This window comes from Glycine soja, chromosome 15 (genome assembly GCF_004193775.1).
Source record: "Glycine soja cultivar W05 chromosome 15, ASM419377v2, whole genome shotgun sequence".
NCBI classification, from domain to species: domain Eukaryota; kingdom Viridiplantae; phylum Streptophyta; class Magnoliopsida; order Fabales; family Fabaceae; genus Glycine; species Glycine soja.
In genome coordinates this window covers 50,447,041-50,566,524 of record NC_041016.1, presented here as the reverse complement: position 1 = coordinate 50,566,524, position 119,484 = coordinate 50,447,041, and the positions used below count along the sequence as shown (strand labels likewise).

The 119,484-nt window shown below is 31.9% G+C and overlaps 12 protein-coding genes, 1 long non-coding RNA gene and 2 other non-coding genes across 24 annotated transcripts; 9 read left to right on the top strand and 6 right to left on the bottom strand.

The window, feature by feature from the left end:
- Positions 1–824: 824 nt before the first annotated feature.
- On the top strand, positions 825–1,676 carry LOC114386914. The gene has a single exon (XM_028346980.1). The coding sequence runs from the start codon at positions 995–997 to the stop codon at positions 1,367–1,369; it is 375 nt and encodes a 124-aa protein (XP_028202781.1). The 5' UTR covers positions 825–994; the 3' UTR covers positions 1,370–1,676.
- A 13,809-nt stretch (positions 1,677–15,485) lies between these two features.
- Positions 15,486–22,465, top strand: LOC114388524 (major facilitator superfamily domain-containing protein 12-like). 5 transcript variants are annotated; one of them, XM_028349054.1, is made up of 13 exons: positions 15,486–15,596; positions 16,999–17,179; positions 18,379–18,448; positions 18,922–19,118; positions 19,639–19,714; positions 19,797–19,880; positions 19,965–20,044; positions 20,467–20,593; positions 20,809–20,868; positions 20,982–21,032; positions 21,134–21,292; positions 21,772–21,904; positions 21,988–22,320. In XM_028349054.1, exons 2-13 carry the CDS (start codon positions 17,022–17,024, stop codon positions 22,149–22,151), a joined length of 1,359 nt encoding a protein of 452 aa, XP_028204855.1. In that variant the 5' UTR covers positions 15,486–15,596; positions 16,999–17,021; the 3' UTR covers positions 22,152–22,320. The 5 variants fall into 5 exon arrangements, with proteins under 5 accessions (XP_028204855.1, XP_028204852.1, XP_028204854.1 ...); XM_028349051.1 differs by having other exon boundaries at positions 15,488–15,672; positions 21,988–22,465; XM_028349053.1 differs by having other exon boundaries at positions 15,490–15,606.
- Positions 22,466–28,019: 5,554 nt separating this feature from the next.
- On the bottom strand, positions 28,020–29,017 carry LOC114387501 (serum response factor homolog A-like). Its single transcript, XM_028347698.1, has one exon. It carries the CDS (start codon positions 28,770–28,772, stop codon positions 28,185–28,187), a length of 588 nt encoding a protein of 195 aa, XP_028203499.1. The 5' UTR covers positions 28,773–29,017; the 3' UTR covers positions 28,020–28,184.
- Positions 29,018–39,508: 10,491 nt separating this feature from the next.
- Positions 39,509–43,679, top strand: LOC114387108. Its single transcript, XM_028347241.1, has 4 exons — positions 39,509–40,180; positions 41,487–41,726; positions 41,814–41,905; positions 42,611–43,679. Exons 1-4 carry the CDS (start codon positions 39,587–39,589, stop codon positions 43,380–43,382), a joined length of 1,698 nt encoding a protein of 565 aa, XP_028203042.1. The 5' UTR covers positions 39,509–39,586; the 3' UTR covers positions 43,383–43,679.
- A 219-nt stretch (positions 43,680–43,898) lies between these two features.
- Positions 43,899–47,221, bottom strand: LOC114387289 (protein UPSTREAM OF FLC-like). 5 transcript variants are annotated; one of them, XM_028347445.1, is made up of 7 exons: positions 47,134–47,221; positions 46,511–46,683; positions 46,124–46,193; positions 45,894–46,009; positions 45,017–45,728; positions 44,807–44,905; positions 43,899–44,179 (listed from the first exon to the last, which is right to left on the bottom strand). In XM_028347445.1, the coding sequence occupies exons 2-7, from the start codon at positions 46,641–46,643 to the stop codon at positions 44,023–44,025; spliced, it is 1,287 nt and encodes a 428-aa protein (XP_028203246.1). In that variant the 5' UTR covers positions 46,644–46,683; positions 47,134–47,221; the 3' UTR covers positions 43,899–44,022. The 5 variants fall into 5 exon arrangements, with proteins under 5 accessions (XP_028203246.1, XP_028203245.1, XP_028203243.1 ...); XM_028347444.1 differs by having other exon boundaries at positions 47,128–47,214; XM_028347442.1 differs by lacking the exon at positions 47,134–47,221 and adding an exon at positions 46,837–47,047 and having other exon boundaries at positions 45,017–45,707.
- Positions 47,222–58,547: 11,326 nt separating this feature from the next.
- Positions 58,548–60,506, bottom strand: LOC114387585. The gene is made up of 2 exons (XM_028347785.1): positions 60,372–60,506; positions 58,548–60,227 (listed from the first exon to the last, which is right to left on the bottom strand). Exons 1-2 carry the CDS (start codon positions 60,463–60,465, stop codon positions 58,765–58,767), a joined length of 1,557 nt encoding a protein of 518 aa, XP_028203586.1. The 5' UTR covers positions 60,466–60,506; the 3' UTR covers positions 58,548–58,764.
- A 1,624-nt stretch (positions 60,507–62,130) lies between these two features.
- On the bottom strand, positions 62,131–68,952 carry LOC114386296. The gene is made up of 3 exons (XM_028346261.1): positions 68,438–68,952; positions 64,227–64,310; positions 62,131–63,850 (listed from the first exon to the last, which is right to left on the bottom strand). Exons 1-3 carry the CDS (start codon positions 68,553–68,555, stop codon positions 62,307–62,309), a joined length of 1,746 nt encoding a protein of 581 aa, XP_028202062.1. The 5' UTR covers positions 68,556–68,952; the 3' UTR covers positions 62,131–62,306.
- A 4,544-nt stretch (positions 68,953–73,496) lies between these two features.
- On the top strand, positions 73,497–76,098 carry LOC114388577 (40S ribosomal protein SA-like). Its single transcript, XM_028349128.1, has 5 exons — positions 73,497–73,760; positions 74,376–74,638; positions 74,823–75,020; positions 75,178–75,400; positions 75,781–76,098. The coding sequence occupies exons 1-5, from the start codon at positions 73,610–73,612 to the stop codon at positions 75,879–75,881; spliced, it is 936 nt and encodes a 311-aa protein (XP_028204929.1). The 5' UTR covers positions 73,497–73,609; the 3' UTR covers positions 75,882–76,098.
- An 11,693-nt stretch (positions 76,099–87,791) lies between these two features.
- LOC114385715 (ATP-citrate synthase alpha chain protein 1-like) lies at positions 87,792–92,591 on the top strand. Of its 2 annotated transcripts, none has more exons than XM_028345756.1 (13): positions 87,792–87,939; positions 88,132–88,278; positions 89,311–89,487; positions 89,611–89,772; positions 89,881–89,961; positions 90,123–90,174; positions 90,297–90,411; positions 90,547–90,628; positions 90,893–90,988; positions 91,087–91,188; positions 91,707–91,823; positions 91,914–92,030; positions 92,144–92,591. In XM_028345756.1, the coding sequence occupies exons 2-13, from the start codon at positions 88,180–88,182 to the stop codon at positions 92,213–92,215; spliced, it is 1,272 nt and encodes a 423-aa protein (XP_028201557.1). In that variant the 5' UTR covers positions 87,792–87,939; positions 88,132–88,179; the 3' UTR covers positions 92,216–92,591. The 2 variants fall into 2 exon arrangements, with proteins under 2 accessions (XP_028201557.1, XP_028201558.1); XM_028345757.1 differs by having other exon boundaries at positions 87,810–87,939; positions 88,091–88,278.
- Positions 92,592–94,529: 1,938 nt separating this feature from the next.
- Positions 94,530–98,421, bottom strand: LOC114387858 (UPF0678 fatty acid-binding protein-like protein At1g79260). The gene is made up of 4 exons (XM_028348082.1): positions 98,144–98,421; positions 97,351–97,491; positions 95,732–95,800; positions 94,530–94,978 (listed from the first exon to the last, which is right to left on the bottom strand). The coding sequence occupies exons 1-4, from the start codon at positions 98,318–98,320 to the stop codon at positions 94,859–94,861; spliced, it is 507 nt and encodes a 168-aa protein (XP_028203883.1). The 5' UTR covers positions 98,321–98,421; the 3' UTR covers positions 94,530–94,858.
- On the top strand, positions 96,489–96,578 carry LOC114388806. Its single transcript, XR_003661598.1, has one exon. It is a non-coding gene; the product is annotated as a small nucleolar RNA snoR26 (small nucleolar RNA).
- LOC114388807 lies at positions 96,686–96,775 on the top strand. The gene has a single exon (XR_003661599.1). It is a non-coding gene; the product is annotated as a small nucleolar RNA snoR27 (small nucleolar RNA).
- Positions 98,422–104,590: 6,169 nt separating the features above from the next.
- LOC114387855 (serine/threonine-protein kinase RHS3-like) lies at positions 104,591–108,642 on the top strand. The gene is made up of 4 exons (XM_028348079.1): positions 104,591–104,888; positions 105,455–105,530; positions 105,859–106,670; positions 107,621–108,642. Exons 2-4 carry the CDS (start codon positions 105,492–105,494, stop codon positions 108,498–108,500), a joined length of 1,731 nt encoding a protein of 576 aa, XP_028203880.1. The 5' UTR covers positions 104,591–104,888; positions 105,455–105,491; the 3' UTR covers positions 108,501–108,642.
- A 249-nt stretch (positions 108,643–108,891) lies between these two features.
- On the bottom strand, positions 108,892–114,405 carry LOC114387856 (isocitrate dehydrogenase [NADP], chloroplastic-like). The gene is made up of 15 exons (XM_028348080.1): positions 114,192–114,405; positions 113,750–113,793; positions 113,550–113,659; positions 112,498–112,535; positions 112,289–112,366; positions 112,146–112,199; positions 111,954–112,055; positions 111,679–111,770; positions 111,475–111,578; positions 111,285–111,353; positions 111,093–111,208; positions 110,940–110,974; positions 110,678–110,820; positions 109,507–109,629; positions 108,892–109,408 (listed from the first exon to the last, which is right to left on the bottom strand). Exons 1-15 carry the CDS (start codon positions 114,238–114,240, stop codon positions 109,315–109,317), a joined length of 1,251 nt encoding a protein of 416 aa, XP_028203881.1. The 5' UTR covers positions 114,241–114,405; the 3' UTR covers positions 108,892–109,314.
- LOC114387857 lies at positions 114,203–114,486 on the top strand. Its single transcript, XR_003661418.1, has 2 exons — positions 114,203–114,329; positions 114,400–114,486. It is a non-coding gene; the product is annotated as an uncharacterized LOC114387857 (long non-coding RNA).
- The last annotated feature ends 4,998 nt before the right edge of the window (positions 114,487–119,484 follow it).

The window sequence follows — 119,484 nt, the reverse complement described above, 5'->3', positions numbered from 1 at the left end:
AAACGTTAATATAAATATATAGCTAGAATAAAAAATATATAATAAAAAGATGTATTATTATATTTGTATTCAAATATATCTTCATTTAATACCTTAATCTTAATGATTGCACCACTTGTAGACTTTTAGTGAGATGTAGCATTAAATAAAAGTATATTTTTTAAAAAAATGTATCAATTAAATTTCAAAATTCTAAAACATTAATTCTTTGTTAAATAAATGAAAAAAAGAAGACTAAGACATCTAAAAATATGATAAACAGATAATATATTAAAAAGGTGAACTTTTAACTCTGATGAAAAAATAACACTAAAAAGTACTTAAAAATCTGTATATAAGTTTATGGAAATTATGAACTTTTTCCCCAATACATATATTTAAACATCAATTATAACATTGTTAGGTATGCCTAGGGCTAAAATCTGTTCTGAGTCATATAGTTTTCCCTTTCTACTAGTCATTATAAAAACTGAGTCATCATTTTCACATAAAGAAAGGAAGGCCATCTCAATTTGGTCCTTGGTCGGTGGTACGTGGCAGCTTCTCATTGGCTAGCTTGTTATCTCTAAACCACTACCATAAAATAACACACCGACTCCCAGAATATTAATTTCTGCCAAAGGTGTTGGGTTTTGAGAAAGCAGAACCTTTGGCTATAAACAAACTTTAAAAAGTCATATACAAATTAATAAGGACCTTAGATTTTTCTTAACCAAACAACAGTTTCAGAAGATTAATTTTATTTAACTTCTTATTTTATTTTCTTCTTCTATCTATAAAAAAGAACCAAACAAAGTCATAAAATAAAAACTCAAGTCAAAAAAACATTTCAGACTTTACTTATTTTAGACACAACAGTTAGCATGTCAATAACTCTATAAAACCTTGTTTGGTGCACAATTTTCTCCCACAAACAATCCACTACAACAAATAACAACTATACTGTTTCAAACCAACAACAGTTTCAGATTCATAGTTGCTTTGTAACAGAGAAATGGCCTACAACTCTTCCCAAAATTCTCAACCTGCTCTCCCTATGCACCTGTGTTTCTTCTTGCTCACTTTGTTCATGTTCCTTAGTTTCTCATTGTACTCAAGCTACGAGCCAATAATGGAGAGCTTCATGGACCAAGTGAAGTTGGTTCTAATGGTTTCTCCACTGCTGCTTCTGCTTGTTGTGCACTTCCTTTGCAACTATGGAAGTGCTGGAGGGGTCATGTCTACACTGATTCCTTTGCCAGAGAGAGAGTCACTGCACAGAGCAGGTGGAACTCCTTGGGGGGTTGGGTTGGTTCTTGTTCTTCTTCTCTTCATGGTCTCTTACCAGTCTTCTTTCCAAGAACGTTGGTTTCCTATCCTCACAAGGTGAAAAGTGTGGGATTCTTGGGTTTTTATCCGTAGAAATCAAAAACAAGTATCATGATTTACAACAAAGACTCGCACACCCTACTTAACTAATTAGCTGAATCCTTGATTGGAGTTCTTATTTATGAGGTAACATGACATGGCATGGAACTTTGTTTGTAATTACTGTAATTTAATATAGTGAGTTCTCAGGGTTTTTCATGAAATGAGATTTCACTTTGTTTTTGTTCAAAGGGATATGGTGTTCTTGCAATATATGAAGATGTGATTTTCAGGTTTTTTGGCATAGAGACTTTGTGTATAATTAAGCACTCGGTGACTCTGCTATGATCGAGTACCTTCTGAATTATGATATTTAGTCACATAGCTTGAATTTTTAAAATTAGTTCATAAACATTAGTTATACGTTGGCCCGGAGAGAAAGATAATTTGTAAGGTTCAAACAAAGAAGAGGATCTTACTTTGAAAGATGGAATTCTGTGAATTTAACAAGGTGTTGCTAATAGTTGTCTTCAACCGATATCACTTGTTAATAAATAAAAATAAAAAAAATAATATATATATATATATAAAGTAATTGGAAGATAAAAGATTTAATCTATTATAAATTTCAAAAAAATTTAGCTGACAACATTTACTATATTTTTATTCCTAAATATAAGATTTTTTATTTTAAGTTTGTTCCTTTTTATAAATTTTTTTTCAAATTGTGTGTTGCTTTAATTATTTTTTTTATGAAACTATCATCAATTACTTTACAATAAATATTATAAATTAATAAGTTATGAGAATTTTAGACAGTATAACTAGCACACATTTATTAATTAGATAAAAAAAGTGAGATAGTAGGTCCCAATAATTTTAATGATAATTTTGATAAATAATATAAATTTCATTTTACTAACTAAATTAATCAACTTTAAGATATAAATTAGTTAAAAAAAAGTATTATACTTAGGAACAAATGTAGTAATATTTTTAAAATTCCTTAAAAGGTAACTTTAATAAACTTGTTATCGAGTTCTTTTAGGTCAGACAATCACAAGTATTGCGCGAGTGAGATTAAAGTTTGACAAAAAAAAATTGGAGGAACTAAAATAATTAAAATCACAAGGTATAAATTATATGTAATGGCTATCAACTTTTATAATAACATTTTTTATGGGTAATTTTAATAATTTAATAATATTTTTTAAATATTAACTATTTTCCTAATTAATGACCTTTAATAAGATTAAATTACCTTTTTTTACACTTTATTAATATTATATTTTAGGTTTTTATAAAAAAATTATGCCCTCATATGCTATTGGGTAAAAAAATTAGAGTTTATCTGTAAATTAATTTTGTAATTCTGCTAGAGATATTAAGTGTTTTTATACAATATAAAATTTGTACCAGAATACACAAAAATATGAAAATTTTCTATTATTTTTAATAAATTTTAAAAATAATCATATTTTTTTCAAAATCATAGAAAATTTTGCTGAAAAAAGCTGCAAAAAAATCACAAAATTCATATAAAAAAATTTGCGAGAAAAAACCCAAAAGAAGATTTACCAGGTTTAATACTTTCCTATACCAAATGGGATATATAAGTAATAAAAAACATGAGTTTGAAGAATTAAAAAAATTACATTATATAAAGATAATTAATTAATGAAATAGTTAATTATAAAAAAATTATTAATGTTTAAAATAGTCATGGGTACAAAAAAAAGTTTAATTGAAAAATAAATAACTTCAAAAAATATTAAAGAATATTATAAAAAAAATTATTAGAAGGTACTCATATGTTCTAATTAAGATCTTTTAGGTTTATTCTAATAAATATAGTTGTGATTGACCCATCAAACTAGTAGGTCAGTAATTAGTCTGATTTGACTTGATGTATATTAAAAATTTGAAAGTATATATTTATCTATTATATATAAATATATAATTAATATTATTTAAGTAAGAAAAATTCATCCATACTTCAAAATTCAGAATAACAATGAATAGAAATGAGACATCAAAACAACATAGTATAGGTTATTCATTTTTTATTTTGTAAAATTAGTTGGATCGGATTTGTCTAATCGGGATCCGATACCTAACCGGTGAAATGTGATCGAATTAATTGGATAACTTATTTAACAGTAAAACTGATCCGATTAGATCACTTAGTCCCGATTGGACCTATCGGACCAGCTGGACCCAACCTTATTTCTATTAACTTCGAACACTCCTTAACTTTTTCATTTCCTTTAGAGTGGCACCCCTTCTTCCATAAACACCGTTAACTACGTTACATTTTAAGATCACATTATAGGCACATGGATTTTAAGGAATTTTGTATCCAGGAAATGCCCCATAATCTTTTTTTTATGCTGCAAGCGTGAAACTCCAAATCACACCATTGTCGGCCTATGATTGTGCCTCCGAGCACTTTGTTATCGACTTGGATGCTTGAGCTTCGTGTGATTTAGGATACATCAAAAGTGCAGAAGTGCTACTCAGATCAAAATCATTTCAAATGAGAATTTCTTACAACAAAATTTGGCCTCAAATCTTGTGAACTTGAAAAGTTGAAGATAGCTTAAGAAACATTAAAAAAAATCCAGATAACTAGGACCAAAAGCAACAAAATTTTGAGAACCAGCTTTTTGTTTTTATAAAAAAAAAAAATCAGAGAATATAATTGCATATGGTACCAAAGGTACCTCCAAAGTACAAGAAAACATTACTGGTGAATTACATTCGTATACAAACACCCCCTCCCTGCTCGACAAAGACTAGCAAAAGATAAAAAATAATTTTTCAGCAAAAGATTTTGATAGAGCACAGGGTGAATTGTCCACTTAGAGCAGATGACAACAAGGTGACCCACCCCACCATGAGACAAAACATTATCACTCCACTCAGAGCAAAGGGGAGAAGGTTAGGTTAAAGGACAATTTAGTCATTTCAATATTAAATTGAAACATTCACTTAATGTTGTAAGTTGAGGGAGTGCCAAAGAAATGGTTTCAAAAGTAGGAGATAAACGTATAATTAGTGAAAATCTAAGAGAGATTATTGTAATTTGCTCTTGTAAAGGTATATTTGCAAGAATTTTATTTTATTTATATAATATTAATTAGCTTTGCTTCTTGAAACCTTTTTCCCTTATATATTAAAGAAATTCATCCTCTGAGGATTGTTGTGTTGGGTATATCATGTATGTGTCCGAATTACATTGTCCCGCTAGGTTTCACGAATTGAAACATAAATGTAGAATTTTAATCTAAAAACGCATTAGAAGCAGGAAAAAAAAACAGAGAAGGAAAGAATGAATAATATGTTCAAATATATACACTGTGTTTTTGCATGAATAATTGAAACTTAGTTGAAGAGAGTTCAGCTAACATAGCTCCAACACGATTCCAAAATTTAAAGAAATCTGCCACTTGATCTTGTGTAAGTTCCCAAGTTACTAAAGATAGAGTTAAATCTAACAAGAATTCGAATAAACAATAGAAATGAAATATAAATTTGAAAACCAATAAAATTGGCAAGACTAAAAACTAAAAAATAATTGCATTTATTGATTTTTTGGTTAAAGATTCTTACAATCGTTTCCGAAACACATTTATACTAAAAAATCTATACTGATCAAACCAAATTGTGTTTCTGCCATGTTCAGCCACTATTGACTTATCTTCAACTGTTTTGACTAATTTATACTTACTTCAGCTAAGCCAAGAGACCGGTGCATATCCCACTTTCCTATTTCAATTTGTCAAATTATCTATCCAATGTCCATATCTAATCATTTGTCCAAAATAACAACCTACTTCTTTTGGTTGTGATTCCATCCTTATTCATTCAGCTAACTAATTTTTTTATCAACATTTTTTTTATGGAAACAAATGCACCTATATATCCTGACTTTGATTGGTTGAATCAAAGGGTTTAGATATAACTATTTTAATCTCCCCCCCCCCTCCCTTTATCTAAAATCTGTAACTAACTAGCATTTACAAATTAGTTGTTACACCTGCTCATCAATCTTGTCGCTTTAAATAATCCCTCTTTTTCATAATTGCTTGATCATCCAATTTACCCTAATATTACTTTCTTCTTTTTTCTCTTTTTGAGTGATCTTTCAACTTTTACCACACCATGACAGGAGATAACATTTCCCATTCGAGGCCCTACAAATATGACGATGGTTTTGATGGTGACTCCTCATCCTCAAAATCGTCTTCTAGTTTTTACAATGATCAAGAATAACCTAAAGCCCTAAGAGGATTCGAAAGCCCTACTATAGGTGGCTCAAAAGGGTGCCTGCCACAAAAGAAAATGACTGGAAGGGATTTGGTATCTTTGATGCCATTAACTTGACTTGTCATGATGTGGAGTTGAATTATCCCTTAATCTTTGGCTTCTTGAGCTTCTGGTCGATTGCCACAAATACCTTTGTATTTCCCTTTGGCTTTATGATGATTACTCTGCAAGATGTAGCCAATATCTTCAGTCTTCCCATTGTTAGTGATGAAATATTTTCTCTGCATAACCAAACTTATGAAAACTCTAGTTTCTCTTTTGATCGTTCTATTAATGGTTATCCTCATTTCATCACAGCCCACATGAAGACAGCAACCATCATATTAGTTGCATATCACAATGCCTTTCTCTTGGATTGGTATTGTAAGTATTTCATCTGCTCCTCTTATAAGGCTATTGTTTCTGAGTATGCCTTCCATGTTTCTCTGCTTCAATCAGACAAATTTTATTCTCTTTACAAATCCATTTTTCTACTTTTGGAACAAATGAGGGCTGGTCAACATATATCTAGTGCTTCTAGCCCACTTTGTGATTTGCAACTTTGGATTACTAGATATTTTCTCATGTTTGCGGCCAACAAACCAGAAATTGGTTGAAGCATTGGATTGTCATGCCAAAGAACTTATACCTTTGATGAGTAACTTCGGATTACCTTTACCACACCTAGCTCTACTCATTTCTTTATAGAAGTTATTTTTGGCATATTTGATGATGTTGGTGTTCTCTGGAATCCTTCAATTGTTGATCATGCAGTTCCTGACTAGTTGAAACTAGATCCTCTTACCGATTTGAAAGCCACGATCGTGCAATCGGCTAACTAGGGTAACATCTTATCGACTAGGGATTTGCTTTGTGGCATCAAACCTAGATCTAGATACAACGAGATTGTTGTGAAGCCTTACAATCCCTAATTTATGACTCATCAGTTTGGTCTCACTCAACATCTTCCCATGGCTTTTTTTACCATGTCTTCTCCAAATTCTCGTTCTTCATTGTCTAGTGAGGTGAAGAAGATCACTAACCTGACTTAGTGGATGCTCAGTTTGTTTGAATTTCATCTATTCTTGCCTAACCCCAAGAAAGCCACTAGCTTTCTTAATTGGTGGCCTATTGTGAAAGTGGTCATTTTCCCAGGAGGTTTTCCTTTCTACCTTATGTAGGCGGATGATCAACGTTAGGTAGAACTTGTTGTTTCCAAAACCCCAAGCCAACCTCAACCTTTCCCTCATCCTGCTTTAATTTTTTTTTCTAAAAATAGAGAGGGCACATCGGTTGGCATTAGCATTAATCCTCTAACGACTTTTCCAATAGGTTTTCCTTATAAGTTTACCTTTCTTGACTCACCAATTATCTATTATCATTCAACTAACGTCTTTTTATTTTAAGTCAAACATCGGGTTGAAACAATTGACTTAAAGAATGTGGATGAAGATACTTTTCTAGAATCAGTTTTATCGAAAAACTTTCCTTGGCATTGTTTGAGTCTTTTTTCGTGCCTCTTGCACCAATGGTTACTTATGGCCAATCTTCGGCCTTTACCCATCCAATCTCTTGCTTCATTTGTTCCAATGGTCTCAAATGGATCACTTATTGATGACCATTTCTCACATGTGGAGCAATTCATGCTGGGAGATATTCCTTTTGATACTGCTATGTTGAAATCAGTTCGGCTATCTTTTGCCAAAATAACCTGAGTTCCCATTGTTTTTGAAACTAGATTGGTGACATGATTTTTAATCACAATATGCACCAACGCCGGTGTTGGTCTGTTGTGGCTAACTTGGAGCAGCTAAGGCTATTGTTGGCTCATAAATCCACATATACTACCAATTTCCAAGCCGTTGAAGCTGAACAACAAGCTGATTTGGTTGAATAAGAATGCCTTAACAAAAGAATTACATATTTAGCAACTAAACTTGGGTGTATCAAGAGAGAACTTGTCAAACTGACCCCCAAAATCACTCTTTTGAATCCAAAGCTTAAAGGTAGTTTGAATCAAACATATTCAGTTTGACTCCTTAGCTAACTCCTTTGATCCCAACATCAACCATTTGTTTCATCATCAAGAAGTTATGGAAAAAAACCTTAATGCAAGAGAAACAAGTATTTTCGAAGACAGGAAGAGATGAAATGACTTGCTACAAAAGTTCGATCAAGCCAAACAAGATTTAATCGCACCTCCTTTTGCTCCTTCTACTTTGACTACCCCACCTTCAGTTATTTCTCCAACAAGAATTATGTATCATATTGTGGAAGTTGTTACCGGAATATCTAGTGCTCATGCTACTAATGTTGCTTATAATATTTTCGTTATTACAACTAGTGTTGGTGTTGGGCTTGCTGATCCATATAAGGATGATATTGGCTGTAATGGTACTTCTTCAACCGAACCAATTGATATGACAATTGGTTTAGCTACTAATCCTTAAAGTTATTTACCCATGTTTAAACTCATGTTTCAGATAAGTCCGATTTTGGGCAACTTTTAGATTAGCTAAGTGATCGGCTTGTGGTCACTGTTGATAATTTGGCCTTTGTTTATGTTCTTCTTATATTGAAGGATGAAAACAATTTAATATTTTGGCATTTAAGCTTTTGTCTAATTATTTTCCCTCTAGATTGACTAGTCAATAAACTCTATTGGGTAATATCTAACTAACTATAAAGGGTCCTTCCTAATTCGAACATCACTTTCCAAATTCTAAATCTTTTTGTCCCAAAGAAAAATTAGCTTCCAAACCCTGTCGCCTTTGCTCCCAAAGGCATGCATATTATATGCTCTTTCAACTTTTCTTTTGTTGAGTTGAATTTGGTCAAGTGCCATTAGCTGATCTTCATTTAACTCGTCTAATTCATCAAACATGATTTGTTTATATTTATCCAAACTCAACATATTTTGCATAACTGCTTTCAAAGATTGTACTTGATCTTTAGAGGCAAAACTTCTTTGTGCCTATAGGTCAGCCAAAATGGAGTACAACTAGTTGCTTTGGTAGGTGTATTCCAGCAAGCCCATAATGCTTCTTGTAGTGTTTCATGCCATCTTTTTGGATGATCTTCTAAAATTTTTCTCGATGATGTCAATCAAGATCTTATTAGTAGCTTTGGTTTGTCTGTTTGCTTATGCATAGTAAGGTGTTGAATCTATGAGTTTGATATCAAATTGTTGTATGAATGAACTCACTTTATCTACAACAAGCATAGTTCCTTGGTTAGTCGTGATTGACTCAAGTATGTCGAATCTATAGATAATGTTGTGTCTAATGAATCTAATCACGACATCTTGAGTCACACTAACCAATGGTTCAACATCCACCCATTTTTTAAAATAATCACTGGCTACCAAAATAAAATTACGTCTTTTGAATGAAGTTGGGTAAATCTTGCCAATGACGTTCATGGCCCATCCCCTAAATGGCCAAGGTTTGATCACTGCATGCATTTCTTGAACTGAAGTCTTTTGTAAAGGTCCAAATCTTTGGCATTCTCCACATCCTTTAGCATAACAATAGAAATTGGTTGTAATTGTAGGCCAATAGTATCCATGCCTAATTATCAACCACTTCATTGTGGGTCCAGACCTATGAGCTTCACCGAAGCCCTCATGAACTTCACTCATAAGCTGCATTGATTCAGTTTGATTAACACATTTCAACAACACCCCATTGAAGCTTCGTCTATATAATTCATCTCTTATCATTGTATATTTGACCCCTTTTTGCTTTGTCTTTAATTTGATTTTATTGGATGGATTCCATAAATAATTTGTCTTTGCTTGTTGCCATGGATCTATTGATTCGATTTCCATTATGCAATATTCTTCTATGGATGATTCCAAAGCTTCATCATTTACCTTTCTATATCCAAAAACATGTTGGGCTAGTTTATTAGCTTCATTATTATCGCCTTTGTATACGTGTTCTATTGTTACATCGACAAAATTTTTATGTAACTATTTAGCCGAATTATAGAACTCTGTTAAAGTAATGGCGTTACATTTATACTTTCCCTTCATGTGTTGAATCAGCAATTGAGAATCGCCATAAATTTGTGCACATTTTACTTTCTTTTGCAATAATATTTGCAAACCCCATATCAACACCTTGTATTTTGCTTGATTATTAGAATGCTTAGGACCAATCTGTCTTGAGTACCTCCATACCCTTCCTGTTAGGATGATGCTAGCTGTGCCAATTCCTACACCCTCCAAAGTTGTACGGAAACATAATTGTTGCCTACCTTGGATACGTCATCCACTTGTACACATGGATGTTAGGTGATGAAATCGGCTAAGACTTGCCTTTTTATGGCTCACAATGGTACATATGTCAAAGCAAAAAATTGAATTTAATTCCCTATTTCATTGAACACACTTCTAAAACTAACTGATTCAACAAATGTTAATAATATCAAATTTTCACATAACTAGGACTTCATTAGGTAACAAATAATATTGTAGTTTGTACAAGCATGGAATAATGACAAACATAATTTTTCCACAGGAGTATATTTACATTTATCATTATGTAGTAATCGGCTAAGATAATAAATTGTTCTTTCAATTCCATCTTCTACATCTTGTGCTAGAAGGCATTCGATAAATTCATCTACAATCAATATATACAACTTCAAAGGTTATCCTAGTATTGGCAACACTAAAATAGGTGGTTCGACTAACATTTGCTTGATTTGTTGAAATGCTTGTCATTTTTCTTCTCCCCAGATGAACTCCTCTTGATCCTTTGCCTTTAGTAAAGGTGAAAAAGCCTTCATCTTGCCATTTAAACCATGAATCTTTGTAGGAAATTAATCTTACCAATGAGGCTTTGTAATTTTTTCTTATTCCGAGGTGCCTTGGCCTCCAATACTACTTTCACCTTATTTTTATCAACTTCAATTCCCTTCTGGTGTACTAAGAAACCAAAGAAATTTCCAGCCGGCACGCCAAATGCACACTTAGCCAGATTCATTTTTAACCCATGAAACCTCAATTTTTATTTTTTTTGTAAAGCTCGCTCTAAATTGGTCAAATGTTAATCTATGCTACTAACTTGACTACTACATCATCAATATATACTTGCATGTTCTTCCTAACTGCATCATGAGGAATGAGATTCATGGCCCTCTGATTAGTGGCACCAACATTTTTTAGTTCAAACGACATCACTGACCATTCATATATCCCAAGAGCTCTAGGACAATGAAATGTCATTTTGTGCACATCTTCAGTAGTCATAAAAATCTGATTATAACTAGATTGGCCATCCATAAAGGTAATAACACTATGTTTGACTTTTGTGTCAACTATGGGCATAACATACTCATCCTTAGGTGTTGCTAGATTTAAATCCCTGAAATTAGGACATACTCGTATCTGCCCATTCTTCTTTTTAACTGGCACAATATTTGACAGCCACTCAGTGTATCTAGTCGCTCTAATGAAACCAACCCCAACATCCTCTTAGTTTTCCCTTTGATCTAAGGTAGAAGTTGTGGATTACACTGCCTTAGACGCTGTTGATGTGGCTTAAATCTTTTTTTGATCGGTAGCCTATGTTCCACCAAGTCTCTTGACAACCCTAACATTTTGTGATAATCTCACTTGAAACAATCCTTTTACTTTGTGATTAGTTCAATAAGTCAACATTTATCTATTTTGGCTAACAATCCACTAACCTTGGTCGTCCTAGGCATATCATCAGTTACCAAATTGACCTCTTCTAAAGGATCTCGTGCCTCAAAACTAGGTGACTCCTTGTTGATGGGTAATATCATATCTTGGTGTTTTATTTCCTCTTGTTCATCAACCATGGTGGATTCGACTACCCTATCTTCAATAAATAATAACGTTAGCCGATTCAACAAATATTTCAATACATCATTTCGTTTGTCCATCTATTATAAAATTAATATCTTTTTTAGAGTATAATTACAAAAACATTTAAATTTAACATAAATTAAATGATCCAAATGGGTATAATTATAAAAATATTATTAAATTTAACAAAAACTATAAATATTGTTTGGTAAGATTTTTTTACATTTCTTGGATGCACAATATATTTATGCATTTGAAATGGAAATTACACTTTTTAAATAAAACTCTAATCATAAAAGAAAATCAGATATACTCGATTCGAATGGGACGAGAGTGAGTACAAATTTTTATCCCCGACAAAGATCAGAGACAAGAATGAACGAGGATGGAGACAGGGAACGATATGTCCATCCTGTCCTTTCCCATTATCATGCTTATTCACAATTATCATTTATATATTTATTGGTGTTAAATAATTACACAATCAGAGAAGATTAAAGTACCTTAGTATTTAATTATTTTACTTTTTTTAATATAATTTTATATGTGAATATGGGGATGAGGACATGAAACTACATATTCATCTTCATCTTGTCCCATTGCTATGTCTGTTCACGATCGTCAATTATACATTTTTTGTTTAAATATATAATTATATATTTGGATAATATTAAAATATTTTTTAATATTTTAACTATTTTATTTTTGGTTTTAGTTTTATTTCTAAATTAAAAAATACTTTAAGTCATTCACATGCCCTTATTAGATTAATTTATCATATAATATTACATTATTATATACAAAATACTTTATCGTGTCTATTTTTTGTTGTTCCTTGTACATCCATAGCTACTCTTATTTTACATGTTATCATGTTTTTTAATATATAAATCCACCTTCTATTTGTTCCTATCCAAAAATTCCCATCCTATTTATTTTACTAAGGTTATTTCTGTTAAAAGAATAGAATATAATTTAGATTTTTATAAATAATATACTCACCATATAAACATTGATTCTTTTAACGAAAATAACCTTAATAATTTAAATATGTATTATTTATTTATTTCCTCTTAAAATAGTCGAATTATCGTGCAGAAACACGAGTATCATCCTAATTTTGTGAATAAAATTGAATCCGTTGTCCGACAGGGAAAGGTGCATTCAATCTTCAACGACATTGATTTTTCTTTATTTTTCCTAGTACCCAAATGTTATTTTTAAATAGTTCATTCAATGCCCTAAAAAAAATCATTCAACTGGATATTTTTGGTACAGACATTCAACTCAAATTAAATTAGTAGTAAACATTATATTATACATTTTATTAACAAGAAGTCCGTGTCAAACATGGAGATTGAATAAAAATACCATAATGGACCATTCATATTCTTTTTTTAGAGGACCATTCATATTCATTACTTCTATTTAAATAATTATATTTGATAAAACTATTATTATGACACTTTATAAATATCTTACATTACATCAAATATTTATGGCTTTTGTGTTGGTATAGGTTGATGCTGATGCAATCAATTCAAGGTCCCATTAGTATTAAGTTGCCATTAATGATGTGTGGTGTGATTCATAGTTCCAAGACGTATATATATCCTTGCCCATACCCTTGCCTTCGCACGTTAGTAGACTCTTGGGAAGTTGGAAGAACAATTTTTTATTCTTTTTATAAGCAATTTGTAGCAGTATTTCCAAGTTATTTTAATTTTATTATTTAATTGTATAATTTTGATTATTTATTAACTTAATATCTAATATTTAATAAAAAAATTACGTTTTTTTGAGTGATTGACATGACATTTTAATACATTATTATATCAATATTTTTATTACATATAAACATAAAAATAGTTAACATTTAAGTGATTGAAAATATTACGGTAAATAAAATAGTAATTTTTAGAATATATTCTTTCAAACATATTATTATTAGCTAAAATTTATTGAAAATTATAAAATTTTAAATTTAATAAATAAGAAATGAAATTTACTAGTTTTTTAATATATATTTTATATTTCCACATATTATCATAAATATATAATTTAAAAATAATTACTGCTCTCTTGATTAAACTAAAGGACATTCGTTTCGAGGAATAAAAAACATTCTTCGAAAAGTGAACTTGGAAATGTCACATTCCAATGTTTGGTAGTACAAGTTTTTTATAACGTCGGAAATGATTGATGCCTAGGTATATAAATATAAATATAAATATAAATTATTACTTTCTCATCTTAAAATAAATGTTATTTTAAGTTACTTTATCTAAATAAAAAAATTAATAAATGAATAAAAAATATTTTTTTAAAATATGATACTTATTTTAAAATAAAAAAATAATTATCTTATTTTTTATTCAAGAAGAATGTGAATATTAGATTCTCACGTGAATAAAAGTTATTTTCTACAATAACTATCTATCATCACTTCATTCATCCACCTTTCTTCTTTTCACTTTTATTTTTAATTAAATAAATTTAAATTTTTTCTGAGGCATAATATCTCATTATTTTCGGGATTCATTTTATGGTTTTTGACGAGGGGATTATGGGTTTAAAAAAAAAACTTTTATTGCATTTATGATTTTAGGAGTAAAAATAAGTCTGACCGTTCAACACGGACTTATAACCTAATCTACATGAGGATCAAACTAGACCATATATTTTTTAGAAAATAAATCAAACATAAAGTTTTATAAAAGCTTATTTAAGCTTCATCCCAAATTTCTTATAGAAGCTTTTAGCACTTTCTTGTCAAGTAGTTAGTTTTTGTTTCCTGTTTTTTTGCTCTTTCTATTTTTGATGTATAAAAAAGAAACCTATTTGATTTAAAAGGTAGGGTTTAGTTCATTTAAAAAGTATTTTATGCCTAATAGATTAGCCTATTTAAGTAAATATAAATTATATATTTTTTGTTAGCATTATTATTATTATTATATTAAAATAGTTATAATGAAATCATACATTTATTTACATTTTTTAAAAATATTGTGGATATTAACTTACATAAAAAGTCAAACATATAAGCTTATTAAGTAATAAATTTATTTTTTATTTATAAGTAAAATAGGATTTTTAACTAAATTATCTTGACGATAATAAACTTATAACCTATTAATATATTAGGTTTTACCGATATAAGACTTAGTTCACATATTTTCATCTTCCTCTCATGCTTTGAGTAACAATAATTTTGATTTTTATAGATTATATTTTGATTCACATCAATTTTTTTCCTCAATTGTGTCTAAACCTATTGCTTCATGTAAAGAAAAGTTAGAGTTATATAAAAGTTTTGATAGGTTATACAAATAAACCTGTTGCTTCATGCAAAGAAAAGTTAGAGTTATATAAAAGTTTTGATAGGTTATACAAATAAAGCCTATTATTTTTTCATGTATGAGATATGAGATAAGAAGGAGTTTATTAATAGGTTATACAAACTTTTTTCATGTATACCAACGTTCTATGAGATATGAGATAAGAAGGAGTTTTAATTTTATATTATTTTGTATACTTGGTGCATAAGAAAAAATAATTAAATACGTACTCTTAAATATTTTCAATTAATTAAAATATTTTTTTTGTTGTAATTAAAATCTATATTATTTTTTTAAAATACAATACTTTTAATAAAAAAATAAATTTTTATTCACTTAATCTACACACTTGATATATAAGATAAAAATATTAATAGTTCTATTTTTTTTTTGTTGACACAAACCATTATCACTTCTCTTAATTGGTTTAATAATTCTACATCTAACACAGATAAAAATCACTTGAATTATAACATAGCCTTTTTTTATTAATTGTTAAAGAATCTCTATAGTCTACATTGGCATTTGGCAGCATGCATCTCACCCAGTTAACGTGGCATTCGGATCCGATGAAGTGTGTCCCACGTCATGATTTGGACATTGTTGTGATTTCAAATAATACTTAGGAACTTTTAATTCCCAGTTGAGTTCCCACCAAAGTCCAACCCAAACCTTTGGTTTCACACACACGAACCGTTCAACCGCACACAACACAACGTTTGAGTTGAACAAAGCGAAGGCTCCTGAACAGGACAAACCAACTGGTCTTGTTGTGTTGAGCCTAATCTCTATCAATTTTCAATATTTTATACTATTCTTATTCTTCCAGTTATATATATGGTAAGGATGGGTTGTTGTGGATATCGTTGAATATGTTTCATATCTTTCATTTTATCTTTGAGTCCATTGATTTTTTCCCAAGTTGGGTTGGATAATTGGATTATTTGGTGTCTTTGATGATGATGGGATGCTTTTGCTTACCTCACTTTCTTCTTCCGGTGTATGTGATCACAATTCATTTCCTGGGAGTTTTTTAATTTTCTCTTTGCATGTTTCTGAATTTTGTGTGTTTAAGACTGGGATTTGGATTTTGGGATTCTGGGTGTTGGAAAAGGTGCGGTTTTGATGGATGTGGGAGTGTGGTTTTTCGTTGCAGCTTGATCATAAGCGAATTTTTCTGGTGAATTCAGAGGGGTGTAGATGAATTTGATAGTATTTTTCTTTGGTTTTGTTGTGTGAATTGGGTTATGGGGTTTCTTTTCTGTGTATAGAGTTTTCTGATATAATATGTGACATGATGATTATGCGCTGTTTCAACCTAAGTAGATTAGCTGTTAAGGTTACATATTTTAATTGATGGAGTGAATTTGGGGTGAAGTTTCCCTGTGATTTTACTTTTTTTCTTTTAGGGTTGACCAATATGGCATTAAGAATTTAAGTTTCAATGAATAGCTTTGTTACAAAGAAGATTGCTTCTATGTGGCTCAAATTTCAGTACCATTTAAGATTGGCTGCTTTGAGCTTTCTTTTATTCATTATTAGGATTCGAATCCATCCTTTTGTTGTTTGCTTGGTATGATTGAGAGCCCTGCCCGATTTTGTTATCTTCTTAAAACTGAAATATACACTGTATTGCTTGCCACAAGCTCAGTGCACATTGTTGATCTGTTGGAAAATATTTTATAAGCATCTTTTATGGACTATAATGATGGCATATGACTTAGGGATTTGCAGCTTATGTTTGAAAACATACCTTGTTGTAGAGAAACTCTTTGAACTGTCTAAAATTTAGACATCAGATGAAATTTATTGTTAGAAATAGAATTCATTGAGTAGGGGAAATTCCTTGTGTTAAATAGTATGATCTATCACTATCATCCTTCCTGTTATCTATTATGGATGAAAATTTTCTTTTATGCCTGGAAAGTTGGTTATTTTGGCTTAGTTTTATCAAAGGTATGCTTTGTTAAATTATAAACTAAATGAAGGAGGAACAAAATGTGCAATTTTCTTTCATTTTCTCCTCAGTGTATCCTTCTTTTCCACTTTTTAACTGTTAGGTTTGTCTTTCTACATGTTCTATAGGAGATAAAAATGTTAACACTACGAAATGAGACAGAAACTGAAAAGGATTGCAAGCTAAAGTCTCTCATTTATTCGTTGCAGGTTTGTATTTGCTAATAGCTCCAATGGGTACCATTGTTGAAGCAGATGACACATATACCAAGATCCTAGGAAGATGGCCAGTCTTTTACTATGGCATGGGGCACATGCTCAATGACATAACTGCTGCTTGTTGGTTCACCTATTTATTATTGTTCTTGACAGATATTGGACTTTCACCTAGGTGCATTATATGAATTCTTTTTCACTCATCAACTAGTTAAGCTAAGTTTTTTATGATTGCTTGTTGATTGATGTAACTGAAAGATCAAAAGTTGAAAGAGTTGGGATGTAACTAAAGATTTGGTTAGGTACAAATCTAATTGATAGGTTGACTGGAAGTAGCCTGGGATGCTTTGGTCTTACTCTTGTGTAATAAAGACCTGACATATTTAAATGGTTGGTGGACAAGCAAGTTATTTTTATAATTGTAATAGCAATTATTCCATAAAGGAGATAATTGGTAATATAACGAGGGGGCTGCAGTAGACTGGCCTCAATTGGCTTAGATGCTTTAGTTGTGTTCAGTAGTGAACTTGTGAACATACCATGATAGAAATCTTCAGCTGAATTATGTAGGGGAATAGGTGGAGCTGTGTTAGAAGTAACCTAGTTGTGTGACCGAGAGTATCTCTTAGAGGAGCTGGGTTCTGGTAGGAGAAATTGACATTTATCTGGTTTTTCTTACTATTAAATAATATTTTCCAGTACCAATTTTTGTTATCTGCATTCTTTACATTTATGATTCTACCTTACTATGCCATTATCTTCATTCTAGTCTGCTTCTAGTAATATGTATATATCCTTCTATAGAAAATATGCTGCACGCTATTTTGGACAGTTAATGATGCAATGTTATGCAACAGCAGACAGAAGCTCCAAAGAAAAGGAGAAAGAACAAGTTACTGGTTTAGATTATTAACTAAACACCTCTGGCATAGCAGGGTAGTGAAAACACAACTCCAAGACCCCATGGAGAGTGAGTGTCCATTCACTATTCCCAAGACTTGAAAAATAACTGATGCCCCTTCTACACCTCTGCCTCCTTCCTAAAAAATCCATATTCCCTAAGACTCTTATACGTAACAAATCCTAACTAACATGCACCTGGATACAGATCACATTTTTTCTTCCTTTCCACGTACATCCATGACGCCTTATTCATATTTGGATCTGCTACAACATTAGAAGGTCCATCTTGTTTAGGCCCAATAAATACCTCCAATTCTTTTGGGCTAAGATACAATTAAAAATTTTCAAGATGTGAAACATTCAATTATCAAGAACATGATAAAAAGCTTAGTATTCTTAGATCTTACAAAAAAATCTGTTGGATACTTCCATATTTCATGTGTTTGACATTTCTTTGTTCCCATTTCATAGGAATGCAGCTGCTGTGATGCTTTCAGGTCAAGTGGCTGATGGATTTGCCACCATACTTGTTGGTGAACTGGTATTTAAGCCTCATTTCCCCCTTTGTTCTAAGGAAATATTTCCCATGCTTCTGTCACTAAACATCACATTCGTCTGGCCTTCCTTTTTTTTTTGGTTGATTTTTTCTCCTTGTGTTGCTGTCTCCCTGGGGGTGGGGGAGTGTATTGCTTTAGCCTGTGTAATAACTGAGTAACCAGATCTTCTTTTTTGGAAACTAAGCTGAGTTTACTTGATGGTTTTCTGCATACCTCATATATCTTATAGACCTTCACTGTCACATAAAACCATTAAGTTCACTTAAATTCTTTAGTTATGTCATCCAAATACCTTTTTGCTGATTTTATCTAGAAGTAACATAAAGTAAAGAATCTAAGTAAATTGAACAAAATCACTTGTGTTTTTGTTTGGTGCTACACTTTTCCCTGATCTTATTCTGTGCTTTCACACCTTATTTCTGATTGACATGCTAATTTCTGTCATCTTGCTTGATAGATAGACAGGTTTGGACACTTCAAGATATGGCATGGTGCTGGATCTTTATTGGTCGCAATTTCATTTTCGTCAGTTTTTGGTGGTTGTTTACCATGCAAACTGTTTAGTTCCAATTCATGTACTTTCGAAACTGTGAGTTACAGCGTGTTTGCAGCAATCTTCAATTTGGGCTGGGCTGCTACTCAGGTTTCTCACATGTAATAATTTCCTCTAATTAATCTTTTCCATTTGATGCTGAAAATTAAAACTAAAAGTTTGAACGTCAAAATAGAAGTGGTTGGATAGTTTGGTCACCTATAAAATGATATTCCAACGTGTGCCCTTGGTAGGTTAAACTATAAATTTGAAGTATCTCAACATCATTGACTTTTTGGTAGTTATGTGATATCTATATTGGGATAAGCCATAATTTTGTTAAGAAATCCATTCACATGAAAGGATGATGACTGGTATGTGGTTTTCTTGGTGATGCTGCTGGAATATTGTAACAATGATGCATGATTTTGTTATTTCATCTTTAGCTGCTAGTTGTAATTACCAGTAACCGAGTCTAGAAATGATAGGCAATATTCATTTATAAACCAAGTAACACCAGTAAACTTTGTAATGTGACACTTTACATGTATAGAAGAATAATAAAATGAAAAAGAAAAAGGTTCCTAACCCTTCAGTTTAACTTTATGTTCATTAGTGTCTGCTTTGATTGCTCTTTTGAAGGTCCATGGTGAGTTGCATCACACTGAACTCTACAAGCAGAGTGGCACTGGCTAGCTGTCGCAATGCTTTTACCATGGTAAGTTCTAGTGAAATTTCCATATAAATCTACCACTATGTTAACATGAATTACTAATGTATACAACTAATCATCTTTGAAGGTTGCGAACCTGAGCCTGTATGCAGTTGCATTGATAGTATTCAGTGTCATCAATGGAAAAACACATGACGATGTCGAAAATCAGGTATGTTTGATAGCAATTATTTGGATCCATCTTTAATCAGCTGCTGTCAAGCATAATCACTTTGTTACTCCTCCAAATGAGCAGTACCGCTGGATTGCATATTTCTCAATTTTTATTGGATGCTGCTTTGTGGGCGTATTTCTTCTTGCAACTAAAGAGCCCAGGTGTGCTTCTTGGCTTACTGCTGCTATTATTCATGGATTAAGCCTTTTGCTGTTCACAGACAATAGTAGACATACTGTATGTCTGGAAAGATGTTATTGTACAGATTATTTGCAATATCAAGATGCTATATGCCTCAGTTGTAAATATGAGGAAAAACAATGCTTGAATAACCCCTTTGAAGCTAGATAAAGTGAAAATATTAAAAATATTGATGTTTAGCTTGTAAAGAAATTTAAAAAAAAAAATGTAGACTTGGTATGAGAGCAAGCTTATAATTGTGTATAGCTTCAACCAAACAAAGCATGTTATCATCATATTGATGCAAGTCAATTATATCCCTCTTGAAACTCTTGTAAAATAGGTTGCTTGAGCAGTTTAGCTACTATTAGAATTGAGCGATTTTCTTTTGTTTTCTTCATAGATTGAAGTTGGGTGTACATGGAATGGTTCATGCAAGGATTTCATGGGATTACTGGTTCAAGAGAATTCTGTATTATCAGGTTGCTCTTGTTTATGTTCTCACAAGATTGGTTCTCAACATTTCACAGGTTAGCACACTGTTTTTTTCTTGCTTATTTGTGTTCCTTATCTTGTAAGAGGAGATGCTTGATATGTTTAGGTTATGCTACATGTTGGATATAGTGCATGAGGAAGACACTCATTCAGGAGCATAATTAAAAAGAAACTGAAAATTTCCAATGAAACATAACAATAGTATATATGTTATATGAACATTTTGATACCAAAATGGCTTCTTTTTCAGGCATACCTTGCTTTCTTTGTCATCAATGACCTACAAATGGCCCAATCAGCCAAAGCTTTGGTACTCTACAAATTTTGTCCATTTTAATTTCATTGTAGATCATTTAGCTTTAAATAATTTGAAGTTTGAATAATGGCATTGCTGATTACACTGCCTGACGATGTTTGACATAGGTTCCTGCTCTCATTTACATCTGCAGCTTCGTTGTGTCTATAGCATTACAGGTTTCCTCATTAAATAAGTATCCTTAATGGATATCTTTCTATGTCACATTTCCTTTGCCAATATTCGATTCTCCACTGTTAACTTAATCTAACCTTTGTAGGAGATTGCATGGACTGGCCGAATGCTTAAGGCCTACTACTCTGCTGGATGCATTCTTTGGATTTTTTGTGGTGCAGTGATCCTTCTTTTAACCACAAATATGAGTTATGTCATGTACATAGTATCAGTATTCATTGGCATAGCAAATGCTCTCATGATGGTATGATGTGATCTTTACCTCATTAAATTGACAAAAGTTAAAGAAATATATGTATCATGTTTTCCACATTTTGAAGCCCATTTCTCTTTGATGACATATTGGACATAGTTGTACTAGTGTACATTTGTAAAACTATTTTACTTGTTCATTAGACATAACAACATGAGTCAAAAAGAGTAAACAAGTGCTCAAATTTTCCCCCTTCCCTCCATTACAATCCATTCCCTTCCCTCGAACCATATGCACTGTTAAGTTGGCATTTTTCAGGTTGATGTTGATTTCTAAATAATTTTAAATTTAAATTGGTTATTAGTATAAGAGAATTATGAGATGGTTTCTTGGTTTAAGTTTTTAACCCTCCTATCTAACATAGTATTATAAATATATATCCTTCATAAATTCCAGCAGTCACAGTTCAAACTACTATTATTTAGTTTTTTTTTTTATTGTATGTACATATTCATTGGTTCTTATGATAGGTGACTGGAGTAAGCATGCAAAACTTTCTCATTGGAGGGAACCTTAATGGTTGTGCATTTGTTGTTGGATCATTGAGCTTTTTGGACAAAATTTCATGTGGGATTGCTTTATATGTTCTCCAGTCAAACCAAAGTAAGTTTCTTAAATTTCTTTTATCTTATAGTGGAGTTGAACATCATTTTTCTAATCATATATTGTTCAAATCATCAATGTAGATCTCTCTCCACAGCTCCAGGCAACAACCCAATTCCCCTTTTCAGTTACAAGGGTTGGTTTGGGTCTTGTTCCTGCATTTTGTGCTCTAGTTGGGGTTGTAGTAACTTGCACCATGGATTTCCACAATCCTTCAAAGTCTATGACGGCACCACTATTGGCCTAGTGGTGTCATTTAACATAATCATTCACCTTTCTCTAACACAAAAGTAAAGGGATATATCATACTTGGAGAAATTTTAGCTGCTCTGACCCATTGGAAAATTCAAGCAGCTAGTAGTACTGAAAATATTCACTTGATAGTTTATATGTATATATATATATATTCTTCTATATTTATTGAATTTTTGTTAATTGTAACAAATATTATTACGTCAAATGTACATAACATTCACATAACAAACATTTGATTAAAATGTAACATTCACAGTTTCGTGAACTTCTCGTTGACGATCTGAAATGGAAAATAGTTACTATGAATTATGTGTTGTAACTTTATTTCCAATTGAAGTTCTACATGATCAATCAGATTAGTAGGGAGATAGATTTCTTTCGACATTATTGTTTTTTAGAAGGCAATAGATAATCTATTTATATTTATATAATTTCTGAGATGTGAGATATTATGTTGTTACCCCATTGAGGGGACATATGGTAGGAGAAAAGTTTTTGATTTTTTAGGAATGATAGGTTTGAAAATTTAGTTTTTTATATTTGGTATGCATTTTTTAAGAAAATAGCATTCCTGGAAAATGATATTTTTCAGAAATATTTTTTAATTAGCTTTCCATCAAAGTTTTATGATGAGGGTTTGTTTTTTGTCTTAATCCTTTAGTTCATTAAACATACTCTGGTTGATATAGAATTTGATTAGAAGATAAGTAAAATTTAGTTAAAAATTATTTTCACCAAGAATTAAACTCATGTATTATTTCAACAATTTAACTTTAATTTTAACATCTTGTGACTTATACCTACTTATTTTTTAAAAGTAAGTTAACATGTTACACCTGTTTGTATTTTTAGAAAATTTATAATTATAATTTACTAACTTTTAAAAGCAAGCGAAAGTTAGCCAATTATATAAATATTGGATGTTATACTGTTTTAAGACATTTTATGGCATGGTCCTTTAATAAAAGACATTTTAACATTATTTTTCACCAATCATTTTTATTTAAATGTTTACCTCTTTTTATAACGTCACTCATCCTATTCAACGCAATTTTAAAATACTACCAGTTTATTAATTAAAACTGCTCGTTCTTTTTTTTTTTTCCTTTTTACTATCATTTTTTTAAATGATTTTTTTGAACAACTATTTTTTAATTATTTGTCTGCATTAAAAAAACAAAAGGATATCATTGTTGATTGTATAATTATTCAGAGTTTAAAACCAAATCATAATTATTTAGTTTAATCTCCACCACAGAAAGTGACTTTTGATGATATTACTTCTAAGATGGTTCATATAAAAAATGAAAATTATAACCATGTTAAAATCTAGGTTTGCTATACATGTATGTATAAGAGGGAAAGGTTCAATAAAAAACCTAGATAAGTATCATCTCTTACTTAGTGGATAGTTTTGTAAGGGAAACTCCTTAAAACCTAATTTAATGTCACGGTTGCTGCTTGTTCTTTGATAGAGTTTTTTTTTCCTCACTACATATTTTGTTTATAATTGTAATTGTCTATCTCTTATAATTTAAAGGAAGAAGAGCTGCTAAGGAGAAGGTTGTTGGTGTGCATTTGACTTACCAAAACTCGTTAAATCTCTTGTGTTTGCATGTATGCATGTGATTTCTCTCATTCTCTTTAGAAAACATTAGGTTACTTCTATAGAAGGATATATACATATTAGGTTCCAAAAATTACTATTTTGGAATATTATTTAAGTTTTTGAATTTTGAAAAGTATTTTTTAGAAATAAGAAATCTAGACAAATTTTTCCTGAAAGTACTTTTTGGAATTTAATAAAAAAAACGTTTTGCATATGTTCAAAAATCCAAAAAGACAATCATCTCACCAAAGTGACTCACAAAAAGCATTATAATTGTCTAGCTATACCTTATCTCTTGAATCTGTAACCAAAATATACAACATGTGAAAATCATGCATGGAGATCCGAACCTTGTAAGCATTTTTTCTAATTTGTGACAAGAGAATAAAGCTACTGAATGAGTAAAACCAAGAAAATGAGGAAGAAAGAAAGACTGAAGTAAGATATCAAGTTGGAGTAACAAATGGAGTGAAAGAGAGATGAAAGATTCTAAAGAAAGAGAGGAAGAATGTTTTGTTGCCATGGAAAGTGTGAATTGGGGGAAGTGTATGTCCATGTGAGGGGAAAAGGAGGGTTTGAAATAAGGTAATTTAAGTTATTTGAGTTAAAAAAAAGAAAGTAAAAGGGGATTATACTTAAAAAAAAGGTGTGTTGATATAACAAGTGCCGTTGAAGACAAGGGTGAAGGCTATATAGCTAGCCCAACTAGTAATATAGATTTAAGTTTACGCCCATGCAATTTATACCTGCTTTTTGTTTTTCTCACCGTTCGCTTAATTTCTTTTAATTTTTTTTATAAAAATATTATTTTACAGAATTTTTTTGCAATGTAATTTTGTATATATATTATGAATATTATTTTTTGTAAGATAATTTGTTACATTATTGAAAATATTTTTTATAATGTATAAAAAACTATTTTATAAAAACTAGTTTTTGTAATTTGTTAAAACAAAAGTTATATTATAAAAATTATACCATTAAGTGTATAAATCAACTTACGTGAGATTGTTTCAACTTAATCAATGAACTTAAATTATGAGATATATTCTTGTTAAAGAAGAGTTCAAAGTGATTTTTTGTATGCTATTGTCCATGGATTTGTTGATGATGAAATCATAGATCTCACTATAAAAAGAAAAAGGGTTACCTAAGTTTTTAATTCTTAATTTTTTTTAAAATTTAATTTTTAGTCTCTAAACAAAAATTATTTGGTTAAGGTTTCTCAACTTTTTTCATTAAAATTTTTAGTCTCTAAACAAAAATTTGAATCCATTATTTTTATTTATTTAATGAGATTTCAGGGATTAAAAATTAAGTTTTCCAAAAGTTTAAAGACTAAAAATCATAATGAAAAAAAGATGAAGGACTTTTACTAGTCAAATTTTTGTTTAAGGACTAAAACAAAATTTGAAAACAGGACATTAACCGGGTCAAACTTTTATTTAAAGACTAAAAATCAAATTTAAGAAAAAAAATTAGAAAATAAAAACTTAATTAATCTAAAAAAAATAATGATCAACACTTGGTGCGCTGCTTCTTCACTTTAGACGTCGCCCTCAAAAGAGTTTATGATAATCCAATTTAAAAGGGGCATGCAACCAGTAGTATGTTATCAGCCAGCTCGCAATGTTTATGAAAGGCTTATAAAATTAACTAGAAATCTTTTTTGGTTGGTTAACTATTTTGTCTAACTGAGTAAAAAAAAAACTATTTAGTCTAACCAATAAGGTGTTTCATTCTTGTTAGAGACGGTATATAGGCCGATCCATCACATTTTTAAGCTTAAAGTAAACTTTGAAGTAGTGAGATTTGTATAAAATTGGATTTGAGTTATATATTGTCTCTTTTCAAGCTATATTCATTTAAAACGATGTTCTCATAATATTTGTATTAATATTTAATCATGATTTAATTTAAAAAATTATAAAAACACATGAACAATTTGAAAAGTGATAACAAAGAAATCAAATTGATATAAAATTAATACTAATATTTGTTGATAAAAAAATAGTAATGATATTTTTATGGACTAAATTTGCTAAGACTTAATATATTAAGATATTAAACTAACACCAAGTATCAACTGTTGAATTGAAAGTTTATAAATGAATTAAGTTTATAAAATTCTATGCAAATTAAAAAAATTGATAGAGACTTTGCCACACTATGTTATCTAAACGAATAATTTTTTTTTACTGCAAACGAATAATATGCTTTTTTATAGATAAAAAAATATAAACAAATGATCCATTACGAAATAATATACAAAAACGTCCAATTTATATGAATTTTGATGATATATAAATAAATAGAAAGATCACATTAATTAAATGATTCCACGATTAATTGCATGGATTAAGTGATGTAAGTATAGAAGTTTGACTCTTAATAATTAATATCAATATTGATGTATGAGAAATAGAATCAACTTACCCAACAAATTAAATTATTTTTTTACATTTACTCTATTTGATAAATTTTTATAAAATGCAAAATTTAAAAATCCAAGTTAGATTAACCAACTATTAAATCATGTTATAAGATCAATAGTCTTACGGATTCAAGGACTGTGCCGCAATGTAAAGAAAAGTAAAAAGAAAAAGAAAATGTTCCCTCTTCTCCCTCTCATGTTTTTATTATTTTATCCTAACATAGAAGAAAAAAAAGGCTCAATAGTTTTATCTTCCCAGTTTTTATTATTTTATCCTTTCATAAAAGAAATAGAAAAGGATAGAAATTGAACTATAATTTTTACAATATATGAGAGGCAGATGTAGTCAACTAGATTAAGGCAATGGATTGTGAATTCATCAATAAAGGGACTCAATTTTCTTCGCATATAAACAAATTTAAATGAAAAATAAAAAGATCACACAAAATATTAATTATAAGGGTTTATTAATTTTTAGTCATTAAACTTTAATTTTCAAAATTTATATTTTTAGTTTCTGAAACTTTTTTATTGATTTTTAATCTTTTAACTTTTATTTCATCTTAACTTTAAGCTCTTTAATTTTTTCCTGTTTTTACTTTTAGTACCTTAGAAAGATTAAAAGTAAGGATGAAAAAAATATAATTAAAAAACTAAAAATAAGAATGAAAAAAAAAACTAAAAACAAACTTAAAAATTCTAGGAACTTAAATAAAAAAAATTATAAAGTTTCAAGAGTAAAAAATGCTTTACCCTTAATTAGTAATATGTAAAATCGTCAAACTGTCCTTTTCGTTGCATGACTTATACGTGCATTAGCTTTCTCCAGGCTATAAATTGATGGTAGCTCAAATGGCCATTTTGAAGTGTCGGTTGGAAACATTAATCAAAATGTCTTAGTTTCTAAACTTTCTTTTTTCCACTCAATTATTTTTTGTGCATATATATAACACTTGTGGCTCTAGTCTTGTGTTCCCATCATCACACTATTCATATAAACTTGCAAATCACGAAATGTAAACAAAAACGCTGTCCAATTTGATAAACTTTGAAAAACAATACTTGAGCAATAAAGGTATGTAGTGGCAATTGGCACCTTAAGAGCTTGAAAGGAAAGCACTACTGGGTAAATAAATTTCGGGAACTTCCTTCCATAAGAAAAGTATTAAAAAGAAAAAGGAGAAAAAAAAAGAATGAGGGCTTTTTTCTTTAATAGATCTATAACGAGGATCTCATTGGCTATAATTAAAAGATGAAAAGAGACTTATATTTCATTTTGATATAAACCTTCCACACCAAAAAGAAAAAAAATAGGTCATTGCTTTTGCTATATCATGGTCCTAGTCTATCCTTATTTGAAAATGAAACATGAGAGTTTCGCCCATCTCTACTCACCATTTTTCTGTCTTGCTAAATTGTTCTTTTCTCACCTTAAATGTTGATCTTTGCAGCTGAAAATTAAAACACATCCAAAACAAATCATCCTTAACGTTCTAACAGTTAAAAGTTTTTTTTTTTTTTTATGTAAAACTTGGCAGCTTCGCATTCTATAAGGAGAGATACACATATTATAGACAGCATAAACTCATAAACTACTTCTTGCATGTGTAAAGGAAAATCCACAGAAGAATTCAAAACTAATTAATTACCCTTGTCGTTATACCACAAAATGGAGAAAGAGGCATGAAATTATTGACAAGAAGATACTAGTATTAGAAACTATCATATTAAGAACATATATTTGAATGATACAATTGATATATATATATATATATATATATATATATATATAAAATCTAATATAATATAAGCCATATGCATGAATAAGGATACACAAATGATAAGAATAAAATAAGATCAATCGAGAAATTAAAGCTAAGGTATTTTGTTGGCCAAAATATAAGCACATAATAGTACATAGAAATTATAGATCAACCAACCAAATTAATCACCAGCTAGTAAAACTCCAAAATTTTCCCTGGCTAGGCTGATAACTTGAAAACAGGTTTTTTCCCAGCATCACCACCTAGATGAGGATCACGCTTAGCCTTCATCAAATGCCCCAAAACTTTGGCGTAACGACGCACCAACTTCTTCAACTTCAAGCCTTGGAGGTTGTCCTTATTCTGTTGCATCCTAACCAGCTGAAGATTATGCTGCTTCTCTTCCTCTGTGAAGTGTTCACCAAGTGAGTTCCTTGATCCTCCTTTGCCACCTCTCTCATGATCACTATTATTATTATTACTATTATTATTACTACTACCCTTCTTTGCTTCTTTGTGATCATCATCTCCTATGATGAGTTGCTTCAAGCTTTTGTGGTCACTCTCACCACCCTCTTTCACCTCACCAGCAATAGAAACAGTTTGAGTAGTTTTTGTTTCCACTGTGACATGAACATCAACATCCTTTCGTGTTGCTTCATCATCATCCATTGTTGATTTGGTTTTCTCGTTGCCTTGCACTGGAAATTGTTGTTGTTGTTGTCGTTGTTGTTGTTGTTGTTTCCTTGTTCTTCTTGACATGGTGATGTCATAGTGGCGTTTTGCTGCAGGAGATTGAACCTCCATTAATTTTGCTATGTGGGAAATTTCAATTCTCTCACTAATTTTTGTGTTGTGAAATCTCTCATCAAAGGGAAGAAGCCATGGCTAGCTGCACTTCTTAGACAGCAGGATCACTCTTGCAAGAAGAGAAATGTTCACTTTCTTAAAGAGCAACCAAAGAAGGTTGGTTGGTTAGTTTAGAGGCCTTTCAAAAAGGTGAAATGTCAGTTTTGTTGTTCATGTGTGAAAGTTGAAAGATTAACCCTCCAGACTCCAATGGCAATGAAGCTGAAGAAAATGAAGTGGGGGAAAGTGTCACCAAACTTTAATTAGAAAATTCACTATAATGGGCCAATACATGCTCCTTGGGCCTATGTCCAACTTCTGGAGCTTCTTTGCGCATGGTTTATTTATTTGGATTTCGAAAAATGTTAACAATATTAACACACTTTTTTCAACATATTTTTATTCACAAGTTTATTGAAAAAACATAACTTTATGCGGGTCTCACAGATCATTAATGAATCTCTTTTAATTTTATAATTTTTAATAAATTATAATCAAAATAAAAAAAGTCTGTGTTAAAAGAAATATGTTAGAATGTATTACTAGCATTAATCTTTGAAAATTGTTATATTTGAACACTTTAGATTATTTCATTTTTCTTTTTATTTTTTTATTACATCATTCATCTTATTTTTCTTTTTCTTTATTTCTCTATGGCACCCACTAATTCATCCCAATTTTGGTGTACTTTAACCTTTTTTTCTTTATTTGCCCTCTCTTTATCTACACTGAGTAGGTAGCTTTGCAGCTTTCAGGTGAAGCGGAGCTAATGACCCTTCAATCCAGATCCATCGTAGCTCATCACCCCATGATTTTCTATTTCCCTGACCATATGGTAAGGTAGTAGATGGACAGGGAAAAACCGGAATTAGAATAAGGTCTAGTCTTGCAAAATGCATTAAATGAACATTGCTTAATGTGTGTCTGTGGTTTAGTTTTTGGGTGTTTTGTTTGTTGTACTTGTAGTAGGTCAGTGGAAAGTTAGCGTTTTGCTAGGTATAGTTTAGTTCGTTACCTTTGAGCTAACTGTCTATAGTTGCCAAAAACAGATGACACATAATCTGTATGTGAGTGAAGGTATAGTTGCCAAAAACAGATGACACCCCATGATTTGTTGTTTTCTAACTTTAAAACTATTGTGATGTAGTCTTAAGAAAAATGAGAAAGCATTTCCAAATGCAACAAAGTGATATAAATACTAAAAAGATATAAATATTATAGATAAGAAAAGAGATATAAATGAAAAGTAATTATTAAAGGTAATATATCTCAATATTTTTTTATAAAAAAATAATGTTGAAAGCCTTTCTATTTCTACACCCATGTTTTCATCAAAATTCATCATGATAGACCCGCACTAAAGTAGAGATATCAATTGAAAAATTATGTGTTTACTTCATCAAATTCAACACAGTTAACTCATGAAACATGCATTCTTTTAATTTTTCTTAAAAAAATATTTCAAACCCTCACTCCCAAATTCCAAATCAAAATTTTAAATCAATAGATTCAAAGGTCTAACACCCACATGCAATTGGATCTCCACTGACAAATGAAAGTTTAAGTATTAAGAAAATGGTATTTGGTAGTTTTCATTAATATGAGACAATGAATAAATACATAATCCTTTCTATCATTTTTCCATGATTATTAGTACAAAATATCAAAATAAAATCACAAATAAAAAAGGAGAAAATATACAGGGATTTAGATCAATTATAATTTAAATTCAAATCATAGCTAATCCCTTCAGTTAATGGATTCTAACACTCTCTCTCAAGTTGGTGCATGAATGTCACACATTCCCAACTTATCAAGAGAACTACTAAGGGCCTTAGATGATATTGCCTTAGTCAACATATTAGCAAGTTGTTGTTCTGATTTTACAAAAGGAAAGACAATAATACCATCTTCAATCTTCTCTTTGATGAGATGCTTGTTAATTTCCACATGTTTTGTACGATCATGTTGGATGGGGTTGTTAGCAATCTCTATGGCTGATTTATTATCACAGTAAAGCTTCATTGCATCCTTTTGTTCATATGCAATATCCTTCAAGAGACTTTTAATCCATAACAGTTCATATATTCCAACTGTCATTCCTCTAAACTTCGCTTCAACACTTAATCTAGCAACTACTTGTTGTTTTTTACTCCTCAAAATTACTAGATTTTCTCCCACAAAAGTGAAGTAGCTAGCGATAAACGTTTTGTCATCTGCTGATCCAGCTCAATTAGCACCAGTATAACCCTTAACTTTGAGGTGATCATGATTTGAGAATAACAAATCTTTTCCTAGTGCAGATTTTAAGTACCTTGATACCCGTTCAACAACATCCATATACGATTTTTTTGGGTCATGCATAAATTGGCTCACGACATTGACTGCATGTGCTATGTCCGGTCTAGTATGGAACAAGTAAATTAGTTTTCTCACTAGTCTTTGATTTCTTCCTCTATCTGCACTGGTTGCATCAGCACAATGAAAATTCTTGTGATTTTGTTCTATGGGAGCATTAATTGGTTTACACCCAAGGATTCATGTTTCAGCTAACAAGTCTAAAATATACTTTCTTTGAGAAAGGAAGATACCATGCTTGGACCTTGCAACTTCGATGCCTAAAAAATATTTGAGATCTCCAAGTCATTTCATGTCAAATTCAGAAGGTAAATGACTTTGTAAGCTTAAAATTTCATCAGGATCATTTTTGGTCACAATCATATCATCATTATATATTATCAATGCAGTTATTTTACCTTGATTATGCTTGAGGAACAAGGTGTGGTCAGAATTGCTTTGTGTGTAATCGAAAAACTTCATAAACTTTGTAAATCTTCCAAACCAAATATTTCAGAATACAAAAATTGTCTTATTACCTTAACCCATTTATTTAGTTTTGATGTAAAATGATGACTAAAAATTGTAGGAAACTCTAAAATGGAATCAGGTCACTTGTATTTGAAAGGAGAGGAGAAACAAATAGTTTAGGCTAATTCATCGATACTAGTTTCAAAGCTAGCTAATACGTGATATTTTATAAGGCAGAATTTAGTATACCTCTTTAACATAGTTTGAAATCTCTAACTTCTCTTAAGCTTAGAAATGGTTAAAAACTTAGGCAATGTTAACTTTAGGCCCTCTAAGGTGTAGGAAAACAAGGGAGACATTCCTAATTAATGACCCAAACATTACACCTGTCAAATTGATACAAACAACAGTCATGTGCAAATCTACCATGCACCCAAATAATTTTAACATGTCTTATCAAAATATTATATTTAAAGTTAATGTAGGATGCTACGTCAAACTACAACTTACTTAGTTTTCACATCATTATACTTTACAATAATACTTGACAGTAAGGACAAAAAAGGTAACGAAAGAAAAAAATATAAAGACTAAGATTAATTAATTTTTTGTTTAGAGGTTAAAAGTAAAATTCAAAAAATGTTTAGGAATCAAAAGCACATTTAACCCAAATTTTTAAATTAAAAAAACTCCTTTTGATTTTTCTCCATCCTAAATATAATTTTATGTTGTGTTTGAAATGATGAAAAGGAAAAAAAAATTGAATATCCTAATTTAAATTTAGACTTAAAAACATCAACATTTTCTTCTATTTTCTCTATAACTAAACCAAAAAAAAAAATATTAATATCCATATTTTTCCTATCTATTTTGCACGGGTTGAGCATTACTCGTCTGATACTTGTGAGAGTGACTTGCAGCTGCTCTAGACTTAATCAATCAAGAGGATATCCATTTACACCCTTATGCAGCAATTATTCGCAAGATAAGGGGTTTAAGAATCATCCTTGGAACCTGTCTTTTGTTCATGTTTACAGGGAGAGAAATCAATTGGCTGGCTCGTCAAGGATCTTCTTCGACTACTGATTATCAGTTATTAGATGTTTGCCCAGTAGAGATGAAGCATCACTTGTTGGCTGGTGCTTCTCATGTTTCTTTTGTTAGGGTGTAGTCCTTGCCTTTGCTTTATTGGTTCTTACTCCCACTCATCAAAACCTTGAGGTGCTTGCTTGTGCTCTCTATTTTGTGACTACTATATATTGGTTTCAAAAAGTGACAAGCCCCCACAAAGTTTACTGGGTAAAGATTTAATTACCCATTTATTTTTTTTATAATTTTTAAATTTTTTTTAGTTCTTATAATTAATAAGTGAATTTTGTTATTCTTAAAATTTATATTTTAATTTCCAAAAGGGATTTACTGTTAAAAATTTTTAACTCTGTTAAGAACTCCTCTTACATGTCTTTTAACAGAGTTAAAAAATTTTAACGACATAAATCTTTTGGAAATTAGAATATAATTTTAAAAATTAAAAAATCTACTTGTTAATTATAGAAATTAAAATAAATAAATTTAAAAATGATAGATATTAGATGCATAATTAAACTTTATCTAAACAAGGACTAAGGAGAGCTCCTAGCATGTAATTCCACAAGCACCAAGGAACCACGCATGCGTTTCAAAAGGCTAATATTTGAACAAGGTATATAATTGCATCAAATTTGACTTCTCTATTGTCCCTTTAAAATTATATAATTTTAATGATTTTTAAAATTAAATGTTATCATTAAATATTAATATAACTATCATGTAGTATTATTTTCATGAGGCAACACTGAAGACACGAGAGAAGCCAAATTCAATTGCATCAGCTTGCATGCTAAGCTTAAAGTACCATAGTTTCATTAATTCTCTTTAGGTCGCTGCTTTGGCTTGTGGATACCATAGGCTCCCTTGTGAATTTAATCAAAGAGTCAATAATTTTAATAATGTATTCTTGCGTAGTTCAACATATACTTGCAGTAATAAAAAAATTGTTAATTATTATTATACTTACTTTTGTTAATATAGTTTCATTTCACAAACATTAATATACTAATATAAGTATTTAAAAACTTAGCATCATCAGTTAAAAAACTAATTTAATTTTAAGTGTCCCTTTCGATCTGATAAAAATGAACTAATTTTTAGCATTTGAAAGTAGTATTTTTTATTAAAAATATTTATTATACTAAAAATATAAAGTGTGATAAATATTTTTTAATAAAAAAATCATTTTTATATGATTAACTATAAATACTATAAACTTATATTGATAATATAATAGAGAAACTATATACATATTAACTTCCCAAGCAAATAAATAATATATAAACACTAATGAACATGTCTGTTGATAAGAAAAAAAAATATTTATCTCTCTCTCTCTTTCTCTCTCTCTCTCTCTATATATATATATATAAGAAGAGTTAATATGTACTTTCAGAATATTATACCATTTAAATAAACTTATAACGACCATATTAATGTATAAAATTATATTAAATAAATATTTCACAACCACAAAAAGTCAAACTAATAATTTTTTTTATTAGGATATACATAAAGGCAAAACCAAATGTACACTAGCATGGCAACAAATGAACAAGTTGAGCTTGGAACAAGTTAAAATCTAGGTTTGCTATACATGTATGTATAAGAGGGAAAGGTTCAATAAAAAACCTAGATAAGTATCATCTCTTACTTAGTGGATAGTTTTGTAAGGGAAACTCCTTAGAATCTAATTTAATGTCACGGTTGTTGCTTGTTCTTTGATAGAGTTTTTTTTTCCTCACTACATATTTTGTTTATAATTGTAATTGTCTATCTCTTATAATTTAAAGGAAGAAGAGCTACTAAGGAGAAGGTTGTTGGTGTGCATTTGACTTACCAAAACTCGTTAAATCTCCTATGTTTACATGTATGCATGTGATTTCTCTCATTCTCTTTAAAAAATATTAGGTTACTTCTATAGAAGGATATATATATATATATATATTAGGTTCCAAAAATTACTATTTTGAAATTTTATTTAAATTTTTGAATTTTGAAAAGTATTTTTCAGAAGTAAGAAATCTAGACAAATTTTTCGTGGAAGTACTTTTTGGAATTTAATAAAAAAAACATTTTGCATATGTTCAAAAATCCAAAAAGACAATCATCTCACCAAAGTAACACATTATAATTGTCTAGCTATACCCCATCTCTTGAATCTGTAACCAAAATATACAACATGTGAAAATCATGCATGGAGATCCGAACCTTGTAAGTATTTTTTCTAGTTTGTGACAAGAGCATAAAGCTACTGAATTAGTAAAACCAAGAAAGTGAGGAAGAAAGAAAGACCGAAATAAGATATCGAGTTGGAGTAACAAATGGAGTGAAAGAGAGATGAAAGATTCTAAAGAAAGAGAGGAAGAATGTTTTGTTGCTATGGAAAGTGTGAATTGTTGGGGGGAGGGGGGGAGTGTATGTCCATGTGAGGGGAAAAGGAGGGTTTGAAATAAGGTTATTTAAGTTATTTGAGTTATAAAAAAAAAGTAAAAGGGGATTATACTTAAAAAAAAGATGTGTGGATATAACAAGTGCCGTTGAAGACAAGGGCGAAGGTTATATAGCTAGCCCAACTAGTAATATAGATTTAAGTTTATGCCCATGCAATTTATACCTGCTTTTTGTTTTTCTCACCGTTTGCTTAATTTCTTTTATTTTTTTTATAAAAATATTATTTTACAGAATTTTTTTGCAATGTAATTTTGTATATATATTATGAATATTATTTTTTGTTAAGATAATTTGTTACATTATTGAAAATAGTTTTTATAATGTATAAAAAACTATTTTATAAAAACTAGTTTTTGTAATTTGTTAAAACAAAAGTTATATTATAAAAATTATACCATTAAGTGTATGAATCAAGTGACGTGAGATTGTTTCAACTTAATCAATAAACTTAAATTATAAGATATATACTTGTTAAAAAAGAGTTCAAAGTAATTTTTTGTATGCTATTGTCCATGGATTTGTTGATGATGAAATCATAAATCTCACTATAAAAAGAAAAAGTGTTAACTAAGTTTCTAATTCTTAGATTTTTTTTAAAAATTTAATTTTTAGTCCCTAAACAAAAATTTATTTGGTCAAGGTTTTTCAACTTTTTTCATTAAGATTTGTGGTCCCTAAACAAAAATTTGAATCCATTATTTTTATTTATTTAATGAGATTTTAGGGATTAAAAATCGAGTTTTTCAAAAGTTTAGAGACTAAAAATTATAATGAAAAAAAGATGAAGGACTTTTATTAGTTAAATTTTTGTTTAAGGACTAAAACCAAATTTCAAAATAGGACATCAACTCTACTTCTCAATTATATATTGGTTTCAAAAAGTGACAAGCTCCACAATGTTTACTAGGTAAAGATTTAATTACCCATTTATTTTTTTATGATTTAATAAGTGAATTTTGTTATTCTTAAAATTTACATTTTAATTTTCAAAAGGTAATTACTGTTAAAATTCTTTACCTCTGTTAAGGACTCCTCTTATGTGTCATTGATTGTATTTTTTTAACAGAGTTAAAAAAATTTTAACAACACAAACCTTTTAAAAATTAAAATATAAATTTTAAAAATTAAAAAATTCACTTGTTAACTATAGAAATTATAATATATAAATTTGAAAATGATAAATCCTAGATGCATAATTAAACTTTATCCAAACATAGACTAAGGAGAGCTCCTAGCATGTAATTCCACAAGCACCAGGGGGCCACGCATGCATTTGAAAAGGCTAACATTTCCTCAACAAGGTATATAATTGCATTAGCTTCCATGCTAAGCTTAAACTACCATAGTTTCATTAATTCTCTTTAGGTCGTTGCTTTGGCTTGTGGATACCATAGGCTCCCTTGTGAATTTAATCAAAGAGTCAATGATTTTAATAATGTATTCTTACGTAGTTCAACATATACTTGCAGTAATAAAAAATTTGTTAATTATTATTATACTTACTTTTGTTAATATAGTTTCATTTCACAAACATTAATATACTAATATAAGTATTTAAAAACTTAGCATCAACAGTTAAAAAAACCAATTTAATTTTAAGTGTCCCTTTCGATCTGATAAAAATGAACTAATTTTTAGCATTTGAAAGTAGTATTTTTTTATTAAAAATATTTATTATACTAAAAATATAAAGTGTGATAAACATTTTTTAATAAAAAAATCATTTTTTTATGATTAACTATAAATACTATAAACTTATATTGATAATATAATAGACAAACTATATACATATTAACTTCCCAAGCGAATAAATAATATATAAATACTAATGAACATATCTGTTGATAAGAAAAAAAATATTTATCTATATATATATATAAGAAGAGTTAATATGTACTTTCAGAATATTATATCATTTAAATAAACTTATAACGACCATATTAATGTATAAAATTATATTAAATAAATATTTCACTACCAGAAAAAGTGAAACTAATAATTTTTTTTATTAGGATATACATAAAGGCAAAACCAAATGTACACTAGCATGGCAACAAATGAACAAGTTGAGCTTGGAAGAAAAAAGAACGAAGTCATGCATGGTGAAAAGGACCATTAATAATCACACTCACACCTAGGAGGAGCGTTTACCAAACGTGAATAGAAATTGAAAACCAAAACAGAAAAATAGTTTTTCTCCACTCCTCAGTTAGGTTTTGGGACCACAAAACAAACAAGACCCTTGTTCACGCAACAAGCAACAACATTAATTATTCTTCTTTATTTTTATGGCTCTCATGTTTTCTTTGTTAAGGATATACTGGTATTGATAACTTAACTTTGCCATAAGGATATAACTAGGATTAAAAATAAAAAATATTTATCAGAAATTATAAAAGAGTATAAAAATTATTATGAGTAAAGTAATTTTAATTTTATGTATTTCAATAAGAAAATTTTACTTCTAATTTTTTTAATTAATGTTCATTTATCTATAAATTAACACTTATAGACTTTGTATATATTCGTTAAAAAATAAATTACAAAGTTTGTACTAAAAAATAGATTAAAAACATATTGAAAATTATGATGAGTATATACTAATAATATTTTTATGAGTAAATATTCATTTGAGTTTTTAAAGATGTGAGATACCCATTAATTGATCTATCAAAGATAAAAAATTAAAATTAAAATTTTAGATGTGTAAAAAATATAATAAATTAATCATATTTTTTATATATTTGAAAGTTAAATTTAAATTTTTAATTTTTCAAAAGAATTAATTTGTGATTATCTTAGACTTTGATGAATCAAAATTGATATTTACCTTATTTTTATTTTCAATTAGCATTTCTCCATATATTTTTTTCTTGGTACCCTTTGGTTACTAGCTTTGTGGGGATTAACCTAGGAACCTGAACCCTCAAAGCAGTTAAACTACTCCTATGGTCTATAGCCTACACTGCCTCATTCAAGTGACTTTTCTCTCTTTCCTCTCAAATCTCAAAAAAGTGACATCTCCAATTGCCATCTGTATCCTCCCTGCCATACCTGCACCTTCTCCCATGTCACTTTGAGATTCCACCTGGCTCTGTCTCTAAAGCCAATGTTGGAATATAATAATAATAATAATAATAATAATAATAATAATAATAATAATAAAATAGAGTACAATATTTTTTATTTATATTGGAATACAATTTTTTTATAATAAGAATAAGAAAACTATAATTTTAGTTCTTTATGTAGCACAGCAACAATACTACATTAATCCTTAAAAATTACTTTTTTTTTTGAATAAATCTTTCAAAGAATAATTCGTTAATTATTACGGTAATAGAAAAATAAAAAATTAGTAACTTGAATAATACATTAACGTATGTTTAGAAATTTTAATAATAAATGATTAAATTTAAATATTTATAATATGTTTGGTTACATGTTAAATTCAAGTTTTATGTTCACACGAAAATTACTCTTAAACTTATTTTTTCACATAAAATATGTACTTCTCGGCCTTTTAACAGGAAACTAAATATATGATTAGATGAAGCAACTTAAAATTTCATAGACTTATTTAGAAGTTTTTAATTTTAGACTTTTAGTTTACACATTTCACAGACTTGTCAAAATAATAACAAAACACCTAGCTTAATACCATCTAAAATTTATCTTAAATAAATACTTTTCTCAAAATTAATTTTAAAGTAAAGAAATTTATGTTTAATTTTTTATTTTCCCTTTTTCTAATGTATAAGATTTATACAATAAAAAACATCTATTTAACCGAATAATTGTGTTTGATTTTTTCATATGTAAAATTTTAAAGTCAGTGATAATCACATGTGTTATAAATGAGATTAATCATTATCTAATAAATTAGGAAAGATCAGAAAAATGTTTTTATATTTTAAAATAATTTAGTAATAAAATTTTGAATTTAAGATTAAAGTTACTTTAATTTAATAGATCAAATATAAACTAAACAAAGAGGTAACTTAGAACTAAAAGTTATTTGACACAAGTTATTCAACACTTAACTTTATTAACTTAATTAAGATATGATGAAGTGGGATATAAAATCATAATTAAAGATACTATTTTACTCTAAAATGGATAAACTGGTGTAAGAAAATTAATTAAATACCAAATAAATACATGTTTGAATTTGCTTTGGAATGCCAATAACAATAATTTTAAGTTCAAATCAAGCATACACTAAAAAAATCCTATCTCCTAATCAAACATCCACTAAAAAGCACAAATTCCTCTAGTTAGAAAAAAAAAAAAGAAGAAAAAGAGGTGACTCAGCAGGGTAACAGAAGTTGCAATACATTATTCTAATCACCACCCAACCAAACCATTTTGAACACACAAACACAGACACAAAACTCTCCTTCTCCATTCTCTTCTCTTCCATGGCGTCCCTGACCCCAGGCGTTCTCTCGAAGCTACTCGACAACGCCGGCTCGAAGGTAACCGCCCCGCACCGGCAAGCCCTTCTTCAGGTGACGGAGATCGTGCCGCGCCTCTCCTCAACCTCCCCATTACAAAGCCGCGGCTACTTCCTCAAACTCTCGGACTCTCTTCACTCCGCCTACGTCTCCGTCCCCGACGCCGACGCCGACCTCATCTCCGCCGGCAAGCTCAACCTCGGCCAGTTCGTCTACGTCACCCGCCTCGACGCCGCCTCCCCCGTCCCCCTCGTCCGCGGCCTCAACCCCCTCCCCAAGCGGAGACCCTGCGTCGGGAACCCCATTGAGTTGGTACCAAGTGAGAGGCTTCGCGTTACCACCACCACCACCAAGAAGAAGAAGAAGAAGAAAGTAGAGGTTGTTAAGAGAGGGAAGGGTTCTCCCGAATGGAAGAAGGAGAAGGGGTTGGAGATGATGAGGAGGTTGAGTTTGGATTCTTCTAGAAGGGTTTGGGATCATAGTCCGGTTTATGAAGGGATAACTGCTTCTGCTTCTAACAAACTCAAGGCCAAGAAATCTAACCCCACTTCGCCTAACGTCTGTTACTGTTCTCCTTTTCTCCCTTTTGTTTTCCTTTGTACAAAACTTGCATGCATTTAAGGGATGTTTGGAGGGAAGGAATCAAGGAAAGAAAATGGAGAACAAAGAAAGTCTTCTGCTTGGTTAGAGAGGAAAAGGAAGGAATAAAAAGATAGCAATTTTGATTTCTGAAATAACTAAAATATTATTCTTTTTTATTGAAATTTTAAAAGTTTCTTTCCTTCTCCACTTTTCATCCACTGTTCCAACTTCCAACTTCCAAAAATACCAGGTAGGAGGGTAGACGAAAAATAAGAAGAGAAAAAAAATATTGAAGTATGAATTTAAAAATAATTTCTTTCACTATTTTTTTTAGCTAAACCAAAATATTATACTTTTTTATTTTCTTCTACCCATCAAGAGACGCCAGTAGTTTCTTGCATGCTTTTTTTTTTTTTTTTTTCTAATTGAATCTAGAGTTTCACTTTTGATGATACAAGTTTGCATTAAAGGTTTGCATAAGTTATTAAGTCCAATTCTAATAGGAAAATTGCACACACACACACACACATATATATATATCTTTTTTTTTTTGGTGAATGAAAGGTCATACCTTTTGCCTTTGTTAATTTTGTGGGTTTCTTTTTAGGGAGGTTTTGTTGGGGGCAGAGGGTTTTTTCTAATTTGTTTTTTTTCCTTTTTTTGTTTTTGTTTTGAGCCAATGGGTGTGTTCTTTTATGTGAAATTTGATTTGATGGCGGGCTCGTTTTAAAGGTGAAAATTTCACTTGTAGTCGTTAAGAATCGCAAATGTTTGTGTGATGAAAGTCGTATTCAGTGACTAATCTATGTCCCGTGTTTAAGTTTGTAGATTTTAAGGAAACGTGAGGTTGTCGTCCCACTTCTGAATTTTGTTCTTTTTAAATTACTGCTTCGGTAAAGTTAATGTTGAGGGCCCTCTTGATTTTTTATTTTTATTTTTTTGCGCTTTTATTTCTGTTGGTGTGGACCATGTCAACGGTTTTTATTTATTTCTTTATTTTTTTTATGCTTTGACATTTTCTTATTATGTTAATGTTTTTGGTAAGGATTTGTGTAATTGAGTTTCGTGAATGTTTGAGGTCAGCATTGGTAGGGCCTTTGGTTTAAACAGAAATGAACTTTTGAGGGTTCTGCATACTCTGCTGTCTGCACTGCCTGTGGGTAGAGAGAACACTTTCTGATGTTGTATGAGCCTATGAGGCAAAAGGTTCATTTTTGTGTGCCGTTTCTTGTGTTTAACTTTCTTGAAGCTTATTATGGGTTGATGGTGTATGATTCTGTAGGAGATAGACAAGAAGGTTTTTTCTGTCAAACCAGATTCTCCACTAAAATCGCCAACATCAAGTATCTCACCCTTGAAGAATAAAAACGAGAACCTTTGTCCAAAATCATTGACAAGCACACCCTGTGGTGGCACTGTTCATAGCCAACTTGTTAAAGTGCCACTCAATTGCAAGAGTTGGCGGCATGATACTCCTGCATGTTGTGAAGATGTCTCATCCCCCATGTGTGATCTTGGAAAAGTATTAAACTTGTGTCTGGCTAATATTTGAACTTTCATGTTGCCATCTTGTTCCAATTTTGAATTTTGTTGTTTCACTCTTTTGCAGCAAGTTGTAGCTCATAGAAATGTTGCTTTTTTGGCAGCTGTGCGGTCTCTTGAAGAAGCATCAGCTACAGATACTGTGATCCGATGCATGTGGTATTTATCTGTAGCTTATAAATACAAATACAATACAATTCTTTTTCTATCTTTTTATGCCCTTCCTGCTTCTTGTTAGAATTTGCTCGTCTGTTTTCTCGTCTATCATCTTGTAACAGATGCTTATTATCTGTTAATTCAGTGTTGTTAATGCATTTAATAATTTAATAAACCTAGACTTTTTTTCTTCTCAGCAAGCTTTTCTAATTGTTGAAATACAGAAATGATTCTCTGTTATTGACATACTGTGATTTTCAAAATTGTTAGTATACTTAACTAGCTTGCCTGGTAATCTATCCCACCTGTTATTGTGGATTATATATGTATGGCACTATATCAATGTGATTTCAAATGTAAATTTTCCACCCATGCAGTCAAAATTGTCAATCTTACCCTCTTCAAATAGAACAAGGCAGAGCGTATCTCATATTCTCATGTCAAGTGAAAATAGCTATTCCATCACTTCATCTCATCATTGTCAGTTGTAGATATTTGGAGTTGGAATTGGAAGGAAATTTCTCAGTTTTCTACTAATAGCATGTCTGGATCAGCTTATTTCAAGGGAAATAATTGTCTATTTATCAAAAGCTCTCTTAAGCGATTATTTCTTTAAAGTATGCTAAACACAATATGTTCTATCACATTTTTTCCCCTCTTTTAGTATGCGCTTCATAATTGCATTGATTAAGATGAGTATTCTCTCAGCATGTATGCAGAACTTTGCCAGTCTGGTCAAACACATTCTCCTGGATCACTTGTGAAGCAGTTTTTGGAGCTTCACCTGAGTTTGCAGAGAGTAACAGTGCTGATTGATTTGTTACTTAACCCATTTCCTGAAACAAAGTCAAGCAGCCACTCTACCCTACAGTGTCTAACAGAAGATGCATGCAAAGTTCCCGCTCGGAAGAATGCTATATCTTGGGTACAAGCTGCCATAGGTACCAATCTTTCCAAATTCAATCTATTCAAAACACAGGCAAAAAGTGAGGTTCTAAATGGCGAGAAATGTCATTATGTTGTCATTGAGAATTCTCCTGAGGACATCAATACCGAGAATTCACCTGCTCAAAACAAGCAAAATCGTGTAACTCAAGCAAACCACTTGCCAAATTCAACTGCTAAAAAACTTCCTTCTTCAAAGCGGAATCTCTTGGCAGCCAAGAACAAGGATGCTGACAAACATGATCGATCAAAAGAAATCGAATTAAAAGAGGTTGCGAGTTTGGCAGAAAAACTGCTTGAGGCATCTAGCGAATGGTTCCTGAAGTACTTGGAGGAGTCTCTGAGTAATGAATATGGGTTGAAAAATGAAGGGAACATTGAAATTGCAAGTCTTCTTGGCCAGCTCAAACAGGTGAATCACTGGTTAGATAATTTGGCTGGTGGAGATAAGGTTGATCACAGGGTAGAGAAGCTAAGGAAAAATTTGTACCGGTTTCTACTTGAGCATGTTAATTCTGCCGTTACTTGTAATTAGAGCAAATGTAGAAGAACTACCAGAGCTAACAACTGACTATGCATTGGACAGCTGACAGTGGTATTGCAGTGAATATTTGAAGTTTAAACAGCTCGTTTTGGTCTTGGTGTAACCACTTAACATAGGATCTTACATGTACCTTGTATAATTTAATTTAATCTTACTGTCACTGAATGAAGTTATGCCCAAGATTTTACAATTTTGAGCTGTATTCTATTGATATGGATATGTTATTACTGACAGTAAATTTTATAGTTTATATTCATTTTGGATTAACCTTGGGAGATCCCAGTTCAACAATCTTGCTTTCTTAATTAAGGTGGAGTTGTGATTCATTGGCTGTAATAAATTTTTGATTCTTGCTTTCTTGTGTTGTGCTTAAAAGTTGGCGACTCAAAGCATGCTAATACTATCTTCTGCGGTGCAGAATGTTTTGGTAACCTTAAGCACTTTATGTTTTTGGTTGAGAGACAAAAGAATCATGCCAAAGAGTATGGTAGAGAAAACAAGAAACAATGATAGAAAGACTTTTTTTATAAGGACACTAAGACCAAGTGAGAAGCTACATCAAAATTTAAAAGCCAAATGCCTTCTTCTGATGAGAAGCCAAGGCATTATAACCCAAGGTATTAACATTTATTTAGTTGGTCAAGAAGTAATCTGTATAAGATGAAGATGATGATCCCTGAAGCTGTGCCTCCTCAACAGTTGTGGATGACTTTCCCAAGGCTTTCATTCCTTTACAAGACTTCATGTGTTTGTGCATTTTCTCAGGCTTAAACGACTTCCCGCATTGCCTGCATCATCAAGTCTCATTTATGGTCTCATCATTCATGAATATGATAAAAACGTGAAAATTGATAGTGTCTCGAAACATATGGGCATCAAGCATAATCAAGTATATAGCTCATACTACTTTAGTCACATTTAATTAAAGATGCATGAAACTCAACTCTTAAATCTTAACACTGTACCCCGCAGCCAAAAGTTGGTAAACATCACAATCTGCTAATTAATGTTACCCTTTTTATATTTTATGCTTTTTTTTGTTACTAGAAAATCTAAATTATGAATTTTGAGTATCTAATAATCCAAACCATCTGAATCTTCATTCCATTGGCCTTTTGATTAGAATCTTGTGACACTTATCATTTCAGTAAGATAGGTCATATATTTTGATTTCGTTTAAAAATTGTTAGACTAATAAACAGTCAAGTGCAGCCTCTGCCTTCCATGCACCTCCATTAAGATGAGAATCACCTGATAAGTCCAAATATACAGTATCCTATTGATCTTCAACCAGTGTGCTAAAACATCCTCCACAAATATGACCATGATTTTTCAAGCACGGTTTCCTCTCACCATATTGTTGAAATGCTAACAATGGAAATTATACTCAAGAGGTGACATGTTCAGTCACTTACGAGCAAGTTGGTCCACCAAATGGTTTGGAAGAAGTTTGATTTAGCAACTCCCCTAACTTTTTCCTGCTCCGGTTAGTTTCATTTCCTTCAAAGCTTTTTCTGTATAAAGAGAGAAAAATAAAAATAAAACAAAATTAAAGAAATCAGGCAAATAATATTAGGATCAATATTTAGAATCTTCAAAGCTCAATTTATAGTATAACTCCTCACCTTGCCCCATATTGTTGTTTCTGGTGATGAGGGCCCCAAGAAGTTCTAAAACACCTGGCTGATCCTCCCAATTTGTCTCCCTTACAAATCTCAACCCTTCTTTCAGGTATGTTGATAGGTTCCTTGGATAAATTCTTTTGAGCCGGGTTCATCAGGACCAGTGCTGCATCCTTTGTTTCCACAGTGCCACAGGTAATCCAATTGCGGAACACATTAGAAACTTTAGTAGAATTGCTTCTGATCTTAGTAAAAGAGGATTGAGATGATGATGATGATATAGTGGAGAAGGATGACTCAGGTGAGCTGGTTTTATTCAAGTCATCTTTGTGGCTAGCCTTCGTAATCAACAGATTGTGATACAAGGAAGGCAATGAGCAAGTCTCTAACTTCTCTTGGTTGATTTCGTTGAATCCCTTTTTGCCTGTAGCCTCTATATGCTTCTCTTCTTCGACCTTAGAAGAGTCATCATCTGTCACAGATGACCTGTCTGAGCTGAAGACCAATGATGAGTCCTGGCTGATTTCTGATGACCCTTTTGTCAGAGTATCTATTTTCGAATTCAAGTCTTGTTGAATTCGAGGTTCTTCTTCCGCTAGAGGCTGCTGCTGTGGCTGCTGGTTTTCGTCCTCTACAAGTTGTACTTGAGTACATTTCTTCTCAGCATGGATATCACAAACCGCAATTTTCTTTTCTGCAAGTGAAGGAGTTGTTGCTGCAGCATTATCCAAAAAGTAGTACAAACTTAATGAGCCTTTTAACATTCTAGGAAAAGTGTACATGCTTTGGAAATGTCCATGGATGGAAATTATGGGTGGCCATACTCAAATATTAATGAGAACAACAAAAGTGGGAATGGTGGTTTTCTCTAAGTACTTACTAAATGGGGTAGGGTGGATTTGTGATCCTTTGAGGACGTATTCATTGTCAGAGATGGGGGTTATGAGGTCGTCATCCAACAAGTCTTGCCACACATATCCACTCTTGTACCTCCTGCTGTTCAATAATTGTTAGTTACAAATTGATCATATCGCACACTTATAGTTAAGGGTTCAAAAGAATGAGGTAGAGAAATGGACTAAAGCAAGGATTAGAAGGGTATGACTCAACCTCTTGTAGGACCAAGCAAAAGCATCAGGCAAGTCTTTTCCTCTCAATTCCCCAAGCCATCTCTTAACATCTTTTCAAGAGTTAAAGACAATACCATTCTTTAATAAAATTCACATATCATTCACAACACAACATAAATGATCCATGGACACCAAGAACTTATATACACCTAGAGAATCAAAGAGAGAAAATTGTAGATGTGATAGGTAATATGATTTGACAAGAAATCTCAACCGAGTGTTTGCATTGTAGCAGGTGTTCATATATCATTACTCAAATCAGAACACATTATGCGCAGAGAGAAAAAGAGGCACTATAGTCAGAGCCAGATGCAGAAGAGGCTAAACTAGAAGAATGAAAAGAAAGTGTGGAACATAGATAACTCACCTCTAAGATAAACCCCATTTCGGGCAAGATGAAGAACACGAATTAGATGAGGATGATCTGCACGACCACCTATCTGACTAAGGAAGTAAATGATGTGAAGCCTTCTCACTTCTCCTCCACCTTTGCCTTCCATTCCAATTTCTCTTGCTTTGTTTTTCTTCTTCTTGCCTTTGCTGCAATAAACACAAACAACACCCTCTTAACACAAGCACCAAACAAGTACTCTTCTTTTTAGGCACAACACAAGCAACCCTCTTATGTTATCCTCTACTATGATTCAAAATATTATATAAAACGTAGAAAGCAGCTAACATTGGAAAACCCACATGAGATCTTTGTCTCTCTGCCGGCCTGCTACACAAGGAACTGACATCACAACATATAAACCTTTATGTCAAATAAAATATTCACAATTTCATATTATGGTCATATAATATAAGGTTAAATATAATGCAGGCCTGCTAGGTAGCTACTTGAGCATTACATGTTTTTGTTTTTTTAACAAGAAAACAACAACTTTTTTGTCTTGCAAACATAAATAAAAAAGAAAATGAGAAACATCGAGACTAGAGAATATACAAAGCAAGTGACTGGTTTGTGTACTAGAATGCAGTTACCTTTACCTCTTCTTTCTAGCAGAGAAAGCAGATAGAGAAAGAGAAAAAAATGTGAGAGAATTGACCAGGTTTGCGGATATATAAAGATGTAGTTACGGAGTGGAACCAGCTTCAGGGATCATCTGATTTCTCGCGATTTAACGAATTTATATTTATATAATAAACAATAGGTTAAATTACTCATTTATTCATATAGTTTTACAATTGTTATCTTTTTAATTCTGAAAATAGTTTTTTTTTCTATAGTTTATATTTTAATTTTCTTTTAGTCTCTATAATTTTTTATATTTTATATAATTTGAAAGTGATTTTTTTAGTTCTTATAATTTGTATTTTAATTATCTTTTAGTCCTTATTAAAAAAATATAAAAATAATTAGCTATGAATCAGTTATAAATTATCAATTATTTTTTATTATAAATTATTTTGTGATAAATTAGTTACGAATTATTTGCTAATATTTTTGTAGTTAATTGTAATTGATAATATTAGTCATATTTTAATAATAATGACTAAAAGAAAATTAAAATATAAAGTATGAGACTAAAAAATTACTTTTAAATTATAAGGACTAAAAAAAATTAAAGTATAAATTATAAAGACTAAAAAAACCACTTTAAACTACAAGGACTAAAAAAAAATTAAAATATAAATTACAAAGAATAAAAAGATAAGAATCATGAAAGTATAAAGAGTAAATAAATAATTTAATATAAATAATAAATGTATAATAGTCAACTTTTGACTCAACCTCATTGTTCCCCAAAATGTTCATTTATGTTTCTTCTTTTTCTGTTTTATTATAACCTTTTAAGGATTTTATTGATATATTTAATGTTTTCATCTTTCTTTTGTTCTACAAATTATTATTATATTTGCATAATCTTAAATAATAGTATTGTTTTGGAGTATGGTCAATAACTAACTGTATATGTCTTTTATTATATTGTTTCTTTTTCTTTCTGACATAGATGTTTAATGTCTTAAAATACTTGATGGTTAATGCTGAATACATTTACGCATACTTGCCTATAAAATTTCTCGTTAATTGGCAAACTTCTTTTCTATATCAGAGTAGTTTTGGTCATTTATTATTATTGTTGACTTTCTAAAGTTCAACAAACAAAAATCTGGGTAAACCAATTGGAATTATCTTACTGAAATGCCCTAATCAATTATAATTAATGACTAAAATTCTAAAGTTTATCCTGATGATTTGAGAAAACATACCACTCTGCCTCGGCCAAATAATTAAGTGAAATGATATGTACAAATATGTTGAGTAGAATACTGTTGGCTCTGCATTCTGTAATCTGATAAAGCAAATTTGCAGAGATCCTTAATGAGGTGAACCATATTAATAGAACCATGATTACCCTGATTCCAAAACTTGAGAATGTTGTTGTCCTTAGTCACTTTCGTCCCATAAGTCTGTGTAATTTGTCTTACAAGGCTTTAACTAAGGTCCTTGCTCAGAGACTTAGAGAGGTGAATTATGAAGCATGGACACGGATACCGGATATGACACAGACACAAACACGTGAACACTTGTAATGTCCAAAATATAGAACATAATACGGGTGTCGTGTCGATGTCGGACACTGACACGGACGCGTGTCGGATACCAAACACTCCGTGCTTCATAGGAAGTGAATGCCTGTCTTGGTGAGCCCAAATCAGTGCAGTTTTGTCCCAGGCAGACAGGGGAGGGACAATATTATTATTGCTCAAGAGGTGATTCACTCAATGAAGAAAACTAGCTAAAAAGGGTGGATGACAATTAAAATGGACCTTGAGATGGCATATGATCGTCAGACATTGAAGTTTATCAAGGATACTCAGGAGGAGATTGGCTTACCAGATATTTATTAGGGAGGTTGGTTGACTAGTATGCATCACTTTTAATATAATTATTAGACTAAAGTATGTCTGTGATCCTTAATAAATATATGAATTTTGAATTTTCTTTTTAATAATTTTTTTGTTTTTGTTTTTTATAAAACAAAAATTTCATTTTTGGTCATTGATATTTTTTTAAGTCCCTAATAAATTAGAGAATTTGTGTTTGCTTCTTAATAAAAAAATTTCATTTGTTTTTAGTCTTATTGGAAAAGACTAATAACAAATGAAAAAAATTATCAAAGAATAAAAACAAAATTTGTTAATTTATCAGGGATTAAAAAAATATGTCAAGGATAAAAATTAAAATTTTTATTTTATTAGGAATTCAATGCAAATAAAAAATTTATCAAAAAAAGACATAAAATTTAAATATTTATTAGGAATTAAAAACATATGTTAGACTAATTATTATAAAAGTTAGTAAATATATTATACGTGATAATTAAATAATAATTTTAAAATTTTGTATTTTCAGTGCATGTAGTATTTATTCCAAAAGAAATGGACATGAAAAGTTATTTACAAATATTTCTTTTTAGTGATTATTATATTTTATCATAGGGAACCCTAATTTTCAGAAGAGTGGGATCTGGTTTTTCTTTTACACAAATATTTTTATGGTTGAGAAAAAACATATTCATTGCAAAAAAAAAAAAAAAACCATGCACCCAACTTTAGATCTAAGCAAAACATTAATAATTACAAAATCACAATTATATAACAAATACATTGAAAAGGATATAGAACACACAAATCTTTTGTTTTGCTAACAGTCTAACACAAAGATGCACCAAAATGCAACCAAAAAGAAAAGAATACCATTGAAAAACCAATTTGACTTAATTTGAACAAAAATGATGAAGACAAGTAGATGACAAGACACTATAAGTGGGTGTAATGAGATTATTTGACCATTTGAAAATACCAAATTGCAATCTTGGCCAGCAAGTACATTATACAGAACAATCAAATAAACCGAACGTGGCAAAAATATATCATGAAAGAAAAACTGCAAACATAATGGTCCAAAAAACAAAGCATTTTCTCAAGGTATTGACCTTTTCATGATGTGGAGGTCCTCCTTTGTATAGTGTGGGTAGCCTTGCGGTGATTCCATTGCAATTGAATACATGACACACAAGTTTTGTTTTATCCCTTTTGTCGCATTGCAATTTTCATCAGAAGATGAGCTCATAAATAAGTAGTTGAAGTACAAATTAGGAAACTAATTATTCTCTGAAAAACAATTCAACTAGGGATTGTCACCTTCATTGAAAAGTAATGATTATACTATGTAAACATATGTTACATCTTTATATCATTATGTTTAATATTGCAAATGATCTCTTCATTGCAGTTGAAATCGAAATATGAAACTTGTTTTTTTTTTTTTTTACTTTCTTTACTTAAATTTTAAATTTTCTTATACAGTAAAATTAGATATAGAAAATTTTCAAATTTCAGTGTATCTATTGTTCTCTGATTTTCTCTCTTCCATGTGAAAATCGGAGCAAATTTTTGGCTGTTGTTTTTTATTTTTTATGAAGCTTTTGCTATAATTTTTCCTTTCCCTTTTTATTTTTTTTAACATTTACAATATAACTTATTAGCTAGGATGATCTCTTATTATGCCGAAAAAAGAAAATTGGGACCATACAGTTTAATTTAATCAATTGGATCAGCAACTCGTGAAAATAAGGAAATAAAACTAGTGGATCAATATTTATTAAATCATGTGATCGTGAACCTAGCTTGCTAATTGGAATTTAACAATCGTGAGGAGGGTCAGCTAAATAATGGAAATTTTGCTGGTTAAATAATAGGAGGCGTAGACAATTCAACAACCTACTCGATTCATTAAAACATAGGTCAATTTAAAGGACATGACCAAGAGTTTTTATTTTTATTTTTTATGACAAACATTGTAAACAAAGAAATTAAACGGACCACCAAGTGATGAAGCCCGAAAACTACATCATATCATGTATGCATATGTATTTTACTATATTCAGCAGACACGTGTATTTCAAATTTAATCAACCCTTTCAAATAACTTAGAAAAAAATGAGATATTTTAATTTTACGAAAATAAAAAATATACTATAAAATTTTCAAGGACAAAATATGAACATTTCTAATTTTATGAGAAAGAAAAACAAATTTAGCCTATATTATTTATATATGAAGATTAGGATGGACCATAATTTTTAATTGTTAGATTAATCTTTCAATCATGGGTCATTTTGCACTAGATTTTTTCAACTCTTTCATAATATCCCCTTCAATCACTTTTGCCACCATCGGAGGTGATTTCTGATGGTACGCACCACTCCATTTTTTCCCTTCTTTTCTCGCCACCTCCACCCTCTCCTCCTTCCTCTATGGTGATCTCTTTAGCGCTAATGACCTCATCAACAAGCTCACTTCATGGACGAAACCTAAGACTCCTTGCTCGAGCAATCCTAGAGTCACAATTAGTTACCTTCCTAGTTTTTTTTTGTGTGTGTTTGCACTACTACAAAAATACCTTTTAACGTGATTTCTACATCGATGTGGAAAATGATGTAGTGAAATTTTTAACCGATGTAAAAAGAATGTTTAAATCAGTTAAAGGGTTAACCGATGTAAAAACATTTGCTCCATAAAACGCAAGAGCCAAATTCAATTGCCAAATACAAACAACTCCACTTTCTTTTCATCCCTACCATCCACAACTAACACAAAGCACAATCGATATCTCTCTCCTTCCTCCAATCTTTACTTGCCATGACATTCCAAACCCTTTTTTTCTCCCCTTCCATAACCTTCTCTCATCTTCCCTCCTTCCCCTTTCCAATGTTACAAGATCAATAGATCATGATTTGGATTGGGATTCGTGGCAACAAACTTAAAGGACTTGCATTACCATGTTTCCCTCCCTCGCATGTCAAACATTAGATTGCAACAATGATGAGAGGCAATTGTTCTTAATTTGGTCATTTCTTTGAACATGGACAACAACACTTTCAATTTCCACAACCACTCTATGTTCGATTTGGAAGACTCGTTCATACCAGTTTGTGAATCGATTCCTTTAATATCAAAATTCTCAAGGTTTTTATCGCTCACAGAAATGACTATGAGGTGATTCTGAACTTGATTTCCATAAAGGAAGCATTTTGTTGATTGCATTCTCTTATTGCTCATCATCGTCAATTTGTGTTTTGTTGCAAGATTAGTGTGGGAAAGGAAATTATGTTGGCTTTCAAACACTTAGTGTTGTCTTTGGTGATGTAGGAACGAGTCTTTTGTATACCTTCCTCGGCCATTATCGTTACTTTGAACCCCTCCCAAGAACTTTGCCCTTGGAAATTGCATCTTTATTTTTTCTTTTCCTCATTGGTTCAATGTTTTGCATTTTTGTTTATGTCCAAACCTTCTAAATCTATGGAGTTGTGACAGAATTGTTGTGGGGTTGTTGGTTAAAATTTTGAGCAAACCATCCTCCACGGGTTAAATTTTAATTGAAGTAGAAAACTTTTTTTATGACGTGAAAAAACATAGGTCACTAAACCAACGTGATATCTCTATTTAAATCAATGTGAAATCCCCTCTCGTAATAGTGTTGGCATAGTTGAAGTTGATGCAATCGCACCTTTGCAACCTTGCCACCACCATCAGTGTCACTGCCACAACTAATAGAGAGCAGCTTAATGTTGAATTTGTACCCTTTTGTTGATGTCACTAAATGCTTCATTCCCTCTTCACTTTAGACCACCCCCACCAACTTTTTTTCTCTTCTCTCTCTTTCTTGCTCCTACCACCTTTCATTCCACGCTACCACCTAACCCTTCCCTTCTCCACCTTAACTCTCGGGGGTGTTCACGGGACAAGTTGGACCGGATTTGGCAAAATCCATGATCCAACCTAATCAAATTTGAACGAGATTGGGTTGGGTCACGACCGATCGATTTCCTTTTTTTTTTTCAAACCTAATCCAAACCAACCCACTCTCAAACAAGTTGGTTTGAGTTGTGTCACGGGTCAAACTATTTAATTTTTTTAAAGTCTATTTTTTCTTAAGTTTATGAGCTAAAATTTTATTAAAATGCACATAAATTTGACACAAAACAAGTATCATACGATGGGATTGAGATATACACCCTCTACCAAAATTTTTAATCTAATAGAAAAAGGATAAAACAAAAATATACATACAATAATCATAATAGTATTTGCTTTATTAATATAAAAATATATATTACATGTAATAATAATAATAATAATAATTTAATATGAAACAACAGTCAACGGATCATGTCAACATGCTTCTAAATCAAAACACTTGACTCAATCTAAAAGTCAACGAGTTTGAATGGATCGATCAAATTCAACCAATACACACTAAATACCTAAATCAAACTATTTAGATCGATTTGAGTTAATTCGGGTTCACAGTACCTCGTTCGCATAAACACCCTTGCTAACTCTTCTTTGAAACCCCACCTCTTGGAGCTCTCCTTCACTATCTTCAAAACCATTCGCACATGCTAGAGTCTCCTCATGTTGGAATCCTCACGCATGTTGCAACTCTTGCTGGCTTTTCAATCCTAGTGTGTCATGGTAAGAAAGGTTTGATCTTTGTGGCATATTTTCAAATAGAGTACTCACTAAAATGCGGGTTTCAACTTGAACCACACCTTTCACAATCCAACAGAATCATGGCCTCTCAGCTCATTCATCTGGGGTTGCTTAAAGAAGTCAATAGGACTTGCTTTTCATGTTGAAAAGTAATAAATGTTTCTATGATCTCATTAAAGAGTACGTTGGTGCTAGAGAAGTGTGTTTTTGTGTTTGATGTTTTGAAGGGTAGAGGGAAGGTTCCTTAGAGGAATTGTTATGATGTTTTGATTGATCTTTATGTGAAGATGAATAAGACAATTGTTGGTCCATGAAGTCAAGCTCATCAGTGGAGTCGTCATCACTGGATCTTTTGAGAGGAGGGGGGAAATGGTGAAGGTGGCAACAAAGAAGATAAAATAATATCGAAACATCATTGCCAAAAATTGTTTTTGGCAACGACGAATAATGGTTGGAGAGGTTGCTGGGAGGGGGTTAAGGTAATTTGGTATTTTTGAAGTCAATGCGGGAGGTGCAAAATTTTGTAAGTTATGAACATAAACGTGAACAATGTATAATGAAAAGGAATGGAAAGATAACTCGGAGAAGATTAGAAAGGCACCTGACATCATAGAAGAATGTAGATGATTTTCTTTACCCTAAGAAAAAAGATTCCTCTCTAGATGTTATAATTAACGACGAGAGATGACCAAGAAAATAACAATAATAATAATATAATAAAATCCCTCCTAAAATTTATTTAAAAGCTAAAAAATTAAAAACTTATAAAATAAAATGTGTAACAAACATTCTTTTATTTCTTAACTTGTTAGCAGACCAAATTTTGCACTAAGCAATTCTAACATAAAAATAATACTTGTTAGGAACAACTAATACAAAACTCAACATAATATAATATTAAAATTAATAGTAAGAATGTGATTACACAAAAATTACCCAATTCAATAAAGAGTCTAATTTAAAAAAAAATATTAATTAACATTACAACACATTACAGTAAATTAATAGCTGTGTGTGTGAAATAACATTTCACACACATTACATTACAGTGTGTTAACATTAATTTCAAACACACACCCACCCACCATTGATTCCTTTTTAATTATGAGAATTTTATAAACATATTCCCTAACATACTTTTTTATTATTGGAAATCATAAAATTGTATCTGTCTCGCCTTTATTTAATAAATCCTACTTATGATATTGATTTTTTAAAAAATTAATAGAAAAAATATAATAAAATAAGTTTGTTAGAAATGTGCAATTAATGTATAAGCAAAAAAGATACAGGTAAATCCACATTAAGAAGTAAAAAACCATAAGTAATAAAAGTTAACTATGTATATAGGTTCAATTGCATTGTAAATGAGCACCTGTGTTCTAGATTACAGTTGCGTTTGCAATTATATATTGTTCAGTGTAATTCAAATATCAATTAGTTAGTTAATGTGATAGTTAGATTGTTTGAAACTATTAAACACACGATAAATAGTGTTGTTCTTGTGTAATTCATAAGTGTGTGTGTGATTTCAATAAACTTTTACTTTTCTCTGCAAGACTCTCTTAACAATAATTCCCTTTGTGAGTGTTCGTGTCCAACATGTTCTAACAAATTGGTAATTAGAGCTCATTCGTTCCTGGACCTGGAATATTAGTGAGTGTATAGTTGTATCTTTAAGAAACAATAGTGATGGGTTCAGGTGGAAACCTTCCCGCACAGTGGCCAATTCTTGATGGCAAGAATTGAGATAGATGGTGCATTCAAATAAGGACATTGTTTGGCTTTCATGATGTGCTGAAAATCATGATGGAAGGCCACCCAAAACTAGGTGAGCTAAGAAGCTTAGAGTGTTGCTGACAAAGAGAATAAGAAGAAGGACAAAAAGGCTTTGTTCATGCTGCACCACCAGTGTATTGATGTGGCCAATTTCGACAAGATTATTGGTGCTACTTTTGCAAAACAAGCCTGGGAAATTCTTGAGAAGTCTCATGGTGATGGAGAAAAGTTCAAGATGGCTAGGCTTTAGACCCTCCAATGGCAATATGAGTTGGTATAGAAGGAGTACTCTGAAACTGTAGTTGACTTTTCACCAAAGCTCGGACCATCACCAATACGATGGCTAAGTGTGGAGAAAGAGTACCTGAGCAAAAGATAATTGAAAAAATCTTGTGAGCAATGCAACCCAGATTCGACATTGTGGTATCAATTGAGGAATCCAAAAACACCGAGAACGTGAGTCTTGAAGAGTTACAAGGCTCATTAGAGGCTCATGAATTGAGGACAAATGAAAGAAGTCTCAAAAGGTCAAGTAATGAAGCACTGTACGTAGGCTCAAAGACCAAGAAAGAAGCTTGGGACAAAAACAAGTGAAAAAAAGGGAGAACAAAACCCAACAAGAGTGGTTGGTTTTCAAACCAAGAAAAGTCAAAAGGTGATCATAGACCTAAATCCTCAAATAAAAGTGGAGGAGGTTATGTGAAAACCAAAGGAGGATCAAAATCCTTTGATAAGAGGAAATTTTAGTGCTTATTGTTAGAAATGGGGTCACTTTGCGGATGAGTGATGGCATGGAAAAGGAAAACAAAAGAAAGAAAATGATGATGAAGCATGTTGGCTTAAGAAGATTTAGATTCTGATCCAGTTCTATCAATGACAACCACTCGTGAGGATCATGCATAGTCTAAGTCTTTGTTCCTTGACATTGAATGCTCAAACCATATGACAAGCCGCAAATAATGGTTAAGTGATCTTGATAACACAAGAACACACAAAGTAATAGGGTTGAAGGCATACACAAGAACGAGCTCGTCTCATTAAGCGAAATTCAACTTTTGGCACTAAGCATGACATTTCACGCTAAGCGAATTTCCTTCTCGAGTTAGAATTGTGCTTAGCGCGCTTGTCTCACTAAGTGAATTACCTCCTCGAGTTGAAATTGCACTTAGTGTGCTTGTCTCGCTAAATGAACTGTCCAAAGATCTCATTTAGCAAATTCCAACGGTCAAAACGAGCCTGGGATCCTGGTTTTACCGAAACAGGTTTTGAGTCAAACTTGAAATCTCACATTTCCGACACAGGTCAAACAAACTGCACATAACCTAACATTCACACCAAGCAATCACATACAGATAATTCGCATGGCACCTCAACTAATCCAAATTAATCAAATAATGCAAGAATTACATAAAACATCTATTTTTTAGTTATCGAAATTTGAGGGCGTTATAAAATCCCTAATACAAACATAATTAGGAACATACAAAATAAACATAAATGCGAAAGCCATTGCTCGAAAATATTGTTGGAGCATTATTTTTCACACTTCATGATATGTTGCACCCACGAAATACATACTTCTTAGATGAGGTAAATTCTCCTTCAAAAAGACTTATGTTACATATTAACAACACATGGACATACAATGCAAATATGTGAATACCAAAATTATTGGTAACTTAAAATGCAAACAAATTTCCTTGAAAACATTGTACAGTGTAATATTAAAATAACATTTGGATTGATAAGGAACAAGGCAAAACACAACTACCTGTAGAGTATACAATTCAGTTCAATAAAAAAAAAAAACTCTATGTGACATAGAAACTAAGAAATTAACAACAAAAGTAAGAAATTTACCTCTCGCAAAACTAAGACAGAACCAACGGCTATATATTGACCAAAATATTTATCTTATATAATTGTCCATTACAAAGTGACATTAATAGTGTTTATATATAGGATCTTGAAATTAAAACTCTCATGAATGAATATCTCAAAAATATTAATGTAATTGTTAGAGATCGAATTAAACTTGACTACTTTGAGTGTAACTCTCATGTTGCCAAAACCGTTGGTGGTACAAGTTTTGACAATGACAATTGTTAAATGTACACGATCAAAAGTAGACAATGGACCCTAACAGTGTTCCATGACAGCATTTACCAATCCTATAATTATACGAATTCAACAATTAATTTAAAATTTAGGTATATCTAATACCATTAGATTCATTTACATGAAGACTATTTAAATTAATTTTTGAACCATAAAACATCATAAATATTTAAAAAAAATGCAAAAATCACTCCATGAACAATATTTAAACTAAAATTTTAAAATTATTTCACTAAGTCAAATTTCACAATTAAAAAATGAAAATGAATATTTTAAAATGTATAAGACCAACAAAATATTAGTACAAAAAATAAGAAAAAAAATAATTTCTCTAACTAATTTTTTTAATAATTTGTTAAATGAAAAATTAGAAAAAAAAACTTAAGAATTTGGTTGGGAAAAAATCGAATTCTCAACTGTTTTTTTATTAAAAAAAAAAAGATAAAAAACACGGTGTGAAAACAAATGGGGGTTTATGTTAGTCAATAATTTGAAAAGGAGGGTATATGGGAATATAATGTGTGGGATGGAGGGTACAAGAGATAAAAAAAAAAAAAAGAAGTCATCCTTGCTCTCTAAGATTCAGTATGATGTCACCTTAATAATTAGTACAGTATAATGTCATCTTCATCAATGGCTAAAAGATGCAACTTCCCTTTGCAAGTTGAAAATATTTCTTTGCCTAGTATCCTTATAGCTAATTTTAATCAGAACCGTTTTTTTTCTACTGATTTTTCTGCATTAAAAGGCGATGAAAATATTTCTTTGCCTAGTCATTCTCCTTTTAAATATATTTTTAACTTTTATTGATAGGCAATCTTAACATTCCATCGTGGTTGTGTTACTAAATAAAGTTTTATTTTTCCTCATTTTGCTTCATTAAGCAAACCAAAAGAGACAAGCCAAGTTGGCATGCAGAATAAACAAATCCAGTTAAGTCATTTGCACATCTACAATATGCATGGTGGGTTAATTGTTTCGACATATACAGAGAATATTGATATCATTATAAGAAACAACAAGAATATTATTCCAATATTCTTATAATCAAACTTAACACTTCTTTTTTACATACAAAGAAGTGAGAATTTCTCTCTCTCTCTCTCTCTTGTTTTATATACATGTATAGAAGAAAAGTGTAGAACATAAATGTAGAAAATGAGTGCAAGAATAGCATTGCTAAAGAAAGGATGTACACCCATATAATAAGTCTACTACTTACCGTTCATCTCCTTTCCACATATCCTTCTGCTTTGGACCCTTGGGCCCTTCCTTTGGACCCCAATTCATCCAATAATTTAACCATGGTGGCTCTCTAATTTGTGACCCCAAATATTCAGCAGCAACTATTTCAAACCAAGTTGCCATATCCATGACTGCATCACTTCTAGCTGCATCATTCCTTACACCTAACCCTCTCATCCCTTGCATAACAAGGCCAGGTTTTGGGAACAAGGCATGGCCATGCAAGGAAGAATAAGCCGCGGGTCTATTACCATTTTGGAACTCAAGCTCAGATGCATCCACCCATTTACCCTCACTGTGTTGTGAGAAATAAACCCTCCATAATTCTCCATTAAAGTTGCTTACCCTTAATGTCAAATGCTCCCAATCCCCCACATGTTCCCCTTTGGTCCTTAGTGGAATGTTGGTGCATGCCACTTTTGCCCTTGCACCCCCATTAAATGGGTAGAAAATCCACATTACAATGTCAGTGAAAGTCCCACCTAGCATAGGTTTAACATGAACATAAGCTTGTGAACTTGCCAAATCTCCTTTCTTTATACTAACTCTCTTGGTTTCATCCAAAGGCAGGTCCAACCAATAGGTAACATCATCATCATCATTGGAACCACCTTGTGGAAGGTTAGAGCCATTTGGTTCTATTGAACTCTCCCTTATGACACCCTTTCTTTTCTCAATTAGTACTGCTCCATTAGTGAAAAACCAATCCACAGAGGAAGGGAGGTACTCCTCCATAGGATGCAAGTACATATATGGGGAATATGCCTTGATCATTGCCTTAATTTGGGATAAATTGGGCATGTAAGAAAAGCTACCCTTGGTATTTTTCAAACAAGAAATAGGTAAAGCTTTGGAATTAGTCCCTCCTCCACTTTGAGCTAGGAAGGTTCCTACACTAACCCCTTGAGCTTCAATGCCTCTCTTGATTGGCCTAACATCATACACATTGAACCTCTTGTTTTCTGTTCTCCAAAGCTTCATTGAATGACATGTTGTGCATTCATCAGTGAGGTCTGATCTAACACACCTGATTTTGTCAAGGGAAGGCTTCTCTGGTGAGGTGGTGACAACATGGCCAACAGGTTTATAGCCCTCAGGAGCTATTGGTAACCAAATGTAGCCTTGTCCATCTTGCTTTATTTTTAGAGACTTGGTGTTCCATACCAATTTGTAATCAACTGGTTTGGCTAAAGCTCCATTTAAGGTTGAAGAGTTATCTTTCCCCACAAGAACCCAACCATGAAGAGGCTTGTTGTTGGGTTGGCAGTAACATCCCAGCATAAAGAACCCTTCAGATAGACCTGTTGGTTCAAAAAAAGTGGCCCCTAGATTGTTTGGTCCACCTTCATAGGTAGTCCAAACCTTGTTGAATGTTGAAATTTGTGACACTAGCAACCCACCACCAAGGTCTATGATGCTGGTTGCAAATCCACCACCTACAAAATCCGTCACAATCCAATAAAAAAAACAACAATAAAATTACCATGACCAAATTAATCAGAAATGTTAGACAACTTGCTTATCTTATCAGAGTATATATATAGAAAGAAATGAAGAAATGTATTATTGATTAATGCTACCTGGTGGCCAGACTGGTATATCAGCAGGAAGCTTAAATGTGGTTTCAATGCGTGGATTTTGCTTTTTCTTGAATTGGCCAAGAGAACTCGCCATTGCCTTGTTTTTAGAAGGTAGAATGTTATGTCAGTTATGTTATCAAATATGGCTATTAATTGTACATAAGAGTAAAAGTTGTGCATTTTGCAAGAAGAAGCATATTCTTTTCGTGAAACTTAATTAGCTACAAAAATATATAATTGTAAAATGGGCTTTAGTAGCAATGTAATGAAATAAAAAATCCTTCAAATATTCCTCTTGGCGTGAACAAACTAGGCAAGATGTTGTGATCCATGTATGATATAGGTTGTACTTGGTATATTGGTGATCCGACACCTTCCTTGCTTTTTCTTGGAGATATACTTTTCAAGAAGAATGAGGATGTTTTCTTTTCCTTAAGAAAAATGTTTGAAAATAAGTTTTTTACTGAAAAAATGTTTTTGAAATAGTTTTTCTTTTCATTTTAGTCTTTATACCCAAAAAAAAAAACTTTTTAAATTAGTGTCTAATACCAAAACACTTTGTAAAGTAAAGAGTTTTTTTTTCCAATTCACTGTAAAGTAGAGTAAAAATAACAATCCAACAAAACAAAAAACAAACAATCCACAATAATTAGTGTTTTCCTATAAAATAAAGGAATAAAACAATGGGTTTTCATTACTAATAATAATAATAACAACAACAATAATAATAACAACGACGACTACTGTCGCACCAAAAGCCCATATACATTCATCTTTCATAATGAGAAAAACTCAACACTTTTCATTAAGGATAAAAAGAAATTAAAATAGAGAATTTGAACTAACTTTAGGTGTCAAAGTCATTGATTGTTAGAGATAATGATGAAACCTCCTTACATAGTTTTGTTCATCTTATACATCAACAGACTCAAAACTTATGGTCAAATTTGCTCAAACTTCTAATGTATGACTGTTTTGGATTTGTTTACATTTTGTTTATGTATTGTCCAAAGTTCACAAAATACATGTGGCATCCTACATGACACACTCTGTGACACATGTCAACTCTCCATGTCAGCCTTGCAACAGAAGTGTGTGGACGCTCGACCCTTAACAACTAGACTCCCCAATTAATAGGTTATTTTTAACCTATTAATATTCAAATATATTTGAATATCTTTATCTATTGGCAAGTAATTAAGTAATTAATCATCTACAAGCCACACATTATCTACAAGGTATAATTATTTTTTAGCTTTTATCTATAAGCTACCATTTATTTTTAACATTATCTAAAAGCTCCTGACTATTATTTACAAGTCGAGAGTTTGCAAAGACTATAACAGTCCCTACAAACAACGACCTGTAGATACACTCTACTCTTATAAATATCAAGTTTCATCGAATTCTCTACACACTCACATTCGCTCACACTTTGAGCTTAAGCATACTTGCTCTCATACACATATACTTGTTTATTTCTCCTAACTTATATTTTTACTTGAGTGTCGAAGTCCTTTATTTTCTAGGTTTCTCTTCTTGTTCTCTCAACAAAGATCATCCTCAAAGAAGGTCGACGTGTGAAGTTCTGGAACTTACTTTAAGCACGTTCACCGTGACATGTCATAGTTCCAGATTTTAGTAAGAACAATTTTATTACATCGTGTTTTTCCTTCGCCTTCACATTACGTTCTTGTATATATATTGCACCGAGAATAGAGAGACCTAAAGTCCGTACTTGTTTATAGTGCACCGAGAATTGACAAGGTTTGTGAACTTGTTTAAGCTATTGTTGGTTCCTTTTGACTTTTTTAATATATAGTTTTTCCAATAAACTGTAGCCACTTATTCAATTCCACTTTTCACACAATAATTAACATTACTCTAATTCCATTTGGAGTTTGTAACAATGAATGTAACTAAGCTCTACAATCTTCACCTTTCATCTCCACTCCAATTATCCTTCACCTTAGGACCCGTTGGTCCTTCCTCTCCCAACACTTCACTTGGCAAATTCTTCACAATATTTTCCAAAGTAGATTTCAGCTTCCCAGGCAAGAACTTCTCAAGCTTCCTCAACTCATCATTCACATTATAATCAATTTTAGGACCCCATTCCCTGAAATAATTAAGCCATGGAGGAGGCTCCACAACATCAGAACCCAAATACTCAGCAGAAACCAATTGAAATGCCCCCAAATCCATGACATTGTCACTTATAGCAGTATCATTCCTTATGCCAATCTTGTCTTCCCCTAGCAAGTTAAGGCCACCATGAGGGTATGATGCATGGCCATGCAAGGAAGAATAGTACAACGGTTTGTTGCCACTTTGGAACTCTAATTGAGATGAATCAAACCATGCGCCTTTGCTGTGTTGAGAGAAATAGACATGCTTTAGTTCACCATTGAAGTTGCTCACCCTTAGTGTCACATGCTCCCAGTCACCAACATGTTCACCTATCTTCCCCAAGTTAACGGTTAAGAACTCAACTTTGGCTCTAGCTGGTCCATTGAATGGGTAGAAGACCCACATTGCAATGTCAGTGAAGGTCCCTCCAAGCATTGGCTTCACATGCACATAGCTTATGGCACTTTTCAAGTCTCCTTTCTTGACCCTCTCTTTGTTGGTTGAATCAGCAGGAAGGTCCACCCAATAGGCACCATCAATGTTAGGATCCTGAGGAAGGTTAGCCCCATTTGGTGATATTGACACAGGCTTTGACTCTTGTCCTTTCTTATATAGAAGTGCTCCATTGGAGAAAAACCACTCCACAGAAGATGGAAAGAATTCTTCATCAGGGTGCAAGGACATGACTGGAGAGTAAACTTGGAGAATTGCCTTGATTTGTGGTAGATTAGGCATGTATTTTGGTATAGCGTTGGTGTTTCTCAAACAAACAATAGATGGAGGGTTAGGACTCCCATTTTGTGCAACAAAGGTGCCTACTCTAACACCAGGTGCTTGAGTTCCTCTATTGCTTGGTCTAAAATCATAAAAATTGAAGTTGTCTGAACCCCAAATGAATGAATTTGCCTCACATTGGTCAGTGAGGTCTAACCTAGCACACCTGATTTTGTCAAGTGAAGGCTTAGTTGGTGTTGTGGTGACAACATAGCCTACAGCTTTATAACCTTGAGGTGCTGTTGGTAGCCAAACATAGATGGGACCATCTTGGTCAATCTTCAAAGATGCACTGTTCCATACAAGTGTGTAATCAAGTGGTTGCTTTAGACTAGGGTTGCTGGTGTTTGTGGACACATCTTTTGCCACAAGAACATATCCAAAAAGAGGCTTGTTGTTGGGCTGGCTGTAGCTACCCAACATGGAGAAGCCTTGAGGTACTCCTGATGGCTCAAAAATGGAGAAACCTCGATCATCAGGTCCACCACTATAGGTGCCCCAAACTTTGTTGAATGTTGATGCTTCATACAGTTGCAGCCCACCAAGATCAATTGTTCCACTTGCAAAATTACCACCTGAATGTAGTAATTCACCACTAGCAATAATCAGCATGCATTTAACTAGATTACAGGGTAAATAAGATTTTAGTCGCTCTCTGAATTTCAGATTGAGTTTTAGTCCCTAAAAAATGGTCGTTTTTTAGTCGCTCGTTTATTTTTATTGATCATAATTAATTCTTGTAGGCATAAAGTTTTGTCTTTTTGTTAACCACTTTTAGTTCCTTTAGGGAGCTAATTATGAGGGATTAAAATAAATAAAGGAATAAAAATGTATAAAACTTTTTATAATGACTAAAATTTAAAATCTGAAATTTGACAGAGTCCAAAAACTTATTTAAATAGGTTATATATCACAATAATGAGAGAATATGACCAATCTAATTATGTTTACCTGGAGGCCAAGAATTTGTAACATGTACAGGAAGCTTGAATATGGTATTAATGGGGAGAGCTTGGTTTTTCTGAATGACTTTCCCTGCACAGTAACATGTGGTAAGGCAATTACCCATTATTGAGTTTTCCATAGAAGTATTAGTTTCATATATCGAGAATATCATTATTATATAATAATATATAGAAGTTTTTGCAAGAAGTATACTATATTCCTTTGGGGACAATTTTGAATTTTTGAAGGTAGAAGGGTCTTCATATAAATATAAAATACAAGGGTTTCCCCAAGGATGTGTGACTTACAAGGAAGCTAACTTGACTACATAGACAAGCTTCTAAACGTTGTTCAACCTCACTTATACACCAAGGTGTTCATTAAACAAACGTCTTGGTTTTGTTTACCTTTATGTCTATTTTCATAAGGGATATGTTGCAATTTTGCATGTGACTCTGATGTGGGGCAACCAAAAATGAGGTCTTTACTTGACTTTAATTCTGTTATAATTTTGTGTTGCTAACTACATTACAAGTATCCTATGGTCCCATGAGTACGGATTTGTGTGCCCAAAAGTCTCTCTCATAATGAAATGGACCATATAATTTACTTTGGCATTGATGTGGAGAACACCTTCAAATTTGTTATTTGGAATATCCTGTGGTGGTAGTGGAATTATTATTATTATTTTGTTAGCTGCACTTTTATGGACAGAGGGGACGAAATAATGCAAAACAGGGTACTCTGTTGTGTATGATTGTGCATAGTTATGTTCATTATATTATCAAGTAAGATAATCATAACATGCACAATAATCCCAAGTATCAATTTCATAAATAGCATGAGAATATAAAATCTGTGGCATGGTAGGTAATTATGAAGCAAATTTAGAGACATTTTCTTTTTTCTGTGTGTGGACCACATTTTTAATGAAGAAAAGAAACACATGATGCTTTATAGAATTGAATCTCTACAAGTTCAAATCATTACGGATTTATCAAAATGGTTGAGGAGCATATACAAAAACATTTTTAAAAAAAAAAATCACACTTGTGTCTTTGCCTCGTAGAGCTATAGGTTCCTTTTATACCAAACTAATCGTACAGTTCAAATAGCTGCATTATCAAATGTGCAGGCAAGACTTGTAAAAACACACACACAGAGATAATCTACCAAGAAACTATATCCAGCAAAATGGATTTTGAGTGGGAGATTTTCTTACATAACTTCGTTTGTCTCCTTTTTGTTAAGTTTTGTTACCTACTAGCTAACTTTGCATTATATATTCCCACTGTGGGAATATTCCACAAAAAATATTCCAAAAAATGAGGACACAAATTATGTAACTAGTTGCAGATAAAGTAAGCAAGGAATGTTAATCACATATACTAATCCAATGTTAACAATTGTTTAACAAAAGGTTCATTACCTTTCTTGCGGATCCTGATATTTATTTATATAGGCTTTTTTTGTCATTTTTGTATAACTCTAATTCGTGAATCTGTTGCAAGAAAGTAATTAATTGCAGCAGATACATTTATCTTCTTTAAAAAATTTATTAAAACATTAAGTTTCTCAACAATTTAATGAAAATTTCAAATATTATATTTAAACAGAAAATTAAATTTTAAAATAGTTTTCAAATTTTGATACTGTTAAAAAAAAAGACTATTGTTATAGTTTAACATCGTTATCTTAGGGAAATTATTATTGGAAATAAAGTGAATAAATCATAAAATTTAATTAAAATATACTGTCAACATAAAGACTTTTACCAAGTCTTCTACTTATAAATACTTGATTTTCATAGTTATTACTTTAAAAATCATATATGAAATGTTCTGAATTGGTTAAATAAAAATATTTACATTTACAATATATCAAAATAAAAATTTAGAATAAAAAATATTTTTTTTAAAACTAAATTTTATCTAAAAAGAACACTCAGACACAAAATTAATCTAAGACAAAAAAAGTGATTTTTTTTATGAATTGGAGGGGTTCCGCCTCAAGTGATTCTTATTTTAAAGACGCTGAAACATTAAAAAAGTATTTTATTAAAAAAAACTATTTTTAATCAACAAAAACAAATTCCAACGAAATCTAAGTGCATATTTAAGATCATTTTTTCAAATTAAAATAAATATATTCTTATATTATAAATTAAGTAAATATTTCATGCATTAAAATTTTTTACACTATCAGCTTATTATCAACTAATTATCATGCATAATTAATATATTAATTTATTATTTTTTACAATAATTACCTTAAGAATAATGTTAATAATGGTTTCTAATTAGTTGCATTCTAAAAAAAAAATACAATGATAATTGATATAACTTCAGTTTTTATGTATATAAAAAAAAAAAACCTTTTACAAATTATAATATTCAACTTGGAAGAGTTTCTTTCTTAATTAGGTATTTTCAATATTCACATATTATTCCTGTCACAAGTCAAAAAATTCTCACTCAACATATTCTCCTTTTTTTAAACCAAAAATTTATATCTACCAATCTACTCTTTTATCTCTATTTTTAAATAAATTAAATTTCAATATTTCTTTTAAAGTGTTAGTAATTAAAAATAGCATTATGTGACAAATAATATTACTTTTTATAAATTTAAAATATAATTTATATATTCTAAGATATTTAATTACTATATTTTTTTTACCAAAATCCTAATTTTTGTTTTTGTTCTTGAGAAACAACTAAAATACTAATTTGTTTTTCATTGACTACCATAATTTCCTCTTCCATAGAAGGTCGAGGTATCCCCTTCGTTAGGTGGTCCAGGACTCCAAATTGAGACAGTATAACAGAATGATGATGATATTTACTGGCTTATTTGTGCACTTTATTTTTAATAAATGGTGTGTCTTAGAGTTATTTTATTTTACGTTAAGAATATTTCATGATTAAATTTTATTTAAAGAATTTGTGGATTAAAAATATTAATATTATATAAAGAAGATCGATTTTTTATAGCATAAGATGGATTAAATATATAGAAAAGGTGCATATATTAAATATCATTCCAGGAGGACACAACACAATCATAAAAAATTACTGTGTTATCAAAGATTATATTTATGCGTAGCTTCCCCCAATATATTCTCTTCAACAAAATGTTACACTATAAAATAAAAAGAATTTTATTGGAAGCATATGTTCAAGATGAAAGGACAAAGCAAGGCTTTAAAAAAGAGTTTGGTCATAACCAACTAACAGCAATTGTTGCTCTTGCTCATCAATTCGCATTTTTTTATAAATAAATTTCCACAATAAGAAGTTGTCATCGAAACTACAACCATAAGAAATCATAACTGCGATATTAGATTTTCTTTAAAATACCTGCAATATTATATTCATTTTGTTAACTACTTAAAGAATTAATATATATATATATATATATATATATATATAATATTTACTAACACTACTAAAAAAACCCTATTTTATAAAATACATATTAACCCACGATCCAAAAATCTTTTTATATTTATTAACTTTTAAACTTATCTTCCATTATCACTTTGGCCAGCACATGGTTTTCATACTCAAGTAATTGTGAAAGGCTATACCATATTTTCCTCCGTTTTCCAACAATTATTAAGGTTATGATTGCTTTTTCATCTGGGTAGTCCAAACTCAAGTTGAAGAATAAACTCAATTTTGCATATTAATATTTTACCCCAAAAAACAATTTTTTAACAATAAGATTTAAGTTGTTTTTGTAATTTAAGTTTAACTCAAATTTATGTTTACAAACTTTGATTTAAACATATGTTAAGTGATTTTAGCCGGTGGTCCTAGACTGTAACTTATTTATAATACTGATCAATATTTATATAATACATTTAAACTTTACGATCTACAAGAGAAAAAATAATTACATGTACGTATTAGCATAAACCATAGTGGTCAAAGACCACCTGCTAGTTTCTCCTATGTTTTTATCAAGAGAGATATGAACTAATAAACAGAAGAAAGAAGAACAATAATAGCAAACATGCACCAATGGAAAACATAAGGTTGTCCACCAGAGAAGAGAAGGTGAAGAAGTTGTCAATTCGAATCTCGTAATTAATATTTTTAACCAAACTAACAGTTGTAGATAAAAAAAATATAAAAAAAATAGCAAACTCGAATTAAGCAAAGTAAAATAACAAAAGATAAATTAAGTAAAAAAACAAAGAAGTAATTAAGTACCTTTAGAAGGCTTCTTCCATGGCAATTGCAGCTTCTTCCATGGTGCAAATGCAGGAACCCCTATTGCCTGTGTTGCCAAGAGAAACAAAACACAAATAATCCCCACATTGACACCCATTTGTGACACTTAATTTCCACAGTCTCAGATCTCTGAAAGTCTCAGCCTTAGCCCTTGGCAAATAGTCAAAACTCGCCGCAACTGCAGGGAAAAAGGCACAAAGTTTGGTTCTGGTTGGTACTGCACACAATAATCTAATTTGATCTAAAGATATATATAATGTGGGGTTTGTTGGGTATGGGTTGGATCCACTACATATCTTGCTTTTGGTTGATTGAATCTCTTGTGGCTATCTCACCCTCTTTAAAATAAAGTATTTCCAAAAAGCTTAGCATTATTTTTTTCCTCCATTTCCCTTTTCCCACTTATGGTTTTTGATGATTCCTAAGGTGTTTCTTTGAATGTTTTGGTTTTATAATATAAGACCTTTTTGGTTTTTCTCTCCATTGGTGTTGTCCCTTCTGTCAATGGGGGCAGTCACGGATAAAGGTAAGAGGAACAGCAATAAAGGATAATAACAAAATAAATGAATAAATATGGTAATCATTTAAGAGTAATGAATCGCAATTGATAAAGATTGATTTGTGACTCAAATTTTGTGACTTTTTTACTCAACAAAAAAGTACTGAATTTTTTACTATTAATTTTCTTGCTTGCTAAATAAAAAACATTCAATGTTTTTTATGTGAATTTGCTGCTTTCAAGGTTGTTGAGGGAAATTTCTCAGCACAATTATCCAATTGGAAACAGTTTAGCTCCGGAAGCTGATGAACGTGTATATGTCCAAGGCCGCAGAATTAGCATAACCGACCAAAACAGTCATGAACAAGGAACACAGAATGCCTACTTTGTAGGAGTTTCAACTTTTGTATTTATGCTGTTTTCTTGGTTAATGTTCATCACCAAAATGGCCATTTTTAACCTTGAACCCATCCTGCAGAAATTTCATGTACGTGGAAAACCATAATTGATTAATTGTAACCTTTATCTACTGATTTACATGAATTCATTTTATATTATTTTTTTATTTGTCTTTTAAAGTTGTTATGTAAAATTTAAAAAACTTAATAAATTTTCTCAATTCCAATAAAATAGTTAAGTCATTCCTTGTTTTATCCCTTTTTTATACTCATAATAAATCATAAATGCACGTGTATATTAATTAAAGATTAGAAAACAAAGAAGGATGCCATGTTTTAGAAGAAAAAAAATTAAAATAGATGTCATTTTACAAAATTAAGGTTGATTTTAAATATTTTTTTCTAAGACCACCCTTAATCAATACTAGTGAATAGAAATAATAAATTAATCATTAATTAGAAAGATAAATTATATATATTAGGAAGTTACCTAATATTTTTTTTAATTCAACAAATTAATTGTATTTCTTAAAATTTGTATCAAAACTTTAAATGTCATCTAATATGAAAGGGAAGGAGTAAATGAGTTATTGATGTAATATTGAACTTTGTAAATGACAAATGAATAGAAATTACATTTTCCAAAAATTTGACAATAAAAAGAAATGGAAGGAGTAATTAATCAATTACACTCCAGATTTGTCAACATTAATAAAAATTTGTCAATATTTATGAAAAATTGGTGACCAATTTTAGTGTCAATTAAGAATGTTTTAAACATTAGTTGTTAAACAAGTTGCTTTAAGGTACTATTGCTTCAGGTGGGGTTAAATATGATGTGACATTAGGAGTGGGTGAGTAAACGGCTCAGATACATGGATTGACCGTGGGCCTGCAATCCGCACAGATCACAAATCAAAGTTTTCTAAAAATTCATTCATGATTATGCAAGATTTTGGATTCCCCTAACATAATTTGTGGGTTGTATGATTTGGACACGTAATTATTCATCAATTTCAATTTAAATTCAATTAATTTTAAAAGTTTAATCCAATTTTTTTTTTACATTTATGTTTAAAATTTATTTGGTTGTATTAAGACTTTTGTAATTAAATATTTATTAGAGATTTATTAAAACTTTTTTAAAAATATATATATAATTGAGTGTAATTTATTACTTTTTCAGAGAAAATTATATTTTTAACTATTAATGTTCATCACCAAAATGGCCATTTTTAACCTCGAACCCATCCTGCAGAATTTTCATGTATGTGAAAAACCATAATTGGTTAATTGTAAACTTTATCTACTGATTTACGAGAATTGATGTACTATTTTATCTACTGATTTACGAGAATTGATGTACTATTTTTTTATTTGTCTTATAAGGTTATTATAATAAAATTTCATGATTCCAATAAAATAGTTAAGTCATTTCTTATTTTATTCCTTTTTTTACTCACAATAAATAATAAATGCATATATATTAATTAAAGATAAGAAAAAAAATAAGGATATAATTGATACTTTCTTTATTTCAAATTATATGACGTTTTAGAAAATTAAAGAATAAATGTTATTTTATAAAATCAAGGTTGATTTTAAATACTTTTTTCTAATATCATCCTTAATTAATACTTAACCGGAGTAGTGAATAGAAATAATAAATTAGTCATTAGAAAGATAAATTATGTATATTAGGAAGTTACCTAAATTTTTTTAAAATTCAACAAATTAATTGTTTTCCTTCAAACTTTATCAAAACTTTAAATGTCATCTAATATGAAATGGAAGGGGTAAATGAGTAATTAATGTAATATTGAACTTTGTAAATGACAAATAAATAGAAATTAAAATTTTCCAAAAATTTGACAATAAAAAGAAATGGAAGGAGTATTTAATCAATTACACTCCAGATTTTGTCATTATTAATAAAAATTTGTCAATTGGGTTAAATATGATGGGGGCACTAGGGGTGTGTAAACGGACCCAGGTCTATGGACCAGCTTATAGGATCTGCAGTCCGCACAGGCCATAGAATTTTTTTTTTTAAATCCATGGCTATGCAATATTTTGGGCCGCAAACACACAACCACCAGCCAAGTTCAATCCAAACTCAATTATTCTAAAAGTCCAATTCAAAATTTATTTTCATTTACGTTGAAAATTTATTTTGTTGTGTTTAAACTTTTGTAATTGAGTATTTGTTAGAGATTTATTAAGACTTTTTAAAAATATATATAATTGAGTGTAATTGACTATTTTTAAGAAAAAAATATATTTATTTTGAAATTGTATTTTTTTATAAAAAAAAACTCGACTCGCAAACCAGCTTGTTTGTCCCGTGAGGCGGGGGATGGGCCAATGTATTAAATTCATGTAAGAGTGCGGGACAAACTGATTTAGTCTGCTACCAATACGAACTTACATGGGACGGACCAACCTACTTACCCATTCCTCCATGGCATTGTGGAAACCAATTAATAAAAGCTAAAAAAAAAACTCAAAATGAGTTACTTAAATTACACCCCATATTAGAAATACTCTAAACAATATTCAAAAGCATAAACTAGTTTTCAACTAGCATTGATTATCTTTATTACTCCACTAGTCCCTTTATAATTTTTAATTTACACAAAAAACTAATAAATAGATGCAAGAAAATAACCATTTTATAAAATTAATCTTATCAATCATCATTAATTTATTTCCCCATAGTTTTTGGTGATTTCTTTTTCCATCTTGTATCTAAACAAGTAATGTCAAGCTTAGATTGTATTTTAATCTCCCTATAATTTTTGTTAAAATATAATTTTCATCCCTTTATTTACTTAAACCTACGATTTTAGTCCTATTTTTTAATTAAAACATTTTTTCTATACTTTTAGAAAATTCATAATTTTAGTCCTTTACTTTTGAATTGAGATATTTTGTCTCCCATTATATAAAAAAATATGATTTAAGTTCCCATAAGCAATTTCAAATGCTGATTATAATACTAAAATTTAGATCTTACAATTAAAAATTATACAAAATTTTATCATTAATGAAAATATATCACTCCGTGAATATTTGGTTGAAATTTAATCACAAGAAGATATTTATTTATTTATTTTAAAAAAGTTTCATTTCAGATGACATTTGTTTACGAAAAATATTTAATTAAATATTATAAATTCATTATACAAATTTATTTAATAATATTTTTTATCATACTAAAATTTAAACCTTACAAATGAAAATTATACGAAATTTTATGATTAATGAAAATATATCCCTATCTGAATATTCGATTAAAATTTAATCATGAAATAAATATTTATTTATTTATTTATTTATTTATTTTAATAAAGTTTCATTTCTTATGAAGTTATGTGTGAAGCATGTGTGTATAAAAAAATATTTAAATATTTATTAACATATTTACTAACATACATTTATTAAAATTAAATAATTAATAATATATTAAAAATTCAAGATAATATAAAATTATTCCTATAAATTATAAAATATAAATTTAATACCTAGGTAAGACATGAGGAACTAAGCTAGTATGATTTAAAATTTGGTTATTTAAATATGGAAAGAGAAGTATAAATATATTAAATGTCTTGCAAATATAGGTTGTAAATGTGCTAATAAATAATTAATTAATAAAATAATTAAATTAAAATCATGAATGAAAAAAAGGTGAGAAAAATGTCACTAGAACATGGCACCTGTACTGAAATATCCAATCAACAACTATTTTTTATGCAACTTAAATTTCCTTATTGTCCCTCAAACTTTTGGAGGAAAAAGAAAATCTTTTTGGACAATATATATTACTTTATGTAATAAAGAATACGTCAAGAAGTTTAGCTTAGTTGGTTAAATAGGATTTGTGAGTTATTGTAAACTACTTCTTCGACTTTCATGGAGAAAAAAAAAAGTAATAAAGAATTTGGAAGGCTACTATTTTTGAAAAATTAAGAGGTCAAAGCACTAAAAAAAACAGAAAGAGGTGTATTATTAAAAAAACATTAATAAAGCGCAAAACGTTATGGGCTATGGCTAATAGAAATGGCCTCAAGGCCCAAATGTAAATGCTGAAAGGTCATTAGCGTCATTTGACAACATTAGGGTTTTGTCTTTGTCTCTCCCTCGCCGATTTCCATAATAGCAGAGAACCTTCAGAAACCCTAATTTCTCAAAATCTTCAGAGGACACACAGCACAACCAACACCTCCACAGCCTCTCCTACCTCCCGGAGCCATGGCCGCCGCCGACTCCTCCGCCGCTCCATCGCACCAGTTGTCGCAGAGGGAGACGGACATCCAGATGATGCTCGCCGCCGACGTTCACCTCGGCACCAAAAACTGCGACTTTCAGATGGAACGCTACGTCTTCAAGCGCAGAACCGATGGTCACTGCTCCATTCTCAATTTCTCCTTTTTATTTATTTTATGTTGAAATAGTGATTTCCTTTGCATTGTTCTTAGTGTTTTTTACAATGGAATGATATGTGTGTGTAATGTAACTAAGTTTATCTCTGATACACCATCACTTTTTTCTAATTTAATTCGTGTAAATATATATAATTACTCAAATGTAGAATTCTGGGTACCTTAGAAGCCCTGCCATAGTGGCCGTGAGCTTATAGTAATATCTATGTGTGTTTTATGAGTGGTCTAAATTTTGAAAGTTTTTGGAAAGACCATATGATATCTCTACTTTTTGATAATTGTTGGGATTTTCAATATTCAATTATTAAATATGTTTTCTTTTCCGTTTATGATCAGTTGTTTCTCTGGTTTTTTCGTAATTGGATGTGTACTTTTCATGACCATGATAAAGTTGTTAGGTGTTATTAAGAAGTGATTCAAAGGGTTAATTTAATTACTAATCAGAATTGCTATAATGGTAGTCTTTGACTCTTTGGGCGTTTGCTTTTTTGCACCGCTACCATGAAGGTTTCCTCTTGCTACTGAAATAGAACATTTTGGAGTTTTTGTTGAATTTTTGTGGTTTATGTTTTCAGGTATTTACATAATTAACCTTGGCAAGACATGGGAGAAGCTCCAGCTCGCTGCTAGGATTATTGTTGCCATTGAGAACCCACAGGATATCATTGTTCAGTCTGCCAGGCCTTATGGTCAGAGGGCAGTTCTTAAGTTTGCTCAATACACTGGTGCTCATGCAATTGCCGGAAGGCACACTCCTGGAACATTCACTAATCAGATGCAGCAATCCTACAATGAGCCTCGTCTTCTGATTCTAACTGATCCAAGAACAGATCATCAGGTTATTACCCCTTTAGAAGTTAGAACCAGAGAGTATTTAAGGTGTTTTCAGGAGTTATATAGTTCAACTCTTCACCGTCAAGGATGTTTGTTGAGTGTTGGTTTGAAATTTGTGACAGTAATTAACCTTGTTATTTTGTGTCTGTCTTGCCACAATTTGTCTTATGTTATTGATTTGTGTGCAGCCTATCAAGGAGGGTGCTCTTGGAAATATTCCAACTATTGCTTTTTGCGACACTGATTCTCCAATGCGGTATGTTGATGTTGGGATTCCTGCCAATAATAAGGGGAAGCATAGCATTGGTTGTCTCTTCTGGCTATTAGCTAGGATGGTACTGCAGATGCGGGGTACTATTCGTCCAGGTCACAAGTGGGATGTAATGGTAAATACTTGTTATGATTGTTTTATAGCTCTTGAGAAGATATAGTCTGTTAGTAGATGTCTGTATTCTTGTGAGAAATTAGTATCATTGGGTGGGGGGGGGGGGGGGCTGTAAGTTCTTAGATTAGTATCTAATTATCTCAAGTTTTGTTATGCAGGTGGACTTATTCTTCTATAGAGAACCTGAAGAGGCCAAGCAACAAGAGGAAGATGAAGCACCACCTGCCCAAGATTATGCCATTTCAGACTTCAATGCCGCTGGCATTGGCAGCTTCCCTGCTTCTGATGGCCAATGGCCTGCTGCAGTCGAACAACCTTGGACTGAAGAAGCACCACAACCAATCTCAGCAGCTCCTACTAACTTGACACCAGAAGCAGCTGGTATGAATTATTGAATTGATTTTGGATTCGTGCTTGATGATTATGCTAGACTAAGTTTTATATGCATGTTCTTATGATATTGTTTGAATAAGTTCAGCTTGGTCATTTAGCCTGTTTATAAAATCTCTGTGTCTGGATTTGAATTTTGAAATAATGCATTTTGTTGTTCAGCCTTCTTTTTTATAAATTGCATGCAAAAATACCTTCATTCTTATGTTTGCAACAGTTCCTTCTTCCCCCTCTAGCCAACAAAGATAAGAGAATCTTTGATACAGTGCAGTGATAAGATGATTGGGCACATGACTTTTCTGTTAACCGTTTTAATAGTTCTTTTGAAATTTATGTAGTCACAATTTGTTTGACTGAAGTTCCTCTTGCAGTTGCAGGCGATTGGGGTGAGGCTGTTCCAGCTCCAGTTCCAGCTCCACAAGCTGGTGTGCCTCCAGCCCAAGCTTTTCCTCCCGCTACTGGCTGGGACTAGCTTTTGACAAGAGAGTTTGATTCCATGGTGTCAAAACCATAATTTTTCTTCCCCTCGGCTCAGAAATTTCCCTTTCGAGATTTATTTGTTAGAAAAGAAACACCATTTACTTGATATTGAATCTCGGTAAAATTTTGTTTGTTGACATATATTGAAGCAAACTTAATCGTTTAATTGCAGTGATTTAATTGTTTCATAATGGGTTTTTATACCGTTTGCTACAAGTGTTGCATTCTATCCCACATGCTAATGAGTAAAGTTTAGAATAATTGCTCTTCGAAGATGAAAAGTACCTGGCTTAAAATTTGAGGCACAACCAAAGGGTTAAGCTATTTGATTGTATAAAGACTATAATTTACATTTGGTGTTGTCAACTTTGATTTCTCTCGTTGCATTCTTTTATATTCCTTTAGCATCTGCACTCTCTTTCTTTCTATTACATTAATCGTAATATCTTCTCACACTCCTTAATGAGATGTGAGACTAATATTTTATTATATTTATTTAAGATTATATAATTCAAATTTTAGTTTCCATAAAATTAACATTTGGGTATAAGCTAATTAAATTACAAGCATAAATTGGAGGCACTATTAGAAGTGTCTCAAATGGCTATAATTTGACAATGGGTATAAGCTATAATTGAATTACAAACATAATTTACGTTTGGTGTTGTATTGTCAATTTTAATTTCTCTCGTCGCATTCCTTTTCAATTCCTTTGCACCTACATTTTGTTTCTCTTTCTATTACCTAATATCATCTTACACTCCTTAATGGGAAGGGAGACAATCATTTTATTGTATTTATTGATGATATAATTCAAATTTACATGTTTTCAAAACCTTGCAAATTGTCATTTGATAATATTGAACCAATCCCTAAATAATTCCGTGACTGAACAGGATGCATGACTAATCGAACCTACCGGGAAAAAAATGTACTCATGTGATTAAATTAGTCCTAATTGCGAACAATTACCCAAGCTAAATGGAAGACAATTTCTAGGGTTTTTTCTTAAAGAGAAAAAAAAAAGGAACGGTAAGTCTTCAGGTCAGTTGAATTAGATAAATTATTGGATACAAATTATAGAGTACGAAAATCAATATGCACTGCATTTTTCTCCCATTCTATTCCTCTATATCCCTCCCTAAGATCAAGTTTCTCATCTGATGAAAAGAGAGAGTATAATACTGATACAGGTAACATTGTTGTTACAGTCAAGCATGTGAATCAATTAGCACATAATCATTTTAGCTTAATCATTGTTTTAACTATTAGTCTTAAATACCCATTTACATTAAACACTTAAAGAAATAATTTTGTCACATAATAATCTTATCTATAATTTGAGCTAGATTGCCTCTTCTAGAAATACTCGTGATCTATAAAAAAAAACATTTTTGTTAAGATGTCATAATAGATATTGTATTTAATAATTAATACAATTCATCTTAACTTTAAGATGTCCAAAAGGAAGTTTAATTTTGAAATTTTTTATGATTAATGTTAAATTTTAGTGGGGTTATAAGGTTGACTTAATGGTAAAGAAAAAAGAAAATGAGAAGAAGTCATGGGTTTAAATCTTTCTGATAACAAAATAATAAAAATTAACAGCAAACATTTGCTAATAAAAAGAATGTTAGATTTTAGTTTGTAATTTGCATTTGTTATGAATGAGTCTATGTTATCTTTAACATTTTCAAATATCTTTTTACTCAATTAATTAGGAAGTTTATGTTGAATATTGTATATTTTATAGAGAAAGTATGGAAGTGAAGTGAAAAATAAGTAAATAGATTTGGAGACATGATATGGTTTCATGAAAATCACATAGAGCATGGAGTATTGGAGTGCATCATTTTCACCAACCTTCATTTTGGGAATTGGGCCATTTAGGATTTCCCTGTATTTCAATCTTTCGAATTTTGGTAAACTACTCAAATTGGTCAAGCCATATCAAAACTTTAGGTAAGGATCAGGGAAAGAACGTGGGAGGGGCCTAATGTCATACTTGCACACGACAAGAAGAAATGAAAACAAAAGCAATTATTTTGGGTGGTTTTTAGCAACTAACAAGAAGATTTTACAACTTGGTCAAGTGACAGTGGAGATTGGGGTAGTTTAAACAAATTCTAGGATATAAGCTAGCTAAATTTTGCTTTTTCACTCAAGCATAACTCCGAAATCTATATTTGGACTCTAAAAAATTTCTCCAAAGTGTTTCCTTTTGATAGAAAAGTAGCCTTCTCCACTTAGCTAGGAGAACTTCATTAAATGTGTCAATGTCCTTGATCCCCAACTCTCCAAAACTTTTCGGACAACAAATATTTTCCAACTAATCCAACAAATTGTTTTGTTACCCACTTCACTTCCCCATAAGAATCTACTTTGAATAGTCTTCACTTTCTTCACAACAACTTTCGACATTCTCTTCATTTTCCTTCTTCTTTTTTCTGAATTTCCTTGATGAACCATATCGACTTTCCTAACATCAATTGATGAGCCGTTGTGATCCTCCTTGTACATGTCAATTGGGCATTTGATAACTTTCACTTGTGACTACTCCAAGCTTGTAATTAAGGTATTTGAACCTTTAGGTGACAAAGTTTGTCCCTCAATGAGCTGGTTGCAAAAATTGTCAGACTGACTATTCACCTACCAATGCAACTTCAATTCCACCTAATGATCATGTTATTTTGGATTTTGAATCCCCATCACCATAAACAGATCCAACACTTGCTGGTCTTTATTAGAACCTTCGTCAACAATAGCCCATATGAATGCCTTTCCCAAATAAATTTTGAAGTTTGAGCACCCATCCCCAAGACCTTGTTCGCCAACCCAACCACATACCATATACCACATCTCCTCAAATTTGATATGCCTTTGTTGGGTCAAAACATTATCAACTAGTCCAATTTATGAAGTGACTCCTTTAGCTAGCATCAAGTCCTTGGTAGTCACTTTCCTATCCACTTGTTCCCCCTTGCACATTTCAATGTCGCCTATGATCTTGGACCCCAATTCCCGTGTTACAAGGCCACTTTTAATTATGCCTTTTTCAAATGTCAACATCACACCTTTGCTTACCCTAACTTTAATTTGAAAATCTGCTTGACTATGTCGCATGCCTTTGTATTTTTGTACATTATCTCCAAACTAATTAATCAAAGCTTTGATACTTCGTGAGCCAGGCTTGTCTGTGTTGTACCTTGGTCCCTTTCAGAGCCATTATCCACAGGACAATGACTAGCATCCATCTCTGCCTCCTCCTAGGTTTCCTCTTGTTGAAATCCCTCTTGCCTCCCCACTTCATCGCCAATATATAGAATCCTTTCTTAGTATACTTATTCCAAACATTAAGAGATGGAAGAGTTATTCCCAAACTCCCAAACTCACTTCCCATAGAATTAACTTCACTGTTGGAGAACTCCCTTTTCCATCACTACCAACAACATTGATTTACTTGTAAGCTTACTTCATCCACAGGTTTAACATGAAAGATCATCCCGTTTATTTTAACCCTTGAATAAAAAGATATTGTTGTGTTGTCGATGATTTAACTAATAAACATCTTGCATCTAAACGTTCCATACTCTTTGTTTTCTTCACCATTGAAATGAATATACCAAAGCTTCCAAGAATTTTGGAGAAGCAATCAACCCTCCACCGATGGAAAAGGACTAAAAAAACCCTCATCCACATTAGCCTATTACTAGAACATATTTTTGGACTCCACTTGTAAATTGATTGAAATATTGAAAGGAAGTTATCCTCCTTGGTGTTTATCAACTCCTAAGCCTTTCCCTCATCCATCCATATTATCAAAACCAAGTCATCACCTAGGTATTTCAATTTTACTTCCTTCATATCCTCTAAAACCAAAACCTTTTGAATTTTATCAAACATAGATATGTCATTCAACCTTCCAACTAAACATTGTTCAAGCAAGTCCTTGTTAACCTCTGCCACTTTGATCTCCATTCCTCCTAACCTCCTTCTCCTCCATTTTAGTGTTTTGTTTTACTCTTCATTCCCTTTTAACTCCTTTGCGTTCATGCATGACCATCTTGTTGGACATTTTAGTGTAATTGATCTCTTTATTATGTTAAAATAAGAGTGCACGCTTGTTTTAATATAATAACGAGATGTTCGGTTTAGGCAAAGGTTGGAAGTTACATGGAAGTTACTAAAACTTCCATCAACGGTTGGAAGTTACATGGAAGTTACTAAAACTTCCATCAACGACAGTTTTTAAAATAGAAAAAAACTTCCATCAACCGCCAAAAACCACCTGTTCTTTGATTATAAATAATCATTCTGGTTCAGAAAGCATAACGGTGTGCCAAAACATACAAGACCAAAACAAAACTCTTGAATTATAATCTTCTGATTTTATCCGATTGAACAATTTTGGTTGAACCCCGAAATTTGATTCAATCTAAAAGTGTTATACACGACTTCAGATTTATCCAAGTATTATCTCGATTTTCAAATTTAACCAACAAAAGATTGAATCAAATCTTTCGAGATGACGAACGATAGTTCGAAGATGACAAGCAAGTTTGCGAAGTTGGACAAGTTTGAAGGGCAGGATTTCATAAGATGGCAGAAGAAGATGCACTTTCTCTTGACAACATTGAATGTGGTGTATGTTCTGAGTACACCGATGCCGGTGTATATGGAAGACGAAACTCTGGATCAAACAAGGAAGCGTTCGAAATGGGAGAACGTCGATTACATTTGTCGTGGACACATTCTGAACGGTATGTCTGACTCTCTCTTTGATATTTATCAAAATGTTGAGTCTGCTAAGGAATTATGGAACTCTCTTGAATCCAAGTATATGGCAGAAGATGTCTCAAGTAACAAATTCTTAGTTAGTAATTTCTTTAATTACAAAATGATTGATTCGAGGCCTGTTATGGAACAATATAATGAACTGCTGTGGATTTTGGGTCAATTTACTCAACATGATTTGAAAATGGATGAATCCATTGCAGTTTCATCTATAATTGATAAACTGCCTTCTTCTTGGAAAGACTTCAAGCATACCTTGAAACATAAGAAGGAAGAGTTGACTTTGGTTCAACTTGGTAGTCATTTCATGATTGAGGAGTCGCTGAGGGCTCAGGAAATTGACAAAGTCAATGATAAAAACGTAGCAGGTTCCTCTTCCGTTAATATGGTAGAGGAAAGTGGAATAGTTAAGCAAAATTATAATGCTAAAGGTAACAAACGAAAATTTCAAGGAAATAAGAACAAAGGTCCAAACAAACAAACAAAATTGTCATGTTGGAAGTGTGGGAAACCTGGCCATTTAAAGAGGGATTTCCAGGTGTTCAAAGGAAAGAACAAGGCTGGTCCAAGTGGGTCTAATGATCCTGAAAAGCAACAAGGTCAGATTGTAGTGAATAATTTTAATTCGAATATGAATTCAAATTATGTATCACTAATATCTGATGCATTCTATGTGCAGGATGATGATGTTGCTTGGTGGTTTGATTCGGGAGCAACAAGTCATGTGTGCAAAGATCGTCGTTGGTTCAAGGAATTTAGACCAATCGATGATGGCTCTATTGTGAAGATGGACAATGTTGCAACTGAACCAATCCTAGGATTAGGTTGTGTGAATTTAGTTTTTACTTCCGGAAAAAGTTTGTATTTGGATAATGTCTTATTTGTACCTGGTATTCGTAAGAACTTATTGTCTAGTATGGTTTTAAATAATTGTGGTTTCAAGCAAGTACTTGAAAGTGACAAGTACATCTTGTCAAGACATGGTTCGTTTGTTGGATTTGGTTATCGTTGAAATGGAATGTTTAAATTAAACATTGATGTTCCTTTTGTTCATGAATCTGTTTGTATGGCCTCGTGTAGTTCTATAACTAATATGACAAAATCAGAAATTTGGCATGCTAGATTAGGACATGTTCATTACAAAAGATTAAAAGATATGTCAAAAACAAGTATGATTCCTCCTTTTGATATGAACATTGAAAAATGCAAAACTTGCTTGTTGACCAAGATCACTAGGAAACCTTTTAAGGATGTTAAAAGTGAGAGTAAAGTCTCAGACCTTATTCATAGTGATTTGCATGCTACTCCATCATTAGGTCATAAAAAATATCTTGTTACTTTTATTGATGATGCATCAAGGTATTGTTATGTATATTTATTAAATACAAAAGATGAAGCTCTTGATAAATTTAAAATTTATAAGAAAGAGGTAGAACTTCATCAAAATGGGCTAATCAAAACTCTTCGTACGAATAGGGGAGGTGAGTATTATGATCCAGTTTATTTTCAATCTACTGGAATAATACATCAAACTACAGCTCCCTATACACCACAACAGAATGGTGTAGCCGAAAGGAAGAATAGAACCTTGAAAGAAATGGTGAATTCCATGTTATCCTATTCGGGTTTAAGTGAAGGATTTTGGGGTGAGGCTATGTTGGCAGCCTGTTACTTGTTGAACCGAATTCCTAACAAAAGGAATAAGGTTACCCCATATGAACTTTGGCACAAAAAGACACCAAATTTGAGTTATCTCAAAATTTGGGGATGTAAGGCTGTGAGAACTCAGCATAATTTGGCCGATCATTTAACCAAAGGGTTAAGTAGAGATCTCGTGAAAAGGTCGGCTGTGGGATTAGGATTAAAGTCCATCTGAAATCTCTTATGTTAAGATACCCAATTCCCATCTAATATGACATTAGGTGCTGAATTCAATGTGGAAAGCTTAACATGTAGAGATTGGAACACATCATCGAAAGTATCCCAAAAGGAATGTGTTCGGTTCTGCAAGTTAAGGAGGTTGAAGTATAACTTCTTAATGGTTCTTTTGAAAAATTGCATTTGCAGGTGCAAAAAAAGAAAAGGACTACCTATATAAGCATGAAGTTTAGCCACTTCAAGAAGCTGGGACTTGGCTTTGATATGCTTATGAAGGATAGGGACACAGGCTAGTAAAACTAGTGTTGAGCAAGAGTAATGTTATAAACTATTGTGCAGATTATCTTCATGTATTCATTATGAATAGAAAGGGTTCAATCCTTAGTGACACCCTGATATTCGAATATTTGAAACGTATAATTTGCTAAGATGAAATTCAATCGTCATGATATTTCATCTATGCAGTAGTTTGTGGTATGTTATGACTTTGGTGATTTGATCGGTAATTACACTAAAATGGGGGAGGTTTGTTGGACATTTTAGTGTAATTGATCTCTTTATTATGTTAAAATAAGAGTGCACGCTTGTTTTAATATAATAACGAGATGTTCGGTTTAGGCAAAGGTTGAAAGTTACATGGAAGTTACTAAAACTTCCATCAACGGTTAGAAGTTACATGGAAGTTACAAAAACTTCCATCAACGGTTGGAAGTTACATGGAAGTTACTAAAACTTCCATCAACGACAGTTTTTAAAATAGAAAAAAACTTCCATCAACCGCCAAAAACCACCTGTTCTTTGATTATAAATAATCATTCTGGTTCAGAAAGCATAACGGTGTGACAAAACATACAAGACCAAAACAAAACTCTTGAATTATAATCTTCTGATTTGATCCGATTGAACAATTTTGGTTGAACCCCAAAATTTGATTCAATCTGAAAGTGTTATACACGACTTCAGATTTATCCAAGTATTATCTCGATTTTCAAATTTAACCAACACATCTGGGCATAAGATCTATTTGATCTACCTATTTCATCACTATATTTCTTGTTCATCCTCCAACTTTGTGTTGTTCCCCACTTGCTCCAAGCACACACTCCTTTCTCCCGACACCTTTTGATACATCCTCCCTTCCACCGCCTCTAACAAACCTAGGTAGATTCACATGCATCTTAATGTTTCCAATGCATATAGTATCTAGACTTTGCTCCAGTTCATTCACATTCCAGACACCAAGAATCTTACAAAACCATATTTGTTCCTAAACCTTATCTCATTTCTGGAAGATTTTTCATAAGTAAGGGTAAGGCTGCGTATGCAAGGGTAAGGCTGCGTACAATATCCCTCCCCCATACCTTCGCATAGCGAAGAACCTCTGGGCAATGGGGTACACAAAAAAAAAAAACACCTCGTTGCATTCATTAAGGAATCTTGCAAAGGAAAACATAGAGATATCTTCACTAAACATCCTTTCCCTCCTTGTATTCATCCCTCCAACTCACGTATTTGAACCAATCTTGATATTTGGCATAACAAAATGACACAACATTGGATTTTTTATAGGCAAATATTAATTATTAGCTTTTGTTAGTAGGGAATCAAACTTGTGACTTTTTTCTTCTTTCCTTCTTTCTTAACCACCCAATCAACTTTATATTCCCAACATTTAAGTTAAAGTAGGAGCAACAAACATAGTCAAATATTACCAAGATTTTCTTGCACATGTCTAATTATACTAATTAAAGAATAAATTATCACAAATTTAACATGTATGGGCATAGGTGAACCATATCTTAAGAAATAAATTAAGGAACAAATAATTTAATCATTTTCTTATCCATTAAACCTTAGGAATGTAAATAGGCCAATAGGTCAAGAGGATCCTATGGCCTGATTTGTTTAAAGCATGACCTGATCATTTAATAAAAAGGTTAGGCTTACGCGTTTAAAAAATATTACTTAATTAAATATGTTATGTTTAAGCTTATAAAAAAATCTATTAAGCCTGATAGGCTGGTTTGTTTATTCATTTAAATACAATAAAAAATTAATATACATATTGTACTTATGAATTTAATATTTTAACAAGTTAATAATATTATATCATAAAAAAATAAAATATTTGAGATAAAAAATAGATTATTAGTAAAATAAATTTTTTATCGTAATTTATTAAGTTGCTATTAGTTCTAGTATGTACAAAATTGTTTTTCGTGTTTCCTTTTACTTGTAACGTTTCTGTTTGGTGCAGAGTATTTCACAACTTGTGATTTAGTTACTAACACCTTTTTTTAAAAAATAAAATAAAAATGAACAAGACTAAAGGCCCAAAGGAAAAGAAACTACAAAGCAACTACACGAGGAAAACAAATTCCCTGAGCATCATCAAACAAAAAGTCCTTAAAAAAGGAAGGATAATGCTCAAAAATCACGCTGTGACATACATATGTTCAATACGAAAATTCCTGAAGGAACCCAACACCTTAATAATCCAACTTCCCTTGACACACTTCCAAACTTGGACCCTCTCAAAGCACAAACCACAACTTTGGAATCAACTTGCAACATACACCGAGGCTCGACCAATGAAAAGCTACCAGCACCTTTTATTCATACTATATGTTTCCTATGCCTTCCCAAAAAAATAGGCAGATACAACATTCAAGGGTGCAAGCTGTTCGGGTTGACTAGATTAAGTTTATCTTTTTTATTTTTATTTTTTCAACCTAGTCCAACTCAATCCAATTTTAATTGGATTGGATTGATTATCGGATTAAGCCATTAAAAAAATATCACATTTTTAAGTCTTGTAAAAAAAAATAAAAAATCCCTCAAACTAAGAAATAGTAGGGATATTTTTTTGGACAGAATAATAAGGATGTTTTAAAAATAATATTCATAAAACATTTTACTATTCATATGTAAACAAAAAAAATAAAACATACATACATATATATATATATATATATATATATTCACATTACCATTCATATAAAATAATGCTATTACCTTAAAATAAAAATAATTTTTTTTAAAAATAATAAATTACCTTAAAATAAACAATGTATTATCTTGAGAATGAAATGAGCTTAATTTAAGATTTCTATATTAAACTTCAAACCCGTCACTCAATCTAATTTTAATTAAGTTTATTAAATTAAAAGCAATCCAATTTAATGACCGAATTTAACCTATCAAAATTTAATTGAGTTGAGTTGGATTGGACATGTTCGCAGATTGAATCTCATATGCTAACCTCTAAAAACAATAGTAGACCACTTCCCTTTTTCTCTTTCAATTGTCTAGGTAAATTTGTAATAATTGATTTTGTTATATATGATTTGTCTGTCAATTCTATGGGCACTCTTTCATGTAGTGAGACTATTTTTTTAAAATTTTTTTACATGTGCTAAAATAGTATTTATATATTGAGTGCGTGTTCAGTAATGTAGAAGCCTATGATTTTCTTGAAAGATACTATCCCTTTTCACATCTTTTGATGTTTTAACTTTTTATTTTTTTTAAAAAACAATTGATGTTTTAAGATTTCAAAATCTAATTAATGTATTGTTCTCAAATATATCCTTAGTTAACCCCATTACTAATGGTACAAGTATTAAAGATCAATGTATTAAATGAAGAAACATTTTAGTCCAAATATAACAATTTTTAATTCAATTAAATATTTCTTAATTTATGTGTAATAACCTTAAAATGAAAGATATGAAAAGGAGGTAGTATAACAATCAACCTATATATTTACTGCTAAAAGAATTAATGTTAATAATAATAATAATCCATAATTGATTATTCAGTTTAGCTTTACTTTAAAATAACATATATGTTGTTTGATTTTGTGTGATTCTGTTTGGGACAATGGCAAAGCCTCTAGCCAAGTAAATTATATAAGATTTAGATTTGAATATAAGTTTATTCTCCTCTATTGTTACTTTTGTTTGACATATTTAAAATTAGGCTTGATGACCTTTTTAACTTGTTAGCCTATTTAAAATTTAGCTTGTTAACCTACATACATGTCTTAATATAAAATAAGCCTATTTAATGACAAATTCTAGGGTCAACCTCAAATATATGATTTACTAGTGAAGCACATCTAAAAGATGTTTCCAAGTTTGTGGAATGTGGTTTACCAATGGAACATTCATTTAACAATTGTGGTATATGTATTAATTAAAAAAATAAGTTTTTGGACCTTTTTCATTTTATTTCTTCATCCTCCACTCACAACTATCGAATCACCATGATCTTGTTCCTCATCGACCTCGATGACATCTCTGTGATCGTTACCTTCGTGGTCGATCTCACAATCTCTTACATCTTGTCAGAATTATCCCAACAAAAAGTGAGACATAAAACAAAATTAATAAAAACTTTTATTTCTTTAAAGAAAATAGTGATATATGGAATTTTTTAGTCAATATATATGATCTTTTTTATTTTAAAAAATTAATAACAAATATTAATAGGTCTAAAGTTTAAACTTTAATTATTTTACCCTTAACCTTATGTATCCTGGATTCCCTCAACCTGAAACATGCGACCTTCTTTGCCTTGAGTAAGCATTATTATCAAATTTGAATAATTATTTACAATTTAATTAAAATGACATGTTGCACATCGCCCATGCGATCCACGAGTTAATAAATGCTAGAATATTATTTGCAATAGGCAACCTACCCCTCGTTTTTATGTTTCCTTTGTTCTTTCTTCAAAGTTCATTCAATATTTACAACGAGAGATGCACATCAGATCTACATTTATTGAACCAAAGTTAACTAATAAACTGACAAAAAAACCTATTTAATTAATATAGGTTTAAAAAAGTTATGGTGACTTGAACGTCAAAAAATGCTAAGGTTTTACTAATTCTATGAACTCAATAAAAAATCAAGAACTTAATTACATTTTTTTTATTTAGGAAATTAATTAAAAATTCTCAAATAACTATGTATTAAACTTTTAATATAATAAATTACCTTAAGAGACTAAACTAATGATATTTAAAACTAATGTAAAAGTAAAAAAATAAAAAATGAAGGGCCAATAGCCTAAAGAGTATTGTTCCAGTTTCGTGCATGGCCCCTCCATTCACCATACCGTGCGATGCACGAGTGCTTATAAAGTAATAAATAAATGATTTATGTTAAATAAACATTAAATTATTCAACCTATAGTACCCCAAAAAACACCCTTGTTTTCCTGTTTCTTTGTTCTTTCTCCAAAGCTTATGCTGTGTTATATATATACCAATACCATGTTGCCACCAACAACGTACTAACACAATTCACACCCACCATTGGATCCACCAATCTCCAACCTTCTTCTCCACTGTTCCGTTTCTCTCTCCAACGGTAACTGCATTGCCCCTTTCTCTCTCTAGAGTTCTTTCCTATTTCAATCTGTTGCATTTGTTTTCATGTTCATTTTTTCCTGTGTGATTCTGTTGCATTGCACGTGGTCATGCTAAAAATCTGTTTTTGATTGGAATTCTGAGGGCCCCAGAAGCTCATTTGATCTGGGTTTCTCTTGTTTTTGTGTTGAAGGAGAGTCTTTTGTTTTTTGTGGCGAGTTTGTTGCACGTTTAAGAAGCAATGGCACGCAAGAAGATCAGAGAGTATGACTCCAAGAGGTTGTTGAAGGAGCACTTTAAGAGAATCTCTGGCCAGGAGTTGCCCATCAAGTCTGCACAGGTATGCATTCTCATCACGGGGTTATTGCTTAATTTAACTAGTGTTTTAGTATGTACATTACTATTATATTTGAACCAGTATTTTAGTCTACACGAGAGTAATTTAAATTATGATATAAGGTTATTTATAAACATTGATTCTTTTTTAAAATATTGAAATTCAATTTAGATATAGAAATAAAGGACGGTAGATCAGAGACCATGTTAAGAAGATCAAATATAGATATAAAAATAAAAGAAGGGTAAGAAGGGTAGTTTGGGATAGTTTGATAGATAAATGTTTTGGCTATTTGAGGAATAGAGGTGAGAGAATATCGAGAACGTCTAATTGAGAGAGTGAGGAGAGTGAATTTTTACTGTCTATGTTGTGGATTAAATTAGATTTCCAAAGTAGTTTCTTGTGTTGGCTTGGTTGTGAATCTTGTACCTTAAAAGTTTCTGTGTGTTGACTCACATTGGAATCACGCATTGAGTTTTGTTATCTTTTTCTTGATATAGGACCCTATGTTTATTTGAAGCCAATGTGATGTCTCAAACACCATTTGAATTTTTGTCCTAGATCATGATAGCTAGTAAAATCTGGTGCATGCCTCAAGGGATTGAACTTCCAACTAGTCTTGCTTTGTCTATCTGTCATCTCATTGCATTGCATTAGTCAGATAACAATCTTCAAATCTTACATCTGACTGGCTTATTGTAAATAATGTTACTGTATTTAGTTTGTTTCCTGGGATGAATAAATTTAAACAGAACATGATATGATTGATATCATCTTATGATGTGCCTTGTGCAAATTATGTGTATAAGTTTATACCTGAATAGATCTAATCTGAACCTCTGTCAAAAAAATTTGTTTATCCAGTTGATATGGTGTGTCTTCAATAAAACAATTTAATCCCTGCTTTAAGCTGTGCAAGACTCTATGATGTATAATTGATATGTGGAAAATTTCAAATTTGTATCTTACTAGTCAGCCAGTGCAACATGCTCATGTAACTCGAATAATAATTTTGTTGTGTGTTTTATTTCTCAGGTTACAGAATCCACCAATTTCAGTGAGCTAGCAGAGAAGGAACCCTGGCTTTTATCTTCAAAATTGGTTGTGAAACCAGACATGTTATTTGGAAAGCGTGGCAAAAGTGGTTTGGTTGCCTTGAATCTAGATTTGGCAGAAGTTGATTCTTTTGTGAAAGGGCGTCTTGGCAAAGAGGTGCTCTTTCTCCTCTGTCCCTCCAAACCTTAAATTGTTTTTCCCTTTTCATAATCACTTTTTCTTTTTACTTTCTATCTACCCTTTAAGTGTTTGCTCATATCTTTTTTCTCTATGATGTAGGTTGAGATGGGTGGATGCAAAGGACCTATAACAACTTTCATTGTTGAACCTTTTATCCCTCACAATGAGGAGTTTTACCTTAACATTGTCTCAGAGAGACTAGGGAACAGTATAAGCTTTTCTGAATGTGGAGGGATTGAAATTGAGGAGAATTGGGATAAGGTGCCAAAATTCATACTTTTTGACCTTACAAATAATTACTTGAAGTAAATTATGCTCATATTTCCTCGTAATTCCCATAAGTTACAAAGTGTTTTGTTCATATTTCAGGTCAAGACTGTATTTATGCCAACAGGAGTGTCTCTTACATCAGAGAGTATTGCCCCACTTGTTGCAACACTTCCCTTAGAGGTATGTTAATTTACTAATTTGTTATTTTTTTAATAAGTTAACTTTCAGTAAGACCATGGGATTGAACATCAAATGCTCTTTTGTTAGAGGACACTTCATTTCAATTATTTTTATAAGCACTCTGTTTCAATTATTTAAAAGTACTTCATTCATGCTTACAGATCAAGGGAGAAATTGAGGAATTTCTCAAGGTGATTTTCACTCTATTTCAAGGTATGCTACAAAATATGCATTTATTAACATTAGATGTGCTTGTGAAGACAACTTCATTGATGGTAGCATTTAAGTTTAAAGTTTTAAACATTTTCTTTTCCTATTTTTTTTCCTCGTGTTAGACCTGGATTTTACTTTCTTGGAGATGAATCCTTTCACTTTGGTCAATGGAAAGCCTTATCCTCTGGACATGAGGGGCGAACTTGATGACACTGCTGCTTTCAAGAACTTCAAGAAGTTGGTTTCTTCCCTCTAAAGAATATCAACTATTATTTGAAGGATGAAAATCATATCTCTAATTCATCATGTATAACTCAATAATGTTTCATAGTATAAGAATTTTTAAACCATGCATGTTATTAATATTTGCAGATGGGGAAACATTGAATTTCCATTGCCATTTGGAAGGGTTATGAGTACTACAGAGGCTTTCATTCATGGATTAGATGAAAAGGTGAAAAAATATACTTTTGTCATGTATCTTCAATCAGATTCAATTCGTTTATAACTTTGTCCATAAGCTGCAGATCTCAATCACTTTTGCTCCTTAGCAAATACTGTTAACTTTTAATGCATGGTCTGCAGATCTCCAGGGTCAATTGAACTCCTTGTACTAACCTCTTATTAATCATAATTTTATTGCTTCTAGTAATCATGGTGCTATAAATTCTTTTACATAAACACTTATGATGTTTGTTTGTTTGTTTTCTGTTTCCAGACAAGTGCATCTTTGAAATTCACAGTATTAAACCCAATGGGCCGAATTTGGACAATGGTTGCTGGGGGAGGTGCTAGTGTTATCTATGCTGATACGGTGTGTTTCTATTACTTTAAAAGTTAAATTCCTTGCTAATTTCCAATCTCTTGTAACATTAAGCAATACACTTCTTACATACTAATTTATTAAAACAGGTAGGAGATCTTGGTTATGCTCCTGAGCTTGGAAACTATGCAGAATATAGTGGTGCACCCAAGGAAGATGAGGTCTTGCAGTATGCCAGAGTAGTGATTGATGTAATCAATTCTTATCTCAAACATTATCATTGGTATTGCAAAAATTTCAAGTCCCAAATTGACTAGAGATAAGGCAAAGATAGAATATATAAATAGGGGACAACCCTCGCCCTATAAGCTAGCTTTTGGGGTTGAGTAGGCCCAAACCAACATTTTAAGATGGTATCAGACCCTATCCTAGATCCATTAAATAGGCTACCCACCATATTATCCTCACACCAAGCTCAAAAGTGCTTGGGTGTGAGGAGGGGGGGGGGGGGGAGCTCAAAAGTGCTTGGGTGTGAGGAGGGGGGGGGGGGGGGTATATTGGGAAAAACCTAAATCCCATGTTGACTAGAGATAAGGCAAAGATGAAATATTTAAGTGAGGGACAACCCTCATCCCATGAGCTAGCTTTTGGGGTTGGGTTAGGCCCAAGCCAAACATTCTAAGAGTGTGTGAAAATAGCTTATGAAATTGCATGCTACTTTGAAACATGATATAGTGATTCTTTAATCTCTATGACAATCTCTTTGCAGTGTGCAACTTCAAATCCTGATGGCCAAAAGCGAGCCCTTGTGGTAGGTGGAGGAATAGCTAACTTTACTGATGTTGCTGCTACATTCAGCGGCATAATCCGTGCTCTGAAGGAGAAGGTGAGCCTATCATCATGAAGCTTTGCTCTATAATATCATATTAATTTGCTTAGAGTAGAGTTAATTGATTGTTGACCTATTACAAACCAGGAACAAAAGCTAAAAGAAGCAAAGATGCACATCTATGTGAGGAGAGGAGGTCCCAACTACCAGAAGGGTCTAGCAAAAATGAGGGCACTCGGAGAGGAAATTGGCATTCCTATTGAGGTTATATAACTAACTGATTTCCTTTTATTGATTGTGTTAAGAAACCATCTGAACTGATACTTACAAATTTTTTTAAGGAACTTTTTATGATATATATTTTGGTCTCTTTACAGGTTTATGGACCTGAGGCAACAATGACTGGTATATGCAAACAGGCAATCCAATACATCACTGCTGCTGCTTAATTATCCATTCTTAGGCCAATGCCTTCTATTACAAGTATTTTCATGGCTAGTTTGAAGTGATTGTTGATTCTTGGTTCCCTTTCCAACTCTCAGAATTGGTAACTTTGGTGAGTTAGAGCATAGGCTGTTACAAATAGTCATTTAGTCATCAAATAAAGTGGTCAAGAGTGTTTTGTATCGTCTAGAATTCTGATATTACAGTCTTGGCACAATAAACTGGAATGTGTAATTGTTTTATGCTATGCCAAGCTGGAATTTTATGGCTCTCGGCTTTACTTTCAGCAAGTAAATTGATTTTCTTTCCACTTTATGGGAACTTAAATTTCTGTTTAAAAGGGTCTTTCAATAAACTTGTTTATGTACTCCCTCCGTTTCATAATATTTGTTGTGTAAAAAGAAAAAAATAAATCTAATTGTTATTTTACCTTTTCGATGTAATATTAATTACTGTTTTTTACTTGTATCTTTTATTATATCAATGAGGGCCACAAAAACTATAAAAGAATTATTACTCTCTTTTATCAATTTATTAATTATTTTAATAAAAAAACTTAGAATGACAAATATTATGGAACACAAGGAGTATGAAATTGTACAAATTCAATTGCTTTGGGAAAAATCTTGCCCTCTTGGAGACACGACAATATGATGCACTAACACAGTTGTGAAAAATGTGCACGTGATTGCCTCTCGAGTCTATAAAATATATCAAGAAGCATATTCATTTCCACGAGACATTTCACCACGCGTTCATGGAGTTTAAAAATCATTATACGGCATGACAGAATTTAGCAGTTCATATCAGCACATAACAAATTGTTGGAAAAGGATTTTGAAGTCAGAAAGAAATCAGGTGATATATGTACTATTGAGTTGGACAGTAGAGAACAATTTAGCAACAAGAGAGCAACCAACAATACAGCACCATACATCATAAACAATATAACAGTTTGCCTTTAAAAATAGAATCAAGCTTTAGCGTTAACGAACCAAACTGCAGAAGGTTCACCAAAAGAAAAATAGAGATAATTTGGACCATTTCTCGATTGGTGCAAGTAAGTTGTCAATAGATTCTTTTTGCTCACTTTGTTGCCATTTATAAAACTAGAGCTTTTATGACTTCTCTGAAGAAAAAATAAAGCATGTTTGAGTTAATTTGAGGAGAATATTGGTTGATACCAACACAACCCTTATGGCAAAGCTTTAAAAAAATCAAATTATAAAATGTGTACAAGAAGTTTCAAATATGATAAACACTAATGTGTCTCCAGACTCGGTGGATTATAAAATGTCCACCTTTTAGTAATCGGGTTCCTGGCCATAAAGGTAATTTTAAGTGAGATTTAAATCGTAGAATAGCATGTAATGTTTGCCTGCGGATCTCAGGTTACCAACACAATGATGATAGAAGCTTTACAAGTAGCTGGAATGTAACAGAAACCACTGTTCTGTTCTTGAAGCAAAGTGTATAGATGAACTTTCTCATAAGTATTTGTAGGAGATGGAAATAAAATAAATTAATGAAACAAAATAAATCAAATTTCTTGTGTATTAACTTACTCACTTAAAAGTACTTATAACCAAGCAGAACTCGACATTGTTGTCTTAAAAAAGTCTTTGCAGAAATCTTGTCTTAAGATTTAACAATTAGCAAAAATATCATAAGCTAGAAGTTAATCCAAATTCACCCTATATATGGTTTTCGTGCTCAATTTCTTTTAGTTTCTTTTTTTTTTTTCTCAACTTCATGTTCATTAGGCCTTGTGTTATTTCAAATATGTCCCAAACAAAAAGGTCTTCTATTCATCCATTTTGGAATCTTTTTCGTACGTTAGATAACTCCTTTGTTAATAAAATCTTTATTTTCTAGCATTTTCTTCTGCATTATATGTTACATAGTAATCGATACTTGGCTATATCCATTATCTTACAACCCCAGAATAAGAAATACATAGCCCATTTTGTGAAATGATAACCAGTTTTCTATATACCTTATAGATAAATACAACAAAGAACCTGATTGTACGTACACTTCATCAACAGCAACTACTAGAGTGAAGATCATTTTACCCTCCAAGCAAACACTGCTACTGTCACTCAATTGAACAATTTCTGGCTCTAGAACCTCGATGGTGAAGATTGCTGTGCTTAAAGTAAACTAAAAGGTTTATAAAAGCATAGAGAAGTTTGAGGGTTAGGATGAGTAATTCCTTTAGCAGGTTCATAAAAAATACTAGATGGTAAAGAAGAAACATAGTTTCACTTTGAGCATAACATCAAATGTTGGCTGTAGTTACTGCACCACAATAGCTTCAAACAACGAAGTTAATATAAAGCATGTATTATTATATATGAATTATGATGTACAAACAGAATATTTTCTGCTTGGCTGCTTCCAATAAATTGATTAAATTAATTCATGTCGGGTTCTTCAAACATTAGGTCTTGAAGACCTTGTATACAAGACTTGTGAACATGTCAGACAGAACCTTGCATATAGGTTGTAATTTGTAAAGGAGATCATTTTGCCAATTGGCAGAAAATTATCAAGGTGACCTAAATTGCTCTTTAAAAAGAGTCACATTGGATGGCTCCATATACTCATTGACATCCTTCTGCAAGCAATCGAGGAAGATGTTTGCTTTAGAGCTTCTTCAGTGATGCTTTCAAGTGTGGTTGAAGAGTTATTGTATTGGTAGCCATCTGAACGTCATAACAAAGATTCCCATCAACCAGCTGGAAACATCTTCTTATCTCTTTAACCTGTGTGTGAGTGCATAAAACATTGTAGGTATGAATACCACAAAAAGAGCACAAAATGAGGTACTCCATTCTGGCCCCCAACTTTCTTCATTTATCAATATAGTAAAGCTGGTGGTAAGGTGTTTCCTTAATCTAACTTTGATATCTAATTTGTTTTACCATGGGGGTATTGAGTTGAGTATGGCACAGAAAGTATTTCCTATTGTAAACAAAAACATTTGATCTAACGAGAGAAATCAAAAAGCAATGATAAAATATGCATGGTAATATCACATAAAAAAAAACTTTCGGCCAAAATGTTAAAAAAAAAATGAGGTATTATAGTATCACTTCACTGTGTCTGTGGATTACTATAAGCCATCAATGATTGTGGGACCAATGATTCATCGACTTAGTTAAAATACAAGTAAACTCAATGACTTCTTCATCTACCAAATGTTCAAAAGACCCCACTCCCCCACCCCCTCTTTCTTCTCTCTCTCTAAAGTACTGTCATGTTTCTGTTTTCTGCAATCATAATCCTCACAGATGATGATAAAAAATTTCCAAAAAAGTATTCATTATGCATATTTTTTATACATATTCATAATATCAGAAGACACCTTACTAAGACACCTTACTTAGATGGTTGTTTTTGATATGTAACCTAAAGGCAGCCATTGAATCACTATCAGAATGTGATGTATGTAAACAAAGCATTTATAAGCATGAGATAGTAGTAATGTTGCATTTGGGAAGGCACAATATGATTACCTTAGAGGCATTCCCCACTATTTCACTTTGAAGGTGTATCATTTTCTCTTCAGCACTGTATGTCCCTTTCTGGAAGTACAACATCAAGTGACACGTTAGTAGCACAGCAAAGGGGAATAAAAAATGAAAAGCAGGAAAATAACTTGCTTCATGAACCTAGAAACAATGAAATAAGCAAGATCTTTATGTCTAAGCAATTCAATAATGGAAGAAGACAATAAATCCAGCCAATATTTGGGAGAATATCTTTACATAACAAAATAAACAATATAAACATAATTGCTTTACATAACTTATAAATCATTGAATACAGAAAGAAATTTATGCAATTTCAATGTCACTCTTGCAAACAACTGACAACAATGGATTGCGCGCAATGTTAGTAAAATTGGGAATTAAAATGTAGTAACTCGGGATGGACTTTTTTGCTTGGAGCTTATTTATAGCAAATAGAAATTAATAAAGACGTGCTTGCCATAGTTTGACAAGTAAGGAAAAATTAAGGAGTTAGGCCAGATCAAAGGGTAATATTTATCAAAATTAAATCAGGTCATTAACTTTTTATTCAAATTGAGTTGTCTCCAAATTTAAACTGAGGAGCTTTGCAAATTAAGAGTCCATGGAGCTTCCAAACCCACCATTCCAATAGCATACGGATTATAGAGACACAAGCACAGGCGGTTTCAAGGCCCGGCTACCCTGGGCAATTGCCCAGGCTCTGGCCCAAATTCCTTTGCACAACACGTCTCTGTTTTTGCGAGCATCAGTGATGAGCAATTCCAATGTTATCCTTGCACTTTGATTACCAGTGAAGAAGCTAATGGGGAATGGTTACTCTGAGATGCTCTTTCTGCAATCTCTCTCTTTATTCTTTTTCTAAAAATTTCAGCTTTTTGACCTATTCGCACCCGAAAATTTTGATTTTTTTTTTTTTGCATTTTAGTTGGTTGGATTTATGGATCGGTGATGTTTATTTTAAACTGCGTTATCTATCCGAATCTTCCCAAAGGAATTGAAGATAACCATATATTGCTGAGATCCATTGATGTTCTTATTGGATTTATGTTTTTTTTTTTTAATAAACCACATTATTTCAATGTGATGTGAATCTATATGATTGAGCCTGATAAACATCCTTTGCCCCTACTATGACTGCATTTTTTTTATTTGATATGGTTTGGTTTCTTCCACTGGTAGAGCTTCAGTTCGAGGTTCTAAATTATGGTTGTTGCGATTTTGTTGTACAAACATTGACATTGTGGCCTAAATCAAGGTCGCACACCATTTTTTAAAAAAACTTGTTTTAAGCTTTGAATGGGTATTGAATATTGTTTGTATCAGCTATGGATTTTACCAGCTGCAGAGTTCTGTTGTGTATTTTGTATATTTATTCTATTTAGATTTGTGTTCCTATGTGTTTAGTTTTTTTTAAGCCTATTAGTGCTTAAAGCATGTATCGTGGGAAATATATGGGATCTGTGATGGTGTTCAGAGACTGCGTTATCTTCTTTAAATTTTTGCCCAGGCTTTATAATTTTTCTGGCTCCGCCACTGGACACAAGTACGAAGCCAAACAATGTATCCGTGACACAAAACCAAATCAAATTGAAAAATAGTACCTGAACCTCCACAAGACCATTGCTTTGAGCAATCACAACTTCAATGGTGCCATCTGGTTTAGGACGCCAGTATCCACTCTCAGCATGCATAGGCTCTCCAGAGCTGAGTTTCCATGTCTTCTGAGTGTACCCTATCACAGGCTACACCCATTTCACACACACAACCAAACCAAATAAACAAAATCAGTGCACAACCACACACATAAAGAACAAGAGAGAGACTTGATGGGTTAAACTGAAGTCCTCAGAATATATCATCATAAATGGTTAAAAAAAAGAAGGTAATTGAAAAACACTAATAGTGTAATCCAATTGTTCACTGCCATATAATTAGAAATCATTTACATTTTTGTAATAATTAATTTAAACATAATCTTTTGGATAGTTTTTAATTTTTCTTTGCTAATGACAAAAGATATCCTCATTTGGAAGCAATCTTGCTCCTCAAGTTGGTAAGTATCGCTGAATGACAAAACTCTCCCTTAAGGCAACTGCTTATCGCTGAGTTGGTTAGTTAAACAGAAACAACTCAATGCTAGCTCAAAATTAAACTCTAAAAACAACCGAGGACGTGGATCAACCAGCACGAGATTGTTCCAGTTTAATTGGATGTCTCGACTTCAAATCCTGGATTGAATACTTTGAGAGAGAGCTTTACAACCCACAATGTGTCTACCCGTCGAACAGAATTTTCTCTAATGGTGGATAACTGTGGTCTAGAAACAAAATAAAACCCAGTAATAAAAAAAGACAACTTTGAGAGACCCGATTATGGAGAAAGAGAGAGGAAAACCTTGTTGGGGGAATGAGAGAAGTGAAGCTCTTCGCCATAGGAGAAGGAGTTGATAGTGGGGAACCCTCCTTCTCCTTGGCCTCTCCATGTTCCCAGAAGGTAGGAGAGTGGTGCCACTGCCGGGTGGATCACCGGCGGCGATGTTTCCGGCGCCGAAGAATTCGTTTTTGCATTCATTTTTTTTGCTTTTTCTTTGGAAAATGTTTCTGTGACTGTATTGTTCTGCAATCCGAAATGGGGCTCTTCGGATTTTTTGTTTTGGCTTGGCTTGACTTGTCATTCACCCTTTATATTGTGAGTTTACGAAGTTGATGATATCTGTAATTCATTTAGGACATTTCCAATGAGAGATTTTAATTATTTTTTTATGTACTTCACATTGTTACGTTATTTTTAAGATTTTTAAATTTTTTTATTTTAAATATAAATCTTATTTTGAGACTTAAATTATTTTTTAAAAATTAAATGTCCAAATCTTATCTTTCTTCTCCTGATAACCCTAGTCCACTCCTCCTTTTTCTTCCTTTTTTCTCTCTCATGCTCCCTATCACTCACCATCTCCTAATCAATTGGTACTAGGTGAAATTATCCAATAAATATATAAACTGCACTCCAAAAATTAAGACAGACGATGTGAAATTTTCTAACACATAATTGTTTTTAACCAATACCCCTCAATCTTAGCTTCAATTTCAATTATGCTTACATTTATCTTTGAAGCTTTTGATTTAATCCTCTAAATTTTAAAAAATTTGCTGAACTATATCTTCCAATGGTGATATCTTATCACTTATCTGAAATAACAAATAACTTTCTTTCTGCTAAGTTTCTAGCTTGATTCATTTGGTTAATATTTTAATTGGTAACAATGTATAAACAAGCTATAGTGAATTTATTAAAATTCTTTTTACACCTTAAAGAGTTATGTCTTAGCTTTAAAACCATTTTGGAATCATCCGATTACAATATCTCTACAATTTATGAATTCTTTTAGTGCAACAGGTTAAAAAGTAGCTTTTGACTAGGTTTGGTGCGTATAATAGGTAAAAATATGACTATGTAAGGCATGCAATTCATATTTATTGAATTAGTGATTTATCACCTACCTTACACAATAACTAGAAATTTCTAAAAACAAAGTTCAATCCTTAGCCTTGTATGTATCTTTCAGAATTCTACTTGGAAATTAAGACAAATTGCTGAAATTGTGTTCTTTTAATTGCATTGTTTATATCTGTCATGTTGAATACCTTACTCTGACTTGTTGCTTGAAACATTTTACTAAACAATGACATAATTTAATTAAATAACAATAGAAATACCAATTATGTACATATATAAGGTTATAAATAGACTTTTAAAATACTTAGTGGGGGTTCACAACCACCAGAACTAACATGATTAATACATATTTTTATATTGCTCATAGTGGTGATTCAGAAAGTGCCAAAAAACTATTATACAATGATGATTATATCACCACTAGCGTATTGGTCCATTGTGGCGGTTCCACAACCGCCAACACATTCAATGCCTACCGACAATTGCTCTGGCGGTTACCCTTAATCGACAGTGTATGACTTTGTGGCGGAAGAATTAACATCGGTTTTAGAATCGCCAGAAGTAGTTTTAGTCGTAGTTTTAACCGCCACTAAACATAGAAAAAAAATGCTAGTTGAAGTCGATTTTGTTGTAGTGTAGGATGCTGAGAAAACAATTCTGAAATAAGGAAAATAGTGTTGTATTTGTGGTCTTTGTACTCAAGGTACAATATTGGAAAAAATTCTACTTGTTTATTCTTGTAAAGAGTGAACCCCGGCCAGTTGCTAGCCTACGTAAGGGAGGTTTCTATTTTTAAGAATTTCCTCACCTAGACTATTCAAATGAGTTCTCAGACAACTTTCAACTTCTATTCAATTTTTTCTTATAAATTGTGATTTTCACTCTAGCATCTCAATTATCGATGTTCACCTATTATCTAATGTGATTATTACTTTTAGTCATTTCTATATGATTTTACAAATGTTCTTTATATATTATATAAAATTACAATGTGTATATTTTATATCAAACTTGTCATATGTATTCTTACTTTTTTAGTATTAAAGATAGATTTCAATCCTATATTATTGTCTCCTTAAGTATTTTCTTATATTCTAATTTGAGTAGACAACAATCAATTATTTGTATTTCATTGCTATTCTAGAGTAATATGGGTAAAAGAAATAAATAAGAGTAGAAAAGAGATTTTCATCTGTGAGAGTGGGAGGGGTTGATCTTCATGTATTTGTCCATCCAATCCAACTCATCTTAATAAAGAGAAGATAAAAGATTGAAAATTGAATCATGCATCATGACATTTTGGACTTAGTGTCCTTCTCACTTATTTAAGGTTTCAGACTAAGTGTGGATCCTCATAAAGCCATATTACACTTATCTGGCTGGATCTTAGTGATCTTTGCCTCCAGTGGATTTTTGCTTAGTGCTTGATCCTAGCTAGGTGCAAAATAAATTTATTGGCTAGGTGCTAACTATGAAGGCCTTATGCCTAATTTCTTGGGCCTGTAACGGCTTGCGCCATATAAATCTGAATATACATACACATTGCATGTAATTGAAAGAGAAGTGCTAACTTGCATACATGCAAACATGACATACCTTATGGAATGTGCGACTAATTCTAGGTGATTGAAGTTATGAATGTTACTGTAATGTGCTTGAAAATATTTGCCTTGTATTTGATGCATATGTTGTTTTCTTAAGATGTGGTAGTTAAATTATGTTAAAGTATATTGTCTTGATTCATAATATAAGTAAATCCTTAAATCCTGGGCTTTGATTTGTGATATAGGAATAACATTAAGACTGATTTGTTTTGTGATTATGTTGTATCTCTCCTGCATGTTTCTATATGTTACCATAACCTCGCTCCTCCTTTCTTTTGTATTATTTGGTTTTTATTATTTGTTGGACAGTAGGAGGAGTAGACAAAGTGAAGGAGCCACAATCTAGTGCAGCATGAGAGTGCTAGAGACAACTTTAGTAGATGAAAATCTTCCCTTTATTTTGCTTTTTATGCCAGCCATGTTCTCTCTCTCCCTCTTTATATATGTGTGTGGGGGGGGGGTGTGTGTGTGTTTGAACATGTGATAAACATTTTAAAACTCATTATTTGTATTAACATACTATTCAACCACCTGTCTAGTATGATTGTTATAATTTCAGTTGTCGTCCAGTGGATCGTTCAGACCTAATAATCTTTCCTTTTTGATAATGACAAATAATATAAATTTTAACTAAGATAAAACATAATCACTATAAAATAGATATAGTAAAACATGATTATGAGTTATGTAATAGAACAAATATATAAAGAATGTGCAAACTCCCCCTGAGTTCAACAACTTTAATGCATGATAAAAGGATGAGTATGAAGAATAACTATGCAAGTATATATACATATGTGTGTGCGCGCGCGTGTGTTTTAACCTACTCCCCCTTTTGTCATGAACAAAAAGACTAAAGATTCAAAGAAAGAAATCATGATAGAACATCATTGCCACTCTTGAACTTGTGGTGGTGAAGAAGGCTGCGTAGGTGGTGGAGGAGGAGGTGTTGGTTCAACAGTAGTTGGTGGAGGTTGGACAATAGCAGGAGGTGCAGGGGTAACAACATGAGGTGCAGGAGAAGCAACAACGACCTAACATCGACATCTGGGCTTGTTGCAAGTTCTGAAGCAACACAACACCAAGGTTGAAGAACTGTATTGTAATGACATTTTGCATTGAGAGACTGAATTGCTCGTTCTCTTGGCGTCGACATTCAGCAAAAGTATTCATAGCTTGACCAATCATATCTTGAACTTGGTCTTTGGTCACCGCATTAGGAGGAGCATAATTGATAGGAGTATGACCTGAACTTGGTCTTTGATCACAACATTAGGTGCATACTTTTGTTTGCAACATTTATGTTTTATACAGATAAGAAATACAAGTTCATCATCAAATGAATTTGGTGAAACATATGAAGTGGGGATTGAGAACCAAATTATTATGTGTTCTTTCCACATGTGCAACTTTATGTATTTTTTTTTTCCTTTTAGTTTCTTATTTTATTATTATGTTTATTCATGTTTTGATCATTATCATTCAACTATTTTGCATGCCCCATTGATCAAAATCCCATAACTAACTTGGCCCAACCAAAATCCCCATGATACCAAGCTATCATGAAAGTGAAGTGCTTTCATAACCTCGCCCTTAAGACAGACCTTTGATGAGTGTATTGAATGTTACTGTATCTAGCTCATAACCCTTTTTGAGAATCTTGCTCAATATAGAAAAGCCAAGTTCATCTAACCCAAGTGGCAAAAAGGTTAATGAGGATGCTCAAAGTACTGACATTTAGAAAAAATCGATGGATTTCCATATGTTGAAAAAGGAAAGTAACAGTGGAGTAGTGCTTCATCCCTATGAGGGTTCCTAAAATGTTGCCAAATTCAATGATGGATGGAGATGGATGCATATGGAGCATGCATTGAATTAAGAAATGGCATCATCAGCATTTTCAATGGATGGGGGATGAGTGTGAAAGTAGGAGTGTAATGGAAAGCAAAGAAGGGAAGTGGGGTTAGGAAAGTGGGGAATGGAAACAGAGAGCGCATAGCTTAACCTTCTTGAGAGTGAAATTGTTGTTGTGTTGTGTATTGGTTGGGGGCAAATGGTGTTTGGTATGTTGAGATCAAAGTTTGGTTTAGTCGAATGAATCTAATATGATGTTCATGGGTAGGATAATTATTTACTTGATGGGTATGGCTTGGGTATGGATGCCTTTTACTATCCAACCCTATCTATTATAATAATAATAATAATAATAATAATAATTTATACCAATAATAAAGAGAATACCCCCATTTCATATACACATTTCATTAAATTATTTTATTTTTTTGTTAGTTTTTAAATTTCTGTTACTCTCTCCTAATAGTTACCCACTATTCTCATGTTAATTTTTTTTACTTCTAATTTATTTATTTTTGGTTTAAATAGCTAAAGAGACAAGGAGTGCCTGTCTCTGCTAATAATAATAATAATGTGTATGTGACCAGGAATGAAGTAAATAAATAATTAAGTGTTCATTATCTATTTTTTATAACTGATTTGTTATTTTTTTAGTTTCTAAATTTTTTAGTATTTCTATTTTTAGTCCCTAATTTTTTTTGTTAATTTCTCTTAACTTTGTTTTCATCCTTAATTTTAATAGGGACTAAAAATAAATACAGAGACTAAAATTAGTATAAAAAATTCATAAACTACTCATAGAAATCTTAAAAATTTAGGGAATAAAAATATGGTAAAGCCAATAATTAATAAATATGATTTTCTAACATTAATAAATTTATAGTGTTGCCGTTTGACCCTCGTAAAAGAAACTGATATGTATCTGCCAATATATTGATATAAATAAACTTGTAATGTTTCTGTTTGACCCTCATATTAAAAAAAACCACTCATTTAGATTGAATAACATATAAATCTACTTGCAGTAAAAAAACATATAAATATACCTTTAATCCCATGACATATAATTAATATCATCACCCCGACTAATTAATAAAGACAAACTTGACTTCAAAAAAAGAATAAAAAAATAAAGACAAACTTGAAGTGCTGGTTCCTCCATCTGCAACTTTGATACTAGACTCAAAAAATTTGTTCGAAGTTTATATATATATTTTTATAAAATTAACAGGTGTAAAGTTAAAGTTATATCTTTTTATAAATCTTACTACAAATCTTTCTAATACTTTATAAAAAAAAGTATTAAATGAAAAATAAATGTATTTAATATTTTAAAACATAAAAACATCCAATATGTATCATACAAAACACATAGAAAGATTAATAGAAGAATATAATAGTGAATTTAGAATTGCTCAAATAATAATTTTAATTTATATCACATTAAAATTTATTACGCCATATCATTTATAATTGTTCAACAACACAACATTATTTCTTTTCTCTTCTAATAATGATCACTTTCCCCATGTAATATTATGACAGGGCATAGTGGTAAGTGATGTCCAAAATAGCATTATGGTAAAAAGAACACAAAAAAAACAAACATGAAAAATATGATATTGTTACGTGGGAACTATGCAATGGTGGTGACAACATACATATTTAATGTTAATGTCAATTTATGGACACTGTAGGAGTGGGAAGAGAGGAGAGGGTGGCAGTTAAACCGCCATTTCCATTTCACAGAGAATATGACGCCTATCCATTTTTTTTCATAGCTGTGACCATTTCCTCTCTCTCTATTTCCATCATTCTATTCTTTGAACCACTGTAGTACCAATTAATAAAATCACATTATTTTCATATAGTTTTTTATTTGCCATTTTTGCTGTATATAAACTTGGTTTTTTTTCCTAATTGTGGTTACATTGCTATCTTCTACCTCTTGTTCCACAATTTCCTCTCAAGATATCCTAGTGCTTTTGATGATGGGTGGTGGTCTAATCAAGAACCAGCTCATTTTCAACACCCTCATTATGTCATTTCCTGCCTAAACCAACAACCTTATTCTTCCCCTTTTCTCCCAATCATTTTTCTCTCTTCTTGAATGGAAAAAAGCCGTTATGTGCATTTGTCAATGCATCTGAAACATTGTTGTTAATTGTTATAGCTCTTAGATAACCAGGGGAGTTATCAGGATTCATGCCATTTCTGATTTTCAGGTTTGTTCTTCATTGTTTACCTGAAATCTCTTTTCTGATTGGTAATCTTGTCTCTTTTTTAATGTCAAATCAATCTTCAATATATATAGCATAATGGGTTGTTCATGTGGCATTGTGATTTGTATTAATAATAATGACGATTTGCCAATTTGGTTTCTAATCATTAAAAATATTATTATTCTTGCATTCTGACTTTGACCATGTCTTATGATCACATTCCATTACGTGGATACCATGAATTTAGTTTTTGATCTCTTTATGCTCTTGACGTTCATATCATGTCATCGTGCATGCTCAACAATAATGTCCCAGGTCCGCCTATTAACTTATACATCTTCGCTTACAAAAAAGAACTTGATTATTTATGGTTACATGGTTTCACATTAAAGGCATTGAGCAAGAATTGAGTACTTTTGGTTTGTTATATTATGGAAAGACCAACAACTAGCTTCTTATATTAAATGTAATTTTGTTTGAATCTTTATATCATGTCGATTTGTCTCTGTAGTGCATGCAGCATCTCCATATAACTCATTTTCATGTGTTTTCACATTTTTCCTTGGCAGGAATTCCTCCTGAGGGGTGTTTTTGTGTTGCCTATTGATGACATCAAATCCTGTCAAGATGCCTGATTTACCTGAGGTAAGAGTTTCATCACGGCTATCCATTTCTACACATCCCCATAATTGCCAACCAAAAGCAACCACAATGCATCCAAGGTTTTAGAAAGTGGTATGCAACAACAATTTTGGCCGCAACATTAAGGTTTTTGGAATGTTTGTGACCGTGACATTACCGTAATTTTGGTTACATTTCTCTGCAAATTCCCACAATATCAAAGAACATGACAAAACCATGAACGGACCACAATTTAAAACCTTGAATGCATCCATGGTTTCTTTAGGGAAAAAAAAACATGACAAAACTATTCATGACTGAGAATTGACCAAAACTTCTAATTCATTCATAGACACAGATGGAGCACAAGTTATCAGAAGCGGCACACCCTAGTGCTCATAGTAGTAGTGCAAATTCAGGAAACAACTCACCAACTCATCCCAAGAATGTGAACCAAGAAGCAAAAGACACGAGCACAACAACTGTCCACTACTCAGGAAATGAAACTGGACATATGGACCAGGCTTCCAAAACTGAAGCAAATTTGGAAGGTAAATCCAGACCCCAGAACTTACTGCCACCAAACAGGAACTTATCTGACTTCAACCCTCAACAACACCAAAGTCCAAGCACAAAGAAGCCTAATTCAAATTCTGATCATCATGCAAAGGCAATGTCTGTGTCTACCCCTCAAACAAAGACCAGTACCAATCAAGGTCAAGGGAGTGGTGCTAGTTCTCGGAGTGATAGCTTAGAGAGCACAAGTGCACCTATTAGGCCACACACTGGGGGTGATGTGAGGTGGGAAGCTATCAACATGATTTCAAGGGTTGGCTCTCTCAATCTCAGCCATTTCAGGCTTCTCAAGCGCATCGGTTACGGAGACATTGGGAGTGTGTACCTTGTGGAACTTAAGGGAACTAGGACCTACTTTGCTATGAAAGTTATGGACAAGGCAGCTCTTATAAGCAGAAATAAGCTTCTGAGGGCACAGACAGAAAGGGAGATTCTTGGACTCCTTGATCACCCCTTCCTCCCCACTTTGTATTCTTACTTTGAAACTGATAAGTTTTATTGCTTGATCATGGAATTCTGTAGTGGGGGTGATCTTCATTCTCTAAGACAAAAGCAACCTAACAAGTGTTTCACTGAAGAAGCTGCAAGGTTAGTATACAACTACAACCTCATCTATATTCTAAATTTAATTTTGAGACATTATCAATGGAAAGATTTTTACACTACTGTTAACTAAGAACAAAAGTTATTAATCTTATCATTTTTTTTTCAGCAAAAATATTATATGTATTAATTGAGTACCAGGGGTACTAAAAAGGTACAAGATACTGCTCAATTTTAGGCTCGAGACTAAAAATGCTCTGAACCACCAACTGAGAAAGATTAAAAAGCTACATATTTGGTTAAGCAAAAAGTCTATACATCACTAATAGAAAAAGCTGCTGTAATATTAGTAGACCACTGGTTGTAATGGATACTAAAGTCCTTCTCCAAATGTGTGAGCCATGTCCATGTTAAGAAAAGTGCTTCATCCAGTATTCTGTTAGCATTAAACGCCCCATTAGAAAAAATCACATTATTCCTTTGCTTACAAATCGTCCATGTCAATGCTAGCCACCACCATCTCGATATAACAATCTATTATCATAATGTCGATATATTTTAATTAAATTTGCATTACAATACTAAGATTATTATACATTTCTCATAAATGACACAATTCTATATGCATAAAATATTCGTATGGGTTATAAGTTAAAAATGCTATTAGATACTTTAATTTTATAAGGATAATAGTTATTTTGATAATTGTGATTAGTGAATAGGGAAAATTGTTAAATTTTTTTAATCTCTGATTAAAATGTTAAAAATGGAAGAGAAAAAATTAAAAAAAAAACATTTACTTCCAAACAATTAAACACACACAATTGAATGTTTTTAATTACTCATTAGCATTTGCCTATTTAAATCTTTTTCATATTAACAACGAGTGATATTCCCCCCACTTTCATAATTTCTCTTAACCATTTGATTTCACCTTGCTAATTCTAGTTTGTACCCCGATTTAAGAACTCATGTGCTCAAATGTCTTGTGATAGATTTTATGCTTCAGAGGTGTTGTTAGCTCTCGAGTACCTGCACATGCTTGGCATTGTATACAGAGACTTAAAGCCAGAGAATCTTCTAGTCAGAGATGAAGGGCACATAATGCTCTCAGATTTTGATTTATCCCTTCGCTGTTCCGTCAGTCCTACACTAGTCAAGTCTTCTTCCGCCCACGCAGGCAACAGTAGTAGCAGTGGCAACAATGATGTTGGAGGCATATTAACTGATGACCAAGCAGCGCAAAGCACTACTCAGGTATCAAGTTTTTTCCCGCGCATTTTGCCTTCAAAGAAAAACCGCAAGGCAAAGTCAGATTTTGGCCTATTGGTTGGTGGAGGACGCCTTCCTGAACTGATGGCAGAACCCACCAATGTGCGTTCAATGTCATTTGTAGGGACACATGAGTACCTTGCTCCTGAGATTATCAAAGGAGAGGGTCATGGTAGTGCAGTAGACTGGTGGACTTTTGGGATCTTCTTGTATGAGTTGTTGCTTGGAACGACCCCTTTCAAGGGTTCAGGATATAAAGCCACACTTTTCAATGTTGTTGGACAACCACTTAGGTTCCCAGAAACTCCCCAAGTCAGTGCTGTGGCTCGTGACCTTATTAGAGGGTTGTTGGTGAAAGAGCCTCAGAAGAGAATTGCATATAAGAGAGGAGCTACAGAGATAAAACAACACCCATTTTTTGAGGGAATGAACTGGGCTTTAGTTAGAAGTGCCACCCCTCCCCACATACCAGAGGCTATAGATTTCTCCAAGTATGCTAGCAAAGACACAGCAACCCCGGCAGACAAGAAGATGGCAGATATTGCTAATGATAAACACAGCAACAGTGCTACTGATTCTTACATAGATTTTGAGTATTTTTAGCAGTAAAAGTCCTATGGATAAAAATATACTTCTTTGACAAGAATATACTGTACAAAGTGTCACCTCTTCCCCAAAAGCAAATCGAAGAGATCTGAGAAATACACACTGTAAACAAGCATGTAAATTCGTTCAAAAACATTCTTTTTCCCTATGTTTTTTTTTTTACAATGTCTTTAATATTGTTGTAAGGACTTCCTAAGTAGCACTGTTTGCAAAGTTCAGTGTTTAGAATATGTTTTCACAATGAAAAGATGTTTGTGGTACATGACATGGGTTCTTAAAATGTAGAGTTCTGTGATGGCTCAAGCAAAATGCAATCAGTGATGATGCATTAGAATTTTGGTGATCGATCTTACATACATTTCGAGTATTTTTAGTAGTAAAAGTCATATACTCAGTTAAAAATATACTTCTTTGACAAGAATATACAGTACAAAGTGTTGCTTCCACCTCTTTCCCTAAAGAAAATTGAAGACATCTCTGAGAAATAAACATTGTAAACAGACATGTAAATTCATTTGAAGACACTCTTTCTCCCTATGTTTTAATGTCTTTAATATTGTTGTGAGGACCTTCAAAGTAGCACTGCTGTTTTGACAATGAAAAGATATTATTGAGTTTGTGGTATACATGACATGAGCTCTTCAAATGTTGAGTTCTTATGGCTGAAGGAAGCAACATGCAATCAGTGATGCATCAGAATTTTGGTGACCTTAAAGGTATTGCTTTAAAATGTTTAACTCAAAAGCAATAGAATTCCCCTCCTTCAAGAAAGGAAATGGAGAACATTTATTGGGCACATTCATCTTGAACATTACAGCTTCGATTGTGAAGATAATCTTGTTTGCAGCTCCTTGGCTACAGCATCAATGAACTCTTCAGTATTCAAATACTGGTATCTAGAAACCCTATACATTAAAGAAAGACCAAATTGTAATTTGTGATGCATTAAAAGCAAAAGCAATAGCTAGAATTCTGAAAGAACGATTCCAGTGCCAAAAATTACTTAGGTCCATGAACAAGAAGTGCAAGATCCTTTGTCATCTTTCCCAATTCAACTGTTCCAATGCAAGCTGCTTCCAGTTTTTCTGTAAAGTCCAACAGTCTAGCATTTCCATCCAACTTTGCCCTGCAAAAATTAGGGTGTGTTTGAAAAAGATTAACAAAAACGCACTTTATGATATAGTTTTTCAATGTGTTAGGGTGTAGGAAGTTAGTTAAGACAGTTAGGATATTAATTAGTTAAGGGGTTCATGAGTTAAATAAATAGGAGGATATAAAGGGAAAGGATTCATTCTATCCCTGATATCATTTGAGAATTGAGCTTTGTTCTTTGTGAATGGAGAAATCCTCTGTGAAGGGAAAACCCTGAGAGGAGAGTTATCTGTCTTATTGTCTGTTCTTTTGCAATCAAGAAATACAATATTTCTTTTCTTTCTTCTATTTTCCAATATGGCTTCCTAACAAATTGGTCCAGCCTACCAGCTGGATCCAACCAGATTGAAGAAACCCCATCCAAATTTAGGGAGAAAAAAATGGGCAATTCAAAGGTTTTTAAAGGAAGGGACCAGCAAGCTATCTGAGCTCAAGTGGATGTTGAAGCAATTGGTGAAGACACAAGAAACGAAACTAGAACCCAAGAATGACCAAAATGGAGTTCAGCGTTCAGTGCAGTTCCAAAAAAGAGTAACCACGGATCATATGATATCTTTTAGAGCTTTTTTTTCCTTTTAACAAGCTACTACTTTTAGCTTATGAGAAAAACATCAAAACAACTTCTTTTAGGTTTTCACTTGTTTTTTTCTAAAAAGAACAATTTTTATAAAAAATTCTAAACCTGTTTTAATAAAAAAAAACATTATTTTCAAAAGCACAAATGGGTCCTGTTTTAGAGATTTTTTGCAGAAGCTCCATTTTATCTAATGACAAAAGCACTAGAACATCTTTATCTAGATTTTTGCTTTGTTTCGAAAACCTTATCTAATTATTGTAAATTTTTTAGGCATTTTTTATATATAAAAAACAATTTTCCTTAAAAAGAAATAAAAACACAAACAACAGCCCCTTAATCCACTCAACCTTCCTTCAGTATATGAACAAAAATTGGAAAAAGATCAATTTCTATGGATTCTAGCATAAAGAAAATTAATCATATGGCTTTCAATTGCAATACTTACCTATGTGCAAGACCTCGTGACCAGGCAAAAATTGAAGCAATACTGTTTGTGCTGGTTTCACCTCCCTTCTGATGAACCCGATAATGACGTGTAACAGTGCCATGGGCTGCCTCTGCTTCAATGGTTTTCCCATCTGGGCAAACCTGCACCAAACTTAGCTTCTTGAACATCCATGCTAGAGATGGGATCGAAGGAAGAACAGAAAGAAACAAATAAAGGGCATTATAAAGAGAAACTCAACAAAGGGTTAGAAAAGAAATACCAGTACTGATGTCATCAAGCCGAGAGAACCAAATCCTGTTCAACAGAAACTATTATTATGAATTTCTAGAAACTGGCCCATCCATCAACAGAAGCAACAAAACAGTCAATAACTAAAAGCTAAGTGAAAGTTATGAGCATATGGGATATCCACCTTGAGCTAAGAAATCACTCTGCACATCACCATCATAATTCTTGCAGGCCCATACATAACCTCCATCACTTTTGAGAGCATAAGCAACCATATCATCTATAAGACGGTGTTCATACCTAAGAATCACGAAAATGAATTAACAATCTACTAGTGATACAGGTTTCAATTAGCATGACAACAAATTCTACTGACCATATCCCTGCAGCTTTAAACTTGTGACTCCATTGAGTGTCAAAAACTTCCTGGAAAATGTCCTTGAATCTTCACAAAAGCAAAGAGTAAAGAATGTGCTTGAGGATTTGATTAACTACAATTACAACGGTATCTCACTTAGAATTGAAGAGAAATTAAACACAGAAAGATGAGCAATAAGTATACATACCTTCCATCATATTTCTTTAAAATGGTATTTTTAGTGCTAAGATAGAGAGGCCATTTCTTCTGGTAAGCAAAGTTCATCGAAGCCTCAGCAAAAGCTCGAATGGACTGTTTCAAGACCAAATACAACATAGTTTTAGTATCACCAAGGCAGTCAAAAATTCTTTCTGAGAAGAATAATAAAAGAAAACATTATGCAGATGCAAACCTCATCAGTATTATACATGGACAAAGCTATGCCTCCGTCACCAGTAAAGTTATAGACCTCTAGCTCTTTAATGCCTTCATTTCCACTGGGTGCTGTAAACGCACAACTAAAAACTATAAGATGCTTTACTTTTATAGACCTCCAACTTTTTTATCCATTAGGAACTGACAGAAATCAAAATCTTAATTTTCATTGATCAACTTTGCAACTTCATTGTGATTGCATTCTTAAACTACTTGAGTCATGAGAAACGGTTGAATGGAGAGTGAGTTTACCAAAAACCAATTTTAGCTTTCCTGGGCCTTTTATAACTGTATCAGTTGCCCGATATTGGTCTCCAAAAGCATGTCTTCCAATGCATATTGGCTTTGTCCATCCTAAACAATAGACAGATAGTAATTAACACTTGCTATCTTAAAGTAAAATTCAAATTTTCAAATATCAAATAAGTTCTAGCTATTATGTACCTGAAACAAGACGAGGAATGTTCTTACAGATAATTGGCTCTCTAAAAACTGTACCTGTAGGACATATAAATTGAAACCCTGGATGTCAGCCAAAATTCAGAACACGAAGCAGGAATACAGAAACCATTAGAAAATTTAGTTACCATTTAGAATGTTCCGGATCGTCCCATTTGGACTTCTCCACATTTGTTTTAAGTTAAACTCCTTGATGCGAGCTTCATCTATGAAAAAGAAAACCGTTGCATGTGAATTTTATGTCTAATGCATGTCAAGTTAGTACACAACCTTAAGTTAACAATTAACATGACATGGAAAAGCATGCATCATTCCATATTAGAACAATAGTGAATACCTGGAGTTATAGTAGCACATTTGATAGCTACATTATACCTGCAATGAAAAAAATAAATCCATGGAAACATTAGGAAGCCTCAATGTGTAAGACAAGTTTCCCTAATAATTATTTAATAACAAAAAGGAAAATTACTCTATTCCACAGAATTAAAAAAATCAAAACAAATTAGTTTGGTTTAAGTTGATAATATGTCAACCAAAACCAAATACACTCAGAAACCATAATCCTCTTGCCAGACTATAAACATTCTCTTTTTCCTTCTAACCTAGCTTCTTCTAACAATTCAATATTCAGTATTGTATTTACAGTATTGAGCATATTAAATATTTAGTCTTCATCTCCTTTTAAATCATACTTTTTCTCATTAAATATAAAGGCAGTTAGGCTCCACCACTACTACTGGGACAGAACATTGCACCCTTTTCTACCATCACATGGATCTAGAGGAACCCCACAGCAGACAGTGCCAATTTCCAGCATTGTATAACAGGGCGCCTACCCAATGGATTTATCTTGGGGATATAGCTATATCAGGATGTCAAAGGGCTACAGGTGAGACTCAATTTGAAGCTTAGTTAGATGAATGGACGATTCATCTACTGTTGAACCAACAGATTGGTGGCACTGAAGCCTGAGTTCAGTTATCCTCTGCTAAGAGAGTGAAAAACATTTCAATCAATGAGCAACACATTTATACACTGTTCAGAATTTGATCAAAATTTTTCACTAAGAAAAGATGTATCTAAAATATCTAGATAAATGATTTGTCTTAATCAAAATCCAAATGAGTGAAGAGTAAGCATGACTATGCACTGAATCCTATTTTGGGACAGGAAATAAGATAGGCGTGGATTTTCCTATTAACAGTATTGCAATTTTTATCATAACAATAATCATGGGGAAAAAGCAGCTAATACTTGAGCGAAGATGTGAAGATGTTAAACTGATAAAAAAAAACCAGCTAAATTGATAGGAACAATAAAATGATACATAATCTCAAGAGTGAAGATGTGCAAATAAGCCTCCAAAACAAAAAATTGAGCACATACTTGAGTGTAGCTTCAGCACTTTCAATAGTAACTCTATCATTAGTGGCATCGCGATGAGGAAGGCCAAGGTCAAAATACTTAATATCCAGCTCCAAATAAGGAAAAATAAGCTGAAAAAAGTACAAAAAAGGGATAAAATACAAAAAGTTACAACATAGCCTTCCCTGATTCAAGAAGATAACTATAGAAGATAAAACTACCTTATCTTTTATCAGTTTCCAAATCACTCGGGTCATTTCATCCCCTACATGTGCAGAACATTAAAGACTGATTATTCAGATCAAGAAACTGAAAGTGAAAGTCAATTAAGTTTTGAACACCTATGGAAAAATCATATGATTCAAAAGCCAAATTCTCTGAGGATGAGACCCCCCAATTGAACTTAATTTTCAATAATCATCAAATCAAGGAAAAACACAAAATTTAAGAAAGGAATAGACCCCCATATACTCAGGTCCCAAAAACGCTTGAAGCATATTCAAACTTGAAAAGGGGTGATTGTAACTGAGACCCCACTTGAACAAAATGATTAAAGTACTCACACCATTAGCATTAATCAAAACCCAAAAGTACAAAAATCACACACAAACACGCATAAAAAGAGAGAAGAGTGAAAGATGTGCAGAGTGGTACAAAGCATACCATCCATTTCGACGATGGGGTTGCCAACCCTTATCTTCTGAAACCCCATTTTGTTGTGTATTTGGTTGAGGTGAAAGTTGGAACTCAGAGAGGAAGAAACAACAATTTCTACAACACCAAGAGAAAAATGGGTCGTGTGTTTGTGTTTTTTATTGGCTTAAATAAAATGTGTGGAATCAACCAATTCCCAATGAACACCCTCAGTAAGGTTAGTGTGCGTATGAATTGTCGTTGGATACTTCAATCACGTTGAATGACGGATTCACGTTGGATGTGATTTGGAATGTTGGAAACAGTAAAAACAAACACGTCTAGAGTTAACAGGCCTGCACCAACAACAATTTATAATGCTAGACAAAGCACCATGGTTCGTTTGTTCTTTCCACCACTTCATCCTCTTCCTTTTATATCAAAATTTTATTGTGTCAATAATATTAATTAAGGATTTACATTATTTCAATATTAATATAATAATTATTTTTCACCTTTATTTTCATAATTAATATGTCTTTTTTTGTCATAACCTTGAATTTATCATCAGAAAAATACCATACTGACTAATTCGAAATTCGATCATAAGAAAAGTCAAGTCAAGTTTGACAAAAAAATTATTTCACCAAAGATTGAACTCGGTAATAAGTTTTATTTGAAGGATAAATATAAAGAGCTGACATTATGATTCACTACACGTAGCAAATTTTTTAGGAAATTGTCATCATACAATACATTGACCCATCTCACACATGAAAGCAGCATTATTAAAATTGGATCGGTCATCGACCTAGTCAAGGTACTAAGTTGATGAATCAATGGTTGAATCAGTATAATTAACATAAATATTAAAATATGTTATATGTTATTTATTACTTTTATACATATTACTAATTAATAGGGATGACAAAACGGGTCGGGTCACGCGATGCAGGATGAAGAACCCAACTCGACAACCTGTTGTGGTTTGTCCTACCTAATTCGTCGGCCCAGTGGGCCAACAACGGGGCGGGTTGGCTTGCCAACATGCCATACATATATTTTTTTTAAAAAAAATGTAAATATTATTAGGTATTTAGGGTTTGAGTTGTCACTTTGTATTTTTTTTAAGTTTATAGTGTTGTTCAAAAATCAAATATATATTTGTTTTTGTTTTTATATTATTTTATAAATTTAATTTCTCTAATACTTATAGGAAAAATTATATTAAAATCATATTTAGAATAAACAATTGATATACTTTACGTTTTTTTAAATAAATTTGTTTCTCTTTAAAAAAAAACTAAATTTGTTCATTTGGGTTTATTTTATGAAAAAAAAATTCATTTATGGCAAATCAACCCGCTAACCCCCCCCCCCCCCCCAACCCATCCCTAAGCGAGGCGGGCTAGAATCTTTAGCCCACCATTAGAAGGTGGCCCAGCTTGCCCTGCCCTGTTTTTGGTGGGCTAATGGAAGGGTAGACCAAAACAGGCCAAGCAGGCTCACCCTTCCACCCCTACTAATCAACATTGGTAGTATAGTGGTAAACACGTCCCAAGTGCTTTTAAGGACCAGTGTTCGAACAAATAAAATTAGTCCACCCAACTTTGAGTTGTATCGGCTAAACCTAATTTCCAGTCGGGTTAATGACATCATGCCACGCTAATGCATTTCCAATTCGAAGAGAGACTTGACTAGATGATGCTCCTGGTTTTTTGTCTAATTAGTTCGACCGACCGAGCAAGTCCAAATTTAGTAACTATGCATGAAAGTAATGACATCGATAATATGTAAAAAATAAATAAATATTTTACTTTAAAAAAGCATTTTGATTAAAGTTAAATAAATATACATACTTTTAGTTAGAATAAACTTGCTAACTATTTTTGTTTTTTAAATAATTTAATAATATTTATACATATTTAAATATTTTTATTTAAAAATATTTAAGTTTTATATTATTTTTCATTTGTGTATATTTCAATTTTTATTTTTTTATTTTAAAAAAATACTATAAATTATCTAGAATAGTCTTATTAATAGTTATTATTTTAGGGATATTGAATTTGTGAATGATTTGGCACCGGATGAACAAAATAGCATTCATATGAATCACATCACCATCAATTAGGCTTCAACCCATTTAGTAAAGTAGTCATAGATACTAGAATAAAAAAAATCCTCTTAGATGGGGGAGGATGATAAATCAGTTTTTGATCTTGTTTATACATGAGTTTTCTAGTCATAATCATGCATTTTTGGTATATTTCATCGACAAAACTCATGTTTGGGTGCTAGATTATGCAATACAGGTACTTCAAAGCTGAAGAGTGGAAAAAGAGTCAGAAACTACATAATTTGGCTGAAATGGAGACTCCTAGCACTCTGACCACAACAATGGCTCATGGATCACGGCCATGGTCATCACTATGGGCACACCGGCCGAACCACAACCTAGAGTGGATTTTCTACAAAGTTTTTTAGGACAGTCATCATCCCTTCACCATGACCTAGTGAGGATTTTTTTTTTCACCATGGTCATGGTCTACCTACACTGAAAGTCACTTAAGTTGGACCTCATAAATAATAGGTTTTAAAAAGAAACCTTTATCTTTTTTCCTCTAAGCATGTTTTAGATATTTTGAAGGGAGAAGAGCACCATGAAAGCGTTTTGGGCTATGAAGGAGCGTTGAGATCACAATGAGGGTCGATTCTTATAAATTTTCTTCCTCTTTTTGTAGTTTTCATGTTTTTCCCTTAGGATTATGATGTAGTCATACCCTTATCCTGACCATGAGCGGCTAGTCCTTTTTAGTCTAGGATTATGATGTAGTCATACCCTTATCCTTTTTGATTTTAATAAATTTCTCAATGTTATTCAAACAATTAAATTTTTTCTTCATTCTTCATTATTAATTTGGAAATCTAATTCATTGCATGACAATGATCATCTATGTGATTAGTTGACCTAGGAAGAGATTGTTTTACACAAACTTGCATGATCTAACTGATTGGATAATTTCTAGTAGGTTAATTAGATAATTGATCACCTTGTGATTTGTGAACTTGATCATGTGACCTAAATCAATATATCTATGACCAATTGAGTATTGTTTAGGGAAAAGAACATTATTAGACCTAGATCAAAGGCTAACAACCGAATTAGGGGAACACTAGTAATTGACAATAGTTAGGAATTCATTAAAATTAAATTGGGGAAAAGGGGTATGCACAAATTCATAATCCTTGCCTTTTCATTATAATTGTTTTCTCACACATTCTCCTACTTCAATCTTTAATTGTTTAAGAGTAATTGAAAAAAAAAATATTTCTTCAATTGATAAATTCAAATTGCCTAGTTGTTTACAAATTTAGTTATTTGGAAATGTGACGGGTCATCTAGGTTCGATATTCGAACTTAGGTCCACTATCATGTGTATGATACACTTGCCCTTGAGTGAGTCCGACTTAAGCAGAGGCAAAGGAGGGAGGGGGCTAGAGTGTGCCATGGCCTCCCCAAAGGTTTTTGAAAATTTTGTAAATTATATAAAAAATTATCTTTTGGCCTCCTCTTTTTTTTAAACATAATGGGTATTTTCCCACAATATGATGACACTGAATATTGAATTTTGTTAATAAAAATTTAAAATTACTTTTGATTTATTGATTTTTTTTCACGAAACATATCTTTATAGAAGGATTGAATCAGTTTCATATTAAATATTATTTTCACAATCGGCTAAAAAGATTAAAATTTATGAGATATATCATATCTAACTAGAAATCTTTATTTTTAATTGTGTTTAATCAGAAAACTAAATATCTTGTGTGTACTCACGGCTTTCCACTAGAAAATTTTGTATTAATACATAAAAAAAATTAAATATCTTAATCAAAGTGTTTATTAGAAGAAAGAAATATAGCATGTATTAATTATATTTAATATATGATTTATCACTATTCATTAATTTATATCATTCACTCTCTTTTTCCCCTTCTACATATTTTGTGCACGTCTATGATACTTCTACTAACAAGTATTTCCATTGTTTTTCTTCACACGAAATCTCTCCGAACGATTTTATCTTTGCATATCAGTTAGTGACCTTTTTCGGTTTGATTTTGGATGCGTTTGTAGAATTTAATTATAATTGTTGCCTTTGAGTCTTTGATATCAAATCCCTATATCCATTAACAAGCTACCTACTATTTGATTCATGCACCAAGCCCAATAATGTTGGGTTTTGTGGGTTTAGTTAAGCTTAAACCCAAATTCTAAGAGTTAATCTTCCATCTATTTTGGGCATATACAGTTTGCTTGTATGTGAATGGGAGATTTTCTGCTGTTTTTGTTTAGTGGATATTTACCGTAGTATGCAGTGGCAACTAGAAACTGAAGCTTTGTAATTTTATTAATGCAAGACAAGGATCAAGAGAAATTCACGAAGCAACTACTTTACTACTTGGGTACCTTTGCTGGAGGAATCCCGGTGAGCACATTGCTGCACTTTCTTAGGTATAGCTCTGCTATACTTTGCTTTTGTTCTTAGAGTGATGTGTACTATCACTTGATCCAACTTCATAGTTGGAAAGAAACAAGAGTGAAAAAGAGAACTAACTTCGATATGGATTGCCTAGATGTGACTTTGAAGTTTGAAAGTTGCACCTTTCATGTTTTGGGGCTTTATTTGTTATATGAGGACTAATACACATAATAAATTTTCCTCCTTTGATCCTTTTGGAACTGATTTCATTTCTTAATTGTGTTGTAGCATTTCTTCTGAATCTGTAGTTGATATTGAAATTAATGAATTCTTGGATTTAATAGAGTACATGAAGACTTTAGCTCAAATAAAAGGGAAAATAAAGTAACAGAAATACACGACTATTGTTTGATAGCAATTTTGATAAGATTTTTTAGTTAATGGCTTAGTTGTTTTGGAAGCAGCTATCAACAAGTTTATGATGGTCTGTAAAAAAAGTACACTAACATACCATGTTTGTTGGGTAATCAACGCTCTCACAAATAAAATTACCCACACCCACAAAGGATTGTGAAAACACAACAAAGATTACACCGTAGAAAAATAATAACAAACACAAGAATTTAACGTGGTTCGGAACCTCTTGCCTACGTCCACGGAATCCTCTCAAAAAGTATTTCACTATCACAAAAATGATTACAAGATTATAACTCACCCCAAATAGTATATCACTCTACAAACCCGAGTACCTCACTTAATGGTTACAAGAAATGATAACACTCTCACACAAAGACACTCTTCTTTCAATAAAGTGACATTGTTTCACATTCTTTCTT

What these genes read in the sequence shown, in the direction of transcription:
- LOC114388524 (XM_028349051.1), top strand. Translation starts at nt 17,022, where the DNA reads ATGGGTACCATTGTTGAAGCAGATGACACATATACCAAGATCCTAGGA. An exon ending in GCTACTCAGGTTTCTCACAT is followed by an intron (nt 19,119 to 19,638) that starts GTAATAATTTCC and finishes GCTCTTTTGAAG; the next exon opens with GTCCATGGTGAGTTGCATCA. An exon ending in GTCGCAATGCTTTTACCATG is followed by an intron (nt 19,715 to 19,796) that starts GTAAGTTCTAGT and finishes TCATCTTTGAAG; the next exon opens with GTTGCGAACCTGAGCCTGTA.
- LOC114387856 (XM_028348080.1), bottom strand. Translation starts at nt 114,240, where the DNA reads ATGGGGTTTCAGAAGATAAGGGTTGGCAACCCCATCGTCGAAATGGAT. An exon ending in GATCCGGAACATTCTAAATG is followed by an intron (nt 112,200 to 112,288) that starts GTAACTAAATTT and finishes TATGTCCTACAG; the next exon opens with GTACAGTTTTTAGAGAGCCA. An exon ending in CCATGTATAATACTGATGAG is followed by an intron (nt 111,579 to 111,678) that starts GTTTGCATCTGC and finishes GTCTTGAAACAG; the next exon opens with TCCATTCGAGCTTTTGCTGA.
- LOC114387108 (XM_028347241.1), top strand. Translation starts at nt 39,587, where the DNA reads ATGGCGTCCCTGACCCCAGGCGTTCTCTCGAAGCTACTCGACAACGCC. An exon ending in CTAACCCCACTTCGCCTAAC is followed by an intron (nt 40,181 to 41,486) that starts GTCTGTTACTGT and finishes ATGATTCTGTAG; the next exon opens with GAGATAGACAAGAAGGTTTT. An exon ending in CCATGTGTGATCTTGGAAAA is followed by an intron (nt 41,727 to 41,813) that starts GTATTAAACTTG and finishes ACTCTTTTGCAG; the next exon opens with CAAGTTGTAGCTCATAGAAA.
- LOC114387289 (XM_028347440.1), bottom strand. Translation starts at nt 46,883, where the DNA reads ATGTCAGTTCCTTGTGTAGCAGGCCGGCAGAGAGACAAAGATCTCAT. An exon ending in AATCCACCCTACCCCATTTA is followed by an intron (nt 45,729 to 45,893) that starts GTAAGTACTTAG and finishes ATAATGCTGCAG; the next exon opens with CAACAACTCCTTCACTTGCA. An exon ending in AAACAACAATATGGGGCAAG is followed by an intron (nt 44,906 to 45,016) that starts GTGAGGAGTTAT and finishes CTCTTTATACAG; the next exon opens with AAAAAGCTTTGAAGGAAATG.
- LOC114387858 (XM_028348082.1), bottom strand. Translation starts at nt 98,320, where the DNA reads ATGAATGCAAAAACGAATTCTTCGGCGCCGGAAACATCGCCGCCGGTG. An exon ending in TCTCTCATTCCCCCAACAAG is followed by an intron (nt 97,492 to 98,143) that starts GTTTTCCTCTCT and finishes AAATGGGTGTAG; the next exon opens with CCTGTGATAGGGTACACTCA. An exon ending in ATGGTCTTGTGGAGGTTCAG is followed by an intron (nt 95,801 to 97,350) that starts GTACTATTTTTC and finishes TTGTACTTCCAG; the next exon opens with AAAGGGACATACAGTGCTGA.
- LOC114387501 (XM_028347698.1), bottom strand. Translation starts at nt 28,772, where the DNA reads ATGGAGGTTCAATCTCCTGCAGCAAAACGCCACTATGACATCACCATG.
- LOC114388577 (XM_028349128.1), top strand. Translation starts at nt 73,610, where the DNA reads ATGGCCGCCGCCGACTCCTCCGCCGCTCCATCGCACCAGTTGTCGCAG. An exon ending in ATCCAAGAACAGATCATCAG is followed by an intron (nt 74,639 to 74,822) that starts GTTATTACCCCT and finishes ATTTGTGTGCAG; the next exon opens with CCTATCAAGGAGGGTGCTCT. An exon ending in CTTGACACCAGAAGCAGCTG is followed by an intron (nt 75,401 to 75,780) that starts GTATGAATTATT and finishes TTCCTCTTGCAG; the next exon opens with TTGCAGGCGATTGGGGTGAG.
- LOC114387585 (XM_028347785.1), bottom strand. Translation starts at nt 60,465, where the DNA reads ATGGCGAGTTCTCTTGGCCAATTCAAGAAAAAGCAAAATCCACGCATT. An exon ending in TATACCAGTCTGGCCACCAG is followed by an intron (nt 60,228 to 60,371) that starts GTAGCATTAATC and finishes CGGATTTTGTAG; the next exon opens with GTGGTGGATTTGCAACCAGC.
- LOC114386296 (XM_028346261.1), bottom strand. Translation starts at nt 68,555, where the DNA reads ATGGGTGTCAATGTGGGGATTATTTGTGTTTTGTTTCTCTTGGCAACA. An exon ending in ATGGAAGAAGCCTTCTAAAG is followed by an intron (nt 64,311 to 68,437) that starts GTACTTAATTAC and finishes GTTACTGTGCAG; the next exon opens with GGAAAGTCATTCAGAAAAAC. An exon ending in TACAAATTCTTGGCCTCCAG is followed by an intron (nt 63,851 to 64,226) that starts GTAAACATAATT and finishes TACTACATTCAG; the next exon opens with GTGGTAATTTTGCAAGTGGA.
- LOC114385715 (XM_028345756.1), top strand. Translation starts at nt 88,180, where the DNA reads ATGGCACGCAAGAAGATCAGAGAGTATGACTCCAAGAGGTTGTTGAAG. An exon ending in TGCCCATCAAGTCTGCACAG is followed by an intron (nt 88,279 to 89,310) that starts GTATGCATTCTC and finishes TTTATTTCTCAG; the next exon opens with GTTACAGAATCCACCAATTT. An exon ending in GATTTTCACTCTATTTCAAG is followed by an intron (nt 90,175 to 90,296) that starts GTATGCTACAAA and finishes TCCTCGTGTTAG; the next exon opens with ACCTGGATTTTACTTTCTTG.
- LOC114387855 (XM_028348079.1), top strand. Translation starts at nt 105,492, where the DNA reads ATGACATCAAATCCTGTCAAGATGCCTGATTTACCTGAG. An exon ending in AGATGCCTGATTTACCTGAG is followed by an intron (nt 105,531 to 105,858) that starts GTAAGAGTTTCA and finishes ATTCATTCATAG; the next exon opens with ACACAGATGGAGCACAAGTT. An exon ending in TTCACTGAAGAAGCTGCAAG is followed by an intron (nt 106,671 to 107,620) that starts GTTAGTATACAA and finishes GTCTTGTGATAG; the next exon opens with ATTTTATGCTTCAGAGGTGT.
- LOC114386914 (XM_028346980.1), top strand. Translation starts at nt 995, where the DNA reads ATGGCCTACAACTCTTCCCAAAATTCTCAACCTGCTCTCCCTATGCAC.